Source organism: Taudactylus pleione, unplaced genomic scaffold (assembly GCF_031769625.1).
Source record: "Taudactylus pleione unplaced genomic scaffold, aTauple2 ptg000472l, whole genome shotgun sequence".
In the NCBI taxonomy this organism is placed as follows: Eukaryota; Metazoa; Chordata; class Amphibia; order Anura; family Myobatrachidae; genus Taudactylus; species Taudactylus pleione.
The window spans coordinates 229705-373883 of NW_028284874.1; the positions used below are offsets into that span (position 1 = coordinate 229705).

General features: G+C 42.9%; 2 protein-coding genes across 3 annotated transcripts; both read right to left on the reverse strand.

Moving 5' to 3' along the window:
• Nucleotides 1-36734: 36734 nt before the first annotated feature.
• Nucleotides 36735-76259, reverse strand: UBOX5 (U-box domain containing 5). The gene is made up of 5 exons (XM_088448932.1): nt 76174-76259; nt 55512-55604; nt 50519-51707; nt 45577-45744; nt 36735-39957 (listed from the first exon to the last, which is right to left on the reverse strand). The coding sequence occupies exons 2-5, from the start codon at nt 55563-55565 to the stop codon at nt 39749-39751; spliced, it is 1620 nt and encodes a 539-aa protein (XP_088305058.1). The 5' UTR covers nt 55566-55604; nt 76174-76259; the 3' UTR covers nt 36735-39748.
• On the reverse strand, nt 66136-76265 carry FASTKD5 (FASTK mitochondrial RNA regulator 5). Of its 2 annotated transcripts, none has more exons than XM_088448930.1 (2): nt 76174-76265; nt 66136-69866 (listed from the first exon to the last, which is right to left on the reverse strand). In XM_088448930.1, exon 2 carries the CDS (start codon nt 69827-69829, stop codon nt 67463-67465), a length of 2367 nt encoding a protein of 788 aa, XP_088305056.1. In that variant the 5' UTR covers nt 69830-69866; nt 76174-76265; the 3' UTR covers nt 66136-67462. The 2 variants fall into 2 exon arrangements, with proteins under 2 accessions (XP_088305056.1, XP_088305057.1); XM_088448931.1 differs by lacking the exon at nt 76174-76265 and adding an exon at nt 74972-75126.
• Nucleotides 76266-144179: the final 67914 nt, after the last annotated feature.

The window sequence follows — 144179 nt, forward strand, 5'->3', positions numbered from 1 at the left end:
GTGCCTCCAACCCACCAAAGACCTGCGATACATGGGCACATATGGACCAGGGTTGCCTACCCTCCCGATTTGGGCGGGAGCCTCCTGATAAACGGGTGCAGCTCCCGCGCCCCCGGAAAGGCAGGCAAGCCTCCCGCCTGCCGCCGATCCCCCGAACCCCCCTCCCCATTTCCTGATAAACCCCCGCAGCGGGGGGGGCGCTGACGCGATTCGTGTCATTTTGGCCCCGCCCCCTGCTTCGCAATGCCTGTTTTCAGCATTGTGTAGCAGGGGCGGTGCTAAAATGACACGATTGTGTGGCCCCGCCCCCTGTCACGCCCGCAAACCGACCTCAGCTCGTTTGGACCACCCACTTTTTCCGTCCACGCCCCCTGTTCTGCCGATCTGGCTGCTCCCTCCCGGAAGGAGCAGCCAGATTGTCGGCAAGTATGATATGGACAATATCGTCCATCGACCGTGCATGCAGACCAACCTGGTCGATATCGACCAGGTTACTATAGGAACCCGCGATCGTTGGTCGTGGGTCACTGGCCATCATTTGTGCGTTGGTGGTGTGCTGGATGATCGATATCGATCATCCAGCACACCCGGGAGACCTTTGATAAAGCTGTGCTTCTGACACATCGAAACACATCAGGGATTGGTTGCTTACTCTCCACCACCTTCTTCAAACTAAAGGATTGCCAGTCGCATGGTCCATCAATGTGCTTTTTCAGACATACCAGCATATTACCCACCTGTGCCCAGGGGACCGGATCGATGCAAACGCCTGCTAGCATTGCTAATTAGGACCCCAAAATCATATTGGACTTGTTAAATATTTGGCTTGGACTCTTATTACAGCTTATGAGCACTGATACCACTGGACTATACTATGCCTCTGAGCACCCATGGACTAGTCAATTGAATGATGTTCTTTTATTCCTATGAATATATGTATTGATCATAGTCACACACTCGATTTTATTTATTAGTCATTAAATTATTCTTTGCTCTTTTGATTAGTAATTTAGCGCTGTTATTCTTGTTGTATGGTTTTTCCTAGAGGTCCCACTAACCTCTTTATACAGCTTTTTCTAACGGAATATTCACCATTATATTAGCGCTCCTTCAGTATCTCTAGTGTTATTGTTGTACACCCGGAAGATCGTTCAGCGATATTGTTATTGCTGATGGTCGTCCCGTGTGTATGCACCATAACAATTACCCCGGGTAACGTTTGCAAAAAAATTTTCTATTTAAGACAGTTACTTGCATGCAAGGCTAATAGATAGTTAATTTTGCTTGTCGATGTGGTGTATTGCAAGTGTTATATAGTTGCTGTCTATATATATATATATATATATATATATATATATATACATACATGCAGTATATATTTAGCTCATTTTCCTACAGTTGTATTAAGGATCGGGTCGGACCCTGTGCTCCTGTGTTCCAGATCAATAAAACTCCCTCAGGACCCGAGTGTATTTCACTCTTGCACTGCTTCTGCTTGACATTGTATTCTGACTTGTTAACTTGTATTAATTGTAGTGTAAATTGGATACTGAGGGCCTGATTCAGACCCGCTCGCGAGCGCTAAGTGCTCGCAAGCGGGTCGATGGTGCCTAAGTTCGCATGTGCACGACAGAGGCGGCTCCGTCGTGCGCATGCGTGAGACCTAAATAACGACAGCCAAGCCGTCTTTATGGATCTCGCACCAAAGGGGGCGTGCTGTCGATGTTGATTGACAGCACGCCCCCTTTGGTGGGCGTGCCGGGGGCGTGGCTGCCCAGACAGAGCCGTTCCCATCGCTAGTGATGTCAGTGGGAGTGCTTTTGGCTCTGATAGAGCCAAAAGCACTCCTGGGCTTGCGGCAGCGAGACCCTACCGCAGGGTCTCGTCGCAAGCCCGATGGTCGCGATGTTCTTGACCATCACGGCCATCATTTTGGCCGCTCGCTATAGCTGTGGGTGGTCACCCACAGCTATGCGAGCGGTCAGGAGGCCGCTCCAAAAAGGAGTAGGGACGGCCCTGATTCAGAGCGAGCGCTCTGTCAGAGCGTCCGGCTCTGAATCAGGGCCTGAGTCAGATTTTTAATAGTGAATAAACTCTTGCATTGTTTTAAAAAGTATATTGGTAAAACACTTTTAAGAATCGAGAGATAAATCAGACGGGTAAGGACACCTCTATATTACACCACGACTGGGGCCATTCTAAAAGGGGGTTATCACAGGGTGTGTTTGTTCCGATGTGTATATAAAGAAGGAGCTTGGTATTATGCCGAGGAGCGTGGGATTACGGAGCAGGATGGCGGAATTGGTAGAGGGGCAGGCATTTGCAGAGGGTAGGAGTTGGGTGCAGTGAGAGCCTTCCTTCCAAAGTGCGGGGTGCACGAGTTTTAGGGAGCAGTGTGGAAATGAGATTCCCTGTGATTACTGACATGAGCTATAAGGGTGGAGAGGGCACATAGCCATTTCCGTTCCACACAGCCTTGGAGCTGGCAGACTTGGGTCTCAGAAGGCAATTAATCTACCAGCATGTTTTTGGAGTGTGGGAGGAAACCCATTGATCACCCCCTCCACCCCAGGGACATAGACTAATCCCCTGAGCGGCCCAGCGTGGGTCACTGCTGTTGTCACCTCTCCTAGGCATCTCAGCCAGCTCCTACGAAAGAGGCATCCTCGTTTTGAATCCAAGAGAGCTGATGAGAAACTGCTGTACTCGCTTTAGGTAGAGTTAGGGCTGCATAAAGGGTGTGTGCACATCCTGGGTGCACACCTACAGTACTGTATGTTTGACAACCATGGGTGCCTTTTGGGGCCACGTTGCGCGGACAAAGGGGAGGCGTGGCATAATTGTGGCCCCGCCCCTGTCATACAAAGGCTCCATTACCAAATCGCATCATCATGCCACTCAGTCCGCCCACTTCAATCGTGAAGTGGGCGGAGCCAGGCGGCTGTGAGGGAGCCTACCTTTCCAGGTGTACCATCCAGAGAGAGTAGGCAAGTACACTTGTGATTGATTAGATTTAATCAGACGTACCCAGTCCATGTTTTAAGAATATCCACGCTAAGCACAGGTAACTTAATTAGTACCTCAGTCAACTTGATTTAACCATCTGGACTCATGCATGGATATTCTTAAAACCTGGACTAGAATGGTGGAGTTAAGAATCTCTGGGGTCTATTTACTAAGCAGTGTTAGGAGACAGAGTGAAAAGTGATAAGGTGCCAGCCAATCAGCTCCCAACTGTCATCTCACAGGCTGTGTTTGAAAAATGACAGTTAGGAGCTGATTGGCTGGTACCTTATCACTTTTCACTCTGTCTCCTAACACTGCTTAGTAAATAGACCCCTCTGCCTTAAACAATAAAGAGCTCATTCTTCAAAATATTATCAGATTTATTAGTTAATTGAACACTACCATAAAATCTATTTAATCAGAGCTGTACTCCTATTGGTGTTTGTTAGAATCAGCACATTTATTTTGTTATTTATTTAGTAGTACAGACTTACTTACTATATTAGGAGCTGGACAATAAAGTAATTTATTATTATATGGTTTATCTGCACCTAGAGATTTGGGGCCTGATTCAGTACGGATCGCAACTGCGATTGCAATAGCGATTACACACACGCAGTCTCACTGCGATGATATGTTAATCCTCTGCGAACGCTATGCCGTTGCAGCATAACATAAGGACGGCCACCTTACCTTACACACATCCGGAATACTTAGCAAGACTGCAAAACCATCGGTAACATGGAGTACCATCGCAGCCTCACGCACGCTGACACAAGCTCTGACCTTACTCAGGAATTGATAACCTCATCGCTCGCAGTGAAAGCCCAGGCTGTGTATGGCATCGCAGTGGCTGATTTATGCACACCCTGCAACGGTGTTCAAACACACTGGTACGCCTGAGTTCTGCATCACCCCCAAACGATACTTCCTGTCAATCACTCTGCGATGGGTCTGCGTAGTCACTGATCCAGTGGAGTATTCGTGCACTCGCACTTCGCTGCATACGTATGTGCAGAACGGAGCAATCATCCGATTGCGTGTGTAATTGCAGTTGCGATGCTCACTGAATCAGGCCCTTGGATCTTTAATTATGAAGTACTCTTGTGCATGGTGAATATTGTCTGTGTAATATGATTGCCACAATAAATAAATGTTACTCTACCTAAAAGCGACCAGGGAAAAAATATTCAATGGCCTAAAATTTTTTCGCTTTTTCAAGCAACAAAATAGTATTTTACTGATTATCTGAAAGGCAGGAAATTCAAATTAAACCATCTGCAGCTTTTCATTATGGTCATTAACCTCAATAAAATCTGTGTGTGACATTGTTATTCTAATAATCTCTGTTTTTTCTGTATTGTTTCTCCATCAATGAATAATATTATATGGGTAATATCTCCGTGTGCGCTGATGTTTACCTAATGAACCCGTCACTAGCGCTTATCTGTAGGACGCGCATGACCTGCCTCCAAGGTTCAAAGGTCGATGGCATCTATTGGCGCAGGAGATGCCCTGAAAAGGACCTACTGGCTCATTGCAGTCTACTAAAATGACTGATTATAATGCAAACAAGCTGGTGCAGTCACAGTAAATTAGTGAAATGAAAGAGTAACAAGATTCCAGACTCATAATTTTATTAAAACATGCTAATTATACAATGACATATTTCCATTTATTTTGTCAAAAAAAGGTAACTTACAGTACAGATACACACACACACACACACACACACACACACACACACACAGTTAATCATGTAAAGTACAATCTATATATTAATTAGGGATGTGTGCCGACCCCCGTGTTTTGGTTTTGTATCTCCTTCAAGGTTTTGGATCTGGATTTGGTTTTACAAAACCACACTTGCATGTTTTAGTTTTGGATCTGTAGTTTTTCTAAAAAAAAAAATCATAAAAACTGCTGAAATCACATTATGTGGGCCTGTTTTTGTTCCTACAGTATTATTAACCTCAATAACAAGTGATATGGTAAGAACTTACCTTTGTTATCTCTGTTTCTATGAAGTCCATAGGGTCCACAGGGTTGACCTTGGGGTATAGCTGGATCTGGATCCACGGGCACCATGCAGTTAAAGCTTTAGCTGCTCCCAGGATGCTCTTGGGTCCATTCTCCTCTATACCCCGCCTCCGAGTCACAGGCACCTCAGTTGGTAAGCAGCTTACCAACTGAGGTGCCTGTGACTCGGAGGCGGAGGTATAGAGGAGAATGGACCCAAGAGCATCCTGGAGCAGCTAAAGCTTTAACTGCATGGTGCCCGTGGATCCAGCATCAGCCTTTTACCCAAGGCGTCAGCCCCCTGTGGACACTATGGACTTCATAGAAACAGAGATAACAAAGGTAAGTTCTTACCATATCTCTTGTTTTCTACTTCAGGGTCCATAGGGGGTCCACAGGGTTGACCTTGGGGATGTCCCAAAGCAGTTCAACTAAGGGCGTGGACACTCCTGTGCAGAAAGGAGAATCCTGTGCCCAAAGGATGCATCCTGAGAGGCAAAGGTGACAAACGCATAAAACCTCAAAAACGTCTGAATGGAAGACCAAGTGGCTGCCTTGCACAGCTGAACCGCGGAGGCACCACGTCTAGCAGCCCAAGAAGGACCCACAGACCGAGTGGAACGAGCCTTAACAGAGGCTGGAACAGGTAAACCTTCCTGCACATAAGCCTCACGAATAACAGAACAAAGCCAACGGGCAACAGTTTGTTTGTTGGCAGGCCAACCCCTCTTATGAAAACCAAAGAGGACAAACAAAGAATCGGACCTTCTAACAGAAGCAGTCCGATCAACAAATTCTGAGAGCATGGACAACGTCCAATGAAGCCTCGCCAGCTGTGAGATCAGGGGACTGAAAAGCTGGCACCACCAGTTCCTGATTGATGTGGAACTTAGAGACAACTTTAGGCAAAAACTCAGGATGAGTGCGAAGCACTGCTCTGTCCTGGTGAAAAATGAAGAAGGGGGGACTACAGGAAAGTGCCCCCACCTCGGATACCCTCCTGGCTGAAGCAATTGCCAGGAGAAACACAGTCTTAAGTGTTAACCACTTGAGGTCAACTGACTCAAGAGGTTCAAAAGGAGGTCCCTGCAGGACCCGAAGAACCACCGCCAAGTCCCACGGAGCCACTGGAGGCACAAAGGGAGGCTGGATTCTAAGAACACCCTGGATAAAGGTGTGAACGTCAGGCAGTGTAGCGATTCTACATTGGAAACACACAGATAGAGCCGATACATGAACCTTCAGGGAAGCAAGATGTAAGCCCAGGTCAAGACCTGACTGCAGAAATGCCAAAATCCTAGAAACCCTGAACACCTGAGGATCAAAGTTTCTGGACTCACACCGCTGAAAGTGTGCCACACTCTGTGGTAAATCCGTGCAGGGCAGGTTTACGCGCCCTCAGCATGGTACTGATGACAGAGCTTGAAAACCCCGGGACCTTAAGACGGCTGTCTCAAGAGCCACGCCGTCAAAGACAGCCGACCCAGATCTGGGTAAAGGCAAGGCCCCTGAGACAGCAGGTCCCGACGCTGAGGCAGAAGGAACGGGGCATCTACGGACAAGCTCCTGAGATCGGAGTACCAAGGACATCTGGGCCACGCCAAAGCCACCAGCAGAAATGTGCCCCCGTCCTGTTTGATTTTTCTTAGTACCCGAGGTAGCAGGGAGATCGGAGGGAACAGGTACACTAGGTGAAATGTCCATTTCACCGACAGCGCGTCCACCAGGCTTGTGCCTGTGTCCCTTGTCCTTGAGCCGTACAGGCCATCAGGTCCAACTCCGGCAGTCCCCATTTGTCCACGAGAAGTTGAAACACCTCTGGGTGAAGCGACCATTCCCCGGGATGCACGTCATGACGGCTGAGGAAGTCTGCCTCCCAATTGAGGACTACCGGGATGAAGACTGCCGAGATTGCAGGAAGGTGGCACTCCGCCCAAGCCAGGATCAGAGACACCTCCGATGTACGCCAACGTGGTGGCGTTGTCAGATTGCACCTGAACTGCCCTTCTGTGAAGAGCGGTGCCTGACGACAGCAGAGCCCTGTACATGGCCCACAGTTCCAGCACGTTTATGGGAAGAACTGCTTCCTCCGCAGACCAACGGCCCTGAAGAGATAACGAGCCGGTCACTGCCCCCCAACCCCGGAGACTGGCATCTGTTGTGAGCAGAACCCAGTCCGGGATCCAAAAGGGCCGACCCTCGATGAGATGAGCTGGCTGAAGCCACCAAGCTAGAGACTGGCGCACTTCCGAGGACAAGACCAGTGTCTGGGATCGGATCCGGTGAGGTAACCCATTGCATTCCGATAGAATCTGCCCCTGCAGGGGCCTGGAATGGAACTGGGCAAATTCCACCATGTCGAATGCCAACACCATGGACCCTAGGACTCTCATGGCCGAGTGTACCGACACCCTGGCACTGCTCAGGCAACTGTGTATCCGCAGTTGTAGGTCCACCTTTTCCGGAGTCAGGAAAATCCTTTGCTGACGAGAATCCAGAAGGGCTCCCAAATGAACCATCCCTTGTGATGGGATCAGAGATGACTTCTTCCAATTTATCAACCACCCGTATGCCTGAAGACAAGTAATGGTCAGGTGGATATGTCGAAGAAGTACCTCCAGGGAGCTTGCCAGCAGAAGATCGTCCAGATATGGCAGCAGCCGTATACCCTGGCCCCGAAGGTGGGCAGCCATAATTGCCATCACCTTGGTGAACACCCTCGGAGCCGTGGAAAGGCCAAAAGGCAACGCCTGAAACTGGTAGTGATGTTGCAGGATAGCAAACCGCAGATACCACTGGTGTGCCGGTGCTATGGGCACGTGGAGATAGGCATCCTGGATATCCAGGTAGACCATGTAATCCCCGGGTTCCATCGCCAGAATGATGGAACGTAACGTTTCCATTCTGAACCTGGGAACTCTGAGGTATTTGTTCAGAGACTTCAAATTCAGGATAGGGCGATGAGAACCATTGGGCTTCTGTACCAGAGTAGAATAGTACCCCGTCCCGCGTTGAGACTGCGGAACTGGAACAATGACCCCTGCCTGTAGCAAGGATTGTATAGCCACCTGAATCTGGGAAGCTTTGGTCTTGTCCAGAGAAGGACTCGTGCAAAAAAACTGGTGTGGTGGCCTGACCCGAAAAGACAGGGCGTACCCCTGAGAGGCTACTTCTCGAACCCAGGCATCCATGGTGGTATTGTGCCAACACTGGGTGAATTGAAGAAGTCGGCCTCCCACTCTGAGGTCCCCCAGAGGGAGGCCCGTCCCATCAGGCCGCAGGTTTATCCTCCTGCTTGGAAGAAGGTGCCGAGCACTCCAGGCTTGCTTCTTGGGTTTAGAGGCGGTCTTAGCCGCCGACTGCCTCGAGAAGGACTGACCTTTTGCCTTACCCTGAACCTGAAAGGAACGAAAAGCCGAGCTCCGGACCATGGCAGGCGTTGCTGCTGAAGGGAGGAAAGCTGACTTGGATTTAGCCAGGGTATCCACTATCTTGTCCAAGTCCGGACCAAATATCAATTCTCCATTGAAAGGTAAGGCCTCCAGACCTTTCTTTGAATCAGAGTCCGCTCTCCAGGACCTCAGCCATAACGATCGGTGGGCAGACACTGCTGCAGCCGATACTCGAGAGGTCAGCAGACTAGCATCCAAAGAGGCTTCTCCAATGTAGGAAGCAGCATCTCTCATCTGTCCTAACAACGCCCTCTGGACATCCGGAGCATCGTCCGGAAAGGTATCCTCTAATGCATTGGCACAACCCTCAATGGCTTTGGCCACCCAGGAGATGGCCATGGACGCTCGGGCCACTGCCCCTGAGAGGGAGTAAATGGACTTTAAGCAAGTCTCAACTTTTCTATCCGTGGGATCCTTCAGCGAGGATATAGACGGTAATGGCAAAGTAGCGCTCCTTATTAAACGGGTGACATGGGAATCCACCGCCGGTGGAGTTTCCCATTTTTTACAATGTGCCTCAGGAAAAGGATAATTAGAAGCCAACCGCTTCTGTGGCAGGAATCTCCTACTGGGCGCCTGCCAAGCCACCACCATATGATCCGTCAACTGATCAGACAGGGGAAACACCGCAGAAGCCACCTTAGTTTTTTATAAACTAGGATACTTCGACTTAGGAGCTGATGCCTCATCCTCTATTAGGAGAATGCCTCGCACCGCCCTAACCAGTGCTCGCACATTAATGGACGACTTGGTATCTACCTCCTGGACCGATGTGTCCGAGTCAGTGTCATCATGAACCTCCCCATCATCTGAGGACCCCTCTGAGTTCGATAAATGCGCCGCCTGCGCCATTAGTGTGCATTTTGACGCCCTAGAAGGCATGTCATTCTGCAACATTGACTGAAAAGCCGAAGACGCAGCCGCCAAATTTTGTACGGAGCTGGAGAGCACATCCACCCAGGGTGGAGGAGCCGCCACAGAGCCTGGAGGGGCACCACAGACTGCTGCGTCACAGGGGAAGCCTGTATATACACAGGTAACCACGCATAGGGACCAACAGACTGAGATCCGGGGGGCTCCGCAATAATTGCGGGACACCCGGGGAATGGGGGATGGCCGGCTGGGGCAACACCCTAGTAGGGACAGCAGTCGGGACCGACAGACGGTCCGCAATAGACACCAGCACCTGAGAAAACATCGCCCATGGTGGTTCCTGCATCATAGGAGGTTTTGATAGGCCAGGAACCACCTGGCACCGTCTACACAGGCCATCCTGTGACAAGTCCTCCCTATCCACTCCTGCAGAACAGCGTCCGCAGGAGACCAACACCGGAGCGCTCAATCTCCTCTTCCGACATGACAAAATATATTATATAAATAAATATATCTGGCAACAGAGCAGAAACAAGCGCACTCGCCAGTGTGCTGAACAACAGCCCACAATATTGATTTCATCCAGTTTAGGTCAAAAGGTTGCATCCAGCTAGCTGGCTGATTAAGCTAAGCGACAGCAGTGGGCGGCACTAACATGTGGCAGTTCAGACAGAGAGTGGCACTTCAGTGGCAGACAGGATGGCAGTTTAATAAATTATCAAATTAAAAATGTAAGGCAGCAATGACCCAAACAGCACATAATGCTAAGAAAAGAGGTGCAAGATGGAATTGTCCTTGGGTCCTTCCACCCACCCTTATGTTGTATATAGTAAACAGGACATGCACAGTTTAACAAACCAATCACTTCAGCGACAGGGACTGCCATTTGTGGCTGAAGCGATTGGTTTGTTTGGGCCCCCACAAAACAAGCTACTAACAGGCAGCTGACATTGCTGGCAATGATCTCTCCGTGCAAACTGGCTTCAAGATGTTCACGCCATCATCATTCGATTCCTCACCCTCATCAGTGTGTACATCATCTTCACACAATATTAATTTGTCCCAGCTGGAATCCACCATTACAGCTTCAGGTGCCTCTGTAATTTTTGGATGTAATTGGCGGTAAAGGGAGAGGTCTTCCTCATGAAATTTGTAGTTCATTTTGATGAACATCATCTTTTCCACATTTTGAGGTAGTAGCATCCTACGCCGATCACTGACAAGGTTCTCGACTGTGCTGAAAACTCTTTCTGAGTACACACTGGAGGGTGGGCAGCTCAAGTAAAGCAAAGCCAGTTTGTACAAGCGCCTTCAAATTGCCTTTTTTTCCTGCCAGTAGTGAAGCAGACTGTCTGACATGCCTATTTGGATGCTACCATTAAAATAGTCCTAAACCATTCTTTGAATGGTAACTGTATCAGATGGAGTCACAGTAGAGGTCTCATTAATTGTAGGCAATTCTTTTAGACCCGGTAAGATGTCAAAACTTGGTTGTGTTGACTCATCTGCATCAGCAGTGGGTCTTTTTTTTGAGAAATTTTAGTTTTTTCCTGGCAGACGCACTTGCTAGAGAAACTGAAGGATGAGCCATCGCTGCATCACGTGCCGCTTGAGCTGACAATTTCCTTACCAACAGCTTTTTGCATCTCTTCAAATCTGTGTCCGCTGGGAAGAAAGACATGACGTATGGCTTACACCTAGGATCCAGCACGGTCACCAAAATGTATTGATCGGATTGTAAGATCCTGACAGCCCTTGGATCCTGGCGAAGCAAATAAAGGACTTGAGCTACAAGTCCAACTTACTTAGCAGAATCGCTTCATTTTAGCTCTTCCTTCAGTTTCTCAAGCTGCTTTTCCAGGAGTCTAATTAGGGGAATTACCTGACTCAAGCTGGCAGTGTCTGAACTCACTTCACAGGTGACTACTTCAAAGGGTTTCAGCACTTTGTACAACACAGAAAGTATTTTCCACTGAGCTTGAGTAAGGTACATTCCCCCTCCTCTTCCTATGTCATAGTTCCTTGCGTAGCTTTGGATGGCTTTTTGTTGTTCCTCCATCTGCTTAAGCATATAAAGGGTGGAGTTCCACCTTGTAACTACCTCTTGCTTCAGCTGGTGACAGGGCAAATTCAACATTTCTTGCAGGTGCTGCAATCTTCTACATGCACATGCTGAATGGCGAAAATGTCCAGAAATTTTGTGGGCCACAGAGAGCATCTCCTGCACGGCCCTGTAATTTTTAGAAAAATTTGCACCACCAAGTTGATTGTGTGAGCAAAACATGGGACATATTGGAAATCACCCAGCTGTAATGCTCTCACAATATTGGTGGCGTTGTCAGAAATCACAAATCCCGAGGAGAGTCCAAGCAGGGTAAGCCATTTTGCAATGACTTCCCTGAGTTTTTCTTAGAGGTTGTCAGTGATATGCCCATTAGTAAACCCGGTGATACACAGAGAAGCCTGCCTTTGAATGAGCTGCTGTTTCTTAGATGTTGCTGCTGCTGTTAGTGCCACTGAAGGCAATATACCCACCCAGAGGGCTGTTACAGTCATATAATCTTGCATTTGCCATGTTCCACTTGTCCACATATCTGTGGTTAGGTGGACAGTGGGTACAACGGCATTTTGGAGAAAACAAATTAAGTTTTTCTTAACGTCCCTGTACAAGCCGGGAATTGCTTTTCTAGTGAAGTGGAAGAGGGGACACAGGACCTCAATTATCTGTCTAAAACCCACTGCACTAATGGCAGATATCAGATGCACATCTAATACCAGCACTGATGTTATGGCGTCAGTGATCCACTGTGCAACTGGGTGACTGCTGTCATACTTGCCCCCCCTTGCAAAGGATTGTTTAACAGATTGTTTTTGAACTACTACTAGTAGTCTTCCTAGTCCCCTTCTGGGATGAAGATCCACTCCCAGCAGCAGCAGGTGTAGTGCTCAAGGATTATTTTGAGGAATCCAGGACAGGGTTGGACTGAGTTAGCCGTATCAAATTGGATGCAGGACTAGTTCCAATCGTGATTGAGGATATTGTTGATGAAGGTGTTGGTGGTGAAGATGCCAGCTGCTTGGATCCAGCAGAGAGAAGGGATCTAGCTGAGGCTGGACTGCTTGTTGTTAGTTTTTTAGCCAAAGTTTCTGAATATTGCAAACAAAATTTGATGAATGTGCTGTAGATGACGTAACAGAGAGGAGGTTCCTAGATGGTTAAGGTCCCTACCTCTACTTACAGATGCGCCCAGGTTCATTATGGCTGATTGCACCACAAATATGTGCATGCATTGTGCTAATCGCCACGGTACACTATGGCGCTTCCCCGATCGCGGAAGTGCGTCTCCACCAATGTGTGTCTCCGAATGTGGGAGCGCATCTCCCATTCAATCCTATGGAGACGCGAATGTGCATCTCCGATCGCGGGAGTCCATCTCACGCCACGCATGGGGCGAGACACTGCACGACAGACAAGGATGTAGCTGGGCATATCTGTACTCTGGCATGACAATGGGTACAGATTGCTTGACAATTGTTGTCCAGATTTGGGTTGAAATGATTCCTCACATAATAAAGTGGATTTTTTTGTTTTATGCCCAGGCATGAAAATGGGCTTTTCTTTATCATGGACTGGGGCCTGATTTACACAAACAACATCCTCACCAACAATATCGACATCATCAACATCCTTATTAGCATCAGCTACACAAATATCCTCCTCATCCTGGTGCACTTCCACAGAAGTATACTCAAATTCTATGTCAGCATGTTGACTTGTGCTGCTCATCCCCACATTTACAGAGGACGCACAAGTGGTGGAAGGAGGCTCCTCTTCGAGTACAGTTTTGGAAAGGTCAGGCTCACACATGACACCTGCCAACACACTTAGGAGAATATTTACTAAAGTGTGGGTTTTTAGAAGTGGAGATGTTGCCAATAGCAACCAATCAGATTCTACTTATCATTTATCTAGCATCTTCTAGAAGTTAATAGCTAGAATCTGATTGGTTGCTATGGGCAACAACTCTACTTCTAAAAACCTGCACTCTAGTAAATATACCCCTTAGACTCTCCTCAGGGATTTGTGACATTTCTGAACACAGTTGGTTCCTGTGCCTTAATGATTTAATTTTTTTTTAAATGTCTACAAGGAGAAGGGCTTACATCATCATAAAAGGCAAAACCACTAGTCATAAATAAACGCCTTAGCCTTTCCTTGTCACTTCATGTGGTGAAAAGCATATTGCAAATTTTATGTCTTTCTGCAGCTAACTTTCCCTTTCATGTTTTTTTCTTTACCACTGTAAAAGATTGCTTCTTTGATTTTAGATGCCCTGACTTATCCCTGTAAGCCCTTGGGCATCGGCTTTAGTAGATAACGTAGACGGACTAGTATCGTCATGACTGGCAGCAGCTCCAGCACTAGCATGTGGTTCCTGCTCTCCTCTCAACTGATCATTGATCATTCTCCATATCAACAAACACAAACGAAGTGGGGTACAGCACACATGTCAATTTGTACAGATTTTAAATATTACACTGTAATATCAATGACCTACAATATCACAATATTTTTTATGAATAATACACTGCGCTACCACGTAGTGTCACAATATGTTTTATGAATAATATACTGCTCTACCACTTAGTGTCACAATACGTGTTGAATATTACACTGCGCTACGACTTATAGTGTCACAATACATGTATGAATATTACACTGCGTTTCCACTTACAGTGTCACAGTACGTATTGAATATTACACTGCATTTCCACTTTGTCACAATACATGTATATTACACTGCGGTTCCACTTACAGTGTCACAATACGTGTATGAATATTACACTGCGCTATGACTTATAGTTTCAAAATAGGTGTATGAATATTACACTGCAGTCTGACCAGCAGCGTCACAGTAAAAAAATAATAATATAGTACACTGGGGTACAGCACACAAAAAAATAATATAATTTAAAAAAATAATATATATTAGCTTTTTTTGTTTTTTACACTGGGCACCCTTGGACGGACACAGCATCCCCTGCATAGACACAGCAGCCTCTGCCCTGGATGGACACAGCAGCCTCTGCCCTGGATGGACACAGCAGCATTCTGCCCTGGATGGACACAGCAACCCCTGAATAGACACAGCAGCCCCTGCCCTGAACAGACACAGCAGCCCTTGGATGGACACAGCAGCCCTCTGCTCACTACACTCTCCAAAGCTGGGGTGAAATGGTGCAGATGACACCGGGTACCTTTATAGTATCCAAAACCTGCGAGAATCCGACAGCAGGAGGATGACGTTTTGGGATTCGAGTCAGGCGGGAAAACCAGAGACAGACTCGTATAGCAGCCTGGATGGCGAAGTTCGATTCTCTGAGAACCGGACCTACTCATCTCTAATATTAGTTCTAGGTTTTATAAAGGTCTTACCATGTAGATGTGCCAGTCAAAAAAATTAGATTTGGGCAACGGTTCGGGCATGACGGAGCGGCAAAGTTCCCATGTAAAGTATTGTGTTATAATGACAGCATTCCCACTGACATGATTGGACACACTAGATCACATGACTGTGCATTATTTCCAAATGGCTGCACACTTCCCAGCGTAACCCTGTCTCACTGACAGCAGCACATCCCTGCCTCACTGACAGCGGCACATCCCCGCCTCACTGACAGCGGCACATCCCCGCCTCACTGACAGCGGCACATCACAGCCTCACTGACAGCGGCACATCCCCGCCTCACTGACAGCATCACATCACAGTCTCACTGACAGCGGCACATCCCCGCCTCACTGACAGCGGCACATCCCCGTCTCACTGACAGCATCACATCCCTGCCTCACTGACAGCGGCACATCACAGCCTCACTGACAGCGGCACATCCCCGCCTCACTGACTAGGGGCACATCCCCGCCTCACTGACAGCATCACATCCCCGCCTCACTGACAGCGGCACATCCCCGTCTCACTGACAGCGGCACATCCCCGCCTCACTGACAGCGGCACATCCCCGCCTCACTGACAGCGGCACATCCCCGCCTCACTGACAGCGGCACATCACAGCCTCACTGACAGCGGCACATCACAGCCTCACTGACAGCGGCACATCCCCGCCTCACTGACAGCGGCACTTCACAGCCTCACTGACAGCGGCACTTCACAGCCTCACTGACAGCGGCACATCACAGCCTCACTGACAGCATCACATCCCCGTCTCACTGACAGCATCACATCCCTGCCTCACTGACAGCGGCACATCCCCGTCTCACTGACAGCGGCACATCCCCGCCTCACTGACAGCGGCACATCCCCGTCTCACTGACAGCGGCACATCCCCGCCTCACTGACAGCGGCACATCCCTGCCTCACTGACAGCGGCACATCCCTGTCTCGCTGACACAACATAAGGTGGTCAAGTTGTATCCTAGCCGGGTTCCAGTCGGACCTCCCGTTGGCGTACGCTGGGCACAAATTTGACCCGGGGAGTCTGTTCTGGGACTTCCACTGGATGGATTTGGACGAAAACTTCCCAGAGTGGTAACAGTGGATCCCAGAAGACATACTAGGGGGTTGAGGCCCCGATCAGACCTCTCGTTGGTGTATGCTGGGCAGAACTTTGACCCGGGAGCCTGTTCTGAGCCTTCCACTGGATGGATTTGGACTAAACTTCAGAGTGATAACAGTGGATCCCAGAAGACATACTAGGGGGTTGAGGCCCCGTTCAGACCTCTCATTGGTGTATGCTGGGCAGAACTTTGACCCGGGGAGCCTGTTCTGGGCTCCCCAGGTCAAAGTTCTGCCCAGGGTACACCAACGGGAGAGTGATGAAGTAGATGCACAATAATTTAAAGAAGTGTCACAAAAGAAAACAAATGGGTTATTTCTAGTACCAACCAGCAAGTGATTATTTTTCTAGTACATTCTATAAAATTACAGCTAGAAGCTGATGATGGTTTAGATAAATTTACCTTACACCAAGAAGAGGAGGGATGCAGTCATTAGGTTGAGAACAGCAGTGTCCACATTCATAATGTTGGCACCATCATAATATCAACATTGTTAAATGACAGGCAACATATGAAATTCTGACATTGTCAGAATGCTGACATTAGGCTGCGGGATTGTTGTGTTAGGCACTAGGGGGAGGGCTACGTACTAGGGGTAGGTTATGGTTAGACACTAGGAGGAGGTTATAGCTACGTACTAGAGGGAGGTTAGGGCCATGTACTAGAGGGAGGATCTGGTTAGGCACTAGGAGGATTAGGCACTAGGGGGAGGTTAGGCACTATTGGGTTAGGGTTAGGCACTAGGGGGAGGTTAGGGTTAGGCACTAGGGGGAGGTTGGGACTACGTACTAGGGGGAGGTTACAGTTAGGCACTAGGAGGAGGTTATAGCTACGTACTAGAGGGAGGTTATGTTTAGGCACTAGGGGGGGTTAGGCACTATTGGGAGGTTAGGGTTAGGCACTAGGGGGAGGTTAGGCACTAGGGGTGGTTAGGGTTAGGCACTGGTGGAGGGTAGGGTTAGACAATAGGGGGAGGTTATTATGAGGTTAGGTACTTGGGGGAGGTTAGGGTTAGGCACTGGGGAGAGGTTAGGCACTACATGGAAGTTTTTATTAGGTTATGGGGAAGGTTAGGGTTAGACATTAGTGGGAGGTTAGGGTTAGGCACTAGGGGGAGGTTATTATTAGGCTACAGGGAGGTTAGGGTTAGATACTAGTGGTAGGTTAGGCACTAGGGAGAGGTTATTATTAGGCTATGCGGAAGGTTAGGCACTAGGGGGAGGTTGTTATTAGGCTATGGGGAAGGTTAGGCACTAGGGGGAGGTTGTTATTAGGCTATGGGGAAGGTTAGGCACTAGTGGGAGGTTATTATTAGGCTACGGGGAGGTTAGGGTTAGATACTAGTGGTAGGTTAGGCACTAGGGAGAGGTTATTATTAGGCTATGGGGAAGGTTAGGCACTAGGGGGAGGTTATTATTAGGCTATGGAGGAGGTTAGGCACTAGGGGGAGGTTATTATTAGGCTACGGGGAGGTTAGGGTTAGATACTAGTGGTAGGTTAGGCACTAGGGAGAGGTTATTATTAGGCTATGGGGAAGGTTAGGCACTAGGGGGAGGTTATTATTAGGCTATGGAGGAGGTTAGGGTTAGGCACTAAGGGGAGGTAAGGGCAGGTACTAGGGGATTAGGGTTAGCCACTAGGGGAAGGTTATTATCTATGGGGAGGTTAGGGTTAAGCACTAGGGGGAGCTTTTTGTCAGGCACTAGACAGAGGTTAGGGAGACTGTACCCTTGTTACCTGCCAGGAACGCCCACTGCATCTCATGTGGTGACAATCGGGGCGCGGGTGCTGTGTGACTCCGACGCTTGTACAGAAGAAGCCATCGGCCGTTTGCGATATTATCGGCAGAGCATGTGACTCAGAATCATGCCCATAGTTTGTATACTTTAGAATCAGGGTTGCCAACTCCTACCCTTAGATACTGACACACACTATACAGGTTCTGCGGCTGATTGGATTGGGGTCTAACCATGAAAGGTAGGCACTATATTGTAACTTGTATGTTATTTAATTCATGGAAGTTTATTTAAAACTTGAATTCTATCATCTTGCCACATAACAATTTAGGTTTAGGACCACACTACAACTTAATTCGCACAAATGTGCCCAGATGTCTGCTAAGCCCATTTCAAGGTGCATACAAGCTCCCCCTTCCTTAAAACTGCCCCCATTGTTGAGGAGCCTTCTTTTGCAGGTTTGCCAAAGTTTGACCAGCGACCATTTTATTTCTGCTCCCGTCATAAATTTTAGCGCTATATTTTCTCCTATACTATTTGAGAGATGACCTCAGGACATGTCTCACTTTTGTGTGGTTGAAGGCTTTTTTCATTATATTGAGTTAAATATATAACATACTTACCATCTTTTTGGCCTCAGGGGCCGATGACACAGCCAAACCAGGAGACTTGCCTTCTCTTGCGAGGGGGACGGGGAGCCACCCGATTTTTGGGGAGTAGGCACGTATGGTATAGAATGTGAACCCTCAAAGTATTCTGTGTACTCATTTTCTATTACATATTGCAAAATGGGATAAAACTGAAGTTTAAGAAAAGCCTATTTCAAGTCCAGCTGAGGTGATATCTTCTCTTACACTATGAGTCCGCTGATAAAGACTGATAAAGGCTGGGAGTTGTCATGACGATGTCTTCCGCGGCAGCTAATGTTGCAAATGAATATTCAGGGCAAATCAAATATTGTAATCATGAAAATGCCGCTGCCAGTAGTCTGCGCAAGGTAAACGAGCACGTAACTGAGGTAGGAAGACTCCTGCTGTGCCACCCCCAAATGCTGACTACCTGTCACTCACTTTGCGAGTCATTTCTTTCTACGAATGTAATCGCAATGCAATCGCTGTCCTTGCGCGGTACGGTGTTCACACAATAGCAAACAACTGCTGGAAATTATCGGCATTGCGCCCAATGCTAAATCAGGCCGAAAGACACCATTATGTTGGCAGATATGTCCCTGAACGGTGGAATAGTTGCAGATAGATGTTGGACCTAAAGCCCAGCCCCACAAAATGGAATGGGTAGGTGCTCACTCCAAGCTATCATGTGCATAGGGCCTGATTCAGCACCGATGTTTACACAGTTGAGCGATTATCGGTGGTTTACGCAATGCATCGGAGTTGCACTGTGCATGAGTCAAGTTTAATTACCGTTGTCGATCACAGTGAGAATTTATTTGACAATCGATTGACAGGCAGGGACCGTTTTGTGGGCGGCAACGGCGAGGTGGCCACTCAAGGCGTGCCGTGACTGTTTTTGGGGGCGTGTCTCTGCCCGCGACCCTGTACACAGTAAAAAAAAAAAAAACAATTGCTCCGGCGTCTCACTTCTGGCGCCAATTCTGCGCGACCATAGGGTTTACCCAGAAGTCCTGTAAACGGCTGATCTGGGTCCGATGCTGCGACTTTGTACACAGTCATCCGGATTGGCGAAGCTGCCAGTGGCCGTCTCAATGCAAATCCCGGGGGCTGTGACATCTGCGTATTTTCGCACAGCCGCTGCATAGAAATTCGCAGCTGCGGCAGGATTAGCGCACATCCAGGCCCATAGCACGTTACTGGTGTACAAGTCTCCATGGCTGCACATCTACACACAGCACACAGACTCCTATTCCAGCACATGTGCTCTCAGTACATGCATACACACAGCACACAGACTCCTATTCCAGCACATGTGCTCTCAGTACATGCATACACACAGCACACAGACTCCTATTCCAGCACATGTGCTCTCAGTACATACATACACACACACAGCACACAGACTCCTATTCCAGCACATGTGCTCTCAGTACATACATACACACAGCACACAGACTCCTATTCCAGCACATGTGCTCTCAGTACATACATACACACAGCACACAGACTCCTATTCCAGCACATGTGCTCTCAGTACATACATACACACAGCACACAGACTCCTATTCCAGCACATGTGCTCTCAGTACATACATACACACAGCACACAGACTCCTGTTCCATCACATGTGCTCTCAGTACATACATACACACAGCACACAGACTCCTATTCCAGCACATGTGCTCTCAGTACATACATACACACACACAGAACACAGACTCCTGTTACAGCACATGTGCTCTCGTACATGCATACACACAGCACACAGAGGCCCTCATTCAGAGGCGCTCGCAAAATGCGAGCGGTCGCTCTGAATGAGGGCGGCCACTTGGGTTTTGAAGTGCGGCCTCCTGGTCGCTAGCTAAGTTGTGGGTTACCACCCACAGCTTTAGCGACCGACCAGGTTGATGGTTGCGATGGTCAAGACCATCGCAACCATTGGGGCCTGCAACGAGACGCTAAGGTTGGGTCTCGGCAACTGCTAGCCCCAGGGAGCTTCCTAGTCTGATCGAGCAGGAAGCTCCCCACTGACATCACTGCTGATGTCAGTGCGGCCACCCACAAAACGGCAGGCGTTCCATAAGGAACACCTCCGTTTGTGATACCACCTCCCCCGCCACGCCTACAAAACGGGGCAAGCTGTCGATCAACATCAACAGCCGCCCCTTTTGTAGTGAGCTCCGGAGCAAGAGAATTTCTCTCTTGCTCGGGGGCTTGCGCACGCACAGTGCGGCCGCTGCGCGTGCGCAGGGCCTAAACATCAACCCGCTTGCGAGCGCTCAGCGCTTGCGAGTGGGTCTGAATGAGGTCCTGACTCCTATTCCAGCACATGTGCTCTCACTACATGCATACACACAGGGCCGGTTCTCCCGTTACGCATGGTACGCAGCTGCGTAAGGCGCCACATAGTGAAGGGCGCCTCAGCTGCGTACCATGCGGGCCACGGTGCAGACTGTGTCACTGTGACACAGGTGCACCACGTGTGTAGCGCTGACCGGATGGAACGCTGACCGGCTCCCGCAGTGGGTAATCCGCCCCCCCGCAGTAGAGACATAATAATAATAAAAAAAAAAAACACATTTACCTGACACCCGCTCCTGGTCCCGCCGCCGAGATCAGCTCCTCCGTCCGCCGCTTTGCATTATGGGAGTGACGCGTCTTGGGAGTGACGCGTCAGGTAAATGTGTTGTTTTTTTTTTTTTTTTTATTATTATGTCTCTACTGCGGGTGGGCGGATTACTACTGGGAGCACTACAAGGGGGGGGCTACTGAGAGCACTACAGGGGGGAATACTACTGGGGGCACTACAAGGGGGGGAATACTACTGGGGGCACTACAGGGGGGGAACACTACTGTGGGCACTACAAGGGGGGGGGAATACTACTGGGGCACTACAAGGGAGGGGAATACTACTGGGGGCACTACAAGGGGGGGGAAATATTACTGGGAGCACTACAAGGGGGGAATACTACTGGGGGCACTACAAGAGGGGGAATACTACTGGGGGCACTACAGGGTGGGAATTCTACTGGGGGCACTACAAGGGGAGGAATACTACTGGGGGCACTACAAGGGGGGGAAATACTACTGGGGGCACTACAAGGGGGGGAAATACTACTGGGAGCACTACAAGGGGGGGAAATACTACTGGGGGCACTACAAGGGGGGAATACTACTGGGGGCACTACAAGGGGGGGGAATACTACTGGGGGCACTACAAGGGGGGGGAATACTACTGGGGCACTACAAGGGGGGGGAAATACTACTGGGGGCACTACAAGGGGGGGAATACTACTGGGGGCACTACAAGGGGGGGAATACTACTGGGGGCACTACAAGGGGGGGAATACTACTGGGGGCACTACAAGGGGGGGGAATACTACTGGGGCACTACAAGGGAGGGGAATACTACTGGGGCACTACAAGGGGGGAAATACTACTGGGGGCACTACAAGGGGGGGGGAATACTACTGGGGGCACTACAAGGGGGGAATACTACTGGAGGCACTACAAGGGGGGCTACTACTGGGGGCACTACAAGAGGGGGGACTATTACTAGGGGCACTATGTAATGGGCACTGCATAGGGGGGTACCACTACTGGGGGCACTGCCTGGGGGGTACTACTGGGGGCACTGCATTGGGGGGACTACTACCGGGGGCACTGTAAAGGGTGCACTGCATGGGGGGGCGCCAAAAATATACTTGCTTACCAAAAAATTTGGGCTAGGGCCGGCCTATCCCTGTAGTGGTCCTTCCTGTTATTGCCCCCAGTTGTGGTCCCCCCAGTGCAGTGCCCCTAGTAGCAGGCCCCTTTTATAATGCCCCCAGTAGTGGTCCCCCCCAAGTAGTGGTCCCCAGTTGAGGTTCCCCCTCCCGATTAAGTGTTCCCTGTAATAGCCCCCCCCCCCAGTAGAGGTCCTCCCAATAATGGTGCCCCCAGTAATAGCCCCCCCCAGTAGAGGTCCTCCTAATAATGGTGCCCCCAGTAATAGCCCCCCCCAGTAGAGGTCCTCCTAATAATGGTGCGCCCAGTAGTAGCCCCCCCCCCGTTGTGCCCCCACCCCAGTAGAGGTCCCCCCAGTGGTAGCCACTCCCGTTGTGCCCCCAGTAGTGCTGACAGGTTTTTAAAAATATATATATATAAAAACATACTTACCTGAATCGACGCTGCTGCTGCTCCTCCAGTCCGCGACGATGCTCCCGCCGCCGCCTGCCAGTCCTCCCGGGCTGGCGCGTTCAGCATAATGGGACAGACGTCATGACGTCTGTCCCATTACCCACTGCGGAGCCGGACAGAAGTCCGGCTCTTGCAGTGGGTGCTGCAGCAGTCAATGAGAGTCTATTTGACTCTCATTGGCTGCTGTTTAACACACGCATCGCTGCCAGCGCTGGCGGCGATGCGTGTGTTATGCACAGCCTGAGCCCGCCTCCTGGCGCTATTGGGCAAGCGCTCAGGGGGAGGGAACGGGCTCACGTGTGCAGCACAGGACCGGCGCTGGAAGCCTAGCGCCGGTCCTGTGTAAATGTGTCATTGCGGTCGACGCTACACTGGTGGCTAACTAGGGCGGGCCGGACCGTGGCCGGCGGCGCCCCCCACGGCGCCCAGGGCACGCACCCTGCCCGACCCCCCCTAGTTACGCCACCGACACAGACTCCTGTTCCAGCACATGTGCTCTCAGTACATGCATACATACACAGCAGACTCCTATTCCAGCACATGTGCTCTCAGTACATACATACACACAGCACACAGACTCCTATTCCAGCACATGTGCTCTCAGTACATGCATACACACAGCACACAGACTTCTGTTACAGCACATGTGCTCTCAGTACATGTATACACACAGCACACAGCCTCCTGTTACAGCACATGACCTGTCAGTACATGCATACACACAGCGTCCTGTTACAGCACATGTGCTCTCAGTACATGCATACACACAGCACACAGCCTCCTGTTACAGCACATGTGATCTCAGTACATGCATACACACAGCACACTGCCTCCTGTTACAGCACATGTGCTCTCAGTACATACATACACACAGCACAAAGACTCCTATTCCAGCACATGTGCCCTCAGTACATGCATACACACAGCACACAGACTCCTATTCCAGCACGTGCCCTCAGTACATGCATACACACAGAACACAGACTCCTGTTACAGCACATGTGCTCTCAGTACATGCATACACACAGCACAGAGACTCCTGTTACAGTACATGTGCTCTCAGTACATGCATACACACAGCACACAGACTCCTGTTACAGCACATGAGCTCTCAGTACATGCATACACACAGCACACAGACTCTTGTTCCAGCACATGTGCTCTCAGTACATACATACACACAGCACAGAGACTCCTATTCCAGCACATGACCTGTCAGTACATGCATACACACAGCACACAGCCTCCTGTTACAGCACATGTGCTCTCATTACATGCATACACACAGCACACAGAGTCCTGTTACAGCACATGTGCTCTCAGTACATGTATACACACAGCACAGACTCCTGTTACAGCACATGTGCTCTCAGTACATGCATACACACAGCACAGACTCGTTACAGCACATGAGCTCTCAGTACATGTACACACAGCACAGACTCCTGTTACAGCACATGTGCTCTCAGTACATGCATACACACAGCACACAGACTCCTGTTACAGCTCATGTGCTCTCAGTACATTCATACACACAGCACACAGCCTCCTGTTACAGCACATGTGCTCTCAGTACATGCATACACACAGCACACAGCCTCCTGTTACAGCACATGAGCTCTCAGTACATGCATACACACAGCACACAGCCTCCTGTTACAGCACATGAGCACTCAGTACATGCATACACACAGCACACAGCCTCCTGTTACAGCACACGAGCTCTCAGTACATGCATACACACAGCACACAGACTCCTGTTACAGCACACGTGCTCTCAGTACATGCATACACACAGCACAGACTCCTGTTACAGCACATGTGCTCTCAGTACATGTACACACAGCACACAGACTCCTGTTACAGCACATGTGCTCTCAGTACATGCATACACACAGCACACAGCCTCCTGTTACAGCACATGAGCTCTCAGTACATGCATACACACAGCACACAGCCTCCTGTTCCAGCACATGTGCTCTCAGTACATGCATACACACAGCACACAGACTCCTGTTCCAGCACATGTGCTCTCAGTACATGCATACACACAGCACACAGACTCCTGTTCCAGCACATGTGCTCTCAGTACATGCATACACAGTACACAGCCTCCTGTTCCAGCACATGTGCTCTCAGTACATGCATACACACAGCACACAGACTCCTATTCCAGCACATGTGCTCTCAGTACATGCATACACACAGCACACAGCCTCCTGTTCCAGCACATGAGCTCTCAGTACATGCATACACACAGCCTCCTGTTCCAGCACATGAGCTCTCAGTACATGCATACACACAGCCTCCTGTTCCAGCACATGTGCTCTCAGTACATGCATACACACAGCACACAGCCTCCTGTTCCAGCACATGAGCTCTCAGTACATGCACACACACAGCACACAGCCTCCTGTTACAGCACATGTGCTCTCAGTACATGCATACACACAGCACACAGACTTCTGTTACAGCACATGTGCTCTCAGTACATGCATACACACAGCAGACTCCTGTTCCAGCACATGAGCTCTCAGTACATGCATACACACAGCACACAGCCTCCTGTTACAGCACATGAGCTCTCAGTACATGCATACACACAGCACACAGACTCCTGTTCCAGCACATGTGCTCTCAGTACATGCATACACACAGCACACAGCCTCCTGTTCCAGCACATGTGCTCTCAGTACATGCATACACACAGCACACAGACTCCTGTTCCAGCACATGTGCTCTCAGTACATGCATACACACAGCACACAGCCTCCTGTTCCAGCACATGAGCTCTCAGTACATGCATACACACAGCACACAGCCTCCTGTTACAGCACATGAGCTCTCAGTACATGCATACACACAGCACACAGACTCCTGTTACAGCACATGAGCTCTCAGTACATGCATACACACAGCACACAGACTCCTATTCCAGCACGTGCCCTCAGTACATGCATACACACAGCACACAGCCTCCTGTTCCAGCACATGAGCTCTCAGTACATGCATACACACAGCACACAGACTCCTGTTACAGCACATGTGCTCTCAGTACATGCATACACACAGCACACAGCCTCCTGTTCCAGCACATGAGCTCTCAGTACATGCATACACACAGCACACAGACTTCTGTTACAGCACATGTGCTCTCAGTACATGTATACACACAGCACACAGCCTCCTGTTCCAGCACATGAGCTCTCAGTACATGCATACACACAGCACACAGACTCCTGTTACAGCACATGTGCTCTCAGTACATGCATACACACAGCACACAGCCTCCTGTTACAGCACATGTGCTCTCAGTACATGCATACACACAGCACACAGACTTCTGTTACAGCACATGTGCTCTCAGTACATGTATACACACAGCCTCCTGTTACAGCACATGACCTGTCAGTACATGCATACACACAGCACAGACCCCTATTCCAGCACATGTGCTCTCAGTACATGCATACACACAGGGAGGGAGGGAAATGCAGAGCGCTACTGTCAGACAATAGATATATCAGTCACTCTCCTCATTATATGCTAGAAAACATAGATATAATAGAAGGGCAGGCTATTTACTTTAATGGAAGTATTACAGGGCTACAGCAGTTAGTGCATTACCCACTTCAAAGGCTAGCCCCTGAGAGCCCGAACCTGGGATGGGGAGCGGGAGACAAAGGGAGCGAAGGAGACGGACACAAAAGATAAAGATTCTTCAAAGTCCACTCACACCTCTCATTCTGCACAATAAAGGCATTCATTATACTATTACATGACAGTCTAATTTGCCTTCTGCACAGATGACAGCCTCTGGAGAGGGTTAAGGAAGATGTGAGAGCAGAATTGTGGGCATTGACTCCTTAATACAACCCAATTACAAGCTCGCGGTTCCCCAGGAACAGAGGAAGACTGACCGTGCCATCCATGTCGCAATATGTGCAATATGGCGATCAGCGATTACTAAGCACGCAAGAAGCAAATTACGCTACATAACAGTTACCGATATATATACGTCAGGTTTCGCCTGTCCACAGAGAGGGTTTTTCACATGGGTCAAGTTTGCGAATTTACCAATATTTTCAAAATGGCATTTTTTTCTACTAGCAACTAGGGAGGGATATGAGCTAGGGATGGACATCGACCATCGATAGTTAAGAACCATTGATGGCAAACTACTGATGGTCGATGGTGTTGTCATCGATCCCAGAGATCCAATGGTTTTCTGCCATTGATGGCAGACAGGTGGTTTATTCTGGTTCTTCACCTCACTGGGCAAAGCCCCGCCCCTTGGTAGCCCTCTAAGCCCTGCCCCTGGTGCTGATTGGCCCATGCTGTGCCCCTGGCAGCCAACGAGGGATGCAAACCATCGATGGATCACCAAAGATGGTTGTGTGTCATCGACAATAATCACTGATGGAACCATCAGTAGGCAACACACCGATGTCAATTTGTTTTTTTCTGTGTATAGAATGGCTGGGTCACGCATGCACACTGCTATGCATACATAGAATGCAACAATCGCCAAATTGCGTGCGTATAAGCAACTGCGTTCCTTGCTGAATCAGGCCCTTTGTTAATTTTCACAGGTCTTACCAGCCCTACCACCATTTTAAAGTGATGAACCGATTGCTGCACCAATTTAGGGGGTAGTACAGCTTTAAAGCTGACCTGTTACCTACAAGCCACCGCACATTATAAACACACAACATAGAAATAGGACGCTGCTATACAGGTGTCATAGCACACACACGGCAGTGGGGGTGATGGATCAAACCTTGGAGAGAGATAAAAGGGTATATTTATTTATTGATGGACGATTTTGGCTTTGTGGTGTATTTATAGCTGATATTAAGTTGATTTTGCAAATCAGGGATTTACCAATGGCAAAATCGACTATAAAACCGAATCCCGTCCAAAAATCGACTATTGAGAAAACGTTGGTACTTTCACATATCCCACTACAGGCTCCCCTCATTTACTAATAGTCAGATTGGAAATCAGCATCAAGCCCAACTTAAAAAAAAACAAAACCACACATGATAGACCTGCCAGAGGCAGACAAGTTTATGAGAAGCATGCACAGATCACTATGCTCTGTGCATGCTTCTTCTGCTTAAAAAATCCTACAGAGTTATAAAAAAAAAAAAAAAAGGCATAGGATCCCCACCCTAAACACATAATCAGCCTGGACCTTTCAACCTGGTCTGGTCATGGAAAAGCCTAGAGGAAAACCGGCGTGGGTTCCCCCTATTTTCCATGAACCAGCCTGGGTGGTAATGCCACAATAGGGAGACACACAGCGAGGGGTCCTCCTGCCAAAGCTTTAACCAGTCCCAAACTGGTCAGTTCAGGGCTGGCAATCCCCCCCTCCCTTCCCCCGAGCATTAACCAGCTCTGTGTATATACTACAGTTCAATATTTTTTTCACAGTGGGCGTACAGGTGCCACCGGCCTGCTGGCACTTGCAGTGTTACAAGTGCCAAAGGGCAGGCTTGCTAGTACCTTTAGTTTAACTATGAAAAATAATATTACTTCTTCATTTAACCCATTGCCGTGACCAGAGATGCAGGGAGGAGCTTTCAGCCCAGGGCTGGTTAATGCTTGGGAGGGGGAACCCCATGTTTGCATTTAGATTCATAGGGGTAAATTTACTAAAGTGAGAGTTTTTAGAAGTGCATTTTAAAAGTGATGTTGCCCATAGCAACCAATCAGATTCTACTTAACATTTAACTACCACCTCCTAGATGATAATAGCTAGAATCTGATTGGTTGCTATGGGCAACATAACTTTTAAAATTCACTTCTAAAAACTCTCACTTTAGTAAATTTACCCCTTAATGTTCTTTATTAGTCAACCTTGGACATACTGTATGGTGGTGATTCAATGTTGCAAGTTGGCTGCAAGAACACTTGGAACAAAACGCAGATATTTGGGCATATACTGAGTTGTATGTAGCTACAGATGTGTCCACAAACATCTATCCTCCATGCGTTACAACTCGCGTGCTACTGAGTTGCGGCTGTGTAACGTGCCAGGAGATTAGACGTATGGCATGTTCTATAGACGTATTCCCAAACATCGGGAATCTGCGTTCAGCAGTGTACGCTAGGCCCTCAGAACGGAGCTGTTTTTAAACCTGAGTCTGTCCCATTATGTGTTATATACTGTAAATAAGCATAATTTAGATGTTGGGTCTTGTAGGCAGTGCATGGCACCTGCCTCATTGACCTTGTAGAGTGGAAGTGGCAACTGACCTGAAGGTTAGGAAGATCTACCTACCCTTGGTCATTAAATCAGGGGTTCTCAGCTCCAGTCCCCAAGTACCCCTAACAGGTCATATTCTGTGGATTTCTTTAATCCTTCACAACTGCTTCCACAGACAGAAATTCAGAAAACATGATCTGTTGGGGATACTTGAGTGATGATCTTGAGAACCTGCATTAAAGAATCTAACCAGGAGTATTTTGAAAACTAGGAAGTTCTAACCCTCAACTCTGAGGAGGCCTCAGCACAGCAGGGAGCCTGACACTATGGTGCGTTGGGACGAAAGAAATTGGGAGGCGATTTGTTGCATATGTTCGGCGTTCTCATTTGAGACAAACAGTATTTTGGGGGGACATTTTGACGCATAAATTCTGGCCGATCCACAAAATCAACATCTTTTTCCAGTTATTCCATTGCATCGCTGAACTGTAATGGCATTTCGGAGACGGCTGGCATTATATCAGTATTCGTAAGATCTAATGACCTGTGCAATCCCAATTTGAGATTTTCCCGCCTCCAACAATTTCATTGCAGAATGTGTAGGTCTATATTAATTCTATAACCTGAGAGGAAGCTAAAATGTTGTATTTGTATAAAAAGGTGTAGGGTAGTAAGGAGCTTAGATAGTGTGACACAGGGGCATTATGTGCATACAGGGAAATCCACTGCTCGAGTGCCAGAGCTAATGCGGAAAATAAAAGGATTTAGCGAGACCTAAGCTGCCAGAGGATCAATAACCATTGTATATAATAAAAGCATGAAGGATGTATGTAGAGGCATTTGCCATTATTGATATTAATAGGAACGATCCATTAGCAGAGACTGTGGCATAGGAGATCTGGTAGTAAGCAGTTATCATTCTTAGGAGCTGTGTCCATTGGCTATTAATGACACAAATCAAATGCCTTTGGGGGTCATTACCAGAGAAAGGAGGCACCCTAGGTGAAGCAAGTCAGTCGTCTCCCTTGTGCTATGCAAGGCCCGCTGACGACGGCAAAACCAACCCAATACGTTGTTTAGCTTATTATTTCCAGAAAAACGTTTTGGATCTACATTAAGTAGAAAGGTTGGTCCAGAACCCTTAAGAACTGCTGTCCCTATCTGGCTCATGTGCAACTAATACCCATTTTTCACCAAAAACTTGGGTCCAACTCGTGTTTTCAAACATGGGGCCTGATTCAGAGTTGGGAATATAGAGAGAGAGAGATAGCACTTAACCTGAACATACCATATTGCAATGCAAGGGATGTAAATACATAAATTGTTTTGCATGTGGGGTAAATACTGGCTGTTTTTGCATGTAGCCTACAAATACTGCACAGCTTTATTATTACTCTACAATTTAGATGTCAGTTTGGAAACACTCCTCCCAAATCTCTCTGCACATTTTAAATCTGCCCCACCTGCAGTGCAGCATGATGTCACCAAGATGATCAGTTGAGAGAGATATCTCACTCTATTCCCAAGTCTGAATCAGGCCCATGGTTCCTACCCGTGTCACACACCGTTTACACTGCACCTACCTTGGACCTGGGTTATATCTCGAGTCGGCTCCATCTGCCCTGCAAAACCAGCGGCTTTTTCGCATCACCGCGCCATTACCCGGGTCCTTCCAGGGTTTGACCCTGATAGCTACCAGAGTCGGATTCCCTGGTCATTCGACCAGGGTTATTTTTTAAGGACCCTTCTACATTAAGCCGTGACCCTGGTAGACCCGGCAATAACCCGGGTTATTTGGGCAGTGGAAGAGAGGTATAACTTGGGCTCTGGTGATTGCCTGGATAAAATCTGGCCTATCCAACGATGGAATTAAATAGGTCTGTTAGCCTAAGATCAATCCATATATTTCTTACAAAATTGGTTTGAGAATCTATTAGCACCTGGGGCAGAAGAGGCTTCTGCAGAACAAATCATTAAAATCATCCCATCAAGTTTAATGGTGGCATCAAATTTAGACATAGTGTGTCTGAATGTGATCTAACAAATTACTATGTATCAATTAATATATATATGGAACTCATACTTTATGGGGGGGGACTAGTGAGGTTTAATAGACAGGAATACAAAATCATGAAATTCTCAGACAATCCTGCAGTAATCATAAATCCAATGTCCTTCTTTCATGCAACAGATCATGTTGCAAGTTAACTGTACAGTCTTAGTGGCGAGACAGTTGTCTACATGACCAAGTTTATCATAAACTTTCGCTGAAGCCATTTAAAAGTATTTGCAGCTTTTTCCAGATAATACAGCACTTACCGTATTTCACCGCTAAGTGGCGACATTGGGCCTGGCTCATGGACGGATTTGCAGAGCTGCACGCAAGCAGCTGCGTAAAATCGTCCATCTCCGATGCTAATGCAGAAGGGAGTGTCTGTCATACACCTCCCTTGCTGCATGTGCGATGCCAGCACTGCTACCGACGTCGATCGGAACCATCGTGACCGATGGTGTCTCCTTTGGTCAGGCTGCAGGAGCTGTAGCCTCCAGTAACTTGGCCGATGCCTGGTCACACAAGAGGTCAGGAGTCTGCATTCACCAACGCAGACCCTGGCTTAGTCTCTCCCCTAAAAGAGAGGCGAAACGCCTCAGTTTCCGGGAACGGCGACCGGGCACGCCTCCCAAATGGGGCGTCTGCGAGTAACAGGCAAGACCCGTTCTGAGGAGATGTGCGTTCATTCTCGGATGAACGTACACCTATTGTATGGTAGAGAGTAAGGGTGTCATTTACATGACAGCATTAAAGGGACGATTTAAGAAGATCAGCACTTTTGCCAAGAGAAGTTTGGCTGCACACCATGGCAATACAGAGGGGGGAATTCAATTAGGTGCAAAAAGTCGCGTTTTGGCAAAAAGCGTTCGCAGGTGCAAACTTTTTCCATAGACAAAAACAGGCGAAAAGCTTTCACCATCTCTGAGCATGTGAAAAAAAAGTGCAAAATCCCTCTTTAGGCTAAAAATGTGAGGGGACTTGGGACCTCTTTCAGACCAGCTCGCAAGCAGGTCAATGGGGGGGGGGGCAGTGCACACGCGCAGCGGCCGCAGTGCGCTTGGACTAGCCCCGGAGCTCACTACAAAAGGGGTGGCTGTCGATGTTGTTCGACAGCTCGCCCCGTTTTGTAGGCGGGAAAGGGGGTGGCCCGGACAAACGGAGGCATTTCTGAAGGAACGCCTGCCATTTGTAGGCGGCCCTACTGACATCAGCAGTGATGTCAGTAGGTAGCTTCCTGCTCTGTTAGCGCAGGAAGCTACCTGGGGCTTGCGGGAAACGAGACCCGACCCCGACGGTCTCGTCGCAAGCCCCGATGGTCAAGACCATCGCGACCATCACCTGGTCACTCGCTAAAGCTGTGGGTGGTCACCCACAACTTAGCGAACGGCCAGGAGGCCGGATTTTAAAGAAGCGGCCGCCCTCATTCAGAGCGAGCGGCTCTGAATGAGGTCCTTGGTTCGGGACCCTTGGGACACCGCCCCTAATGACTAATTAGGCAAAAAGATTTATTTTATTTAACTTCATTCCCCCTTATAATGACATGTCATCTTTGAGGTGAAACTGTAAAAAGTGTTGGAAAATGGGTTTAAAGTACTGGGTGAAGTATTTTGGGGGGCTGTATGGGTGGGGACAGGTGTTCTAAACATTGCGGGTGGCTTCAGCAGGTGTATTTTTAAAAAGTGCACTTTAAAGACACAAAATTATACTAGCACCCATTTTAATGTACCCCCAATTTAACTGCAGTCATTATTTTCTCCAATAAATATTGCTTTTTATCAAATTTTCCACACTTTTACAAATATGCATAACACAACCATTTCACACAATTTAAGAACCCAAAATACTTTTATTAGGGCTAATAATATACTTCTATATTGATTTCCAATATCAGTCAGACTTCCCCAAAATGTGCTGTACTTTTTGGTACTTTTGCCATGAGCAATTATCGCGCAAATGTGTTTTCGCGTGTTGTGCAATTGGATAGGGCGAAAAATTAGAGCGCGTATTGTGAAAATATGCGAAAAGATGGCACCAAAACTGGCGACTAGGGCGAAAACTTCCCCGGCGGAAAGTTTTTGTTTTATCAAAATTGAATCTGATTGAATACCGCCCATAATGTTTTACCAGGGCAATTTAGCAAAAGACTGTTGCTGATACAATGGCTCCAAAAAAAGCTGCATCTCGGCGAAGTTCACTTACGCAGAAATGCCCGAAAACATGAGCATGCGGGGCCATCGTACTGTGTGTGCGCAAGCGGTACTTACAGGAGTTTGGGTAAGGATCAAAGTTGCAACCTAGGGACAGGAATCCATTATTCGCCAGCTGAAACAGGTGATAAGCACAAACACCATTGTAAATCGGGAACAAAACATCGTGCATGGTATACAAGGAGCCGTGTGTGGATGGGTAAAAAGCCTTTAGTCTACCTTTCCTGACGCCTTTATGGGGATGTCTTCAATAAACTTTGTGCACGTGTTAGATAATCTTAAAATATATGAACCCTGCTGAACAATAGAATATTGGGAATGGCCAGTCTCAATGTAACCAGGGCCGGATTAAGGCTAGTGGGGGCCCCAGGGCAACTAAATTGCGGGGGCCCATTTAAGCCACATGGAGCTTCCCCCCTTCCCCCTAAGCCTTCTGTCCTCCTACCAACAAAGCCTCCGCCACTGACTTACCTGAGTGACGGCGTGCGGGTGTGACCTCCTCTCATCGGCATCGCGGACATGTGTCACGTGGCGCCTGTGAGAAGACTCGGGAGCCGCTCTGCGCTGTCTGCAGCGGCACTGACTGTGCTGCTGCAAACATTAACAGCGTATCGCGGCAGTGAGCCTCAATCCGGGAACAGGTGTCACAGGACACCTGTTCTCGACAGGGTCACGCTGACCCTGTGTAGGGGCTCAGGGACGACCGCCCGTCGCCTCCCCCACCTTAATCCGGCCCTGAATGTAACAGCGATTCTACCCGAGCACAGCTTAAGGCGAAACTTGGACAGGATCACCAAAGCAATGCACACACCTGGACAAGGGAGACACCCTGGTAAGGTACTGTAGCAGTCTTGCATTTTGGGCACTGTGTGTTTAGCCTCTATTAACAGAGATCGCAGTGAGCGGAACACTATTTCTTGTGGTCATGCAACGGGTAAATATCCAGGGTGGAGATCGGAGTCTAGAGGAGGAAATAGATTAGTCCAGGTTAGATAGCATCAAGTCACCCCTTCTGCTAATCCTGGGGTGGCACCTTCTCTTGCCCAGATGTGGTGAGATGGGGACAGTAAACTGGTAGATGGTTTCACCAGTATCTATTGCCCCTGGCCAAGAGGTTTAGTGCCGCAAAAAGTATTTTCTTCACGAGAAAACCTGAAGGGTAAAAAAAAAAAAAAGTTACGACTTCATGATTTCGCTTCTTTTGAATGGCGCTAGGACATTGAGGAGGCCATTTATTACTGAACGTATTTGCAATGCGATCTGGGTATGACATTACCACCCATAATGCATTGCAATATGCGATCATAGCACCTGGACGTATCATCCGGCACATGCAGGGACAGGGGCTTGTCCCTGCAATGTGCCCAGAGTGCTGCCGGCGCTACTGCGTATGCGCAGTAGCGCTGACGGCACATGCACGGTGCCATTGCCAGGAAGGGTTCCAAGGGAACCCTCTTCCGGCTATTTATGCGATGTGTAGCCCATAGGCTACAGTGGCCACATGTATTGTTGCATAGTGACCCGTATTTCAAGTTCTCATATTTATCTTTAAGCATAATTACCTCCGTCAAAAGCATCGGCTGTTTTTGAAATGGACAAAGCTCCAAACGATGGGCTGATTTTGAATCTGCACTCAGAAAAGTCTCCTCGGTCTCAAACCTCCCATGGCTCCCTGAGAAACTCAGGCCTCTCTTGTCGCCCCCCTCACTCTTTCTGTATGGGACTCTCTCGACACCAAGTTCACTTTGTCTACTCACCCGTCGCCTCAAACACCTCTGTGGTTTCATCCCTCTTTTCTCCTTGGTCACTCGCCCCACATGGTCTCTACATGGTCGGCGGCTGGCACCTCCCGCTTTAATCACATCCTGGGTGGCTTCGCCTTATAATCTTTTTCGGAATTACGGGAGAAACACTATCAGAGTCCTGTTTCTATCAGTAACTCCAGAACCGCCACTTTATTACTTCATCTCTTTCTTCTCCAGATTCATTACAAAACCCCACGGCTATGGAACGCCTTTGTATCTATTTGCCCCTGGACGGGGTATCATATCTCAAATTTACCATTCTATCTTAGACCAGGATAACCCACTCCTAGAGACTCATGAGCGCTGTCGGGAGTCGGACTTGGGTATCTCTTTAGGGAAGACACATGAGAGGCAATTCGCCTTAATATATCGAAATGTTCGATTAGCGTTTCTATTAAGGAAAACTCTTATAAGGTATACACTCACTGGTAGCTTGTTCCAGAGCGTCTTCACCAAAAATACCCTAACTCCTCCAACCTCTGCTGGAGACAATGTGGCCAAATAGTCTCTTATTTCCATGTCTGGTGGACTTGTCCACATATTGCCCCTTTTTGGTCTATGGTCCAATCTACTATATCATCATTGGTCTCCCTTGATACCCCCCTTACCCCTGCCTAGTTGCTTCTGGGTGCCCCGGCCTGCCAACTATCCAAACATGAGACTAAATGGGCCCTCCACATCTCTTGTGCCGCTAAATATCGAATTGCTAGATCTTGGAAGCTATCACTCCCCCCTACTCGACCGCATCTGGTTTGTGGCCAAAATGGAATTTGTAATGAGTCTTCAAAACAACACGGTAGACAAGTTTAATGCAATCTGGTTTAATTGGTACAGAACCGGATTGTGACCGCTCCTGGCCTTTCCCAATTACCTGCTTACTATTCTCGTGTCTTCCTCATTGCTATAGCTTCCTTCCACTTCTTTTCGCTCTCCCTTTCCCCATTCCCCATTGTTTTAAATTTTTTTTTTTTTTAATCCATTTCCCCCCATTCTCGACTATTTTCCCCCAATGGGACTTTAAAAGGACATATCTCCATAATCTATATGCTACTACATATTGTTTTCTTGTAATCACTCTTCCCTAGTTTTCGCTCACTTCCTTCTCCTCCCTTTTCTTTTACTTTTTAAAAAAAAAAAAGAAAAAATGTATTTCATTTTATTCTGGTAAAATTAATGTTAGTAAATTGTTTTGTTATTTAGTTATCTGTGTTATTTACATTTGTATGTAGATTTACCCTTAATCTTTCCCGGGGAATGATTTCCTTTTTTTTTTTTTCTTGTCCGTCTGTTATTGATTTTCTAATAAAGTTATATGATTGGAAAAAAGAAATTGGCAAAGTTACAGTAAGTTCATGGCTCCGGGAACTTCTGTTGTGTTGCCGGTGGCAGGGAGTTTGGTGTCAACCAGCAAATTTCCCTGCCGAGGACTGAACGGAGTCCTGCTCAGCTCATTAACGGCGAGCACTAAGCGGTACAGAGTACACAGATGCCCATGTGCGAGCCTGATACTCTGTGTGGATTGTCAATGGATGAATGGAATGATTCCTGCAAACAGCCTCCTCCTCCTGCAAACAGCCTCCGTGTCTATGTCATTCTCCTTGCAACATTATACACTTAGGGTCTCTCACCTCACTGTGTCCAGCCACACAGGGGCCTCGGACCAATTTTATGTTGGGAGGGTAACAATCATTCTGAAGCACCTTCTCCCTACATCTTACCTGGGCGCGCAGGGACCATAGCAGTAATCGAGGCCGGTCAGGGGCTGTGATTTATAGTAATAGGAGGTGGTGTAATGTGCGGTCTTTTAACTTAAAGGCCGCACATTACACCTCTTCCTCTGTGCGGTGCAAGGGCTATAAAGCACAGCCCCTGACCGCCCGCGGGCGACGCAACTTAAAAATGTTTGGGGGGAGAGAGCCGTTCCCCCGTCCTGGCTCCCATGCCGCCACAGGAAATAGCTGATCATACACAATAAAACAAGCAAAATTCACAAACTTTACCAAAGCTTTAATGAGGCGCACATGACACTAATCAGTTGTAATCGTCCTGGTCCAACAGAAGCGTAACGAGTCTTTCTACAGCCACTCCTGTGATGAGTCAGGATTAGAGGACACAGTGTCTCGGGAAGGGTGCGGGTAAGAGCATTTGGCCTATTTTACGGTTGGCACTTGAAATTTAAACACAAAAGCACATTGGAAAAAAAAACAAAAAAAAGTTCTGTGAAACAATCTCTAAAGCAGACAATGCAAAGATGGTACAAAAGAAAACTAGCCCAAATCACTTGTGTACAAGTCGCTCGCCGTGTACAGATTAGGCATCGCTGGCATGAAATTACATGTACCTCTAAATGTATCATTCACACCTGTATGAGGAGTTAAAGGACAATAACCACCCAATATACCGGCCTAAAAACGGCATTGAGCAGGAACTGTGGTTACGGAACTTACTTCACTCCAGCCTCGCGCGCAGGGAAGCGATGGCGAACTCTTCAGTCCACGCACTGGATAAATTGAACATTTAGGGTGGAAAGTAACAAATACAACCCCCAGCACATCCAGGTATTGCAGCTCCTAATGGGAACACGTGGGTACCTAAAGCCGCGAATCCACTAGACGATAAATTGGCCGATCTGAACGATAACGTTCATCGTCCGCAATACTGTCCAGTGGATATACAGTACCTTCAACGACCAGCGACGCGCACTCCCGCTTGTCGTTGACGGAATCTTTCAACACCCGTACTTCACTATATCGTCAGGTTCTGCAAGTACGGGGATAAGGGAGGGTGACGTCACTGAACGTTATATCGTCCAGTGTGGGTGCTCAATGTCGTTCATGACAGGTGGCGCAGAAACAGTTTCATTGAATTTAAACGGAACATTTAGTTTTGGCTGGAATTTTCCATTACGTGTATAGACAAAGGATGCATTCTTGTTAACTAGCGGACTATAAACTATTGTTCTCTGTTGTCAGACAGTTTAGGCTTACAGAAGAAATTGGCATTGTCAATAGAAAGCCGATGCACAGAATAAATCTTCTGTAGTAATCAGTCCTTATCTCAAGTTCTTTAAGCTCTGCTCATATCTAACAATTAGTAATTGATTTACTGAAAGCAACTTGTATTATACATTAGGTGGTTCTTTTACAGCAGCACGCTGACTAAATACTTTGTTCTACCTCTGCTTCGGTATTGTCCATTAGAAAGCACTTTCTATAGCTGTGTTTATTTCAAATCGAATTGCACAATTGTTACTCTTACATTATTCTACCGTTATACATCGCAGCCTATGAGATAAAACCATTCACTAGGAACCAGTGACATCACTGAGACCCTGAGATTGTAGCCTATCCATTCACTAGGAACCAGTGACATCACTGAGAATGCAGCCTATCCAGTGACTAGGAACCAGTGACATCACTGAGGCCCTGATATTGTAGCCTATCCACTCACTAGGAACCAGTGACATCACTGAGAATGCAGCCTATCCAGTGACTAGGAACCAGTGACATCACTGAGGCCCAGAGAATGCAGCTTATCTAGGAACTAGTGACATCACTGAGAATGTAGCCTATTTAGTCACTAGGAAACAGTGACATCACCGAAAATGCAGCCTATCCATTCACCGGAAACATCACTGATGCCCAGAGATGTAGCCTTTCCATTCACTAGGAACCAGCGACATCACTGAGAATGCGGCCTATCTATTCATTAGGAATCAGTGACATCACTGTGGCCCAGAGAATGCAGCCTATCCATTCACCAGGACCCATTGCCATCACTGAGGCAACGAGAACGCAGCCTATCCATTCACTAGGAACTGGTGACATCACTGAGGCCAGGAGAATACAGACTATGCATTCATCAGGAACCAGTGACATCACTGAGAATGCAGTCTTTCCATTCACTAGGAACCAGTGACATCATGGTGGTGAAAAGCACAGACTGATATGCAGCATACAAAATGGCTCCTCCAAGTTTGAAGGTGATGTCTAGTCAAGCCATGGACAACTGAGTGACCGTATTTTCGACTGATTTATAACAATGAAGCACTTAATATTTCATGGGGGAGAAAAAAAAAAAAAAAATCATCTTTTTTTTTTTTTTGGCTACAAAAATCTCATGATCCTACCACATTCCCTCTGGTCTCTGAAACATACAACATGGTTTTTCCGACAACCTATGGTGTACTCAAATTATTAGGAAGAGAAGTTGACCATATTTCCCGAAGGACTTCAAAACATGGAGGATATGACCTGGGAATTTGCTATCAAATCTTGAGCAAGAACCTGAGGCGTTATACCAGCAAATGGAGACCAGACTCGGAAAAATAACAAAAAGAAAGATGTCCGCCGAGATATTTTGATTTGAAGGTTTCAAAACGGATGGCTAGTCAGAGCAAGCCAGAGCTGGTAGATTGGAGACTATATACCTATAGGACACAGGGAAGCACTGGGGGACTCATTACTCATTTCCATATCCAAAACGTATCTGGAAGGAGTTGCTGGGTGGATAAAAGGAAGACGTGATTTGCCCAACTGCAGCAGCTTTAAAACTACGTAATGCATTTTTGTCCAGTAGGGCGTAATATATAGTATCACAAGGCCTGCAGGTTGTTGATAAGGAAACGGGTTACTCAACCACATGGGAACATACTAGGTGCCAAGGGAGGGAAGCATGAGAGTCACAATACACAAGTGCACTTAATTCAATACATAATCCCTCCAGAACATCACTGCCATCTAGCACAGCAAGAAACCCCATTGTAAACAGGAGGCATTTTAGATTGTCGGGATTCTCACTAGCACAGCTATGACAGGAACAAGCCGCGGAAGCGCCTGCGTCTTAATGCCTAACTAACTCAGACTTTCTACATAAATATGCACACGTGTGTAGCGATTAGCAGCATAGGTGGTCACGTTGAAGTGCCGGGTCGCAGAGAGAGGGAGCCTGAACGCCACGCTCCTTCCATTGGAATCCCAGGATAAGTGTGTGTGCGTGGCCTACAGGTGGACTCTTAGCACGTCGCGGGTAGCCACAGTCCGGTTACAGTTCATGCACACGACAGAGAGGGACTTCTGCGTCTCAGCCAGACAAGGACGGCACATGAGGTGACCGCAGGAGAGCTGATAAATAGGCTCCGTTTTACAATAGGCCGAAAATGTCCTGGTGCAGGAAGCGCATCCTTGGAACGCGCCGCTTCTGTTGTGCTCTGCGGGGTAAGGAACACACACAGACAGAGACGTTAGGCATATGGGGTACATCCACCAGGGCCTATACATAATACTAGTCACACAGTCAAATATTTAACTACTGCAATTTTTAACGGACCTCATCCACAAAGTTAATATGGTAAGATATAATGGTGCATAGACACGGTCAGATTTTGCGTCAGATCAGAACGATAACAATTTTAAAAATTGCTCAATCAATGATATCTAGCGTTCCCGCTAGGCTGTTTTAGCGGGGCGCGGCGCCCTGCCCTCCTTCTGGAAGGCAAAAAGCACCCTGCCCTCCAGAAGGAGGGCAAAAAGCGCCCTGCCCTAACAGCCTGCGTGAGCTGTCTTGACCCGCGGGTTGCAGTGTCCCGCGGGTGAAGAAATGTGCGGTGACCCGGTCACCGACGGAGAATAGACGCCGGGCGCATGCGCCCGGCCTCTATTCTCCCTGTCTGCAGGGCTTGGGGGCTGCCCGGCGTGTCCGTAAGTGCCGGGCACGCCCCCAAGAGTGACGAAAAGGGGACGAGTCTTATAGACACGCCCCCTTTTCGATGACCACGCCCCCTTCTCGGTCACGTGCCCTCTCTAGCTCCAGCGCCCTGCCTCACGCCGGAGCTAGAGTGAACACTAGATATTTGATGTCAGAGAACGATATCGGACATCTGATGTGTTTGCAGTCAGTTTTGGACGATTTAATTCATTTTAATACGGTCTGAAATTGTTCAATCGTTCGAATCGTTGGTAATAATCGTTCATCTGACCGTGTGTATGCACCATTAGAGGTAAATTTACTAAAGTGAGAGTTTTTAGAAGTGATGTTGCCCATAGCAACCGATCAGATTCTAGCTATTATCTTCTAGAAGGTGCTAGTTAAATGTTAAGTAGAATCTGATTGGTTGCTATGGGCAACTTCTCTTTTAAAACTCACTTCTAAAAACTCTCACTTTAGTAAATTTACCCCCTAGTGTTATTTTAATGGATCTCTGTCAGTATGACTTTACACTGCAGTTAGGGCACAAGGACGTGTTGATTAGATGTACAGCCTTTTATCACCACAAAGAAACAATTTAAAAAAATCTATAGGAAGAATTAGAGCGCAGTTCCTGACCAGATTAAAACAAAATACGTTAAGTCTAAAAAATATCTGCATTGTTGAAATAGTTCATTTTCCTCCACCAGTATTTAGTATGTATTTCGACAAATTTGCCGCCTCCTGAAATTGAGATTATAATCAGCGTCTACATCACATTGTTAGAGGCAAGACAATCATTCATTTTGTATGTCAAAAAAAAAAAAAAAAAAGGAGGAGGACTGCTAAACAGATAAAGGGTATAGCCCTGGCGAATGGCTGTGGTTAGCTGGATTTGGAGGAAGGTTTGGGTGGATCGGGAGCAGACGATTTTGTCCTGATTTTTTTTTTATTTTCCAATGAGGGTTTAACGTGAATTTTACATGTCTATAGATGAACTGTACAGATGTGTCCTCATACATCTAGGCTCCATGCAGCGCGACTTGCCTGACGTGAGTGAGCAGACACGGTCCGTGCAGCTCTGCTAGCGTCATTTATTGCTGAAAATGCGTCTAAGAGGCAATGTGATGTGACTAGGACGCATCCGCAGACTGCGCTGAGTAATATGATATGTGACACTTGTATATCTGTGTGCTCCTGAGTCTGTATATGGGAGACTGCGCTGAGTAATGTGATATGTGACACCTGTATATCTGTGTGCTCCTGAGTCTGTATATGGGAGACTGCGCTGAGTAATGTGATATGTGACACCTGTATATCTGTGTGCTCCTGAGTCTGTATATGGGAGACTGCGCTGAGTAATGTGATATGTGACACCTGTATATCTGTGTGCTCCTGAGTCTGTATATGGGAGACTGTGCTGAGTAATGTGACTCCTGTATATCTGTGTGCTCCTGAGTCTGTATATGGGAGACTGTGCTGAGTAATGTGATATGTGACACTTGTATATCTGTGTGCTCCTGAGTCTGTATATAGGAGACTGCGCTGAGTAATGTGATATGTGACACCTGTATATCTGTGTGCTCCTGAGTCTGTATATAGGAGACTGCGCTGAGTAATGCGATATGTGACACCTGTATATCTGTGTGCTCCTGAGTCTGTATATAGGAGACTGTGCTGAGTAATGTGATATGTGACACCTGTATATCTGTGTGCTCCTGAGTCTGTATATGGGAGACTGCGCTGAGTAATGTGATATGTGACACCTGTATATCTGTGTGCTCCTGAGTCTGTATATGGGAGACTGCGCTGAGTAATGTGATATGTGACACCTGTATATCTGTGTGCTCCTGAGTCTGTATATAGGAGACTGCGCTGAGTAATGTGATATGTGACACCTGTATATCTGTGTGCACCAGAGTCTGTATATGGGAGACTGCGCTGAGTAATGGGATATGTGACACCTGTATATCTGTGTGCTCCTGAGTCTGTATATGGGAGACTGCGCTGAGTAATGTGATATGTGACACCTGTATATCCGTGTGCTCCTGAGTCTGTATATGGGAGACTGTGCTGAGTAATGTGATATGTGACACTTGTATATCTGTGTGCTCCTGAGTCTGTATATAGGAGTCTGCGCTGAGTAATGTGATATGTGACACCTGTATATCTGTGTGCTCCTGAGTCTGTATATGGGAGACTGCGCTGAGTAATGTGATGTGTGACACCTGTATATCTGTGTGCTCCTGAGTCTGTATATGGGAGACTGTGCTGAGTAATGTGATATGTGACACCTGTATATCTGTGTGCTCCTGAGTCTGTATATGGGAGACTGTGCTGAGTAATGCGATATGTGACACCTGTATATCTGTGTGCTCCTGAGTCTGTATATGGAGACTGCGCTGAGTAATGTGATATGTGACACCTGTATATCTGTGTGCTCCTGAGTCTGTATATGGGAGTCTGTGCTGAGTAATGTGATATGTGACACCTGTATATCTGTGTGCTCATGAGTCTGTATATGGGAGACTGCGCTGAGTAATGTGATGTGTGACACCTGTATATCTGTGTGCTCCTGAGTCCGTATATGGGAGACTGCGCTGAGTAATGTGATATGTGACACCTGTATATCTGTGTGCTCCTGAGTCTGTATATGGGAGACTGTGCTGAGTAATGGGATATGTGACACCTGTATATCTGTGTGCTCCTGAGTCTGTATATAGGAGTCTGTGCTGAGTAATGTGATATGTGACACCTGTATATCTGTGTGCTCATGAGTCTGTATATGGGAGACTGTGCTGAGTAATGTGATATGTGACACCTGTATATCTGTGTGCTCATGAGTCTGTATATAAGAGTCTGTGCTGAGTAATGTGATATGTGACACCTGTATATCTGTGTGCCCCTGAGTCTGTATATGGGAGACTGCGCTGATCAATGTGATATGTGATACCTGTATATCTGTGTTCTCCTGACTCTGTATATGGGAGACTGCGCTGAGTAATGTGATATGTGACACCTGTATATCTGTGTGCTCCTGACTCTGTATATAGGAGACTGCGCTGAGTAATGTGATATGTGACACCTGTATATCTGTGTGCTCCTGACTCTGTATATAGGAGACTGTGCTGAGTAATGTGATATGTGACCCCTGTATATCTGTGTGCTCCTGAGTCTGTATACGGGAGACTGCGATGAGTAATGTGATATGTGACACCTGTATATCTGTGTGCTCCTGAGTCTGTATATAGGAGACTGCGCTGAGTAATGTGATATGTGACACCTGTATATCTGTGTGCTCCTGAGTCTGTATATAGGAGACTGTGCTGAGTAATGTGATATGTGACACCTGTATATCTGTGTGCTCCTGAGTCTGTATATGGGAGACTGTGCTGAGTAATGTGATATGTGACACCTGTATATCTGTGTGCTCCTGAGTCTGTATATAGGAGACTGCGCTGAGTAATGTGATATGTGACACCTGTATATCTGTGTGCACCAGAGTCTGTATATGGGAGACTGCGCTGAGTAATGTGATATGTGACACCTGTATATCCGTGTGCTCCTGAGTCTGTATATGGGAGACTGCGCTGAGTAATGTGATATGTGACACCTGTATATCCGTGTGCTCCTGAGTCTGTATATGGGAGACTGCGCTGAGTAATGTGATATGTGACACCTGTATATCTGTGTGCTCCTGAGTCTGTATATGGGAGACTGTGCTGAGTAATGTGACTCCTGTATATCTGTGTGCTCCTGAGTCTGTATATGGGAGACTGTGCTGAGTAATGTGATATGTGACACTTGTATATCTGTGTGCTCCTGAGTCTGTATATAGGAGACTGCGCTGAGTAATGTGATATGTGACACCTGTATATCTGTGTGCTCCTGAGTCTGTATATAGGAGACTGCACTGAGTAATGTGATATGTGACACCTGTGTATCTGTGTGCTCCTGAGTCTGTATATAGGAGACTGTGCTGAATAATGTGATATGTGACACCTGTATATCTGTGTGCTCCTGAGTCTGTATATAGGAGACTGCACTGAGTAATGTGATATGTGACACCTGTATATCTGTGTGCTCCTGAGTCTGTATATGGGAGTCTGTGCTGAGTAATGTGATATGTGACACCTGTATATCTGTGTGCTCCTGAGTCTATATATAGGAGAATGTGCTGAGTAATGTGATATATGACACCTGTATATATGTGTGCTCCTGAGTCTGTATATGGGAGTCTGTGCTGAGTAATGTGATATATGACACCTGTATATCTGTGTGCTCCTGAGTCTGTATATAGGAGACTGCACTGAGTAATGTGATATGTGACACCTGTATATCTGTGTGCTCCTGAGTCTGTATATGGGAGTCTGTGCTGAGTAATGTGATATGTGACACCTGTATATCTGTGTGCTCCTGAGTCTATATATAGGAGAATGTGCTGAGTAATGCGATATGTGACACCTGTATATCTGTGTACTCCTGAGTCTGTATATGGGAGCCTGCGCTGAGTAATGTGATATGTGACACCTGTATATCTGTGTGCTCCTGAGTCTGTATATGGGAGACTGCGCTGATTAATGTGATATGTGACACCTGTATATCTGTGTGCCCCTGAGTCTGTATATGGGAGACTGCGCTGAGTAATGTGATATGTGACACTTTTTAGGCTTGTGGTCTTTATTTATGACACAATCATTATATTGCTGAAGCACTAAGGGACAGATTCAATTGAGCGCAGAAGCCACCAAAACCCGTTTAAGTTACATCGGCTGATTCTGCCGGCAGCCTAAGTAGACGCTTTAAAAAGGAACTTTTCAACCAAACTCTAGTGGGGGGGGCAATTAGCGTCCCCCCAGCTGTTGAAGAACTACACATTCCAGCATGCGCTCCCACAGTTTTGCTATTAGCCATGCTTAAACTGCTGCAAGGCATGCTGGTATGTGTAGTTCAATAACATCTGGAAGGCCGCTTATTGCCCCACCCTTGCGTCTAGTGTGCTATTACATATGGCTGGATAAGTGGATCTGATGCCCCTTAAAATACAGTTCACCTTCCGGGAGGAACCTTACACACCTATGGAAACGGAGCATGAGAAATAGGGCGAGCGCACAGAACAGGCTGACACTGCCAAGTACAATACCGGTTGGTGTGGAGCTGGTCGTGCAGCGGGGGCTACCGGCGCACTCCAGGTGAAACCCTTGCGGCTGACTCTTCATAAACTTGGCTGTGTAGGAAGGCATGGAGCCCAGCGCTGTGGTCAGAGCCTGGTCCAGGCTTTGTGTCAGTCTCTGTTCATGGGATATGGATTCTGTGCACAAGGATACAACACATCAGACAACAGAGGCTTCTAGACCCCCCTTACTCCGATTTTGGACCAGATCACACTTTTAGTGAGGTCACATTTTTGTACACAGTCTCTCGCACCTACGGAGAACTTTAATCTACCAGTTGGCAAATGCCGGCCTGCACCTTATACCTCCTGTGTTCTACAATGACCTTTTCTCATCAGGCAGAGTAGTTGTATGTACTGCCCTTGGACACAACACAGTTCTGTACAGCACAGGTGTATACAGTATACATCAATACACTAGCTACAACTGCTACGCTTTGGAATACAGTTGAGTAAAAGGTAGCAGGAAGCACATGCAAAATGAAAATATATATATATATATATACACACATACACATATATCCTGGAACTGTGTTCCTTCTTTACAATTAGACCCTTGTATTGGCTACGTGGTGCCCAGCATTCACCCACTATAGCATTCATTTATACTAACAGGTAATCTCAAGCCAAAATGTTTTCTTTTCCACAATTTACTGTCTGTAAAGCTGTACGGTCAGACCCTCACCCTGTGTTATGTAATATGGTGCGATAGACATGCAGTGTGTGTATTACTCCTGTACTGTCTGTGAGTAGCTGTACGGTCAGACACTCACCCTGTGTTATGTAATATGGTGGGATAGACATGCAGTGTGTGTATTACTCCCGTACTGTCTGTGAGTAGCTGTACGGTCAGTCCCTCACCCTGTGCTATGTAATATGGTGTGATAGACATGCAGTGTGTGTATTACTCCTGTACCGTCTGTGAGAAGCTGTACGGTCAGACACTCACCCTGTGCTATGTAATATGGTGGGATAGACATGCAGTGTGTGTATTACTCCTGTACTGTCTGTGAGTAGCTGTACGGTCAGACACTCACCCTGTGCTATGTAATATGGTGGGATAGACATGCAGTGTGTGTATTACTCCTGTACTGTCTGTGAGTAGCTGTACGGTCAGACCCTCACCCTGTGTTATATAATATGGTGGGATAGACATGCAGTGTGTGTATTACTCCTGTACCGTCTGTGAGAAGCTGTACGGTCAGACCCTCACCCTGTGCTATGTAATATGGTGCGAAAGACATGCAGTGTGTGTATTACTCCTGTACTGTCTGTGAGTAGCTGTACGGTCAGACCCTCACCCTGTGTTATGTAATATGGTGTGATAGACATGCAGTGTGTGTATTACTCCTGTACTGTCTGTGAGCAGCTGTACGGTCAGACCCTCACCCTGTGCTATGTAATATGGTGGGATAGACATGCAGTGTGTGTATTACTCCTGTACCGTCTGTGAGTAGCTGTACGGTCAGACACTCACCCTGTGCTATGTAATATGGTGGGATAGACATGCAGTGTGTGTATTACTCCTGTACTGTCTGTGAGTAGCTGTACGGTCAGACACTCACCCTGTGCTATGTAATATGGTGGGATAGACATGCAGTGTGTGTATTACTCCTGTACTGTCTGTGAGTAGCTGTACGGTCAGACCCTCACCCTGTGTTATATAATATGGTGGGATAGACATGCAGTGTGTGTATTACTCCTGTACCGTCTGTGAGAAGCTGTACGGTCAGACCCTCACCCTGTGCTATGTAATATGGTGCGATAGACATGCAGTGTGTGTATTACTCCTGTACTGTCTGTGAGTAGCTGTACGGTCAGACCCTCACCCTGTGTTATGTAATATGGTGTGATAGACATGCAGTGTGTGTATTACTCCTGTACTGTCTGTGAGCAGCTGTACGGTCAGACCCTCACCCTGTGTTATGTAATATGGTGCGATAGACATGCAGTGTGTGTATCACTCCTGTACTGTCTGTGAGCAGATGTACGGTCAGACCCTCACCCTGTGTAATGTAATATGGTGCGATAGACATGCAGTGTGTGTATTACTCCTGTACTGTCTGTGAGTAGCTGTACGGTCAGACCCTCACCCTGTGTAATGTAATATGGTGTGATAGACATGCAGTGTGTGTATTACTCCTGTACTGTCTGTGAGTAGCTGTACGGTCAGACACTCACCCTGTGCTATGTAGTATGTTGTGATAGACATGCAGTGTGTGTATTACTCCTGTACTGTCTGTGAGCAGCTGTACGGTCAGACCCTCACCCTGTGTTATGTAATATGGTGCGATAGACATGCAGTGTGTGTATCACTCCTGTACTGTCTGTGAGCAGATGTACGGTCAGACCCTCACCCTGTGTTATGTAATATGGTGCGATAGACATGCAGTGTGTGTATCACTCCTGTACTGTCTGTGAGCAGATGTACGGTCAGACCCTCACCCTGTGCTATGTAATATGGTGGGATAGACATGCAGTGTGTGTATCACTCCTGTACTGTCTGTGAGCAGCTATATGATCAGACCCTCACCCTATGTTATGTAATATGGTGGGATAGACATGCAGTGTGTGTGTTACTCCTGTACTGTCTGTGAGTAGCTGTACGGTCAGACCCTCACCCTGTGTTATGTAATATGGTGGGATAGACATGCAGTGTGTGTGTTACTCCTGTACTGTCTGTGCAGCTGTACGGTCAGACCCTCACCCTGTGTTATGTAATATGGTGCGATAGACATGCAGTGTGTGTATCACTCCTGTACTGTCTGTGAGCAGATGTACGGTCAGACCCTCACCCTGTGCTATGTAATATGGTGGGATAGACATGCAGTGTGTGTATCACTCCTGTACTGTCTGTGAGCAGCTATATGATCAGACCCTCACCCTATGTTATGTAATATGGTGGGATAGACATGCAGTGTGTGTGTTACTCCTGTACTGTCTGTGAGTAGCTGTACGGTCAGACCCTCACCCTGTGTTATGTAATATGGTGGGATAGACATGCAGTGTGTGTGTTACTCCTGTACTGTCTGTGAGTAGCTGTACGGTAAGACCCTCACCCTGTGTTATGTAATATGGTGTGATAGACATGCAGTGTGTGTGTTACTCCTGTACTGTCTGTGAGTAGCTGTATGGTCAGACCCTCACCCTGTGCTATGTAATATGGTGGGATAGACATGCAGTGTGTGTATTACTCCTGTACTGTCTGTGAGTAGCTGTACGGTCAGACCCTCACCCTGTGTTATGTAATATGGTGTGATAGACATGCAGTGTGTGTATCACTCCTGTACTGTCTGTGAGAAGCTGTATGGTCAGACCCTCACCCTGTGTTATGTAATATGGTGGGATAGACATGCAGTGTGTGTATTACTCCTGTACTGTCTGTGAGCAGCTGTACGGTCAGACCCTCACCCTGTTCTATGTAATATGGTGTGATAGACATGCAGTGTGTGTATCACTCCTGTACTGTCTGTGAGTAGCTGTACGGTCAGACCCTCACCCTGTGTTATGTAGTATGTTGTGATAGACATGCAGTGTGTGTATTACTCCTGTACCGTCTGTGAGAAGCTGTACGGTCAGACCCTCACCCTGTGCTATGTAATATGGTGTGATAGACATGTAGTGTGTGTATCACTCCTGTACTGTCTGTGAGTAGCTGTACGGTCAGTCCCTCACCCTGTGTTATGTAATATGGTGTGATAGACATGCAGTGTGTGTATTACTCCTGTACTGTCTGTGAGTAGCTGTACGGGCAGACCCTCACCCTGTGTTATGTAATATGGGGCGATAGACATTATTGTACATGGTTTCTATAATGCAATCACCAGGGGCAAGGAGAAATTTCAGCACGGCTCAGAACTGCATAACCTGCCATGGGGTATTACTTCCATAGGGGGAGATGTACCAAGCCTTGTAGAGAGGTAAAGTGGAGAAGTTACACAAAGCAACCAACCAGCTTCTAGCTGTCATTTATCTAGGACAGTCTATGACATGACAGTTAGGTGATTGGCGAATGTGGGCAACTTCTCCAGTTTCTCTGTCCAAGGTCTAATTATTACATAAGATTGCCGCCCAAAAAACAAGAGTTCCTTGCTCTCTTTTTACTTCCTTGACTACTGATAAGTTTTAAGCTCAAATCTTGCTCGCCGCACGCTGCCATATTTTGCCACAATCAACGTAATTAAACAAACTGACCCATTATCGGCAATGATGGCAGCAATGATTTACGCGAGTATAACATACCCAATTAAATCTCTGAATTGAAGCACAAGCAAATAATGTTTTGGGGAGGGGGGCAGTTTCGGTCCAATTAAAAAAAAAAAAAAAAACCCTCAGTTGTAAAAGGTTTAAAGCAACCGGCCAAGGAAGCACAATTTTTCAGAATGAGCAATTGTAAAATGAAATACACATTTAAATGGAGCAGATGTCATTTCTAAGTAGAAATAGAACGCTGGGGCTTCTACATAGCGTCCCCGCCAGGTCGTTCTAACAGGGCGCTGCGCCCTGCACGATTTCAAGAGGGCAGAATACGCCCTGCCTCCCTTGGCGGCGCCCTGCTAAAACAGCCTGCCGGGTGTGGTCACTATCACCCGCGGGTCGCAGTGTCCGATGGGTGGGGAAAAATACGGTATAGCGATTACCAGCGGTGAATAGATGTCGGACGCATGCGCCTGGCATTCATTCACAGAGGAACAAGCGTTTGGGAGAAGCCCGGCATGTCCTTAAGAGTGATGAAAAGTGGGTGCGTCTTAAAGATACACCCCCTTGTCCCGTGGCCACACCCCTTTTCGGTCACCTTCTCTAGGCCGGCGCTGTTCACCTAGAGTGAACACTAGTCTATATTAATGTGTCGGGGATCTGTGGAGAGCAGATGTAGCAATTATATAGCAGTAGTTGTGTAGACACTGAATACCTGAATTTGAGAAGTCCATCTGTGACACCTGACTATCACTTTCAGTCTTCAGCTTCTTTGTAGTAAAATCTGAGGTAGAAGAACAGAGACCACTAACAGCTGACAAATAGGTGTCTACATTGTCACCGTCATTGGCAGAATCCTCCATCCACTCCACCTTCCTTTTCATGGAGGACAAGGCGCAGGCTGAAGGCGTCACCGCACCTCCCGCCTGGGCCCTGCCCAGGAGAGTGGAGCCAGGAATTTGGTGCTGTAGGAGGAAGTAGTCTATCCTTACTTTCAGCGAGGGATGGGGGAGAGGCTGGGATTGTGGCGTGTAAGGGACACCCGTAAATGGGTCGCTTGGCATCCTGCCCCAGGATGCTTCACTTTGGTTGCATTTATCGAGTGTGCTTTGGTCGATGACTTTTCCCGATGGAAGGATTATGGGCAAAGTCATGATCTCAAGTGTAATGGGGTCCAGGAACTCCTCTGGGACATCTTGGAGAACGTTGGCAAGTTCGCTCAGGCTGTACTGCGTGTTCTCTGCGTTACTGTAAGACACGTGGCTACTTTCCATTGGCGACATGGGGCACGGTGGCAGGAAACCAGGTGGCAGACCCATGCAGGCGATCTGATACACGCTCTCCACCATCTCCCTGGGATAAGTCTTAGCCGGTTGACCCCACACCTCCACTTTCTTTATACTGCACAGGGCGCCCCCAGCGACGTGCGTTATACAGATCTTCAAGTGGCTGACGTTACTAAGAGAGTTCTGCCCTTTATTCCACAGGTCCTGGCACGCCGATCCGGGGTATGACATCACATTGTCGGTTTGGTGGAACGGGTGTCTTGGCTTGAAGCCTCGGTTATTAAAAGTGGCTTTGCTCTGATTCTTAAGCACAACTTTCCCCACCAAGACAAATACTTCTTTGTCCAGTCCCTGGCCGACCGCAGCCGGCTGGTTCCACTCCTGGTTATTCCAAGACATTCGATTGGTGGAGGTAGTTGTATAAATGTCCATTCCGGAAAAGTTATGGTGGCCCCCGGATGAGGCATCTATATTAATCCTACATAGATCGATGTTGAATGGAAAGGATATGGTGATGTGTACAGGAGGTTTAATAAAATATTCACAGCGAAACCCACGATTCCTTTTAGCGAGGTCTTCGGAGACCAGATTCTCCACTTCGTAGCTGTCAGCGCTGATCTAAAACAGCAAAAACATGTCAGCATTTGGAAGGAAACACTAGTGTGAAGAAACAGGAGCAGCTTGCTGCTGTCCTGTCCGTGGTCGCACGAGGCACGGGATTATGCAAGCAGAGACGTGTGTATCATTGCTGGGAGGACATTCATCATCGTCATTGTAACAGAATATTACAGCCCAGGACACAACATTATTAATGGGAGGAGAGTAAGAGAATGTATGCCAGTGCCTGCCAATACAGAGTCATGCCTTCTTCCCCTTTACACAGCACGTCCTGTAAGTAATTATGTATACAGACGAGTCCTCATACATCTAGCCTCCTTGCGAGCTAAACAGTCCTTCAAGTCGCGCCGTAACTCTGTGGCACCGAGCATCTTTTCACTTTCAAAAGGGTCTTACAGGGGTATTCAATATGAAACGTTAACTTCACTGTCGAAGTTAACTTTTCATATCGGAGTTTTTTTCTGCGTTAAAGTCTGGTGCGCGCTCCCGCTTATCCCCGTATTCAATATAAAATTAACGAAAACGGGAAACTCCAAAGTTGGATTTGCGTAAAGTTACGAATTTTTCCTTAAAATAATTGTAAGACCCCCGAAAGTTGTAAAAACATGGGGGAACACTATGGGTACCCCCGTTTTAGCCTTTAATTTAAAGTCGGGGATTTAAATAGCCGCAGCAGGCGTTTTTTTCCCGACATTGAAGAAGTGATGCAGAAGAGAGGTTATTTTTTTCGTTTTTGTAAGTGGTCCCATCAAATTTGGGGTACATGAAAATGGGTACTAGCATATTTTGGTGTCCCTAAAGTAATTTTTTAAAAATTCTGCATTTGCGCACCAGCCGTTATAATTCTATTCTAGAAAACACCTGCCGCATACTTGCAGAATAGCCCTGAACCTATTTCCCTATTGTTATACAATTTTTTCCCTTTTTTTTTTTGCACCCCAATTTTTTTATTAATTTTTTGGGGTGTCCCTATTTTTTTTATTTTACTTTTTTTGACACAGTTCTTTTTTAAATGTCATTCTCAGGGGTGCAGGCTATTCTTTTTAAGCCTGCACCCCTAAACCCCAATTCTGCACTTTTTTTCGACGCCTATTCAATGGTGAAAAGTTATCCCCGTTTCTTATCAAAGACTTCTCAAAACTGCGATAAGTCTTTGAAATTGAATAGGGTGTAAAAGTAAAACCTGCGATAATGATGTCATAATTGCGATATTAACGCAAAAACGATGTTATCGCACCCATATTGAATACCACTGTTAGTCGCACAGTGATGCGAATATGTAGCACGAGCAGCTTCTGCTGAAAAATAGGATATGCGGCATGCCTATGTTCTGTGAGCGACTGCGAGTTATCTGCATGCAAAAAGCTACGTTACAGTATCAGCGGCTGTGACAATGTAACGTAGCGTTTCACACGGAGATAAAATCAGCACAATATAGGCATGCCACATATCATTTTATTCAACTTAAGCTGCTTGTGCTAAATAGTGGCATCACTGTGCGAATAATACACATTTTGAGGTAAAAAGTCACACGAAAAGATCTCGGCGTCACACGAAGCACCCGCGTTATGTGTGGCGCGACTTGTAGCGCACGGAGGATAGATGTATGTGGACACATCTGTACATATTGAGAGAACTTTCTGTGCAGTTTTACTTCCCTTTTCATTGGTCTACTGTAGCTATAGATAGAAATAATTAAATGTTCTAATGAGCAAATTAAAAAAAAAAAAAAAAACAACACACCAGCGGCGCTCAGATGTGAGTGACCACTAAGGGCGGGTTTACAGAGTGTGGCGACATTGTTTCAACAAAGTAACAGAACTTGGTGTAGTCACAGCTGCCAGGTTCAGAGCAGGGCTAACAGCATTAAGAGCCATTAGCATCCCTGGGCCCTATACACAGAAGCATGGCTTCCCCGTATACTTCTGCCACTTGCCTGCTATCCAAACTGCAGGACCTGGGGTATCATCACCGGGCAGCGTATGGTGCCAATTCTGGCATCATTTCTGTGCACTGCCCATTCTACGGCGCATATTTCAGATATTTGTTTGTACATTGAGGATTCTTACCAATAATAGTTTCAAATGCTGCTAATATAAGCCTATTTATTTATTTATTAGTAGCTGTTTTTTAGTGCATCAAGTGTGTAGTAGTTTGTTTTTAGAAGATTACAATGTCGGCAATTACTATGCGGGAGATCAAATTTGAAGCTATAATGCCGACACAGTTAAAATGCTTTCATTCCCATTAGCACTGAGTCGGCATTATCCATATAGGATTTGTGGAGAATTACTATCACTCCCCTGTCAAGTAGTGTTTTGTTAATGTGTACAGAAGAGTGCTTTGCGTATGTCCTTCTACTACACTATTCTTTTTCTTGAAACAATTATACTATTTCATTTCTCTATGTATTCAGCGTGTCATCACTGCACCTCATACTGCTGGCAACGGGCGGGGGGCAACTCTGCGCATCGCGTGGTGGGTAAAGCAGCTGAGCAGTGTATGGCCATCTCTGCGAAATGGGTGAACGGTTCCCTTACCAGGCTACCATCTGTATATTTTATACTAATATTATACTGATTAACATCATCGTAAATCTCCAGTTCACATTAGATAGGTCAGGTAGAACTTTACTGTATGTTCATTTTTCACCCGAAAATTTGCAAATTACCGTCCAATCGGGCACGGTGACCTTTTCAGATATACAGATGTGTCCTCGTATACCAATCCCTTTTCCACCGTGCAGCGAGACAAGCCTGGCGCAATTGCCTTGCTACATAATTTTTCCGCAATATTGAGTTTTAGGGGTGTATTTACTAAAGTGAGAGTTTTTAGAACTGGAGATGTTGCCCATAACGACCGATCAGATTCAACTTATTATCTTCTAGAAGGTGCTAGATAATTGAGAAGTAGAATCTGATTAGTTGCTATGGGCAACAACTGCACTTCTAAAAAAAACGCACTTTAGTAAATATACCTCTTTTTACGTCTGAAAGGAATTGTTACAAGGTTGCGGATTAATGAGCCTAATGATGCACACGAGGGTGGCTTGTATCGGACCTGCCCAGTGTCATTTTGTCTCAACCTTGCTACTTTTTCCTTCATTGGGCTCATTTTTCCCTTAGGCCTTAGGGCCTGACTCAGCAGCGTATGGCAATTGCAATTACGTACGCAGGACGATCGATTGCTAAACTCTCCACATGCGTATGCACTGCGCGTGCGCCGGGATCGCACTGCGAGTACTGAGGAATCGCAGATTGTTTGGGGGGTGGTGACGGGGGAGTGGTCGGAGAAATGCAGGCGTGTCTGTCCAGCTGAACGCCGTTTCCTGGGCGTGCAGAAATTAGCCACTGTGACTGCCTACGCAGCTTGAGCGCTCACTGCGTGCGATGATACTTGCAATTTCTGCGGCTGCTCAGGCCTGGTGTAAATGTGCGTGATGGGCCGATGTGCGTCAATGGTACCGATGTATACGCAGGAGTGCGAGCTAGTAAGGATGTGAGAAAGCAGCAGTGGGCGTCTCTATGCCGGATGAGCTGTGGCAGGCATTATACTTTCACAGCTGCGTTCCGTATCAATTTGCAGCTGCGTATGCAATAGCGATCCTTACTGAATCAGGCCTATAGTTGGCAAATAGTGTACTAGGTACTTAATATTAGTGTTTTGGCGCAGCTAAGTAGAAAAGCCCGTGGTGCATTAAATGGGGCTATTTGTGGCGATTTGAGGACGCGCACATGGGCACATCTGTAATTCCATCGTCAATGACATTACAGGAAATAATAGAATATAATAGAATGAATTCACCTTGTTACAAACTATCCGAGGTCTGAAATGAGGAAGGCAGAGGTTCACAACCATCCTTGCAGGTTACTCTGGCAGATCTGTAAACAGCAACACCTGGGAGAGAGAGGAAATAGATTACAGCGTAGGCACTGGATGACGGGTTGGACCACACACCTCTCCAACCAGGATCAGATCTGATGCGTCTGTCAGACTTGCCGTCCATACACGTACACATGTCTGCGGCCAAATCTGAAAGACCCAGCCATCAGAGCACAATCGCATACATGTAGGAAGAAAAACAGTTTTGTTACACAAAGGATTTTGTTCATCTTATAAACACAAAGCATTATCCAGTTGGTCTACAGTCTTTGGACGGATCGTCCATCCGCCACACAGGAAAAGCTGAATCCCCTTGTATGCAGGCCAACGATACTTTCTCTTGGGCAATCAGACCAAACAAACCGATCAGTGTCACAGACAGGTCTCAGCAGCAACATAGGGCCTGATTCAGAGCTGAACGCTCTGACCAGAGGGCTCGCTCTGAATCAGGGAGCGCTCGCTCCATGAAAATGGAGCGTCCTCCTGGCCGCTCGTATAGCTGTGGGTGACCACCCACAGCATATGCGAGCGGCGAAAAAGATGTTCGCGATGGTCATCGGACTTGCGATGGAGACCCTGCGGTAGGGTTTCCCTGCCACAAGCCCTGGAGTGATTTTGGCTCTATCAGAGCCCAAATCACTCCCACTGACATCACTAGTGATGTCAGTGGGGCCGGCTGCAGACGGTAGGCGCTCCCATGGGAACGCCTCCGTCTGGCAGGCACGCCCACTAAAGGGGGCGTGCTGTCAATCAACATTGACAGCACGCCCCCTTTGGTGCGAGACCCGGAGCGATGGAAAGCCCGTCGCTCCCCGGGTCTCGCGCATGCGCACGACGGAGCTCACTCCGTCGTGCGCATGTGCAGTGGGGAACATCGACCCGCTTGCGAGCGTCCTGACGCTCACGACCGGGTCTGAATGACCCCCATAATACCCTTTCCTAATACGCTTACTTGTATATTTATTCACTGTTCACATAGATTTCCCAGCATCGAGCCATCGATGTTAGCTATACAGAGGACCGGTAACTGTTACACGCCTATGAAATTATTACGGTACTGACGGGCACCAGGAATGTTTAAATGTGCAAACATGAAAAGAGGGGCAAAGAAAACTCCTTACTTGGAGAACTGTAGGCGCACATCCACTAGCAGATATTAATGGACGACTGAACGATAACGACATCGTTCAGTCGTCCATTAATCGTGCATGAATCTGGCACTAAAATGTCGGAAACGACCAGCGGTGCGCGATCCCGCTGGTTGTTTCCGACATCAATCGTCACCCCCGGGCATGCTGGTCAATCTGCTGATAACGACAGACTGACAATGATCGGGGATGATGGAGGGTGCCTGCACTGAACGGCTGATCATTCAGTGTAGGCACTGCAGGGGACGGGAAACGATGGTATGATTATGTCGTCGTAATCCTACGGTCTTCCCTGGGTCACGTAGCGCGGATGTGCCCCTTTACAGTAAAAATACAGTATAAATGTAACTTTTAATTTTGCGTCATTAAAATGAGATTTGTATAAACCCTGCAAAAGAGTGAGACGGTATAATGTTCCGGGAACTAGAATAGTCGCCAGAGTCCTAAAAAGGACATCACTAGGGGATTGTTGCTGCTATAGAGAATACTAAGGTGATGTATACCACATATGAGAAATATACTTTAATCGAATATCCAAACTAACTCCCTTTATAAATTGGGACATATATTATAAACAAAATAAGCCGCTATTTTGTCCCAGAACGGGAAGCGGTGAAAATATTGCCAAAATATCCCATTAGACATCCCTATAATAGGGTGATGATTAAGGCGGGGGTATCTGGTCAGGTTAATCTTTAGTTTATACAGAAATTGCTCAGCACGGATTAAACCGGGTAACAGATACAGGTGTGTCCTTTTCCATCTTGGCCGCATCAGCGGAAAACGTGTCCGTGAGTTGCGGCAAGCGAATTACCGGGCACCTGCACGGCACAGTACGCGACGCTGCGGCACGGATCGCATCTTCCCATCCTAGGGGATCGCGGGTGCGAACGCTGAGCACTTGTCCACTAGCGGACACTTATTCGCGGGCATGCGTACAGCGGCGTGCTGCAGTGCCGGCCAAGATATAAAAAGGAAACATCTGTAGACTGATATTATTGAATCATCTATTGTCAATGTGTGACCACAGAGAGGAGTTATTGCGGCCCATTAGTGTGCCACCCAATATAATGCTTCAGTCCTGCTATATACTGAAATGACCATGAAATATAAGCAGAGACGGTAGCTGTGAATGCAGGTGAGACACCTCAGTGTCAGTGCAGAGGGAACACGGGTTCCTGTCTACTCACAGGTGAATCTGCGGCTTCAACTCAGCACTGGTTAAGCAGGTGACTCTTCTGGTGTCTGCTGGTGGCTTGCAGATTAAGGGGGGTATTCAATTAGGCTGCGAGAAGCCGTTATCGGCGATAATTTATCGCCAATGACGTCATTTTCGCCAGTTTCACTTATCCCCATATTCAATTACAGAGACTTTGCGCCGGTGTGAAAAATCTCTGTAAAAAAAAACGGGGATAAGTTTTCACCACTGTTTAGGTGGCAAAAAAAAGTGCAGAATTGGAGTTTAGGGGTGCAGGCTTAAAAAAAATAATAGCATGCAGCCTTTGTAATGTCCCCTTAAAGTAATCTGTGTCCAAAAATTTTTAAAAAAAAAAAGTTCTTTAGGACATCCAAAAAAAAAAAGGACTTTAATTTTGGGGAGAAAAAAAAAAAATATTGGGGGACAAACTTCTAAACTAGTGAAATCGATCGCGGGGAGGGGGGGGCTTCCCAAGTACCCGGCAGGTGTTTTCTATAATGCGGGTGGTAGTGGCAGGGGCATTTTTTGAAGAATTTTCAAAAATCACTTTAGGAACTTAAAAATATGCTTGCACCCATTTTCATGTACCCCAAATTTGATGGGACTAGTTTACCCCTCAAAAAAAGCTAAATGCTATTCTTCACCACCTTAGCAAAGCCGCATTTATGCACCTGCCACATCTATTTAAAACCCCCGACTACCTTCAGCAGGCCAAATCGGGGGTACCCACAGCGATCCCCCCATGTCAGACCATCTTAAGGGGGGAGCCAGGATGATTTCCCGAAAATTCCTAGGAATTTGATACTTACCATTCCGCCGGGTTCAGTTTTCACCGGATCCTAATTGAATACTGGGATAAGCGGGTACGCGCCCGATACTTTATCCCAGTAAAAAAACGGCGAAAAGTCCGACCTCTGACTTTTCGCCCCATATTGAGTATGGCCCTTAGCGCCAAAATCCACATACTGTAAATCCAGATCAGAAGCCAGCACTTCGCTATGAAAGTGCAATGTAGTTATGGCACTGGGACCGTCCTGTACGTGACCTAGAGACACATTGATATGTGGGCGAGAAACCATTCGTTTTCCACTGTATTGTCTACAGCTCATCAAGTGGAGTATTACCTATAATCGAGTATGTGTCACTAGCTGGTTATAGAAGGCTAATAATTATCCTAAGATTGTGGTGAATATATACATACATACACACACACATATATATATATATATATATTTACAAACACACACACATACAGCTTTTTATACATTCCTGGGAGTGTCATTCATATTTTATGAATGTATTGTGTTGTTTATTACACATTTATATGTGCTATTATAATAAATGCAGTTACTATTTTGATGTTATATCTGTATTTTGGCTGATCTGTGCAGCGCAAACCATCTTTTCGTCTAAATGGTCAGCAGCTCTATTAGGAACAACTAATCCGATTTTGGCCACACTGATCTCACATAGAGAGAAATACAGAGATCAGGGTTAGTACAAAACGGTATGTTACTACTGCCCACCTGTGTGCCATGCAGGGAACAGGTTGGATGAGTGGAAATATAGTGTTCATTCTAGGCCCAGCGCTGGGCAGGGCGCCAGACCCTAAAAAGGGCACTGTTGCGTGTTATCTCTATTTCTACGAAGTCCATAGGGTTCCACAGGATACCTTGGGGTATAGGTGATGACATCAGGCATCGGGCACCATAGAGTTAAGTTTTCAGACTCCCAGGATGCACTAGGGTCCCCCTCCTATACCCCGCCCCCGAGCCAAGGCATCTCAGTTACGTACCAAACCATAGGCCGGAGGAGGAGAAGGAAGAGAGAGAAAGAAGATCTGGACACACACAAGAATCACATTATCACCAGAGGGAGACGGAAAAAACGGTGACCAGAGCAAAGCCCATCTGCAGCACAGGTGCGACAGGGCGGGAGTCCTGTGGAACCATATGGACTTCGTAGAAATAGAGATAACAAAGGTAAGTTCTTACCATATCTCATATTTTCTACATCAGGGTCCATAGGGTATCCACAGGATACCTTGGGGATGTCCCAAAGCAGTATCCTTTAAGGGTGGGGATGCTCCTGTGTTGAAAGGAGAATCCGCCGCCCGAAGGAAGCATCCTGAGAGGCAAAGGTGTCAAACGCGTAATACCTCACAAAAGGTATGGACCGAGGACCATGTGGCAGCCTTGGAGATCTGGACTGCAGAGGCACCATGTCGAGCAGCCCACGAAGGACCCACAGACCTAGTGGAATTAGACCTCACAGAGGAAGGAACCGGAAGGCCTTCATGAAGATAAGCTTCAGAAATGGCCATACGAATCCAGCCTGCCAAAGTTTGCTTTGAAGCAGGCCAACCCTTTTTACGAAAGCCATAGAGGACAAACAAGGCATCCGACTTCCTAAATGAAGAAGTGCGGTCAACATAAATCCTTAAGGCCAGCACAACGTCCAAAGTGGCCTCACCCACTGAAAGATCAGGTCAGTTAAAAGCCGCCACAACGATTTCCTCGTTGATGTGAAAACTGGAAACAACTTTAGGAAGGAAACCAGGACGAGTGCGCAGCACCGCCCTGTTCCTATGAAAAATCAGAAAAGGGGGTCTACATGAGAGAGCCCCTAAGTCAGAAACACGTCTGGCCGAAGCAATGGCCAGATAGAAAATTGTTTTAGCTGTCAGCCATTTGAGGTCCACTGAGCCCAGTGGTTCAAACTGCGGTCCCTGGAGAGCCCTCAGGACCACAGCTAAATCCCAAGGCGCCACCGGTGGAACAAAAGGTGGCTGAATTCTGAGAACACCTTGCATAAAGGTGCGCACATCAGGGATTGCAGCAATCCTACGATGGAACCAGACGGATAGGGCAGACACCTGCACCTTCAGAGACGCAAGGCGAAGCCCATGGTCCAGTCCTGCCTTTAGGAAAGCTAACACTCTAGACAGACGGAACTCCCGAGGAGCATAACTTCTCGGCCGACACCACTGGAAGAACGTATGCCACACATGATGGTATATCCTTGCAGAGGATGGTTTCCGAGCCCTTAGCATTGTTTGCACTACAGAGCTGAAAAACCCCCTGGACTTTAACATGGCCGTCTCAACAGCCGAGTCAGGTCCGGGTGAAGACAAGGACCCTGTGACAGGAGGTCCGGGCGTAACGGCAACCGCAGAGGAATGTCCACGGACAGTCCCTGGAGGTCTGAGAACCAGTGCCTCCGGGGCCACGTGGGAGCTATCAACAGGAGCGTCCCTCCTTCCTGTTTGAATTTCCAAATTACCCATGGAAGAAGGGAAAACGGAGGAAACAGATAAGCAAACCGGAACATCCACCGGACGGACAGAGCATCCACCAGAGACGCCTTTTCGTCTCTTGTGCGAGACCCGTACACCGGCAACTTGTTGTTGTGCCATGACGCCATAAGGTCGATCTCTGGAAGACCCCACCTGTCCACCAGAAGTTGAAAGACGTCCTGGTGCAGAGACCATTCCCCTGGATGAACATCCTGGCGACTGAGAAAGTCCGCCTCCCAGTTTAGGACTCCCGGGATGAATACGGCTGATATGGCCGGGAGACTGCGCTCCGCCCAAACCAGGATTCGGGACACCTCTACGAGAGCCGCCCGACTTCGGGTTCCTCCTTGCCGATTTATGTAGGCCACGGTGGTAGCGTTGTCCGACTGGACCTGCACTGGGTGACCTTGGAGAACCCGATGTGCCTGCTGGAGAGCATTGAAAACCGCGCGGAGCTCCAAGATTATTATTGGAAGCTCTGCTTCCGCCCGAGTCCACCTGCCCTGGAACAAGTGTGGACCCGTGACTGCTCCCCAGCCCCCGAAGACTGGCGTCCGTTATCAACAGGACCCAATTCGCCACCCAGAACGGACGACCCTTGTTGAGATGGGTCGTCTGCAACCACCAGGCTAGGGACAGGCGAACCTCCGGAGTGAGCACCATCGTCTGGGATTTTAGACTCTGAGGCAGTCCATTCCATTTGGACAGGATCAATTACTGCAGAGGTCTGGAGTGAAACTGGGCATATTCCACCATGTCGAATACTGACACCATGGAGCCCAGTAACCTCATCGCCGAGTGCAGAGACACACGACGATTCTGCAGACAACTGCGCACCCTCAACTGCAAGGCAGAGATCTTTTCCCCCGTCACAAAGATCCTTTGCTGTCCGGAGTCCAATAAGGCTCCGAGGTACAGAATCCTCTGAGACGGGATCAGGGTGGACTTCTGCCAGTTTATCAACCAGCCGTGCCGTTGCAGTACTGTAATAGTCAGAGCCAAGTGGCGTAGAAGGAGCTCTGGAGATCCTGCCACCAACAGAAGGTCGTCCAAGTACGGCAACATACGGACTCCCTGCAGCCGCAGGGAAGCCGCTATGACCGCCATCACCTTGAATACACGTGGTGTCGTCGCCAGCAAAAAAGGTAACGCCCGGAACTGAAAGTGGTCGTTGCGGATTGCAAACCTGAGGAACTGTTGAGACGGGATTAGAGTGGACTTCTGCCAGTTTATCAACCAGCCGTGCCGGTGCAGTAGGGCAATGGTCAGGTCCAGGTGACGCAGAAAGAGCTCCGGCGATACTGCCACTAAGAGAAGGTCGTCCAAGTACGGCAACATGCGGACTCCCTGCAGCCGCAGAGAAGCCGCCATGACCGCCATCACCTAGGTGAACACACGCGGTGCTGTCGCCAGGCCAAAAGGCAACGCCCGAAACTGAAAGTGGTCGCTGCGGATTGCAAACCTGAGGAACTGTTGATGGCACAAAAGAATAGGGCCATGCAGGTAAGCGTCCTGTATGTCCAACGACACCATGTAATCCCCAGGTTCCAGCGCCAGAATGATGGACCGTAGGGTCTCCATCCGAAACCTCGGCACCCGCAAAGACCTGTTGAGTGCTTTGAGGTTGAGGATCGGACGATACGACCCATTGGGTTTCTGCACCAAAAACAGATTGGAATAGAAACCCTGGCCCCTCTGGGAGAATGGAACAGGCACTATAACTCCAGCCTGGAGCATAGTGTGCAAAACCTTCCGCAGTTCCAAGGCTTTGTTCCGGTCTGATGGAAGACCCGTGGTGAAGAATCGAGACGGGGGCCTGTGCCGAAAGGAGAGGGCATACCCGTGAGAAACCACCTCGAGAACCCAAGTGTCTGTCGTGGTAACCGACCAACACTGGGCGAACTGCAGCAGGCGGCCTCCCACTTTGGGATCCCCCAAAGGGAGGCCCGGACCGTCAGGCCGCAGGCTTGTCATCTGGTTTAGGGGCCGGACGTCTGGTACTCCAGGCCGGTTTCCGGGGCTTGGCCGATTTTTTGGGGCCAGCCTGACGGGGAAAATCCTGTGCTTTGGCCCACCCTGGGCCCTGTAAGGCCGAAAGGACGACGTACCTGAACTGGAAGAAACTGCAGCAGACGGGAGACATGCAGATTTGGCTGCCGCCAGCGTGGCTACAATTTTGTCCAGATCCGGACCAAATAGGACTTCTCCATTAAAAGGCAAAGCTTCCAAGCCCTTTTTGGAATCAGCATCCGCCTTCCAAGATCGCAACCATAAGGTGCGACGAGCAGCTACAGCTGCCGAAGAAATCCGAGACGCCAGGTTACTGAAATCCAAAGCCGCTTCATTGATATAAGTGGCCGAATCCCAGAGATTGCCTATCAACTCGAAAGACGCCTCCAAACTATCAACCCAGCGCTCCATAGCTCTGGCTACCCAACAAATGGCCATAGCCGGCCTAGCTGCCCCCACCGCAAGGGAATAATCGGACTTTAGGCAGATCTCCACCTTACGGTCCGTAACATCCTTCAAGGAAGACATGGAGGGCATGGGTAATGTGGCACTTCGGACTAGGCGTGTCACATGAGAAACCACCTGTGGAGGGGATTCCAACTTAGAAAAATAATTATCCGCAAACGGATAAGCCACCGCCAAGCGTCTCTGAGGCTGATACTGTTTGCCAGGATGTTTCCACGCCTCCTCTAAATGGTCCACTAACTGACCCGAAAGAGGAAACACTGTGGCGTCACCCTTAATATCCCTAAAAAAGGCATATTTAGACTTGGACACCGGAGGATCTTCATCCTCAATCACTAAAGCTGTGCGGACTGCACAAATGTCCAGGAATATACACCTTGGACCTAGCGTCTGATTCTTTAGTACGGAGAGGTTCCTGGTCAGAAAGATCCAGAATCTCCCCATCATCAGACGTCACGTCGTCATCCTCATAAGGAGCGGATAGAGACGCCATCGGCCGCTTATGTGGCCTCAACACAGACTCCCCCTGTAACACGTCCGACAAGTGCTGTACAGAACTTGTCAGTGAATTAACCCACGCAGGCTCCTGAGAGACTTGGGGAAGGGAAATAGGGAGACTGTGGGGTACCATCAATTGTCTCGGGAAACCACTGACTGCTGGGACAATCGAATCTGTGAGAACGCAGGCTGCGGAGCTAACTGGCCCACGAGGGTTGTAAGCGCTATGGCGAAACAAGCCCAGGGCGGCTCCTGTACCGGAGCCGTGACAGTAATTGGCCGCGCCAATAAATAACACTGCCGACATACACATAAGCTGGAGAGGAAAGTCACTCTCAGACATGATAAGTATGTGACCCCTCTCACTGATACTTGTTAGTACAGTGTGAGACCACCCTGCAATCACAGCACCGCAAGGGCTTTAGCAGAAAAAGATCAGGGACAGTGAAAAGGCTGACAGTAGAAAGTGAAAGTACAGGCAGCAGATGCTAGCAGCAGTCACATACAATGCAAAGAAATCAATTCCTGCACTATCAGCGCTGATCCTCAACTACGCAGACACAGAGCCTGGTAGGACACAGCGCTGCATACACAGACCTTAAGCCAACGGAGGAGAGGTATGCCGGGGGACCCAGACCGCGATGCCACCGATCTTCAGCGTCCAACAGCGCTCACCATGCTTCCAGGAAAGGTGGCCACCGAGGAGCAGAGAGGAGGCCGGCCTGGGGGGAGGAGCGCTGCCACAGGGCCAGTCAGCAGAGCAGAGAGGGCTGTGTGCAGCGGGGAAGGCGCCGGCTGTGTTACAGGGAAGGCGCGCTCCCCTGGCATGCATTTAACCCCTGGGACGCCGCAGCGCTACCGCTCAGCCACGGTCCGCTGTCCCAGGGGGGTAGTGGAAGCGCAGGTTAGAACCTGGCTCCACGCTGCAGCCAGTCCCCAGGGAGCCCCCTGCCTGGGGACTCTGGACCATGTGTCAGCAGGGTCCCACCGGCTGCCCCCTTGGATTCGGCCATGGTCCCAAACATCTGGGGTCACCGCTAGCTGTGACCCCAGATGCTTACCAGCATCCCCGGATCAGTACCGGCGTTCTGGTACCGGCGGGGGTGTAGGGAAGACAGCATGGACGTCAGTAGTGACTGTCCATGCTATACATCCAGATGAGCAGCCACAGTTGCTTTGAAGAAAACTTCAGGGGCTATCCCTAGCCCCCCTCTAACAGGTGCATCTGACTCTGGCCGGGCACCAAACGAAACTGAGATGCCTTGGTTCGGGGGCGGTGTATAGGAGGGGGACCCTAGTGCATCCTGGGATGCTGAAAACTTAACTCTATGGTGCCCGATGCCTGACGTCATCACCTATACCCAAACGTATCCTGTGGATACCCTATGGACCCTGATGTAGAAAGTAGGTTATGAAACCCGACCAGGATGCACCCTAGGTGGTCCACTCCGTGCGCAGAGTGGCCGCCTGCAAAGAGAACAATAGTTTCACCTGCCAGCGCTTGTTCACTTCATGTCCACATGTTTACTGTGCTGGTAATGTAATCTTCACAGGCATGTGTCATTTCCAAATGTCCCTAGCTATTTATCAACAATTACATAAGTCTCTATGTCCACACTGTAAGTCCCTTATCAGAGCTATATACTAATTAAATATATATATATATATATATATATATATATATATATATATATATATATATATTACACACACACACACACTTATTTATTGAAAAACAATTATATAGTTAATTCTAATGTTACCATAAATCATGAATATTTTGATCATTTCAAAAAGCTAACCAGGGAAAGTGGTAAAATATTTTTTTTTTATATATATAAATTCTTTATTTAAATTTTTCAAAGAAAAACTGAATTTCCAACATATATACTTATACAGGGGAATAATTGCTCTTACAATTAAAAATGTAGCAATAATGTTCCAAAAGCAAATGTAATCAAAACAAAGCTCGAAATACAGAAAAGCCAGGGGAGGAAGGGGGGGGGGGGGGTAGACAAGGGAAGATGGTCAAGGAAATTTTGAGGTGGGGAGATGAGCAAATGGAGCAAGTCAGACAAAATATTATAAAATAATAACAGGTGGGGTGTTAGTTAATCATTATGAAGGATTGCACTGCCATCTGCTGTTTAATTGCAAGTACTGCAAATAGGTTAACCAAAAAAAATAAAATAAATAACTTCCAGCCACTAGAGGTCAGCAAACTGACCACTATGCGAGAAAAGAGAGTGCGTACTGTATACTGTCATTTTCTTATCTGCAACTGAATGAGACGTTCAACATTTCAAACTAATCAATTGGCTCCTGGGGGCACTATTATTAATGATCCATTTTTTGACCCAATGATAACCTCTTATCGCAGCTAATTTGGCAAGGAAGCAGCCTCCATAATAATAGGTTTCTATTTGAAAATGGGGGGGGGGGGGGGGGGAATCACAGCAGGTATGGCCGATATCCACTGTGATACATTTGGGGGATACTTAATGTTTTTGGGACCCCCCCCCCCAAAAAAAAACAAAACACAACAGATGTTATAGGTGAATATCCCACGAATAATGTCATTGATTATGAGCAAACTTCCTGCACAAGTGCCTAAATATCACGTCCAGATGTCTCCTTATACATCTAGGCACGAGACGCCTGGCACATAGAATCTAGGCGTGCCGCACACAGAATCTAGGCGTGCCGCATATTCATTTTAATCAACAGAAGCTGCTTGTGCTACCTATTTGCATTGCTGTGCGAATAAGATGCACTTGAAGGTAAAAAGTTGCGCGAAAAACGCTCAGCGCTACCGAGACACGCCACGGCATAGCATGTCTAGAAGGGCCGTTTAAGGAAGTAAGTGGACACATCTGTATGCTTTGACCAGCAAATGTTATTTTACTATTTGGTAAGTAATGATACAAATGAAATAGCGAATTTAGTATACACAAAAATACAGGTATACATTAAAAAAACAAACAAAAAAAAAAATCTAAAATGTACTACATTGCTTTACTATGCAGGTAAATTAGGTAGCTTTTCAGAACAGAAGTGTGTTTTCTGTTATATACTATAAGGCGCTATTTACAGCAGCTCCCGTTTAGGTTTAGCGAAGAAACACATCATTATACCATCCATAAATGTATAACACGTAATAGAACCACCACACGTGGTCTTGATTTAGCCTTCCAGAGCTTAGAGAACACGAATACTGTTGCATATGAGATCTAACAACTGATAGTCACAATAACCATAGTTACAAGTCATACTGTACGGAGCCAAATACTTTGCAGTGTAGATAAGCCAGCTGCTCCGATTGTGTACGTTTCACGAGAGGATACCACTCCCAATATGGCAGCTCTACCACTACATATCCCAGTTTCCGCAACTGCCGCCTTTTCATGTTGTGAAGGCCCAAGAGGCGTTGCGTTCCATAGCAGTAATGATTGCGATTTGTAACTTGTATTGCCAGCTTTAGGGTGTCCGTTCGGCATGTAGGACTTTGACCTAACTTTTTCCCCAAGTTCATCTTGTACAATAAGTCATCCGTGATACTAAGAGCACTGTTTTTCTTAAGCTTCTGAATGGAGGCATCCGCTAAACGATCGTCATTATTTTCCGAGGTTTGTTTTGAGATCGTATCCAGTAATTGACTGGCGAGGCCATCAGTGACCTCAAGACTGAAGGGCTTCACTTGAGTTTGGCCACCTGTAGAGACACCGGCGTTGATAGCGATAGGCTTGTTATAGATATCAAAGTGAACCTCCAGATCTTTCGATCTGGTATGAGGCAAAATCATGTGGTTCTTTACAAACTCCGCCCCGCCCAACATACTTTCCAGCAATGAGGCAGCTTTAAGGAACTCGGCCTTCACGTAGATGTCCCGGGTGGACAAGTTCACAAGCATTTCTGTTATTTCTTGCTGGAGCTCTGATGAAAGAGTTTCTCCTTTGTATTCGGGACATTCAATTTGTACACTGCCTGATATAGTGAAGAGATCCTTCTTAAGTTCAAACAAGCTTATTTTAGTGGACTGTGCGATAAACTTCTCGCTTAAAGCCAATTCGATCAGATCCAATGGGAACCGTTTGCAGAAGGCCAGGGCCATCAGGCAAGTGAGGAAATGCTCCGGATAGATCTCAAATTCCCTCAGACGTTTGCGGATTTCAATGATCAAGGCGGGGTAAAAGGTATCAGCATTGGACGGTTCATGGGTAAGAATGCCAAAGGCCCACAGGAACTTGGCGATGTCTTTGCTCCGACAGTAGGACACGCGGTCTGGAATAGCCAAGGCTACGGCATCCATGAGGTCCTCATTCATGATATGCATTGAGGCAAAGGACAGGGTGACGTGCATGATACCCTGAATGCCCATATTAGGTATGCGTTTAGGAACAACCTTCCCAACTTGCCGGAAAAAGTCTGTGTGGTCTACACGGGTGAATCTGAACATCTTGAGGACATTCACCAAGGAGTAACTGCTAATGTCTTCCATATTTTCTATAATTATATCACCAAATTTTCTCATGACGTACTCCGATAATCCGTTACCAGTCTTAAAATATCCTAGACAAACAGTACCGATTTCTTCTACATTAATGCAGTTAAGGTACCGTAGGACCATAGAGTCAAGTTTTTTTATCAACTCTTTAGGGGCACGCCTCCCTTCACCGATAATGTATATGAGTTGTATTACCTGGGCTAACTCTAAGTCCATACAATGTAACTGCATGTAGCTGTACATGTTGTCCAAGAACTTAGGGATACTGCAACAGAGACACCTCCAAGTGTCTGCCACACGCAACAACTCACTAGTAGATAGGCTCCACACCCGCCGACTAAACTCTAACTCATAATCTTTCAGCATGGGCTGTTTTGCGGGAATCTTGAGTCGGACAAAGGCATCAAGCACGCGCATGAGCTCTGCGTTGGTGAAAAGGTGAAGTTTTTCAGTGCTGCGGCTACAGAGCATCTCAAGATTTTTATTTGATTTTAGCGTCCCAATTTGCCTTTTGGGTAGATAACTTAACTTCTCCCAAACTTCTGCCATTTTGCTAGTGGCTAGATCACCGTTAAGAGCCACCTCCTGTAAAATGCCGGCACGCTCCGAATTGGAAGTGTCTATTGGATGATCGGCACTGTAGCACAGAGATTTGTATTCCGGTCGACACTGTTGAAAAAACCTTGGATCTGCCAAAGTGTCGAATGATTCCATAGAATGTGGTTTCTCTGCTCGGCTATCCGTGTAAGAGTCTAGAAGTCTTGTTTCAGGTGTCTTTCTAGCACCCGCTAAAATTAGGTTTTTATTTTTAGGGAAAGTCCGGGATCTAGTGGTGGCAGGTTGTCTTTTATAGTCAAGTTCTGTTTTTCCTTTCCAGTTGTCGACAATTTCTGAAGAGTGAGCAGTAGGGTTGCAGAGATCCCGGCTCTCTGGAAGGTCGACTGCATAGCAGTCGGCTTTTTTGAAATCGGCAGATGTTTTTGCAGTCTGAATAGCAGTAGACTGTCCACCTGGAGCCTTAGTACTTGACCACCTAGCAAATGATGAGAAAGCGCCTGCCCGACAAACACCTACTTGTAATCTTCGATATATCGCGCAAGTCATTGATCTTGCAGTAGCCATGGGTCTCGCAGTGCCGAGTCAGATCGGTGTCCAAATACTGAAAAAGGGCAGACGAAGAATGAAGATAAGTGTCTTCCATCTATATAATTAATGAGGTCTTAAATCGTACAGAAATAAAATCTGACTGAAAGGAACACACATAATTGGGAACATCCATGCAAGATGAGATTTCCTTTCCTTCGCAGGAACAGAGGTTGGCGTCTTAAATCCTCCGAAAGTCTCACAATACAACCGCAAACTATGTCATACTCTTGGGTGCTTATGTTAATTTGTTTCTAAAGTTGAATACATCAGTCCTGAAATAATGTGCGATTGCAGGGAAGAAAATCTTCTAACGCAGCTTAGAAAATTAAATCTAACCCCTGACCAGGGTCTGTGGGTAACGCTATGCTGGTTTTCATAAATGCTAGTGTCGCAACCCGTGCAGTTCCTCTTTCCTGCCTGGGGTGTCGCTTTCTGCTCTATTGGTTCTAGCTCAATCAGGTGATGCAACAAACTGCTGAGATACAGACCAGAGTGTGCTAGAAGCACCAGAGCAGAGAGTGACACCCCAGGCAGGATAGAGGAACTGCACGGGTTGCGACAGGAGCAGGGAGCTAGAATGAACACTGAATGCCAATGGAAGCATTTTGTCAGCTTCAGTCACGGATAGAGAATTCCTCACAGACAGCAGTATCAGGCAAGTCCAGCAATGTGCATCATTTTATATTTGAAGACGGTCTATATGTATGTATACAGATGTGTCCACATACTCCTATCCTTGTTGCGTCATATGGCACGAGACGTATAGCGTGACTTACGCGCTCCACCACGGTGATGCCGGCGCTTGAGAACTTTTTCCCAAATGTGACGCCTTAATACACTAACAATGTACTAAGTACTTAGTTTTTGTCAAAAAAAAAATGCTAATCCTAACTGGTATAAAGTAGCAGATTAAGTATGGCGCAAGTCAGTCGTGTAGGACCTGAGTCTTTGTCTTTTTACCCAGATAATGTACATTTTTCCTGAATTTTGCTAATAGTGTGCTACATGTGTGCCCTCGTACACTATTGCTGAAGTCGCAGCAAACAGAACCTCTCGGTGTGCCATATTTCCAGCATCTAATTCGCATAAATAAAACGACAGGAAGTGACAATGCTCGATTACACTTGTCAGACGATGCAGCGTCTACGTCTTTTCCTCCTGCCAAGTTCCCTTGTTAGTGTTCATACTAGGGGGTCAATCCGAAATCGGTAGGTAATGACGCCGGATGTGTTCCTGGCGGATGTAATACCGACGCCGGAAGCCCGAACAGTGGAGATCCCGACTGGGGCTGGTAAGTACACTAACCCTTCCCACTTCCCCCCTAACCCTCCCTTAGTGGTGCCTAACCGTAACTTACCGCTAGTGCTGCCTAACCCTAAACTCCCCCTTCCCACACCCTAAACCTAACCCTCCCAATGGGGTACTGAACCCTAAACTCCCCCCAGTGGTGCCTAACCCTAACCCCCCCTTCATGCACCCTAAACCTAACCCTCCCGCAAGGGTGACTAACCCTAAACTCTCCCCCCCCTCCCCAATAGTGCCTAACCCTAACCCACCCTTCCCCTAGCCTAACCCTACATTCCCCCGGGGGTGCCTAAAACTAAACTAACCCCCCCACCTGTGCTAACAGTCCCCGCTTACCTTCATTAGGGATGCCGGCTGTCAGGAATTTGATATCTGGCTAAAGATAGGCGTCGGGATTTAGACACCTATCTTTAGTACCAGGTTGGACTTCCAGCGTCGGCCGGCAGTAAATTAACCGCATCCCGGTCAATCCATATCAAATGGTCCAGAATTAAATTAATTGGCTGCTTGACCATTTAAAAATAAAATAAAAATAAATTGTGTGTGATGACCCCTATAAGGTACGGTAGTAGTCAGAAACCACCATTAGTTTATTTTTATTTACCTTGATATGAAGATGGCGGCCATTTTTGTATCATGGCGTATGACATTTTTCACTGTTGCGGACGTTTGGGGTAAATGCAATATCTCAGCTCAGAAAAGTCAGGACAGCTGGGATAAAAAACACTATTTTCAGCACATTTTTTTGTCACATAACTATTTCCCTACCCCACTTTCTTATGACTGAAATTGAAGCCCAAAGCGAATTGTCAGATTTGAAATAAAAAATAAAATTAAATTTTTTTGGATTGTATTTTAGTGGGAAGGAATCAAATTTCAGAACTGTAATTTTTTGGGGGGATAGCTATATGCTCAAAGAGTTCCCAAACAAATTTTGAGTTATCTAACTTGTCTACTTTTTTTTTTTTTTTTATTATTATTAGAGCACTTTGAAATTCATTGTTTTTCTGTTTTTCACCTAAATTGACCTGTAATATCTCTGGTGGGCGACCTGATAAAAATGTCAGATTCACAGCACACACAGTGCTCTATGAGGGGTAACAAAAAACAAAAAAATTGGCGTTTGATATCCCATGTGGAACAAAATTACACCAAGCTGAATACCTTGGTAAACCCAAATATTACATATAATTCCTCTGTAGGTAAATATTCATTAAAATAGCCTTTTTTTATATATTTTAGTCAGAATGTAAAACAGTGATTATACAAAGGCAGAACTGGCTCGTTGTTACCCATTTCTGCCTTTGTCAATCACCATTTTACAGGCGGTGATCACTGCACCGCAACGTTTCCCACCTTCGGGAGGGGACGGCATCCGCCATGTTGTGTTAGCGGGGCGCCGGCAAAATGACAGGGCACATTCTGAAATGGAGCAGGGCGCGGCATACCGCTAAAACAGCCTAGCAGGGGCGCTGCTTGTGCTTCGACTGCAACTTTGTACGCATTTCAAACTAATTCCTGTAAGGTTACGGTCGCAGCACAGCATCTCTAGTACACTTTGAGTGGTGTTTTGCTGCATCTGCAGTGTTAATAAGGTGCAGTTCATCCTTCATGCCTGGGGTTGTCGCTCTCTGCTCTGGTGCTTCTAGCACACTCAGCTGATGCATCAAACTGCTGAGATACAGACCAGAGTGTGCTAAAAGCACCAGAGCAGAGAGCGACACCCCAGGCAGGAAAGAGGAACTGCACAGGTTGTGACAGGTGGAGGGTGCTAGAATGAACACTAGTCACGCCGGGCATCTCGTCAGTATGGCGTATAGGCGCTAGGTGTACGAGGACACATCTGTAAGTACTTAGGATTGGTATTTTTGTTGCAAAAGAATTGGTATAAAGTAGCAGTTCAACGCACATATTTTAAGAGAAACTCCCACAGCGCGGCTAAGGGCCATATTCAGTTATTCGCCGTCACGGCAGCTCTTCAGGGGATAAAGTATCAGGAGCGTGCCTGTGTATCCCCGTATTCAATTAGGAATCAGCTAAAACGGGACCCGGCGAAAAGGTAAGTATTGAAAACTCCTGTCACTTTTGGGGAAATCAGCCTGTCACCCCCCAAAAGATAGTCTGACATGGGGGATCACTATGGCTACCCCCGAATTGGCCTGCTAAAGGTATATGGGATTTTTAAATGGCCGCAACAGGTGCTTTAATGCGTCTTTAAAGAAGTGGTGAAGAATAGCATTTAGCTTTATTTTTTTAAATAACTAGTCCCATCAAATTTGGGGTACATGAAAATGGGTGCAAGCATATTTTGAAAATCCACCTGCCGCAACCAAGCGCATTCTAAAAAACACCTGCCGCATACTTGGGGACCACCCCTGAGTCTATTTCGCTAGTTTTTTTCGTTTGTCCCCCCAATTTTTTTTTTCGCCCCCAAAATGAAACCAATTTTTTTGCGGTGTCCTATTGAACTTTTAAAATAATTTTTTGGACAGATTACTTTAAGGGGACATTCCAAGGGGTGCAGGGTACTTTTTTTTTTTTTTTTTTTTTAAGTCTGCACCCCAAAACCCCAATTCTGCACTTTTTTTTCGCCACCTATTCAGTGGTGAAAACTTATCCCCGGATTTTGACAAAGACTTTTCGCACCTGCGAAAAGTCTTTGAAATTGAATATGGGGAGAAGTGAAGATGGCGAAAATTACGTCATTGGCGATAAATTATCGCCGATACCAGACTTTTTGCTTCTAATTGAATACGGCCCTAAGTCACAAAGGCTATTTGGCGTGATTTGAGGATAGGTAAACGTGGACACATCTATAGGCTCCTGATCCCACCACTAACATCTTTTGTTTCCAAACACAAAATGAAGAGTTTCCTGTAACAGTGGGCAATTCTGGTAACTGCTGCAAAGGACAATTCAGGTGTTAGAATTCATCAACCAAAATGCACCGTAACCTCTTTGTGGATATAAAAGCATAATGTAAAGAAAAAATAATAAAATTTGCACATTTATTTGAATGTATTACTGGCAAAACTGAAAGTTGTGCTGTGCTAAGCCTTTACATGGAAATAGCTAATAATCAAATCTGTGCCTCGTAAGTTCTTTTTATTTTTAACATTTTTCAAAACTCTAGAATTTTTTCGATGTCACAATTTAGCCCTGTATGGCAACTTACACATTACTGAGCGACTGTATATCTATATGATAAAACTGACTGCTGATAAAAATGATGTCATTGTGTTGGCATGTAATGCCAGTTGGATTGAACTCTGACCCCTCCCACCTGTGTCAGTGATGTCACTTCCAGAGAATTCTGGCATAACACATCTACAGACTCCACTCCCGGCGCTATTTAATTCACGTTCAATTAAATCGAGCCCATATAGTAAAATCAAGTGCTGATAAAAAATAATTATATCACGTTAGTGAAAGTCCACAGCATGCACCTACCATGTCTTATTAAACAAAAAAAAAAACTTCCATCACACTAAGCACCCTACAAGCTTGCACCAGCTCCCTCTCAACATACGCAAAATAGTCCTGCTACTAATAATGTATTCTACTACTGCTAATGAGTGCCAGACAGGGTAATTCAATTGCTGCTCTGTCCGGGCACGAATAGCTGCGGGAACACACATTTCTGCTCACACCCTCCTGCGCTAACCAGGATATTAGATAGTTCAGCAATTTTACAGGGCTAAACCCAGTCTAATTGGAAACAAAAAGCGTGATAATTACTGGCCCAACAAAACTAATTGAATTGCTACATCCATAAAAACGTAGTACATAGAGATAGGCAGTAAAGGAACTTACATCATATATGGTACTGCTAATCACATCCTTACCATAAAGTATATGCGCTACTCACGGCTGTAGCATAGCGTATATATGTAGTTATAAGGACACTCACACGTACAGAATGTACAGCGTACAGGCAGGTAGAGGTGTCAAGGACCCTTACACCTAGAAAATATACAGTGTACAGGCAGGGATCCTAACACCTATAGAATATACAGTATAGAGGTGGGCTGGGTCCCTGACACCAATCAAAAATACATTATACAGACTGACAGGGTCTCTGACACCTATAGTATATACAATATACCAGAAAATATCTTCAGACCAGGTCCTGACTCGCCACCTATAGAATATACAGTATACAGGCGGGCTAGGGTCCTGACACCTATAAACTATACAGGTGGAAAGGATCCATGACACCTATATAATATAGATTATACAGGCTGATATAGGCAGGCAGAGTCCCTGATACATTTAAGATATAAACTACACAGGCAGATGCAGACGGGGAAGGGTCTCTGACACCTATAAAACATACAGTATATAGACGGGAAGGGTCCCTGATACCTATAGACTATGCAGAATACAGGCAGGGAGCCTGACACCTATAGAATGCATTGTATACAGTCAATAAAATATACAGTACACAGGTAAGCAGCGACCCTAACTATAGAATACATTATATACTGTATACAGGTGGCCAGGGGTCCTGGCACCTATATAATATGATGTATATTTTATACAGGCAGGAGCCATGGCACCTATAATATAAAGGATACAGGGGGGGAGGCAGGTCTGGCACCTATAGATCACATTATTTGCAGTACCCAGGCAGGCAGGGCCCTGGCACCTATAGGATACATTGTATGCAGGCTGATACAGGGGGGCATTGCCCATGTTACCAATACAATATTCAGATGAACAGGCACCCTCCTGACAACTATAGAATACATTATATACTCTATACAGGCGGTCAGGAGCCCTGGCACCTATAGAATACACTGCATACAGACAGGCAGGGCCCTGACACCTATAGAATACAGTACATACAGGCGGGCAGGGCCCTGGCACCTATAGAATACGCTGCATACAGGCGGGCAGGGCCCTGGCACCTATAGAATACGCTGCATACAGGCGGGCAGGGCCCTGGCACCTATAGAATACACTGCATACAGGCTGATACAGGCGGGCAGGGACACGCTCTCCTCTCACCGTACCTGCACTTGGAAGAGACACAAACTCCGGCACCGGCTGATGACGCAGGGAATGTCAGGCTGCCGATACGGGGGCGTGTCCCGGAAGTGGAAGGTCAGAGGCATATTGCCCACACAGTAACACGCTTCTCCTGCCAGTGAGTAGACGGACCGGCAGTGACGCCACTTGATAGGTCCATGCAGCGGACGCCCTTCGCCCCGCCCACTTACTGGCAAGCCAAGGGTAGTGCTAAGGGGCTGTGAGCCTGTGACCTATTATGTAATCTATGTACTTAGGACACTACTAACTGTGTATATACAGTATATATATATATATATATATATATATATATATGGTCCATGTCCGACAGCGGCAGCCCGACAAAGGAGGAAATCCTGATCGTCCTAAAGGTAAGTATTTACTAACCTAACCCCCCCCTAACCCTCCTTAGGGGTGCCTAAGCCTAACCTACCGCCCTCTAACGCCTAAACATAACCCCCCCTTCCACGCTGCCTGAACCTAGGTCCCCCGGGGGGGTGCCTAACCCTAGCCTCCCCCCGGGGGTGCCTAACCCTCCCTCCCTCTAGCCTAACCCTAACCTCCCAGGGGGGTGCCTAACCCTAAGCCCCCCCCTGGAGCCCTAAACCTAACCCCCCCCCGCGGCTGTCCGCTGTGGCGCCTGGCATTCGCTCGATCGGGATGCCGGGCACCGGTCTTCCGACGTCGGGCAAATTACAGGCATCTACATTTAGTTCGTCCCTAGTCGGGATAAAGCAGTCTGGAAGCCGGCGGTCGGCATTTAGACCGTCGGGTTCCAGACTACATCCTCTTAGCTGCACTTTCACTTTTACCCTTACTGAATGGATAATATACACATTACTGTGCTATACTATTTAGTCTATACATCTGTGTTATACTATATATGTCTTTGTTATATTATATGGTCTGTGTCCCCTTATAGTTACGGCTAGATCCCCTTCAGCTACAGGACCCTGATGTCATCAGTTGCTATCTACATTAAAAAAAACAAATGATCTTCTGAGCTTCTGGAAACCCTGCTACTCAGCAACCAGCTTCCATTATAACCTGGACACACCTCTTGCCAACACCCTGCTTCAGCATTGCAAGCACCTACCTGCTTACTGAACATTTAATACTTGTATGTTTGTGTTTCTTCTCTACATTGTTTAAATCATTCCAATACCACTGTCAATTTATCTTTAAACCACTGTAGTATCTACCATTGTTTCACACCTCTACCTCTTTCTTTTTTTTTTTTTTTTTTATATATTCATACTTTATACTAATTCTCAAGTCTTGCTACTTTAACAGCTCTATACTCCTTTTTTGGTTATAATATACTATTGTAGTTGTGCCTTTACATCTTCCAGCACTGTTCTTCCTTTTATCTGATTTTGACCTGTACTGCTCCCTCATCTCACACTCATTACTACTACTGACTTCCCCCCCCAACTGCCTCATCTACACAATGTCTCTTTTCTTCTCCTCCCTCACTCAGCTGCTACATTATTTTCTCCTCTACCACCAGTTTTCACCTCTTTTCTCCATCCATGTTCCCCTCTACGTTCTCCCCCTCTTCTGTCTCTCTTCATCACATATAAGTCTCTCCACTGCATCTCCCACAACTCCAGTATTATTAACTTACCTTCCACCATGGTCCTGCCGCACCACCACTAAACCCTGCACCCTCTCTATTCTCCAAGTTACTTGTCCTCTCCCCCCCCACACCACACGAAACCTCCACCTGACCCGCCACCTGCTGTCACCCTTCCTCATTCAGAAGCCAGCCACATAACCCCGCACTCCTTATCCCCCTGCTCTAGATCAATATCACCTCCACACTACATCAACCCTAATAATCTCATTCTCTTCTCGTCTCTTAACTCTGTCCCTCTCTCCTGTTCCCTCTGGAAAGCCAGTTTTGTCTATAATAAACTGGTCTCCATTCATGAGCACTTCATCTGCAATGCCTTGATTCTCCTTGCCATCACCAAACCCTGGCTATACCCCTCTGACACCACTGCTCCTGCAAAATTCCTCAATCACTTGGCTTCCTGGCTCTTAATCTTCAAATGGGCCCTCAAGACCCATTTCTTCCTCAGTGCTTTCCAGCGCTCATCCTAACCCACTACTCTATGCTCCCCATCTGTATCACCCCTGTTTGTCTGACCCTCCACTCAGAATGTAAGCTCTCACGAGCAGGGCCCTCTTCCCTCACGTGCTTCTTCTTGCCTTACTTTTACATTAATTTACAATGGCACCTAAAACTGCTTACTGTCACCCTGCTGCTTATTTAGGTGTTATGCAGCATTGTTTATAAATCATGTACTTGTCCTGCATTCTCTGTACTGTTAATAACTGTCTTGTGTGCTCATTTGTTTCTGTACTGTGTAAGGCGCTGCGGAACCCTTGTGGCGCCATATAAATAAAGAATAATAATAATAATACATTGGCTTAGAGTGGGAATAGTAACCTATGGCAAGCAAAGCGACCCCGTGAGGGTACACATTGCTACTATTGGTGACCAGATACTACAGCTGAGACAAAATAACAGTGATGTCAGGGCAGGGAACCGCACTCCCACCCTCAGTCCACGTCACATCCTGGTCCTTTAGCTGAAGGTAGAGTTTATTTCTCCTTCGTTAGGGACCTGGAAGTGACGCGAGTGAGGGCAGAAGATCGTTTCTATGCCCATAAAGGCCATCTAAAGATGAAAGTTGTCATCTCGCGAGCTGGCTTCGCTTACAACGCTTCAGGCTTGGTTATATCCCCCCTCTCTGCCCACGAGAATGGTAGGGAATGACGTTGGACAGTAACTGAAGACGTAAGGGTCCTCTCCGCGAAGCCAATCTAGACGCTACCTTTAGAAGGGGAACTAGGATCAACCATGTCCTTCCTCAGCTGCACTGCCTACCTATTACACTCACTGTATGTATACTATACACATCACTCTATTATACTATATATTCTATACATCTCTGTTACACTATGTGGTCCATGTCCTTCCTGCACTGGCTGTCCTATTATACTCACTGTAAGGATTAGGGAACCCAATCCCAGGATTTAACCTAAAAAAGTGTGGGCTTTTAATCCCGGAATCGGAGACAGCAATCCCAAAGTTTTGGAATTAGCAAAAAAAAAAACTGCTATTTCCTGGGTCTCTGCCAGCAGTCTTCTTTTTTCAGAGCAGGCACATTGTAAATAGTAGAAGTACTGTCACTGACTTGAAGGTCTATATACTAAGCCTTGTAGAAAGATAAAGTACCAACTAATCAGCTCCTGTCACATTACAGGCTGAGTTTAAAAAATATTCAGAAGTTGATTGGTTGGTGCTTCATTTCCATACACTTTATCTCTTCCCAAGGCTTAGTACTGTATATACACCCCTTGGTCCCTTTCTCAGGTACTACCTGACATACTGTATGGTACACTTTCAGCCATACTTGCCGACATTCCTGGGCAGCTTTCCGGGAGCAGCACTAGGGGACCTGCTGCTCTCCTCTTCGGGGGGTGGGGCCAGACGATAGACAGCATTAGACCGTGCCCCTTTTACAGAAAACACCCGCGGGTCCATGAGGAGGGGGTGGAGCTAAATGTTGCAATTTCCACCATTTAGCCCAGCCCCTTCCCTACAGAATACTTGCCAACTCTCCCTCATTGTCAGGGAGACTCCCTAAAAAAGTAGCAATCTCCCTGTCTCCCTGAAGAGTCTACCAATCTCCCTTATTGCACCTTACCCACATGTAGCTGTTATATAATAAAAACAGAGCTATATACATTCAAATTGGATCATTAGTGTCATTTCCCTGCATTGGCTAAACAGCACAATGATCCCTATGGCTACAGGCATTTTCTGGGAAGTATTAGTGTACTTTCATCAACAAGATCTTACTAACTGCTTTGGGGCTCATTTACATTTGGATGTAAGTCAGTTTTGTGACACACCTCTCAGATGTAGCTGTACATGCCCACTTTACCACCGCGCGCATAGGTGTTACTTTCACACAATCCCTGTAAAGCTTTTTCAAAAGTAGGTAAGTATGCCCTACGGACCTGAAAATTCCAGGTAAAGTCTCCCCATCCTGCCCACTTCGCTAGAAAGTGGACAGGATGCGGGAGATATGCCTACTCTTCCGGGGTATGAATTCCTATTAATCTTTATACCCTATAGTCGCTATTTAGCGTCACAAGTCTCACAAGAAATAATTGCTTTGCAGAAATTGAGTGTGGTTCCAAAGCACAAAAACTTATTATATAAAAAAACATTCAGTTACACGCCTTGATCTAAACACAATTTAGCGCAAAAGATTATACATATACAAGGTACAGTCGATACATACACATGCGCTCTGGATCCAGATTTCCCGGAATCAAATGTGAAACCTTCGCCAACAGAAAGAAAATGATTACTGACTACCAGATATAGAGCACTTGCATATACAGTATACCCTTACAGAAAATGGCAATACAATAGAACGAGTTGGCATAATCCCATTGGTTCTTGCTCATGGATCTTCCATTACAAGACAGCCCATAGGTCAGTTTGTATTGTAGTAGTTCAGCCCTCCAATGGCTCCTTTTGTGCGTTTTTCCGCCAAAGAACAAGTCTAAACTGGCTAATAAACATTACGTTACAGAGTAAATTTCAATGCCTATCGCATGTTGCGATCTCCGTGCTGATGGAACTGGAAATCTGCAAATAAACAGTGGTTTAGAATGGCACCAATCACGGTCTGCTTATCATGTACTAAACCTTAGATACCAAATATATGTATTTCACAATAGAATTGATAACGAATAAAACCTTTAATAATAACCTTAATGCTATGGAACCTTTTAATGTAAGTATGTAATGTGTAAGTGTGGGGATATTAAGAAAATACGCTAGTATACGTTGTGCGTCTACGTGTTTGTGGAGTACACCGTGGTATGTACTTTGTGGGGTTGTTCATATTATGCGTATCAATAAATGTATGTATTGTTTTTATCAGGACTTTTAAATGTTCTATTGTGTGGGAAACACACAACGCTAAATAACAACACAGCGCCGTATATACTGATACTGTGAGGGAAACGCAAAATAGTGTTGTGTAGCCATTCGCAAAATGGGGTTGTGCAGATTTTGATTTTGCAATTTAAGTCTCAGCCAACAATCCGGCTTCGACAGGGGGTGCGGGGGTTACCCAAAAAATCGAGAGCCTCCCGTGATTCCTGGGAGAGTAGGCATGTATGTTTTAGGCAGTGCACGTTCTTTATAAATATTGTACACTTTGAGGCAGTGCACGTTGTTTATTACTATTGTACACATTGAGGCAGTGCACGTTGTTTATAGCTATTGTACATTTTGAGGCAGTGCACGTTATTTATAAATATTGTACACATTGAGGCAGTGCACGTTGTTTATAGCTATTGTACACTTTGAGGCAGTGCACGTTGTTTATAGCTATTGTACACTTTGAGGCAGTCCACGTTGTTTATAGCTATTGTACATTTTGAGGCAGTGCACGTTATTTATAGCTATTGTACACTTTGAGGCAGTGCACGTTGTTTATAGCTATTGTACACTTTGAGGCAGTGCACGTTGTTTATAGCTATTGTACACTTTGAGGCAGTGCACGTTGTTTATAGCTATTGTACACTTTGAGGCAGTGCACGTTGTATATAGCTATTGTACACTTTGAGGCAGTGCACGTTGTTTATTGCTATTGTACACTTTGAGGCAGTGCACGTTCTTTATAAATATTGTACACTTTGAGGCAGTGCACGTTGTTTATAGCTATTGTACACTTTGAGGCAGTGCACGTTGTTTATAAATATTGTACACTTTGAGGCAGTGCACGTTGTTTATTACTATTGTACACATTGCGGCAGTGCACGTTGTTTATAACTATTGTACACTTTGAGGCAGTGCACGTTGTTTATTACTATTGTACACATTGCGGCAGTGCACGTTGTTTATAACTATTGTACACTTTGAGGCAGTGCACGTTGTTTATAGCTATTGTACACTTTGAGGCAGTGCACGTTGTTTATAGCTATTGTACACTTTGAGGCAGTGCACGTTGTTTATAGCTATTGTACACTTTGAGGCAGTGCACGTTGTTTAGAGCTATTGTACAGTTTGAGGCAGTGCACGTTGTTTATAAATATTGCACACTTTGAGGCAGTGCACGTTGTTTATTAATATTGTACACATTAAGGCAGTGCAGGTTGTTTATAACTATTGTACACTTTGAGGCAGTGCACGTTGTTTATAACTATTCTACACTTTGAGGCAGTGCACGTTGTTTATAACTGTTGTACACTTTGAGGCAGTGCATGTTGTTTATAAATATTGTACACTTTGAGGCAGTGCATGTTGTTTACTACTATTGTTCACTTTGAGGCAGTGCACGTTGAATATAACTGTTGTACACTTTGAGGCAGTGCATGTTGTTTATAAATATTGTACACTTTGAGGCAGTGCATGTTGTTTATTACTATTGTTCACATTGAGGTTGTGCACGTTGTTTATAGTTATTGCACACTTTGAGGCAGTGCACGTTGTTTGTAACTATTGTACACTTTGAGGCAGTGCACGTTGTTTATTACTATTGTACACTTTGAGGCAGTGCACGTTGTTTATAGCTATTGTACACTTTGAGGCAGTGCACGTTGTTTATAGCTATTGTACACTTTGAGGCAGTCCACGTTGTTTATAGCTATTGTACATTTTGAGGCAGTGCACGTTATTTATAGCTATTGTACACTTTGAGGCAGTGCACGTTGTTTATAGCTATTGTACACTTTGAGGGAGTGCAGGTTGTTTCTAGCTATTGTACACCTTGAGGCAGTGCACGTTGTTTATTACTATTGTACACATTGAGGCAGTGCACGTTGTTTATAACTATTGTACACTTTGAGGCAGTGCACGTTGTTTATAGCTATTGTACACTTTGAGGCAGTGCACGTTGTTTATAAATATTGTACACTTTGAGGCAGTGCACGTTGTTTATTACTATTGTACACATTGAGGCAGTGCACGTTGTTTATAACTATTGTACACTTTGAGGCAGAGCACGTTGTTTATAGCTATTGTACACTTTGAGGCAGTGCACGTTGTTTATAGCTATTGTACACTTTGAGACAGTGCACGTTGTTTATAGCTATTGTACACTTTGAGGCAGTGCACGTTGTTTATAGCTATTGTACACTTTGAGGCAGTGCACGTTGTTTATTGCTATTGTACACTTTGAGGCAGTGCAGGTTGTTTATAACTATTGTACACTTTGAGGCAGTGCACGTTGTTTATAACTATTGTACACTTTGAGGCAGTGCACGTTGTTTATAAATATTGCACACTTTGAGGCAGTGCACGTTGTTTATTAATATTGTACACATTGAGGCAGTGCAGGTTGTTTATAACTATTGTACACTTTGAGGCAGTGCACGTTGTTTATAACTATTGTACACTTTGAGGCAGTGCACGTTGTTTATAGCTATTGTACACTTTGAGGCATTGCACGTTATTTATAACTATTGTACATTTTGAGGCTCTGCACATTATTTATAAATATTGTACACTTTGAGGCAGTGCACGTTGTTTATATCTATTGTACACTTTGAGGCAGTGCACGTTGTTTATAGCTATTGTACACTTTGAGGCAGTGCACGTTGTTTATTACTATTGTACACTTTGAGGCAGTGCACATTCTTTATAAATATTGTACACTTTGAGGCAGTGCACGTTGTTTATAAATATTGTACACATTGAGGCAGTGCACGTTGTTTATAACTATTGTACACTTTGAGGCAGTGCACGTTGTTTATTACTATTGTACACTTTGAGGCAGTGCACGTTGTTTATAATTATTGTACACTTTGAGGCAATGCACGTTGTTTATAACTATTGTACACTTTGAGGCAGTGCACGTTGTTTATAACTAATGTACACTTTGAGGCAGTGCACGTTCTTTATTAAAATTGTACACTTTGAGGCAGTGCACATTGTTTATTACTATTGTAAACTTTGAGGCAGTGCACGTTGTTTATAACTATTGTACACTTTGAGGCAGTGCACGTTGTTTATAAGTATTGTACACTTTGAGGCAGTGCACATTGTTTATAACTATTGTACACTTTGAGGCAGTGCACGTTGTTTATAGCTATTTTACACTTTGAGGCAGTGCACGTTGTTTATAGCTATTGTACACTTTGAGACAGTGCACGTTGTTTATTACTATTGTACACTTTGAGGCAGTGCACGTTGTTTATAGCTATTGTACACTTTGAGGCAGTGCACGTTGTTTATAGCTATTGTACACTTTGAGGCAGTGCACGTTGTTTATAACTATTGTAAACTTTGAGGCAGTGCACGTTGTTTATAGCTATTGTACACTTTGAGGCAGTGCACGTTATTTATAGCTATTGTTCACATTGAGGCAGTGCACGTTGTTTATAGCTATTGTACACTTTGAGGCAGTGCACGTTGTTTATAGCTATTGTACACTTTGAGGCATTGCACGTTGTTTATAACTATTGTTCATTTTGAGGCACTGCACGTTATATATAAATATTGTACACTTTGAGGCAGTGCATGTTGTTTATAACTATTGCACACTTTGAGGCAGTGTACGTTGTTTATAGTTATTGCACACTTTGAGGCAGTGCACGTTGTTTATAACTATTGTACACTTTGAGGCAGTGCACGTTGTTTATTACTATTGTACACTTTGAGGCAGTGCACGTTGTTTATAACTATTGTACACTTTGAGGCAGTGCACGTTGTTTATAGCTATTGTACACTTTGAGGCAGTGCACGTTGTTTATAGCTATTGTAGACTTTGAGGCAGTGCACGTTGTTTATAGCTATTGTACACTTTGAGGCAGTGCACGTTGTTTATAGCTATTGTACACTTTGAGGCAGTTCACGTTGTTTATAGCTATTGTACATTTTGAGGCAGTGCACGTTATTTATAGCTATTGTACACTTTGCGGCAGTGCACGTTGTTTATAGCTATTGTACACTTTGAGGCAGTGCACGTTGTTTATAGCTATTGTACACTTTGAGGCAGTGCACGTTGTTTATAGCTATTGTACACTTTGAGGGAGTGCACGTTGTTTATAGCTATTGTACACTTTGAGGCAGTGCACGTTGTTTGTTACTATTGTACACTTTGAGGCAGTGCACATTTTTTATAAATATTGTACACTTTGAGGCAGTGCACGTTGTTTATAGCTATTGTACACTTTGAGGCAGTGCACGTTGTTTATAAATATTGTACACTTTGAGGCAGTGCACGTTGTTTATAACTATTGTACACTTTGAGGCAGTGCACGTTGTTTATTATTATTGTACACATTGAGGCAGTGCACGTTGTTTATAGCTATTGTACACTTTGAGGCAGTGCACGTTGTTTATAACTATTGTACACTTTGAGGCAGTGCACGTTGTTTATAAATATTGTACACTTTGAGGCAGTGCACGTTGTTTATTACTATTGTACACATTGAGGCGGTGCACGTTGTTTATAACTATTGTACACTTTGAGGCGGTGCACGTTGTTTATAGCTATTGTACACTTTGAGGCAGTGCACGTTGTTTATAGCTATTGTACACTTTGAGGCAGTGCACGTTGTTTATTGCTATTATACACTTTGAGGCAGTGCACATTCTTTATAAATATTGTACACTTTGAGGCAGTGCACGTTGTTTATAGCTATTGTACATTTTGAGGCAGTACACGTTATTTATAAATATTGTACACTTTGAGGCAGTGCACGTTGTTTATTACTATTGTACACTTTGAGGCAGTGCACATTCTTTATAAATATTGTACACTTTGAGGCAGTACACGTTATTTATAAATATTGTACACATTGAGGCAGTGCACGTTGTTTATTACTATTGTACACTTTGAGGCAGTGCACGTTGTTTATAACTATTGTACACTTTGAGGCAATGCACGTTGTTTATAACTATTGTACACTTTGAGGAAGTGCACGTTGTTTATAACTATTGTACACTTTGAGGTAGTGGACGTTGTTTATAGCTATTGTACACTTTGAGGCAGTGCACGTTGTTTATAGCTATTGTACACTTTGAGGCAGTTCACGTTGTTTATAGCTATTGTACATTTTGAGGCAGTGCACGTTATTTATAGCTATTGTACACTTTGAGGCAGTGCACGTTGTTTATAGCTATTGTACACTTTGAGGCAGTGCACGTTGTTTATAGCTATTGTACACTTTGAGGCAGTGCACGTTGTTTATAGCTATTGTACACTTTGAGGGAGTGCACGTTGTTTATAGCTATTGTACACTTTGAGGCAGTGCACGTTGTTTGTTATTATTGTACACTTTGAGGCAGTGCACATTTTTTATAAATATTGTACACTTTGAGGCAGTGCACGTTGTTTATAGCTATTGTACACTTTGAGGCAGTGCACGTTGTTTATAAATATTGTACACTTTGAGGCAGTGCACGTTGTTTATAACTATTGTACACTTTGAGGCAGTGCACATTCTTTATAAATATTGTACACTTTGAGGCAGTGCACGTTGTTTATAAATATTGTACACATTGAGGCAGTGCACGTTGTTTATTACTATTGTACACTTTGAGGCAGTGCACGTTGTTTATAACTATTGTACACTTTGAGGCAATGCACGTTGTTTATAACTATTGTACACTTTGAGGCAGTGCACGTTGTTTATAACTAATGTACACTTTGAGGCAGTGCACGTTCTTTATTAAAATTGTACACTTTGAGGCAGTGCACATTGTTTATTACTATTGTAAACTTTGAGGCAGTACACGTTGTTTATAACTATTGTACACTTTGAGGCAGTGCACGTTGTTTATAAGTATTGTACACTTTGAGGCAGTGCACGTTGTTTATAACTATTGTACACTTTGAGGCAATGCACGTTCTTTATAACTATTGTACACTTTGAAGAAGTGCACGTTGTTTATAACTATTGTACACTTTGAGGCAGTACACGTTGTTTATTACTATTGTACACTTTGAGGCAGTGCACGTTGTTTATAACTATTGTACACTTTGAGGCAGTGCACGTTGTTTATAACTATTGTACACTTTGAGGCAGTGCACGTTTATAGCTATTGTACACTTTGAGGCAGTGCACGTTGTTTATAGCTATTGTACACTTTGAGGCAGTCCACGTTGTTTATAGCTATTGTACATTTTGAGGCAGTGCACGTTATTTATAACTATTGTACACTTTGAGGCAGTGCACGTTGTTTATAGCTATTGTACACTTTGAGGCAGTGCACGATGTTTATAGCTATTGTACACTTTGAGGCAGTGCACGTTGTTTATAGCTATTGTACACTTTGAGGCAGTGCACGTTGTATATAGCTATTGTACACTTTGAGGCAGTGCACGTTGTTTATGACGATTGTACAGTTTGAGGCAGTGCACGTTCTTTATAAATATTGTACACTTTGAGGCAGTGCACGTTGTTTATAGCTATTGTACACTTTGAGGCAGTGCACGTTGTTTATAGCTATTGTACACTTTGAGGCAGTGCACGTTGTTTATAGCTATTGTACACTTTGAGGCAGTGCACGTTGTTTATAAATATTGCACACTTTGAGGCAGTGCACGTTGTTTATTAATATTGTACACATTGAGGCAGTGCAGGTTGTTTATAACTATTGTACACTTTGAGGCAGTGCACGTTGTTTATAACTATTGTACACTTTGAGGCAGTGCACGTTGTTTATAACTATTGTACACTTTGAGGCTGTGCATGTTGTTTATAAATATTGTACACTGAGGCAGTGCACGTTGTTTATTACTATTGTTCACATTGAGGCAGTGCACGTTGTTTATAGCTATTGTACACTTTGAGGCAGTGCACGTTGTTTATAGCTATTGTACACTTTGAGGCATTGCACGTTGTTTATAACTATTGTTCATTTTGAGGCACTGCACGTTATTTATAAATATTGTACACTTTGAGGCAGTGCATGTTGTTTATAACTATTGCACACTTTGAGGCAGTGTACGTTGTTTATAGTTATTGCACACTTTGAGGCAGTGCACGTTGTTTATAACTATTGTACACTTTGAGGCAGTGCACGTTGTTTATTACTATTGTACACTTTGAGGCAGTGCACGTTGTTTATAACTATTGTACACTTTGAGGCAGTGCACGTTGTTTATAGCTATTGTACACTTTGAGGCAGTGCACGTTGTTTATAGCTATTGTACACTTTGAGGCAGTGCACGTTGTTTATAGCTATTGTACACTTTGAGGCAGTTCACGTTGTTTATAGCTATTGTACATTTTGAGGCAGTGCACGTTATTTATAGCTATTGTACACTTTGCGGCAGTGCACGTTGTTTATAGCTATTGTACACTTTGAGGCAGTGCACGTTGTTTATAGCTATTGTACACTTTGAGGCAGTGCACGTTGTTTATAGCTATTGTACACTTTGAGGGAGTGCACGTTGTTTATAGCTATTGTACACTTTGAGGCAGTGCACGTTGTTTGTTACTATTGTACACTTTGAGGCAGTGCACATTTTTTATAAATATTGTACACTTTGAGGCAGTGCACGTTGTTTATAGCTATTGTACACTTTGAGGCAGTGCACGTTGTTTATAAATATTGTACACTTTGAGGCAGTGCACGTTGTTTATAACTATTGTACACTTTGAGGCAGTGCACGTTGTTTATTATTATTGTACACATTGAGGCAGTGCACGTTGTTTATAGCTATTGTACACTTTGAGGCAGTGCACGTTGTTTATAACTATTGTACACTTTGAGGCAGTGCACGTTGTTTATAAATATTGTACACTTTGAGGCAGTGCACGTTGTTTATTACTATTGTACACATTGAGGCGGTGCACGTTGTTTATAACTATTGTACACTTTGAGGCGGTGCACGTTGTTTATAGCTATTGTACACTTTGAGGCAGTGCACGTTGTTTATAGCTATTGTACACTTTGAGGCAGTGCACGTTGTTTATTGCTATTATACACTTTGAGGCAGTGCACATTCTTTATAAATATTGTACACTTTGAGGCAGTGCACGTTGTTTATAGCTATTGTACACTTTGAGGCAGTGCACGTTGTTTATAGCTATTGTACACTTTGAGGCATTGCACGTTGTTTATAACTATTGTTCATTTTGAGGCACTGCACGTTATATATAAATATTGTACACTTTGAGGCAGTGCATGTTGTTTATAACTATTGCACACTTTGAGGCAGTGTACGTTGTTTATAGTTATTGCACACTTTGAGGCAGTGCACGTTGTTTATAACTATTGTACACTTTGAGGCAGTGCACGTTGTTTATTACTATTGTACACTTTGAGGCAGTGCACGTTGTTTATAACTATTGTACACTTTGAGGCAGTGCACGTTGTTTATAGCTATTGTACACTTTGAGGCAGTGCACGTTGTTTATAGCTATTGTAGACTTTGAGGCAGTGCACGTTGTTTATAGCTATTGTACACTTTGAGGCAGTGCACGTTGTTTATAGCTATTGTACACTTTGAGGCAGTTCACGTTGTTTATAGCTATTGTACATTTTGAGGCAGTGCACGTTATTTATAGCTATTGTACACTTTGCGGCAGTGCACGTTGTTTATAGCTATTGTACACTTTGAGGCAGTGCACGTTGTTTATAGCTATTGTACACTTTGAGGCAGTGCACGTTGTTTATAGCTATTGTACACTTTGAGGGAGTGCACGTTGTTTATAGCTATTGTACACTTTGAGGCAGTGCACGTTGTTTGTTACTATTGTACACTTTGAGGCAGTGCACATTTTTTATAAATATTGTACACTTTGAGGCAGTGCACGTTGTTTATAGCTATTGTACACTTTGAGGCAGTGCACGTTGTTTATAAATATTGTACACTTTGAGGCAGTGCACGTTGTTTATAACTATTGTACACTTTGAGGCAGTGCACGTTGTTTATTATTATTGTACACATTGAGGCAGTGCACGTTGTTTATAGCTATTGTACACTTTGAGGCAGTGCACGTTGTTTATAACTATTGTACACTTTGAGGCAGTGCACGTTGTTTATAAATATTGTACACTTTGAGGCAGTGCACGTTGTTTATTACTATTGTACACATTGAGGCGGTGCACGTTGTTTATAACTATTGTACACTTTGAGGCGGTGCACGTTGTTTATAGCTATTGTACACTTTGAGGCAGTGCACGTTGTTTATAGCTATTGTACACTTTGAGGCAGTGCACGTTGTTTATTGCTATTATACACTTTGAGGCAGTGCCCATTCTTTATAAATATTGTACACTTTGAGGCAGTGCACGTTGTTTATAGCTATTGTACACTTTGAGGCAGTGCACAGTGTTTATAAATATTGTACACTTTGAGACAGTGCACGTTGTTTATTACTATTGTACACTTTGAGGCAGTGCACATTCTTTATAAATATTGTACATTTTGAGGCAGTACACGTTATTTATAAATATTGTACACTTTGAGGCAGTGCACGTTGTTTATTACTATTGTACACTTTGAGGCAGTGCACATTCTTTATAAATATTGTACACTTTGAGGCAGTACACGTTATTTATAAATATTGTACACATTGAGGCAGTGCACGTTGTTTATTACTATTGTACACTTTGAGGCAGTGCACGTTGTTTATAACTATTGTACACTTTGAGGCAGTGCACGTTGTTTATAACTATTGTACACTTTGAGGAAGTGCACGTTGTTTATAACTATTGTACACTTTGAGGTAGTGGACGTTGTTTATAGCTATTGTACACTTTGAGGCAGTGCACGTTGTTTATAGCTATTGTACACTTTGAGGCAGTTCACGTTGTTTATAGCTATTGTACATTTTGAGGCAGTGCACGTTATTTATAGCTATTGTACACTTTGAGGCAGTGCACGTTGTTTATAGCTATTGTACACTTTGAGGCAGTGCACGTTGTTTATAGCTATTGTAAACTTTGAGGCAGTGCACGTTGTTTATAGCTATTGTACACTTTGAGGGAGTGCACGTTGTTTATAGCTATTGTACACTTTGAGGCAGTGCACGTTGTTTGTTATTATTGTACACTTTGAGGCAGTGCACATTTTTTATAAATATTGTACACTTTGAGGCAGTGCACGTTGTTTATAGCTATTGTACACTTTGAGGCAGTGCACGTTGTTTATAAATATTGTACACTTTGAGGCAGTGCACGTTGTTTATAACTATTGTACACTTTGAGGCAGTGCACATTCTTTATAAATATTGTACACTTTGAGGCAGTGCACGTTGTTTATAAATATTGTACACATTGAGGCAGTGCACGTTGTTTATTACTATTGTACACTTTGAGGCAGTGCACGTTGTTTATAACTATTGTACACTTTGAGGCAATGCACGTTGTTTATAACTATTGTACACTTTGAGGCAGTGCACGTTGTTTATAACTAATGTACACTTTGAGGCAGTGCACGTTCTTTATTAAAATTGTACACTTTGAGGCAGTGCACATTGTTTATTACTATTGTAAACTTTGAGGCAGTACACGTTGTTTATAACTATTGTACACTTTGAGGCAGTGCACGTTGTTTATAAGTATTGTACACTTTGAGGCAGTGCACGTTGTTTATAACTATTGTACACTTTGAGGCAATGCACGTTCTTTATAACTATTGTACACTTTGAAGAAGTGCACGTTGTTTATAACTATTGTAGACTTTGAGGCAGTACACGTTGTTTATTACTATTGTACACTTTGAGGCAGTGCACGTTGTTTATAACTATTGTACACTTTGAGGCAGTGCACGTTGTTTATAACTATTGTACACTTTGAGGCAGTGCACGTTTATAGCTATTGTACACTTTGAGGCAGTGCACGTTGTTTATAGCTATTGTACACTTTGAGGCAGTCCACGTTGTTTATAGCTATTGTACATTTTGAGGCAGTGCACGTTATTTATAACTATTGTACACTTTGAGGCAGTGCACGTTGTTTATAGCTATTGTACACTTTGAGGCAGTGCACGATGTTTATAGCTATTGTACACTTTGAGGCAGTGCACGTTGTTTATAGCTATTGTACACTTTGAGGCAGTGCACGTTGTATATAGCTATTGTACACTTTGAGGCAGTGCACGTTGTTTATGACGATTGTACAGTTTGAGGCAGTGCACGTTCTTTATAAATATTGTACACTTTGAGGCAGTGCACGTTGTTTATAGCTATTGTACACTTTGAGGCAGTGCACGTTGTTTATAGCTATTGTACACTTTGAGGCAGTGCACGTTGTTTATAGCTATTGTACACTTTGAGGCAGTGCACGTTGTTTATAAATATTGCACACTTTGAGGCAGTGCACGTTGTTTATTAATATTGTACACATTGAGGCAGTGCAGGTTGTTTATAACTATTGTACACTTTGAGGCAGTGCACGTTGTTTATAACTATTGTACACTTTGAGGCAGTGCACGTTGTTTATAACTATTGTACACTTTGAGGCTGTGCATGTTGTTTATAAATATTGTACACTTTGAGGCAGTGCACGTTGTTTATTACTATTGTTCACATTGAGGCAGTGCACGTTGTTTATAGCTATTGTACACTTTGAGGCAGTGCACGTTGTTTATAGCTATTGTACACTTTGAGGCATTGCACGTTGTTTATAACTATTGTTCATTTTGAGGCACTGCACGTTATTTATAAATATTGTACACTTTGAGGCAGTGCATGTTGTTTATAACTATTGCACACTTTGAGGCAGTGTACGTTGTTTATAGTTATTGCACACTTTGAGGCAGTGCACGTTGTTTATAACTATTGTACACTTTGAGGCAGTGCACGTTGTTTATTACTATTGTACACTTTGAGGCAGTGCACGTTGTTTATAACTATTGTACACTTTGAGGCAGTGCACGTTGTTTATAGCTATTGTACACTTTGAGGCAGTGCACGTTGTTTATAGCTATTGTACACTTTGAGGCAGTGCACGTTGTTTATAGCTATTGTACACTTTGAGGCAGTTCACGTTGTTTATAGCTATTGTACATTTTGAGGCAGTGCACGTTATTTATAGCTATTGTACACTTTGCGGCAGTGCACGTTGTTTATAGCTATTGTACACTTTGAGGCAGTGCACGTTGTTTATAGCTATTGTACACTTTGAGGCAGTGCACGTTGTTTATAGCTATTGTACACTTTGAGGGAGTGCACGTTGTTTATAGCTATTGTACACTTTGAGGCAGTGCACGTTGTTTGTTACTATTGTACACTTTGAGGCAGTGCACATTTTTTATAAATATTGTACACTTTGAGGCAGTGCACGTTGTTTATAGCTATTGTACACTTTGAGGCAGTGCACGTTGTTTATAAATATTGTACACTTTGAGGCAGTGCACGTTGTTTATAACTATTGTACACTTTGAGGCAGTGCACGTTGTTTATTATTATTGTACACATTGAGGCAGTGCACGTTGTTTATAGCTATTGTACACTTTGAGGCAGTGCACGTTGTTTATAACTATTGTACACTTTGAGGCAGTGCACGTTGTTTATAAATATTGTACACTTTGAGGCAGTGCACGTTGTTTATTACTATTGTACACATTGAGGCGGTGCACGTTGTTTATAACTATTGTACAGTTTGAGGCGGTGCACGTTGTTTATAGCTATTGTACACTTTGAGGCAGTGCACGTTGTTTATAGCTATTGTACACTTTGAGGCAGTGCACGTTGTTTATTGCTATTATACACTTTGAGGCAGTGCACATTCTTTATAAATATTGTACACTTTGAGGCAGTGCACGTTGTTTATAGCTATTGTACACTTTGAGGCAGTGCACAGTGTTTATAAATATTGTACACTTTGAGACAGTGCACGTTGTTTATTACTATTGTACACTTTGAGGCAGTGCACATTCTTTATAAATATTGTACATTTTGAGGCAGTACACGTTATTTATAAATATTGTACACTTTGAGGCAGTGCACGTTGTTTATTACTATTGTACACTTTGAGGCAGTGCACATTCTTTATAAATATTGTACACTTTGAGGCAGTACACGTTATTTATAAATATTGTACACATTGAGGCAGTGCACGTTGTTTATTACTATTGTACACTTTGAGGCAGTGCACGTTGTTTATAACTATTGTACACTTTGAGGCAATGCACGTTGTTTATAACTATTGTACACTTTGAGGAAGTGCACGTTGTTTATAACTATTGTACACTTTGAGGTAGTGGACGTTGTTTATAGCTATTGTACACTTTGAGGCAGTGCACGTTGTTTATAGCTATTGTACACTTTGAGGCAGTTCACGTTGTTTATAGCTATTGTACATTTTGAGGCAGTGCACGTTATTTATAGCTATTGTACACTTTGAGGCAGTGCACGTTGTTTATAGCTATTGTACACTTTGAGGCAGTGCACGTTGTTTATAGCTATTGTACACTTTGAGGCAGTGCACGTTGTTTATAGCTATTGTACACTTTGAGGGAGTGCACGTTGTTTATAGCTATTGTACACTTTGAGGCAGTGCACGTTGTTTGTTATTATTGTACACTTTGAGGCAGTGCACATTTTTTATAAATATTGTACACTTTGAGGCAGTGCACGTTGTTTATAGCTATTGTACACTTTGAGGCAGTGCACGTTGTTTATAAATATTGTACACTTTGAGGCAGTGCACGTTGTTTATAACTATTGTACACTTTGAGGCAGTGCACATTCTTTATAAATATTGTACACTTTGAGGCAGTGCACGTTGTTTATAAATATTGTACACATTGAGGCAGTGCACGTTGTTTATTACTATTGTACACTTTGAGGCAGTGCACGTTGTTTATAACTATTGTACACTTTGAGGCAATGCACGTTGTTTATAACTATTGTACACTTTGAGGCAGTGCACGTTGTTTATAACTAATGTACACTTTGAGGCAGTGCACGTTCTTTATTAAAATTGTACACTTTGAGGCAGTGCACATTGTTTATTACTATTGTAAACTTTGAGGCAGTACACGTTGTTTATAACTATTGTACACTTTGAGGCAGTGCACGTTGTTTATAAGTATTGTACACTTTGAGGCAGTGCACGTTGTTTATAACTATTGTACACTTTGAGGCAATGCACGTTCTTTATAACTATTGTACACTTTGAAGAAGTGCACGTTGTTTATAACTATTGTACACTTTGAGGCAGTGCACGTTGTTTATAGCTATTTTACACTTTGAGGCAGTGCACGTTGTTTATTACTATTGTACACTTTGAAGAAGTGCACGTTGTTTATAACTATTGTACACTTTGAGGCAGTGCACGTTGTTTATAGCTATTGTACACTTTGAGGCAGTGCACATTGTTTATTACTATTGTACACTTTGAGGCAGTGCACGTTGTTTATAGCTATTGTACACTTTGAGGCAGTGCACGTTGTTTATAGCTATTGTACACTTTGAGGCAGTGCACGTTGTTTATAACTAATGTACACTTTGAGGCAGTGCTCGTTGTTTATAGCTATTGTACACTTTGAGGCAGTGCACGTTATTTATAGCTATTGTACACTTTGAGGCAGTGCACGTTGTTTATAGCTATTGTACATTTTGAGGCAGTGCACGTTATTTATAGCTATTGTACACTTTGAGGCAGTGCACGTTATTTATAGCTATCGTACACTTTGAGGCAGTGCACGTTGTTTATTAATATTGAACACTTTGAGGCAGTGCACGTTGTTTATAACTATTGTACACTTTGAGGCAGTGCACGTTGTTTATAACTATTGTACACTTTGAGGCAGTACACGTTGTTTATTACTATTGTACACTTTGAGGCAGTGCACGTTGTTTATAACTATTGTACACTTTGAGGCAGTGCACGTTGTTTATAGCTATTGTACACTTTGAGGCAGTGCACATTGTTTATAGCTATTGTACACTTTGAGGCAGTGCACGTTTATAGCTATTGTACACTTTGAGGCAGTGCACGTTGTTTATAGCTATTGTACACTTTGAGGCAGTCCACGTTGTTTATAGCTATTGTACATTTTGAGGCAGTGCACGTTATTTATAACTATTGTACACTTTGAGGCAGTGCATGTTGTTTATAGCTATTGTACACTTTGAGGCAGTGCACGATGTTTATAGCTATTGTACACTTTGAGGCAGTGCACGTTGTTTATAGCTATTGTACACTTTCAGGCAGTGCACGTTGTATATAGCTATTGTACACTTTGAGGCAGTGCACGTTGTTTATGACTATTGTACACTTTGAGGCAGTGCACGTTCTTTATAAATATTGTACACTTTGAGGCAGTGCAGGTTGTTTATAACTATTGTACACTTTGAGGCAGTGCACGTTGTTTATAACTATTGTACACTTTGAGGCAGTGCACGTTGTTTATAACTATTGTACACTTTGAGGCAGTGCACGTTGTTTATAGCTATTGTACACTTTGAGGCAGTGCACGTTGTTTATTACTATTGTACACTTTGAGGCAGTGCACGTTGTTTATAACTATTGTACACTTTGAGGCAGTGCTCGTTGTTTATAGCTATTGTACACTTTGAGGCAGTGCACGTTGTTTATAACTATTGTACACTTTGAGGCAGTGCACGTTGTTTATAGCTATTGTACACTTTGAGGCAGTGCACGTTATTTATAGCTATTGTACACTTTGAGGCAGTGCACGTTGTTTATAGCTATTGTACACTTTGAGGCAGTCCACGTTGTTTATAGCTATTGTACATTTTGAGGCAGTGCACGTTATTTATAGCTATTGTACACTTTGAGGCAGTGCACGTTGTTTATAGCTATTGTACACTTTGAGGCAGTGCACGTTGTTTATAGCTATTGTACACTTTGAGGCAGTGCACGTTGTTTATAGCTATTGTACACTTTGAGGCAGTGCACGTTGTATATAGCTATTGTACACTTTGAGGCAGTGCACGTTGTTTATTGCTATTGTACACTTTGAGGCAGTGCACGTTCTTTATAAATATTGTACACTTTGAGGCAGTGCACGTTGTTTATAGCTATTGTACACTTTGAGGCAGTGCACGTTGTTTATAAATATTGTACACTTTGAGGCAGTGCACGTTGTTTATTACTATTGTACACATTGCGGCAGTGCACGTTGTTTATAACTATTGTACACTTTGAGGCAGTGCACGTTGTTTATTACTATTGTACACATTGCGGCAGTGCACGTTGTTTATAACTATTGTACACTTTGAGGCAGTGCACGTTGTTTATAGCTATTGTACACTTTGAGGCAGTGCACGTTGTTTATAGCTATTGTACAATTTGAGGCAGTGCACGTTGTTTATAGCTATTGTACACTTTGAGGCAGTGCACGTTGTTTAGAGCTATTGTACAGTTTGAGGCAGTGCACGTTGTTTATAAATATTGCACACTTTGAGGCAGTGCACGTTGTTTATAGCTATTGTACACTTTGAGGCAGTCCACGTTGTTTATAGCTATTGTACATTTTGAGGCAGTGCAGGTTGTTTCTAGCTATTGTACACCTTGAGGAAGTGCACGTTGTTTATTACTATTGTACACATTGAGGCAGTGCACGTTGTTTATAACTATTGTACACTTTGAGGCAGTGCACGTTGTTTATAGCTATTGTACACTTTGAGGCAGTGCACGTTGTTTATAAATATTGTACACTTTGAGGCAGTGCACGTTGTTTATTACTATTGTACACATTGAGGCAGTGCACGTTGTTTATAACTATTGTACACTTTGAGGCAGAGCACGTTGTTTATAGCTATTGTACACTTTGAGGCAGTGCACGTTGTTTATAGCTATTGTACACTTTGAGACAGTGCACGTTGTTTATAGCTATTGTACACTTTGAGGCAGTGCACGTTGTTTATAGCTATTGTACACTTTGAGGCAGTGCACGTTGTTTATAGCTATTGTACACTTTGAGGGAGTGCACGTTGTTTATAGCTATTGTACACTTTGAGGCAGTGCACGTTGTTTGTTATTATTGTACACTTTGAGGCAGTGCACATTTTTTATAAATATTGTACACTTTGAGGCAGTGCACGTTGTTTATAGCTATTGTACACTTTGAGGCAGTGCACGTTGTTTATAAATATTGTACACTTTGAGGCAGTGCACGTTGTTTATAACTATTGTACACTTTGAGGCAGTGCACATTCTTTATAAATATTGTACACTTTGAGGCAGTGCACGTTGTTTATAAATATTGTACACATTGAGGCAGTGCACGTTGTTTATTACTATTGTACACTTTGAGGCAGTGCACGTTGTTTATAACTATTGTACACTTTGAGGCAATGCACGTTGTTTATAACTATTGTACACTTTGAGGCAGTGCACGTTGTTTATAACTAATGTACACTTTGAGGCAGTGCACGTTCTTTATTAAAATTGTACACTTTGAGGCAGTGCACATTGTTTATTACTATTGTAAACTTTGAGGCAGTACACGTTGTTTATAACTATTGTACACTTTGAGGCAGTGCACGTTGTTTATAAGTATTGTACACTTTGAGGCAGTGCACGTTGTTTATAACTATTGTACACTTTGAGGCAATGCACGTTCTTTATAACTATTGTACACTTTGAAGAAGTGCACGTTGTTTATAACTATTGTACACTTTGAGGCAGTGCACGTTGTTTATAGCTATTTTACACTTTGAGGCAGTGCACGTTGTTTATTACTATTGTACACTTTGAAGAAGTGCACGTTGTTTATAACTATTGTACACTTTGAGGCAGTGCACGTTGTTTATAGCTATTGTACACTTTGAGGCAGTGCACATTGTTTATTACTATTGTACACTTTGAGGCAGTGCACGTTGTTTATAGCTATTGTACACTTTGAGGCAGTGCACGTTGTTTATAGCTATTGTACACTTTGAGGCAGTGCACGTTGTTTATAACTAATGTACACTTTGAGGCAGTGCTCGTTGTTTATAGCTATTGTACACTTTGAGGCAGTGCACGTTATTTATAGCTATTGTACACTTTGAGGCAGTGCACGTTGTTTATAGCTATTGTACATTTTGAGGCAGTGCACGTTATTTATAGCTATTGTACACTTTGAGGCAGTGCACGTTATTTATAGCTATCGTACACTTTGAGGCAGTGCACGTTGTTTATTAATATTGAACACTTTGAGGCAGTGCACGTTGTTTATAACTATTGTACACTTTGAGGCAGTGCACGTTGTTTATAACTATTGTACACTTTGAGGCAGTACACGTTGTTTATTACTATTGTACACTTTGAGGCAGTGCACGTTGTTTATAACTATTGTACACTTTGAGGCAGTGCACGTTGTTTATAGCTATTGTACACTTTGAGGCAGTGCACATTGTTTATAGCTATTGTACACTTTGAGGCAGTGCACGTTTATAGCTATTGTACACTTTGAGGCAGTGCACGTTGTTTATAGCTATTGTACACTTTGAGGCAGTCCACGTTGTTTATAGCTATTGTACATTTTGAGGCAGTGCACGTTATTTATAACTATTGTACACTTTGAGGCAGTGCATGTTGTTTATAGCTATTGTACACTTTGAGGCAGTGCACGATGTTTATAGCTATTGTACACTTTGAGGCAGTGCACGTTGTTTATAGCTATTGTACACTTTCAGGCAGTGCACGTTGTATATAGCTATTGTACACTTTGAGGCAGTGCACGTTGTTTATGACTATTGTACACTTTGAGGCAGTGCACGTTCTTTATAAATATTGTACACTTTGAGGCAGTGCAGGTTGTTTATAACTATTGTACACTTTGAGGCAGTGCACGTTGTTTATAACTATTGTACACTTTGAGGCAGTGCACGTTGTTTATAACTATTGTACACTTTGAGGCAGTGCACGTTGTTTATAGCTATTGTACACTTTGAGGCAGTGCACGTTGTTTATTACTATTGTACACTTTGAGGCAGTGCACGTTGTTTATAACTATTGTACACTTTGAGGCAGTGCTCGTTGTTTATAGCTATTGTACACTTTGAGGCAGTGCACGTTGTTTATAACTATTGTACACTTTGAGGCAGTGCACGTTGTTTATAGCTATTGTACACTTTGAGGCAGTGCACGTTATTTATAGCTATTGTACACTTTGAGGCAGTGCACGTTGTTTATAGCTATTGTACACTTTGAGGCAGTCCACGTTGTTTATAGCTATTGTACATTTTGAGGCAGTGCACGTTATTTATAGCTATTGTACACTTTGAGGCAGTGCACGTTGTTTATAGCTATTGTACACTTTGAGGCAGTGCACGTTGTTTATAGCTATTGTACACTTTGAGGCAGTGCACGTTGTTTATAGCTATTGTACACTTTGAGGCAGTGCACGTTGTATATAGCTATTGTACACTTTGAGGCAGTGCACGTTGTTTATTGCTATTGTACACTTTGAGGCAGTGCACGTTCTTTATAAATATTGTACACTTTGAGGCAGTGCACGTTGTTTATAGCTATTGTACACTTTGAGGCAGTGCACGTTGTTTATAAATATTGTACACTTTGAGGCAGTGCACGTTGTTTATTACTATTGTACACATTGCGGCAGTGCACGTTGTTTATAACTATTGTACACTTTGAGGCAGTGCACGTTGTTTATTACTATTGTACACATTGCGGCAGTGCACGTTGTTTATAACTATTGTACACTTTGAGGCAGTGCACGTTGTTTATAGCTATTGTACACTTTGAGGCAGTGCACGTTGTTTATAGCTATTGTACAATTTGAGGCAGTGCACGTTGTTTATAGCTATTGTACACTTTGAGGCAGTGCACGTTGTTTAGAGCTATTGTACAGTTTGAGGCAGTGCACGTTGTTTATAAATATTGCACACTTTGAGGCAGTGCACGTTGTTTATAGCTATTGTACACTTTGAGGCAGTCCACGTTGTTTATAGCTATTGTACATTTTGAGGCAGTGCAGGTTGTTTCTAGCTATTGTACACCTTGAGGAAGTGCACGTTGTTTATTACTATTGTACACATTGAGGCAGTGCACGTTGTTTATAACTATTGTACACTTTGAGGCAGTGCACGTTGTTTATAGCTATTGTACACTTTGAGGCAGTGCACGTTGTTTATAAATATTGTACACTTTGAGGCAGTGCACGTTGTTTATTACTATTGTACACATTGAGGCAGTGCACGTTGTTTATAACTATTGTACACTTTGAGGCAGAGCACGTTGTTTATAGCTATTGTACACTTTGAGGCAGTGCACGTTGTTTATAGCTATTGTACACTTTGAGACAGTGCACGTTGTTTATAGCTATTGTACACTTTGAGGCAGTGCACGTTGTTTATAGCTATTGTACACTTTGAGGCAGTGCACGTTGTTTATTGCTATTGTACACTTTGAGGCAGTGCAGGTTGTTTATAACTATTGTACACTTTGAGGCAGTGCACGTTGTTTATAACTATTGTACACTTTGAGGCAGTGCACGTTGTTTATAAATATTGCACACTTTGAGGCAGTGCACGTTGTTTATTAATATTGTACACATTGAGGCAGTGCAGGTTGTTTATAACTATTGTACACTTTGAGGCAGTGCACGTTGTTTATAACTATTGTACACTTTGAGGCAGTGCACGTTGTTTATAGCTATTGTACACTTTGAAGCATTGCACGTTATTTATAACTATTGTACATTTTGAGGCTCTGCACATTATTTATAAATATTGTACACTTTGAGGCAGTGCACGTTGTTTATATCTATTGTACACTTTGAGGCAGTGCACGTTGTTTATAGCTATTGTACACTTTGAGGCAGTGCACGTTGTTTATTACTATTGTACACTTTGAGGCAGTGCACATTCTTTATAAATATTGTACACTTTGAGGCAGTGCACGTTGTTTATAAATATTGTACACATTGAGGCAGTGCACGTTGTTTATAACTATTGTACACTTTGAGGCAGTGCACGTTGTTTATTACTATTGTACACTTTGAGGCAGTGCACGTTGTTTATAATTATTGTACACTTTGAGGCAATGCACGTTGTTTATAACTATTGTACACTTTGAGGCAGTGCACGTTGTTTATAACTAATGTACACTTTGAGGCAGTGCACGTTCTTTATTAAAATTGTACACTTTGAGGCAGTGCACATTGTTTATTACTATTGTAAACTTTGAGGCAGTGCACGTTGTTTATAACTATTGTACACTTTGAGGCAGTGCACGTTGTTTATAAGTATTGTACACTTTGAGGCAGTGCACATTGTTTATAACTATTGTACACTTTGAGGCAGTGCACGTTGTTTATAGCTATTTTACACTTTGAGGCAGTGCACGTTGTTTATAGCTATTGTACACTTTGAGACAGTGCACGTTGTTTATTACTATTGTACACTTTGAGGCAGTGCACATTGTTTATAGCTATTGTACACTTTGAGGCAGTGCACGTTGTTTATAGCTATTGTACACTTTGAGGCAGTGCACGTTGTTTATAACTATTGTAAACTTTGAGGCAGTGCACGTTGTTTATAGCTATTGTACACTTTGAGGCAGTGCACGTTATTTATAGCTATTGTACACTTTGAGGCAGTGCACGTTGTTTATAGCTATTGTACATTTTGAGGCAGTGCACGTTATTTATAGCTATTGTACACTTTGAGGCAGTGCACGTTATTTATAGCTATCGTACACTTTGTGGCAGTGCACGTTGTTTATTAATATTGAACACTTTGAGGCAGTGCACGTTGTTTATAACTATTGTACACTTTGAGGCAGTGCACGTTGTTTATAACTATTGTACACTTTGAGGCAGTACACGTTGTTTATTACTATTGTACACTTTGAGGCAGTGCACGTTGTTTATAACTATTGTACACTTTGAGGCAGTGCACGTTGTTTATAGCTATTGTACACTTTGAGGCAGTGCACGTTTATAGCTATTGTACACTTTGAGGCAGTGCACGTTGTTTATAGCTATTGTACACTTTGAGGCAGTCCACGTTGTTTATAGCTATTGTACATTTTGAGGCAGTGCACGTTATTTATAACTATTGTACACTTTGAGGCAGTGCACGTTGTTTATAGCTATTGTACACTTTGAGGCAGTGCACGATGTTTATAGCTATTGTACACTTTGAGGCAGTGCACGTTGTTTATAGCTATTGTACACTTTGAGGCAGTGCACGTTGTATATAGCTATTGTACACTTTGAGGCAGTGCACGTTGTTTATGACTATTGTACACTTTGAGGCAGTGCACGTTCTTTATAAATATTGTACACTTTGAGGCAGTGCACGTTGTTTATAGCTATTGTACACTTTGAGGCAGTGCACGTTGTTTATAGCTATTGTACACTTTGAGGCAGTGCACGTTGTTTATAGCTATTGTACACTTTGAGGCAGTGCACGTTGTTTATAAATATTGCACACTTTGAGGCAGTGCACGTTGTTTATTAATATTGTACACATTGAGGCAGTGCAGGTTGTTTATAACTATTGTACACTTTGAGGCAGTGCACGTTGTTTATAACTATTGTACACTTTGAGGCAGTGCACGTTGTTTATAACTATTGTACACTTTGAGGCTGTGCATGTTGTTTATAAATATTGTACACTTTGAGGCAGTGCACGTTGTTTATTACTATTGTTCACATTGAGGCAGTGCACGTTGTTTATAGCTATTGTACACTTTGAGGCAGTGCACGTTGTTTATAGCTATTGTACACTTTGAGGCATTGCACGTTGTTTATAACTATTGTTCATTTTGAGGCACTGCACGTTATATATAAATATTGTACACTTTGAGGCAGTGCATGTTGTTTATAACTATTGCACACTTTGAGGCAGTGTACGTTGTTTATAGTTATTGCACACTTTGAGGCAGTGCACGTTGTTTATAACTATTGTACACTTTGAGGCAGTGCACGTTGTTTATTACTATTGTACACTTTGAGGCAGTGCACGTTGTTTATAACTATTGTACACTTTGAGGCAGTGCACGTTGTTTATAGCTATTGTACACTTTGAGGCAGTGCACGTTGTTTATAGCTATTGTAGACTTTGAGGCAGTGCACGTTGTTTATAGCTATTGTACACTTTGATGCAGTGCACGTTGTTTATAGCTATTGTACACTTTGAGGCAGTTCACGTTGTTTATAGCTATTGTACATTTTGAGGCAGTGCACGTTATTTATAGCTATTGTACACTTTGCGGCAGTGCACGTTGTTTATAGCTATTGTACACTTTGAGGCAGTGCACGTTGTTTATAGCTATTGTACACTTTGAGGCAGTGCACGTTGTTTATAGCTATTGTACACTTTGAGGGAGTGCACGTTGTTTATAGCTATTGTACACTTTGAGGCAGTGCACGTTGTTTGTTACTATTGTACACTTTGAGGCAGTGCACATTTTTTATAAATATTGTACACTTTGAGGCAGTGCACGTTGTTTATAGCTATTGTACACTTTGAGGCAGTGCACGTTGTTTATAAATATTGTACACTTTGAGGCAGTGCACGTTGTTTATAACTATTGTACACTTTGAGGCAGTGCACGTTGTTTATTATTATTGTACACATTGAGGCAGTGCACGTTGTTTATAGCTATTGTACACTTTGAGGCAGTGCACGTTGTTTATAACTATTGTACACTTTGAGGCAGTGCACGTTGTTTATAAATATTGTACACTTTGAGGCAGTGCACGTTGTTTATTACTATTGTACACATTGAGGCGGTGCACGTTGTTTATAACTATTGTACACTTTGAGGCAGTGCACGTTGTTTATAGCTATTGTACACTTTGAGGCAGTGCACGTTGTTTATAGCTATTGTACACTTTGAGGCAGTGCACGTTGTTTATTGCTATTATACACTTTGAGGCAGTGCACATTCTTTATAAATATTGTACACTTTGAGGCAGTGCACGTTGTTTATAGCTATTGTACACTTTGAGGCAGTGCACAGTGTTTATAAATATTGTACACTTTGAGACAGTGCACGTTGTTTATTACTATTGTACACTTTGAGGCAGTGCACATTCTTTATAAATATTGTACATTTTGAGGCAGTACACGTTATTTATAAATATTGTACACTTTGAGGCAGTGCACGTTGTTTATTACTATTGTACACTTTGAGGCAGTGCACATTCTTTATAAATATTGTACACTTTGAGGCAGTACACGTTATTTATAAATATTGTACACATTGAGGCAGTGCACGTTGTTTATTACTATTGTACACTTTGAGGCAGTGCACGTTGTTTATAACTATTGTACACTTTGAGGCAGTGCACGTTGTTTATAACTATTGTACACTTTGAGGAAGTGCACGTTGTTTATAACTATTGTACACTTTGAGGTAGTGGACGTTGTTTATAGCTATTGTACACTTTGAGGCAGTGCACGTTGTTTATAGCTATTGTACACTTTGAGGCAGTTCACGTTGTTTATAGCTATTGTACATTTTGAGGCAGTGCACGTTATTTATAGCTATTGTACACTTTGAGGCAGTGCACGTTGTTTATAGCTATTGTACACTTTGAGGCAGTGCACGTTGTTTATAGCTATTGTACACTTTGAGGCAGTGCACGTTGTTTATAGCTATTGTACACTTTGAGGGAGTGCACGTTGTTTATAGCTATTGTACACTTTGAGGCAGTGCACGTTGTTTGTTATTATTGTACACTTTGAGGCAGTGCACATTTTTTATAAATATTGTACACTTTGAGGCAGTGCACGTTGTTTATAGCTATTGTACACTTTGAGGCAGTGCACGTTGTTTATAAATATTGTACACTTTGAGGCAGTGCACGTTGTTTATAACTATTGTACACTTTGAGGCAGTGCACATTCTTTATAAATATTGTACACTTTGAGGCAGTGCACGTTGTTTATAAATATTGTACACATTGAGGCAGTGCACGTTGTTTATTACTATTGTACACTTTGAGGCAGTGCACGTTGTTTATAACTATTGTACACTTTGAGGCAATGCACGTTGTTTATAACTATTGTACACTTTGAGGCAGTGCACGTTGTTTATAACTAATGTACACTTTGAGGCAGTGCACGTTCTTTATTAAAATTGTACACTTTGAGGCAGTGCACATTGTTTATTACTATTGTAAACTTTGAGGCAGTACACGTTGTTTATAACTATTGTACACTTTGAGGCAGTGCACGTTGTTTATAAGTATTGTACACTTTGAGGCAGTGCACGTTGTTTATAACTATTGTACACTTTGAGGCAATGCACGTTCTTTATAACTATTGTACACTTTGAAGAAGTGCACGTTGTTTATAACTATTGTACACTTTGAGGCAGTACACGTTGTTTATTACTATTGTACACTTTGAGGCAGTGCACGTTGTTTATAACTATTGTACACTTTGAGGCAGTGCACGTTGTTTATAACTATTGTACACTTTGAGGCAGTGCACGTTTATAGCTATTGTACACTTTGAGGCAGTGCACGTTGTTTATAGCTATTGTACACTTTGAGGCAGTCCACGTTGTTTATAGCTATTGTACATTTTGAGGCAGTGCACGTTATTTATAACTATTGTACACTTTGAGGCAGTGCACGTTGTTTATAGCTATTGTACACTTTGAGGCAGTGCACGATGTTTATAGCTATTGTACACTTTGAGGCAGTGCACGTTGTTTATAGCTATTGTACACTTTGAGGCAGTGCACGTTGTATATAGCTATTGTACACTTTGAGGCAGTGCACGTTGTTTATGACGATTGTACACTTTGAGGCAGTGCACGTTCTTTATAAATATTGTACACTTTGAGGCAGTGCACGTTGTTTATAGCTATTGTACACTTTGAGGCAGTGCACGTTGTTTATAGCTATTGTACACTTTGAGGCAGTGCACGTTGTTTATAGCTATTGTACACTTTGAGGCAGTGCACGTTGTTTATAAATATTGCACACTTTGAGGCAGTGCACGTTGTTTATTAATATTGTACACATTGAGGCAGTGCAGGTTGTTTATAACTATTGTACACTTTGAGGCAGTGCACGTTGTTTATAACTATTGTACACTTTGAGGCAGTGCACGTTGTTTATAACTATTGTACACTTTGAGGCTGTGCATGTTGTTTATAAATATTGTACACTTTGAGGCAGTGCACGTTGTTTATTACTATTGTTCACATTGAGGCAGTGCACGTTGTTTATAGCTATTGTACACTTTGAGGCAGTGCACGTTGTTTATAGCTATTGTACACTTTGAGGCATTGCACGTTGTTTATAACTATTGTTCATTTTGAGGCACTGCACGTTATTTATAAATATTGTACACTTTGAGGCAGTGCATGTTGTTTATAACTATTGCACACTTTGAGGCAGTGTACGTTGTTTATAGTTATTGCACACTTTGAGGCAGTGCACGTTGTTTATAACTATTGTACACTTTGAGGCAGTGCACGTTGTTTATTACTATTGTACACTTTGAGGCAGTGCACGTTGTTTATAACTATTGTACACTTTGAGGCAGTGCACGTTGTTTATAGCTATTGTACACTTTGAGGCAGTGCACGTTGTTTATAGCTATTGTACACTTTGAGGCAGTGCACGTTGTTTATAGCTATTGTACACTTTGAGGCAGTTCACGTTGTTTATAGCTATTGTACATTTTGAGGCAGTGCACGTTATTTATAGCTATTGTACACTTTGCGGCAGTGCACGTTGTTTATAGCTATTGTACACTTTGAGGCAGTGCACGTTGTTTATAGCTATTGTACACTTTGAGGCAGTGCACGTTGTTTATAGCTATTGTACACTTTGAGGGAGTGCACGTTGTTTATAGCTATTGTACACTTTGAGGCAGTGCACGTTGTTTGTTACTATTGTACACTTTGAGGCAGTGCACATTTTTTATAAATATTGTACACTTTGAGGCAGTGCACGTTGTTTATAGCTATTGTACACTTTGAGGCAGTGCACGTTGTTTATAAATATTGTACACTTTGAGGCAGTGCACGTTGTTTATAACTATTGTACACTTTGAGGCAGTGCACGTTGTTTATTATTATTGTACACATTGAGGCAGTGCACGTTGTTTATAGCTATTGTACACTTTGAGGCAGTGCACGTTGTTTATAACTATTGTACACTTTGAGGCAGTGCACGTTGTTTATAAATATTGTACACTTTGAGGCAGTGCACGTTGTTTATTACTATTGTACACATTGAGGCGGTGCACGTTGTTTATAACTATTGTACACTTTGAGGCGGTGCACGTTGTTTATAGCTATTGTACACTTTGAGGCAGTGCACGTTGTTTATAGCTATTGTACACTTTGAGGCAGTGCACGTTGTTTATTGCTATTATACACTTTGAGGCAGTGCACATTCTTTATAAATATTGTACACTTTGAGGCAGTGCACGTTGTTTATAGCTATTGTACACTTTGAGGCAGTGCACAGTGTTTATAAATATTGTACACTTTGAGACAGTGCACGTTGTTTATTACTATTGTACACTTTGAGGCAGTGCACATTCTTTATAAATATTGTACATTTTGAGGCAGTACACGTTATTTATAAATATTGTACACTTTGAGGCAGTGCACGTTGTTTATTACTATTGTACACTTTGAGGCAGTGCACATTCTTTATAAATATTGTACACTTTGAGGCAGTACACGTTATTTATAAATATTGTACACATTGAGGCAGTGCACGTTGTTTATTACTATTGTACACTTTGAGGCAGTGCACGTTGTTTATAACTATTGTACACTTTGAGGCAATGCACGTTGTTTATAACTATTGTACACTTTGAGGAAGTGCACGTTGTTTATAACTATTGTACACTTTGAGGTAGTGGACGTTGTTTATAGCTATTGTACACTTTGAGGCAGTGCACGTTGTTTATAGCTATTGTACACTTTGAGGCAGTTCACGTTGTTTATAGCTATTGTACATTTTGAGGTAGTGCACGTTATTTATAGCTATTGTACACTTTGAGGCAGTGCACGTTGTTTATAGCTATTGTACACTTTGAGGCAGTGCACGTTGTTTATAGCTATTGTACACTTTGAGGCTGTGCACGTTGTTTATAGCTATTGTACACTTTGAGGGAGTGCACGTTGTTTATAGCTATTGTACACTTTGAGGCAGTGCACGTTGTTTGTTATTATTGTACACTTTGAGGCAGTGCACATTTTTTATAAATATTGTACACTTTGAGGCAGTGCACGTTGTTTATAGCTATTGTACACTTTGAGGCAGTGCACGTTGTTTATAAATATTGTACACTTTGAGGCAGTGCACGTTGTTTATAACTATTGTACACTTTGAGGCAGTGCACATTCTTTATAAATATTGTACACTTTGAGGCAGTGCACGTTGTTTATAAATATTGTACACATTGAGGCAGTGCACGTTGTTTATTACTATTGTACACTTTGAGGCAGTGCACGTTGTTTATAACTATTGTACACTTTGAGGCAATGCACGTTGTTTATAACTATTGTACACTTTGAGGCAGTGCACGTTGTTTATAACTAATGTACACTTTGAGGCAGTGCACGTTCTTTATTAAAATTGTACACTTTGAGGCAGTGCACATTGTTTATTACTATTGTAAACTTTGAGGCAGTACACGTTGTTTATAACTATTGTACACTTTGAGGCAGTGCACGTTGTTTATAAGTATTGTACACTTTGAGGCAGTGCACGTTGTTTATAACTATTGTACACTTTGAGGCAATGCACGTTCTTTATAACTATTGTACACTTTGAAGAAGTGCACGTTGTTTATAACTATTGTACACTTTGAGGCAGTGCACGTTGTTTATAGCTATTTTACACTTTGAGGCAGTGCACGTTGTTTATTACTATTGTACACTTTGAAGAAGTGCACGTTGTTTATAACTATTGTACACTTTGAGGCAGTGCACGTTGTTTATAGCTATTGTACACTTTGAGGCAGTGCACGTTGTTTATAGCTATTGTACACTTTGAGGCAGTGCACGTTGTTTATAACTAATGTACACTTTGAGGCAGTGCTCGTTGTTTATAGCTATTGTACACTTTGAGGCAGTGCACGTTATTTATAGCTATTGTACACTTTGAGGCAGTGCACGTTGTTTATAGCTATTGTACATTTTGAGGCAGTGCACGTTATTTATAGCTATTGTACACTTTGAGGCAGTGCACGTTATTTATAGCTATCGTACACTTTGAGGCAGTGCACGTTGTTTATTAATATTGAACACTTTGAGGCAGTGCACGTTGTTTATAACTATTGTACACTTTGAGGCAGTGCACGTTGTTTATAACTATTGTACACTTTGAGGCAGTACACGTTGTTTATTACTATTGTACACTTTGAGGCAGTGCACGTTGTTTATAACTATTGTACACTTTGAGGCAGTGCACGTTGTTTATAGCTATTGTACACTTTGAGGCAGTGCACATTGTTTATAGCTATTGTACACTTTGAGGCAGTGCACGTTTATAGCTATTGTACACTTTGAGGCAGTGCACGTTGTTTATAGCTATTGTACACTTTGAGGCAGTCCACGTTGTTTATAGCTATTGTACATTTTGAGGCAGTGCACGTTATTTATAACTATTGTACACTTTGAGGCAGTGCATGTTGTTTATAGCTATTGTACACTTTGAGGCAGTGCACGATGTTTATAGCTATTGTACACTTTGAGGCAGTGCACGTTGTTTATAGCTATTGTACACTTTGAGGCAGTGCACGTTGTATATAGCTATTGTACACTTTGAGGCAGTGCACGTTGTTTATGACTATTGTACACTTTGAGGCAGTGCACGTTCTTTATAAATATTGTACACTTTGAGGCAGTGCAGGTTGTTTATAACTATTGTACACTTTGAGGCAGTGCACGTTGTTTATAACTATTGTACACTTTGAGGCAGTGCACGTTGTTTATAACTATTGTACACTTTGAGGCTGTGCATGTTGTTTATAAATATTGTACACTTTGAGGCAGTGCACGTTGTTTATTACTATTGTTCACATTGAGGCAGTGCACATTGTTTATAGCTATTGTACACTTTGAGGCAGTGCACGTTGTTTATAGCTATTGTACACTTTGAGGCATTGCACGTTGTTTATAACTATTGTTCATTTTGAGGCACGGCACGTTATTTATAAATATTGTACACTTTGAGGCAGTGCATGTTGTTTATAACTATTGTACACTTTGAGGCAGTGTACGTTGTTTATAGTTATTGCACACTTTGAGGCAGTGCACGTTGTTTATAACTATTGTACACTTTGAGGCAGTGCACGTTGTTTATTACTATTGTACACTTTGAGGCAGTGCTCGTTGTTTATAGCTATTGTACACTTTGAGGCAGTGCACGTTGTTTATAACTATTGTACACTTTGAGGCAGTGCACGTTGTTTATAGCTATTGTACACTTTGAGGCAGTGCACGTTGTTTATAGCTATTGTACACTTTGAGGCAGTGCACGTTGTTTATAGCTATTGTACACTTTGAGGCAGTCCACGTTGTTTATAGCTATTGTACATTTTGAGGCAGTGCACGTTATTTATAGCTATTGTACACTTTGAGGCAGTGCACGTTGTTTATAGCTATTGTACACTTTGAGGCAGTGCACGTTGTTTATAGCTATTGTACACTTTGAGGCAGTGCACGTTGTTTATAGCTATTGTACACTTTGAGGCAGTTCACGTTGTTTATAGCTATTGTACATTTTGAGGCAGTGCACGTTATTTATAGCTATTGTACACTTTGAGGCAGTGCACGTTGTTTATAGCTATTGTACACTTTGAGGCAGTGCACGTTGTTTATAGCTATTGTACACTTTGAGGGAGTGCACGTTGTTTATAGCTATTGTACACTTTGAGGCAGTGCACGTTGTTTGTTACTATTGTACACTTTGAGGCAGTGCACATTTTTTATAAATATTGTACACTTTGAGGCAGTGCACGTTGTTTATAGCTATTGTACACTTTGAGGCAGTGCACGTTGTTTATAAATATTGTACACTTTGAGGCAGGTCACGTTGTTTATAACTATTGTACACTTTGAGGCAGTGCACGTTGTTTATTACTATTGTACACATTGAGGCAGTGCACGTTGTTTATAGCTATTGTACACTTTGAGGCAGTGCACGTTGTTTATAAATATTGTACACTTTGAGGCAGTGCACGTTGTTTATTACTATTGTACACATTGAGGCGGTGCACGTTGTTTATAACTATTGTACACTTTGAGGCGGTGCACGTTGTTTATAGCTATTGTACACTTTGAGGCGGTGCACGTTGTTTATAGCTATTGTACACTTTGAGGCAGTGCACGTTGTTTATTGCTATTATACACTTTGAGGCAGTGCACATTCTTTATAAATATTGTACACTTTGAGGCAGTGCACGTTGTTTATAGCTATAGTACACTTTGAGGCAGTGCACAGTGTTTATAAATATTGTACACTTTGAGACAGTGCACGTTGTTTATTACTATTGTACACTTTGAGGCAGTGCACATTCTTTATAAATATTGTACACTTTGAGGCAGTACACGTTATTTATAAATATTGTACACATTGAGGCAGTGCACGTTGTTTATTACTATTGTACACTTTGAGGCAGTGCACATTCTTTATAAATATTGTACACTTTGAGGCAGTACATGTTATTTATAAATATTGTACACATTGAGGCAGTGCACGTTGTTTATTACTATTGTACACTTTGAGGCAGTGCACGTTGTTTATAACTATTGTACACTTTGAGGCAATGCACGTTGTTTATAACTATTGTACACTTTGAGGAAGTGCACGTTGTTTATAACTATTGTACACTTTGAGGCAGTGCACGTTGTTTATAGCTATTTTACACTTTGAGGCAGTGCACGTTGTTTATAGCTATTGTACACTTTGAGACAGTGCATGTTGTTTATTGCTATTGTACACTTTGAGACAGTGCACTTTGTTTATTACTATTGTACACTTTGAGGCAGTGCACGTTGTTTATAGCTATTGTACACTTCGAGGCAGTGCACGTTGTTTATAGCTATTGTACACTTTGAGGCAGTGCACGTTGTTTATAACTATTGTACACTTTGAGGCAGTGCACGTTGTTTATAACTATTGTACACTTTGAGGCAGTGCACGTTGTTTATAGCTATTTTACACTTTGAGGCAGTGCATGTTGTTTATAGCTATTGTACACTTTGAGGTAGTGCACGTTTTTTATAGCTATTGTACACTTTGAGGCAGTGCACGTTGTTTATAGCTATAGTACACTTTGAGGAAGTGCACGTTGTTTATTGCTATTGTACACTTTGAGGCAGTGCACGTTTTTTATAAATATTGTACACTTTGAGGCAGTACACGTTATTTATAAATATTGTACACATTGAGGCAGTGCACGTTGTTTATTACTATTGTACACTTTGAGGCAGTGCACGTTGTTTATAACTATTGTACACTTTGAGGCAGTGCACGTTGTTTATAACTATTGTACACTTTGAGGCAGTGCACGTTGTTTATAACTATTGTACACTTTGAGGCAGTGCACGTTGTTTATTACTATTGTACACATTGAGGCAGTGCACGTTGTTTATAGCTATTGTACATTTTGAGGCAGTGCACGTTATTTATAAATATTGTACACATTGAGGCAGTGCACGTTGTTTATTACTATTGTACACTTTGAGGCAGTGCACGTTGTTTATAGCTATTGTACACTTTGAGGCATTGCACGTTGCTTATAACTATTGTACATTTTGAGTCTGTGCACGTTATTTATAAATATTGTAGACTTTGAGGCAGTGCACATTGTTTATAACTATTGTACACTTTGAGGCAGTGCACATTGTTTATTACTATTGTACACTTTGAGGCAGTGCACGTTGTTTATAACTATTGTACACTTTGAGGCAGTGCACGTTGTTTATAGCTATTGTACATTTTGAGGCAGTGCACATTATTTATAACTATTGTACACTTTGAGGCAGTGCACGTTGTTTATAGCTATTGTACACTTTGAGGCAGTGCACGTTGTTTATAGCTATTTTACACTTTGAGGCAGTGCACGTTGTTTATAGCTATAGTACACTTTGAGGCAGTGCACGTTGTTTATAGCTATTGTACACTTTGTGGCAGTGCACGTTGTTTATAGCTATTGTACACTTTGAGGCAGTGCACGTTGTTTATTGCTATTGTACACTTTGAGGCAGTGCACATTCTTTATAAATATTGTACACTTTGAGGCAGTGCACGTTATTTATAAATATTGTACACATTGAGGCAGTGCACGTTGTTTATAACTATTGTACACTTTGAGGCAGTGCACGTTGTTTATAACTATTGTACACTTTGAGGCAGTGCACGTTGTTTATAACTATTGTACACTTTGAGGCAGTGCACGTTGTTTATTACTATTGTACACATTGAGGCAGTGCACGTTGTTTATAGCTATTGTACATTTTGAGGCAGTGCACGTTATTTATAAATATTGTACACATTGAGGCAGTGCACGTTGTTAATTACTATTGTACACTTTGAGGCAGTGCACGTTGTTTATAACTATTGTACACTTTGAGGCAGTGCACGTTGTTTATAAGTATTGTACACTTTGAGGCAGTGCACGTTTATTACTATTGTACACATTGAGGCAGTGCACATTGTTTATTACTATTGTACACTTTGAGGCAGTGCACGTTGTTTATAGCTATTGTACTCTTTGAGGCATTGCACGTTGTTTATAACTATTGTACACTTTGAGGCAGTGCACGTTGTTTATTACTATTGTACACATTGAGGCAGTGCACGTTGTTTATAGCTATTGTACACTTTGAGGCAGTGCACGTTATTTATAAATATTGTACACATTGAGGCAGTGCACGTTGTTTATTACTATTGTACACTTTGAGGCAGTGCACGTTGTTTATAACTATTGTACACTTTGAGGCAGTGCACGTTGTTTATAAGTATTGTACACTTTGAGGCAGTGCACGTTTATTACTATTGCACACATTGAGGCAGTGCACATTGTTTATTACTATTGTACACTTTGAGGCAGTGCACGTTGTTTATAGCTATTGTACACTTTGAGGCATTGCACGTTGTTTATAACTATTGTACATTTTGAGGCAGTGCACGTTATTTATAACTATTGTACACTTTGAGGCAGTGCACGTTGTTTATAACTATTGTACACTTTGAGGCAGTGTACGTTGTTTATAGTTATTGCACACTTTGAGGCAGTCCACGTTGTTTATAGCTATTGTACACTTTGAGGCAGTGCACGTTGTTTATAGCTATTGTACACTTTGAGGCAGTGCACGTTGTTTATAGCTATTGTACATTTTGAGGCAGTGCACGTTATTTATAGCTATTGTACACTTTGAGGCAGTGCACGTTGTTTATAGCTATTGTACACTTTGAGGCAGTGCAAGTTGTTTATAGCTATTGTACACTTTGAGGCAGTGCACGTTGTTTATAACTATTGTACACTTTGAGGCAGTGCACGTTGTTTATAACTATTGTACACTTTGAGGCAGTGCACGTTGTTTATAACTATTGGACACTTTGAGGAAGTGCACTTTGTTTATAGCTATTTTACACTTTGAGGCAGTGCACGTTGTTTATTACTATTGTACACTTTGAGGCAGTGTACGCTGTTTATAACTATTGTACACTTTGAGGCAGTGCAAGTTGTTTATAGCTATTGTACACTTTGAGGCAGTGCATGTTGTTTCTAGCTATTCTACACTTTGAGGCAGTCCACGTTGTTTATAGCTATTGTACATTTTGAGGCAGTGCACGTTGTTTATAGCTATTGTACACTTTGAGGCAGTGCACGTTGTTTATAGCTATTGTACACTTTGAGGAAGTGCACGATGTTTATAGCTATTGTACACTTTGAGGCAGTGCACGTTGTTTATAGCTATTGTACACTTTGTGGGAGTCCACGTTGTTTATAGCTATTGTACACTTTGAGGCAGTGCACGTTGTTTATTGCTATTGTACACTTTGAGGCAGTGCACATTCTTTATAAATATTGTACACTTTGAGGCAGTGCACGTTGTTTATAGCTATTGTACACTTTGAGGCAGTGCACGTTGTTTATAAATATTGTACACTTTGAGGCAGTGCACGTTGTTTATTACTATTGTACACTTTGAGGCAGTGCACGTTGTTTATAACTATTGTACACTTTGAGGCAGTGCACGTTGTTTATAAGTATTGTACACTTTGAGGCAGTGCACGTTTATTACTATTGTACACATTGAGGCAGTGCACATTGTTTATTACTATTGAACACTTTGAGACAGTGCACGTTGTTTATAGCTATTGTACACTTTGAGGCATTGCACGTTGTTTATAACTATTGTACATTTTGAAGCAGTGCACGTTATTTATAAATATTGTACACTTTGAGGCAGTGCACGTTGTTTATAACTATTGTACACTTTGAGGCAGTGCACGTTGTTTATAACTATTGTACACTTTGAGGCAGTGCACGTTGTTTATAACTATTGTACACTTTGAGGCAGTGCACGTTGTTTATTACTATTGTACACATTGAGGCAGTGCACGTTGTTTATAGCTATTGTACTTTTTGAGGCAGTGCACGTTAGTTATAAATATTGTACACATTGAGGCAGTGCACGTTGTTTATTACTATTGTACACTTTGAGGCAGTGCACGTTGTTTATAACTATTGTACACTTTGAGGCAGTGCACGTTGTTTATAAGTATTGTACACTTTGAGGCAGTGCACGTTTATTACTATTGTACACATTGAGGCAGTGCACGTTGTTTATAGCTATTGTACACTTTGAGGCATTGAACGTTGTTTATAACTATTGTACACTTTGAGGCAGTGCACGTTATTTATAAATATTGTACACATTGAGGCAGTGCACGTTGTTTATTACTATTGTACACTTTGAGGCAGTGCACGTTGTTTATAACTATTGTACGCTTTGAGGCAGTGCACGTTGTTTATAACTATTGTACACTTTGAGGCAGTCCACGTTGTTTATAACTATTGTACACTTTGAGGCAGTGCACGTTGTTTATTACTATTGTACACATTGAGGCAGTGCACGTTGTTTATAGCTTTTGTACATTTTGAGGCAGTGCACGTTGTTTATTACTATTGTACACTTTGTGGCAGTGCACGTTGTTTGTAACTATTGTACACTTTGAGGCAGTGCACGTTGTTTATAAGTATTGTACACTTTGAGGCAGTGCACGTTTATTACTATTGTACACATTGAGGCAGTGCACGTTGTTTATTACTATTGTACACTTTGTGGCAGTGCACGTTGTTTGTAACTATTGTACACTTTGAGGCAGTGCACGTTGTTTATAAGTATTGTACACTTTGAGGCAGTGCACGTTTATTACTATTGTACACATTGAGGCAGTGCACGTTGTTTATTAATATTGTACACTTTGAGGCAGTGCACGTTGTTTATAGCTATTGTACACTTTGAGGCATTGCACGTTGCTTATAACTATTGTACATTTTGAGTCTGTGCACGTTATTTATAAATATTGTACACTTTGAGGCAGTGCACATTGTTTATAACTATTGTACACTTTGAGGCAGTGCACATTGTTTATTACTATTGTACACTTTGAGGCAGTGCACGTTGTTTATAACTATTGTACACTTTGAGGCAGTGCACGTTGTTTATAGCTATTGTACATTTTGAGGCAGTGCACATTATTTATAACTATTGTACACTTTGAGGCAGTGCACGTTGTTTATAGCTATTGTACACTTTGAGGCAGTGCACGTTGTTTATAGCTATTTTACACTTTGAGGCAGTGCACGTTGTTTATAGCTATAGTACACTTTGAGGCAGTGCACGTTGTTTATAGCTATTGTACACTTTGTGGCAGTGCACGTTGTTTATAGCTATTGTACACTTTGAGGCAGTGCACGTTGTTTATAGCTATTGTACACTTTGAGGCAGTGCACATTCTTTATAAATATTGTACACTTTGAGGCAGTGCACGTTATTTATAAATATTGTACACATTGAGGCAGTGCACGTTGTTTATAACTATTGTACAATTTGAGGCAGTGCACGTTGTTTATAACTATTGTACACTTTGAGGCAGTGCACTTTGTTTATAACTATTGTACACTTTGAGGCAGTGCACGTTGTTTATTACTTTTGTACACATTGAGGCAGTGCACGTTGTTTATAGCTATTGTACATTTTGAGGCAGTGCACGTTATTTATAAATATTGTACACATTGAGGCAGTGCACGTTGTTTATTACTATTGTACACTTTGAGGCAGTGCACGTTGTTTATAAGTATTGTACACTTTGAGGCAGTGCACGTTTATTACTATTGTACACATTGAGGCACTGCACATTGTTTATTACTATTGTACACTTTGAGGCAGTGCACGTTGTTTATAGCTATTGTACTCTTTGAGGCATTGCACGTTGTTTATAACTATTGTACACTTTGAGGCAGTGCACGTTGTTTATTACTATTGTACACATTGAGGCAGTGCACGTTGTTTATAGCTATTGTACATTTTGAGGCAGTGCACGTTATTTATAAATATTGTACACATTGAGGCAGTGCACGTTGTTTATTACTATTGTACACTTTGAGGCAGTGCACGTTGTTTATAACTATTGTACACTTTGAGGCAGTGCACGTTGTTTATAAGTATTGTACACTTTGAGGCAGTGCACGTTTATTACTATTGTACACATTGAGGCAGTGCACATTGTTTATTACTATTGTACACTTTGAGGCAGTGCACGTTGTTTATAGCTATTGTACACTTTGAGGCATTGCACGTTGTTTATAACTATTGTACATTTTGAGGCAGTGCACGTTATTTATAAATATTGTACACTTTGAGGCAGTGCACGTTGTTTATAACTATTGTACACTTTGAGGCAGTGTACGTTGTTTATAGTTATTGCACACTTTGAGGCAGTCCACGTTGTTTATAGCTATTGTACACTTTGAGGCAGTGCACGTTGTTTATAGCTATTGTACATTTTGAGGCAGTGCATGTTATTTATAGCTATTGTACACTTTGAGGCAGTGCACGTTGTTTATAGCTATTGTACACTTTGAGGCAGTGCAAGTTGTTTATAGCTATTGTACACTTTGAGGCAGTGCACGTTGTTTATAACTATTGTACACTTTGAGGCAGTGCACGTTGTTTATAACTATTGTACACTTTGAGGCAGTGCACGTTGTTTATAACTATTGTACACTTTGAGGCAGTGCACGTTGTTTATAGCTATTTTACACTTTGAGGCAGTGCACGTTGTTTATAGCTATTATACACTTTGAGGCAGTGCTCGTTGTTTATAGCTATTGTACACTTTGAGGCAGTGCTCGTTGTTTATAGCTATTGTACACTTTGAGGCAGTGCACGTTGTTTATAGCTATTGTACACTTTGAGGCAGTGCACATTGTTTATAACTATTGTACACTTTGAGGCAGTGCACGTTGTTTATAAATATTGTACACTTTGAGGCAGTGCACGTTGTTTATAACTATTGTTCACATTGAGGCAGTGCACGTTGTTTATAGCTATTGTACACTTTGAGGCAGTGCACGTTGTTTATAGCTATTGTACACTTTGAGGCATTGCACGTTGTTTATAACTATTGTACATTTTGAGGCACTGCACGTTATTTATAAATATGGTACACTTTGAGGCAGTGCACGTTGTTTATAACTATTGTGCACTTTGAGGCACTGTACGTTGTTTATAGTTATTGCGCACTTTGAGGCAGTGCACGTTGTTTATAACTATTGTACACTTTGAGGCAGTGCACGTTGTTTATTACTATTGTACACTTTGAGGCAGTGTACGCTGTTTATAACTATTGTACACTTTGAGGCAGTGCACGTTATTTATAGCTATTGTACACTTTGAGGCAGTGCACGTTGTTTATAGCTATTGTACACTTTGAGGCAGTGCAAGTTGTTTATAGCTATTGTACACTTTGAGGCAGTGCACGTTGTTTATTACTATTGTACACATTGAGGCAGTGCACGTTGTTTATAGCTATTGTACATTTTGAGGCAGTGCACGTTATTTATAAATATTGTACACATTGAGGCAGTGCACGTTGTTTATTACGATTGTACACTTTGAGGCAGTGCACGTTGTTTATAACTATTGTACACTTTGAGGCAGTGCACGTTGTTTATAAGTATTGTACACTTTGAGGCAGTGCACGTTTATTACTATTGTACACATTGAGGCAGTGCACATTGTTTATTACTATTGTACACTTTGAGGCAGTGCACGTTGTTTATAGCTATTGTACACTTTGAGGCATTGCACGTTGTTTATAACTATTGTACATTTTGAGGCAGTGCACGTTATTTATAAATATTGTACACTTTGAGGCAGTGCACGTTGTTTATAACTATTGTACACTTTGAGGCAGTGTACGTTGTTTATAGTTATTGCACACTTTGAGGCAGTCCACGTTGTTTATAGCTATTGTACACTTTGAGGCAGTGCACGTTGTTTATAGCTATTGTACATTTTGAGGCAGTGCATGTTATTTATAGCTATTGTACACTTTGAGGCAGTGCACGTTGTTTATAGCTATTGTACACTTTGAGGCAGTGCAAGTTGTTTATAGCTATTGTACACTTTGAGGCAGTGCACGTTGTTTATAACTATTGTACACTTTGAGGCAGTGCACGTTGTTTATAACTATTGTACACTTTGAGGCAGTGCACGTTGTTTATAACTATTGTACACTTTGAGGCAGTGTACGTTGTTTATAGCTATTTTACACTTTGAGGCAGTGCACGTTGTTTATAGCTATTATACACTTTGAGGCAGTGCTCGTTGTTTATAGCTATTGTACACTTTGAGGCAGTGCTCGTTGTTTATAGCTATTGTACACTTTGAGGCAGTGCACGTTGTTTATAGCTATTGTACACTTTGAGGCAGTGCACATTGTTTATAACTATTGTACACTTTGAGGCAGTGCACGTTGTTTATAAATATTGTACACTTTGAGGCAGTGCACGTTGTTTATAACTATTGTTCACATTGAGGCAGTGCACGTTGTTTATAGCTATTGTACACTTTGAGGCAGTGCACGTTGTTTATAGCTATTGTACACTTTGAGGCATTGCACGTTGTTTATAACTATTGTACAATTTGAGGCACTGCACGTTATTTATAAATATGGTACACTTTGAGGCAGTGCACGTTGTTTATAACTATTGTGCACTTTGAGGCACTGTACGTTGTTTATAGTTATTGCGCACTTTGAGGCAGTGCACGTTGTTTATAACTATTGTACACTTTGAGGCAGTGCACGTTGTTTATTACTATTGTACACTTTGAGGCAGTGTACGCTGTTTATAACTATTGTACACTTTGAGGCAGTGCACGTTATTTATAGCTATTGTACACTTTGAGGCAGTGCACGTTGTTTATAGCTATTGTACACTTTGAGGCAGTGCAAGTTGTTTATAGCTATTGTACACTTTGAGGCAGTGCACGTTGTTTATAGCTATTGTACACTTTGAGGCAGTCCACGTTGTTTATAGCTATTGTACATTTTGAGGCAGTGCATGTTGTTTATAGCTATTGTACACTTTGAGGCAGTGCACGTTGTTTATAGCTATTGTACACTTTGAGGCAGTGCACGATGTTTATAGCTATTGTACACTTTGAGGCAGTGCACGTTGTTTATAGCTATTGTACACTTTGTGGGAGTGCACGTTGTTTATAGCTATTGTACACTTTGAGGCAGTGCACGTTGTTTATTGCTATTGTACACTTTGAGGCAGTGCACATTCTTTATAAATATTGTACACTTTGAGGCAGTGCACGTTGTTTATAGCTATTGTACACTTTGAGGCAGTGCACGTTGTTTATAAATATTGTACACTTTGAGGCAGTGCACGTTGTTTATTACTATTGTACACATTGAGGCGGTGCACGTTGTTTATACCTATTGAACACTTTGAGGCAGTGCACGTTGTTTATAGCTATTGTACACTTTGAGGCAGTGCACGTTGTTTATTACTATTGTACACTTTGAAGAAGTGCACGTTGTTTATAACTATTGTACACTTTGAGGCAGTGCACGTTGTTTATAGCTATTGTACACTTTGAGGCAGTGCACATTGTTTATTACTATTGTACACTTTGAGGCAGTGCACGTTGTTTATAGCTATTGTACTCTTTGAGGCAGTGCACGTTGTTTATAGCTATTGTACACTTTGAGGCAGTGCACGTTGTTTATAACTAATGTACACTTTGAGGCAGTGCTCGTTGTTTATAGCTATTGTACACTTTGAGGCAGTGCACGTTATTTATAGCTATTGTACACTTTGAGGCAGTGCACGTTGTTTATAGCTATTGTACATTTTGAGGCAGTGCACGTTATTTATAGCTATTGTACACTTTGAGGCAGTGCACGTTATTTATAGCTATCGTACACTTTGAGGCAGTGCACGTTGTTTATTAATATTGAACACTTTGAGGCAGTGCACGTTGTTTATAACTATTGTACACTTTGAGGCAGTGGACGTTGTTTATAACTATTGTACACTTTGAGGCAGTACACGTTGTTTATTACTATTGTACACTTTGAGGCAGTGCACGTTGTTTATAACTATTGTACACTTTGAGGCAGTGCACGTTGTTTATAGCTATTGTACACTTTGAGGCAGTGCACATTGTTTATAGCTATTGTACACTTTGAGGCAGTGCACGTTTATAGCTATTGTACACTTTGAGGCAGTGCACGTTGTTTATAGCTATTGTACACTTTGAGGCAGTCCACGTTGTTTATAGCTATTGTACATTTTGAGGCAGTGCACGTTATTTATAACTATTGTACACTTTGAGGCAGTGCATGTTGTTTATAGCTATTGTACACTTTGAGGCAGTGCACGATGTTTATAGCTATTGTACACTTTGAGGCAGTGCACGTTGTTTATAGCTATTGTACACTTTGAGGCAGTGCACGTTGTATATAGCTATTGTACACTTTGAGGCAGTGCACGTTGTTTATGACTATTGTACACTTTGAGGCAGTGCATGTTCTTTATAAATATTGTACACTTTGAGGCAGTGCAGGTTGTTTATAACTATTGTACACTTTGAGGCAGTGCACGTTGTTTATAACTATTGTACACTTTGAGGCAGTGCACGTTGTTTATAACTATTGTACACTTTGAGGCAGTGCACGTTGTTTATAGCTATTGTACACTTTGAGGCAGTGCACGTTGTTTATTACTATTGTACACTTTGAGGCAGTGCACGTTGTTTATAACTATTGTACACTTTGAGGCAGTGCTCGTTGTTTATAGCTATTGTACACTTTGAGGCAGTGCACGTTGTTTATAACTATTGTACACTTTGAGGCAGTGCACGTTGTTTATAGCTATTGTACACTTTGAGGCAGTGCACGTTGTTTATAGCTATTGTACACTTTGAGGCAGTGCACGTTGTTTATAGCTATTGTACACTTTGAGGCAGTCCACGTTGTTTATAGCTATTGTACATTTTGAGGCAGTGCACGTTATTTATAGCTATTGTACACTTTGAGGCAGTGCACGTTGTTTATAGCTATTGTACACTTTGAGGCAGTGCACGTTGTTTATAGCTATTGTACACTTTGAGGCAGTGCACGTTGTTTATAGCTATTGTACACTTTGAGGCAGTGCACGTTGTATATAGCTATTGTACACTTTGAGGCAGTGCACGTTGTTTATTGCTATTGTACACTTTGAGGCAGTGCACGTTCTTTATAAATATTGTACACTTTGAGGCAGTGCACGTTGTTTATAGCTATTGTACACTTTGAGGCAGTGCACGTTGTTTATAAATATTGTACACTTTGAGGCAGTGCACGTTGTTTATTACTATTGTACACATTGCGGCAGTGCACGTTGTTTATAACTATTGTACACTTTGAGGCAGTGCACGTTGTTTATTACTATTGTACACATTGCGGCAGTGCACGTTGTTTATAACTATTGTACACTTTGAGGCAGTGCACGTTGTTTATTACTATTGTACACTTTGAGGCAGTGCACGTTGTTTATAACTATTGTACACTTTGAGGCAGTGCTCGTTGTTTATAGCTATTGTACACTTTGAGGCAGTGCACGTTGTTTATAACTATTGTACACTTTGAGGCAGTGCACGTTGTTTATAGCTATTGTACACTTTGAGGCAGTGCACGTTGTTTATAGCTATTGTACACTTTGAGGCAGTGCACGTTGTTTATAGCTATTGTACACTTTGAGGCAGTCCACGTTGTTTATAGCTATTGTACATTTTGAGGCAGTGCACGTTATTTATAGCTATTGTACACTTTGAGGCAGTGCACGTTGTTTATAGCTATTGTACACTTTGAGGCAGTGCACGTTGTTTATAGCTATTGTACACTTTGAGGCAGTGCACGTTGTTTATAGCTATTGTACACTTTGAGGCAGTGCACGTTGTATATAGCTATTGTACACTTTGAGGCAGTGCACGTTGTTTATTGCTATTGTACACTTTGAGGCAGTGCACGTTCTTTATAAATATTGTACACTTTGAGGCAGTGCACGTTGTTTATAGCTATTGTACACTTTGAGGCAGTGCACGTTGTTTATAAATATTGTACACTTTGAGGCAGTGCACGTTGTTTATTACTATTGTACACATTGCGGCAGTGCACGTTGTTTATAACTATTGTACACTTTGAGGCAGTGCACGTTGTTTATTACTATTGTACACATTGCGGCAGTGCACGTTGTTTATAACTATTGTACACTTTGAGGCAGTGCACGTTGTTTATAGCTATTGTACACTTTGAGGCAGTGCACGTTGTTTATAGCTATTGTACACTTTGAGGCAGTGCACGTTGTTTATAGCTATTGTACACTTTGAGGCAGTGCACGTTGTTTAGAGCTATTGTACAGTTTGAGGCAGTGCACGTTGTTTATAAATATTGCACACTTTGAGGCAGTGCACGTTGTTTATTAATATTGTACACATTAAGGCAGTGCAGGTTGTTTATAACTATTGTACACTTTGAGGCAGTGCACGTTGTTTATAACTATTCTACACTTTGAGGCAGTGCACGTTGTTTATAACTGTTGTACACTTTGAGGCAGTGCATGTTGTTTATAAATATTGTACACTTTGAGGCAGTGCATGTTGTTTACTACTATTGTTCACTTTGAGGCAGTGCACGTTGTTTATAACTGTTGTACACTTTGAGGCAGTGCATGTTGTTTATAAATATTGTACACTTTGAGGCAGTGCATGTTGTTTATTACTATTGTTCACATTGAGGTTGTGCACGTTGTTTATAGTTATTGCACACTTTGAGGCAGTGCACGTTGTTTGTAACTATTGTACACTTTGAGGCAGTGCACGTTGTTTATTACTATTGTACACTTTGAGGCAGTGCACGTTGTTTATAGCTATTGTACACTTTGAGGCAGTGCACGTTGTTTATAGCTATTGTACACTTTGAGGGAGTGCAGGTTGTTTCTAGCTATTGTACACCTTGAGGCAGTGCACGTTGTTTATTACTATTGTACACATTGAGGCAGTGCACGTTGTTTATAACTATTGTACACTTTGAGGCAGTGCACGTTGTTTATAGCTATTGTACACTTTGAGGCAGTGCACGTTGTTTATAAATATTGTACACTTTGAGGCAGTGCACGTTGTTTATTACTATTGTACACATTGAGGCAGTGCACGTTGTTTATAACTATTGTACACTTTGAGGCAGAGCACGTTGTTTATAGCTATTGTACACTTTGAGGCAGTGCACGTTGTTTATAGCTATTGTACACTTTGAGACAGTGCACGTTGTTTATAGCTATTGTACACTTTGAGGCAGTGCACGTTGTTTATAGCTATTGTACACTTTGAGGCAGTGCACGTTGTTTATTGCTATTGTACACTTTGAGGCAGTGCAGGTTGTTTATAACTATTGTACACTTTGAGGCAGTGCACGTTGTTTATAACTATTGTACACTTTGAGGCAGTGCACGTTGTTTATAAATATTGCACACTTTGAGGCAGTGCACGTTGTTTATTAATATTGTACACATTGAGGCAGTGCAGGTTGTTTATAACTATTGTACACTTTGAGGCAGTGCACGTTGTTTATAACTATTGTACACTTTGAGGCAGTGCACGTTGTTTATAGCTATTGTACACTTTGAGGCATTGCACGTTATTTATAACTATTGTACATTTTGAGGCTCTGCACATTATTTATAAATATTGTACACTTTGAGGCAGTGCACGTTGTTTATATCTATTGTACACTTTGAGGCAGTGCACGTTGTTTATAGCTATTGTACACTTTGAGGCAGTGCATGTTGTTTATTACTATTGTACACTTTGAGGCAGTGCACATTCTTTATAAATATTGTACACTTTGAGGCAGTGCACGTTGTTTATAAATATTGTACACATTGAGGCAGTGCACGTTGTTTATAACTATTGTACACTTTGAGGCAGTGCACGTTGTTTATTACTATTGTACACTTTGAGGCAGTGCACGTTGTTTATAATTATTGTACACTTTGAGGCAATGCACGTTGTTTATAACTATTGTACACTTTGAGGCAGTGCACGTTGTTTATAACTAATGTACACTTTGAGGCAGTGCACGTTCTTTATTAAAATTGTACACTTTGAGGCAGTGCACATTGTTTATTACTATTGTAAACTTTGAGGCAGTGCACGTTGTTTATAACTATTGTACACTTTGAGGCAGTGCACGTTGTTTATAAGTATTGTACACTTTGAGGCAGTGCACATTGTTTATAACTATTGTACACTTTGAGGCAGTGCACGTTGTTTATAGCTATTTTACACTTTGAGGCAGTGCACGTTGTTTATAGCTATTGTACACTTTGAGACAGTGCACGTTGTTTATTACTATTGTACACTTTGAGGCAGTGCACGTTGTTTATAGCTATTGTACACTTTGAGGCAGTGCACGTTGTTTATAGCTATTGTACACTTTGAGGCAGTGCACGTTGTTTATAACTATTGTAAACTTTGAGGCAGTGCACGTTGTTTATAGCTATTGTACACTTTGAGGCAGTGCACGTTATTTATAGCTATTGTACACTTTGAGGCAGTGCACGTTGTTTATAGCTATTGTACATTTTGAGGCAGTGCACGTTATTTATAGCTATTGTACACTTTGAGGCAGTGCACGTTATTTATAGCTATCGTACACTTTGAGGCAGTGCACGTTGTTTATTAATATTGAACACTTTGAGGCAGTGCACGTTGTTTATAACTATTGTACACTTTGAGGCAGTGCACGTTGTTTATAACTATTGTACACTTTGAGGCAGTACACGTTGTTTATTACTATTGTACACTTTGAGGCAGTGCACGTTGTTTATAACTATTGTACACTTTGAGGCAGTGCACGTTGTTTATAGCTATTGTACACTTTGAGGCAGTGCACGTTTATAGCTATTGTACACTTTGAGGCAGTGCACGTTGTTTATAGCTATTGTACACTTTGAGGCAGTCCACGTTGTTTATAGCTATTGTACATTTTGAGGCAGTGCAAGTTATTTATAACTATTGTACACTTTGAGGCAGTGCACGTTGTTTATAGCTATTGTACACTTTGAGGCAGTGCACGATGTTTATAGCTATTGTACACTTTGAGGCAGTGCACGTTGTTTATAGCTATTGTACACTTTGAGGCAGTGCACGTTGTATATAGCTATTGTACACTTTGAGGCAGTGCACGTTGTTTATGGCAATTGTACACTTTGAGGCAGTGCACGTTCTTTATAAATATTGTACACTTTGAGGCAGTGCACGTTGTTTATAGCTATTGTACACTTTGAGGCAGTGCACGTTGTTTATAGCTATTGTACACTTTGAGGCAGTGCACGTTGTTTATAGCTAATGTACACTTTGAGGCAGTGCACGTTGTTTATAAATATTGCACACTTTGAGGCAGTGCACGTTGTTTATTAATATTGTACACATTGAGGCAGTGCAGGTTGTTTATAACTATTGTACACTTTGAGGCAGTGCACGTTGTTTATAACTATTGTACACTTTGAGGCAGTGCACGTTGTTTATAACTATTGTACACTTTGAGGCTGTGCATGTTGTTTATAAATATTGTACACTTTGAGGCAGTGCACGTTGTTTATTACTATTGTTCACATTGAGGCAGTGCACATTGTTTATTACTATTGTACACTTTGAGGCAGTGCACGTTGTTTATAGCTATTGTACACTTTGAGGCATTGCACGTTGTTTATAACTATTGTACATTTTGAGGCAGTGCACGTTATTTATAACTATTGTACACTTTGAGGCAGTGCACGTTGTTTATAACTATTGTACACTTTGAGGCAGTGTACGTTGTTTATAGTTATTGCACACTTTGAGGCAGTCCACGTTGTTTATAGCTATTGTACACTTTGAGGCAGTGCACGTTGTTTATAGCTATTGTACACTTTGAGGCAGTGCACGTTGTTTATAGCTATTGTACATTTTGAGGCAGTGCACGTTATTTATAGCTATTGTACACTTTGAGGCAGTGCACGTTGTTTATAGCTATTGTACACTTTGAGGCAGTGCAAGTTGTTTATAGCTATTGTACACTTTGAGGCAGTGCACGTTGTTTATAACTATTGTACACTTTGAGGCAGTGCACGTTGTTTATAACTATTGTACACTTTGAGGCAGTGCACGTTGTTTATAACTATTGGACACTTTGAGGAAGTGCACTTTGTTTATAGCTATTTTACACTTTGAGGCAGTGCACGTTGTTTATAGCTATTGTACACTTTGAGGCAGTGCACGTTGTTTATAGCTATTGTACACTTTGAGGCAGTGCACGTTGTTTATAGCTATTGTACACTTTGAGGCAGTGCACGTTGTTTATAACTATTGTACACTTTGAGGCAGTGCACGTTGTTTATAAATATTGTACACATTGAGGCAGTGCACGTTGTTTATTACTATTGTTCACATTGAGGCAGTGCACGTTGTTTATAGCTATTGTACACTTTGAGGCAGTGCACGTTGTTTATAGCTATTGTACACTTTGAGGCATTGCACGTTGTTTATAACTATTGTACATTTTGAGGCACTGCACGTTATTTATAAATATGGTACACTTTGAGGCAGTGCACGTTGTTTATAACTATTGTGCACTTTGAGGCACTGTACGTTGTTTATAGTTATTGCACACTTTGAGACAGTGCACGTTGTTTATAACTATTGTACACTTTGAGGCAGTGCACGTTGTTTATTACTATTGTACACTTTGAGGCAGTGTACGCTGTTTATAACTATTGTACACTTTGAGGCAGTGCAAGTTGTTTATAGCTATTGTACACTTTGAGGCAGTGCATGTTGTTTCTAGCTATTCTACACTTTGAGGCAGTCCACGTTGTTTATAGCTATTGTACATTTTGAGGCAGTGCACGTTGTTTATAGCTATTGTACACTTTGAGGCAGTGCACGTTGTTTATAGCTATTGTACACTTTGAGGAAGTGCACGATGTTTATAGCTATTGTACACTTTGAGGCAGTGCACGTTGTTTATAGCTATTGTACACTTTGTGGGAGTCCACGTTGTTTATAGCTATTGTACACTTTGAGGCAGTGCACGTTGTTTATTGCTATTGTACACTTTGAGGCAGTGCACATTCTTTATAAATATTGTACACTTTGAGGCAGTGCACGTTGTTTATAGCTATTGTACACTTTGAGGCAGTGCACGTTGTTTATAAATATTGTACACTTTGAGGCAGTGCACGTTGTTTATTACTATTGTACACTTTGAGGCAGTGCACGTTGTTTATAACTATTGTACACTTTGAGGCAGTGCACGTTGTTTATAAGTATTGTACACTTTGAGGCAGTGCACGTTTATTACTATTGTACACATTGAGGCAGTGCACATTGTTTATTACTATTGAACACTTTGAGACAGTGCACGTTGTTTATAGCTATTGTACACTTTGAGGCATTGCACGTTGTTTATAACTATTGTACATTTTGAAGCAGTGCACGTTATTTATAAATATTGTACACTTTGAGGCAGTGCACGTTGTTTGTAACTATTGTACACTTTGAGGCAGTGCACGTTGTTTATAACTATTGTACACTTTGAGGCAGTGCACGTTGTTTATAACTATTGTACACTTTGAGGCAGTGCACGTTGTTTATTACTATTGTACACATTGAGGCAGTGCACGTTGTTTATAGCTATTGTACTTTTTGAGGCAGTGCACGTTAGTTATAAATATTGTACACATTGAGGCAGTGCACGTTGTTTATTACTATTGTACACTTTGAGGCAGTGCACGTTGTTTATAACTATTGTACACTTTGAGGCAGTGCACGTTGTTTATAAGTATTGTACACTTTGAGGCAGTGCACGTTTATTACTATTGTACACATTGAGGCAGTGCACGTTGTTTATAGCTATTGTACACTTTGAGGCATTGAACGTTGTTTATAACTATTGTACACTTTGAGGCAGTGCACGTTATTTATAAATATTGTACACATTGAGGCAGTGCACGTTGTTTATTACTATTGTACACTTTGAGGCAGTGCACGTTGTTTATAACTATTGTACGCTTTGAGGCAGTGCACGTTGTTTATAACTATTGTACACTTTGAGGCAGTCCACGTTGTTTATAACTATTGTACACTTTGAGGCAGTGCACGTTGTTTATTACTATTGTACACATTGAGGCAGTGCACGTTGTTTATAGCTTTTGTACATTTTGAGGCAGTGCACGTTGTTTATTACTATTGTACACTTTGTGGCAGTGCACGTTGTTTGTAACTATTGTACACTTTGAGGCAGTGCACGTTGTTTATAAGTATTGTACACTTTGAGGCAGTGCACGTTTATTACTATTGTACACATTGAGGCAGTGCACGTTGTTTATTACTATTGTACACTTTGTGGCAGTGCACGTTGTTTGTAACTATTGTACACTTTGAGGCAGTGCACGTTGTTTATAAGTATTGTACACTTTGAGGCAGTGCACGTTTATTACTATTGTACACATTGAGGCAGTGCACGTTGTTTATTAATATTGTACACTTTGAGGCAGTGCACGTTGTTTATAGCTATTGTACACTTTGAGGCATTGCACGTTGCTTATAACTATTGTACATTTTGAGTCTGTGCACGTTATTTATAAATATTGTACACTTTGAGGCAGTGCACATTGTTTATAACTATTGTACACTTTGAGGCAGTGCACATTGTTTATTACTATTGTACACTTTGAGGCAGTGCACGTTGTTTATAACTATTGTACACTTTGAGGCAGTGCACGTTGTTTATAGCTATTGTACATTTTGAGGCAGTGCACATTATTTATAACTATTGTACACTTTGAGGCAGTGCACGTTGTTTATAGCTATTGTACACTTTGAGGCAGTGCACGTTGTTTATAGCTATTTTACACTTTGAGGCAGTGCACGTTGTTTATAGCTATAGTACACTTTGAGGCAGTGCACGTTGTTTATAGCTATTGTACACTTTGTGGCAGTGCACGTTGTTTATAGCTATTGTACACTTTGAGGCAGTGCACGTTGTTTATAGCTATTGTACACTTTGAGGCAGTGCACATTCTTTATAAATATTGTACACTTTGAGGCAGTGCACGTTATTTATAAATATTGTACACATTGAGGCAGTGCACGTTGTTTATAACTATTGTACAATTTGAGGCAGTGCACGTTGTTTATAACTATTGTACACTTTGAGGCAGTGCACTTTGTTTATAACTATTGTACACTTTGAGGCAGTGCACGTTGTTTATTACTTTTGTACACATTGAGGCAGTGCACGTTGTTTATAGCTATTGTACATTTTGAGGCAGTGCACGTTATTTATAAATATTGTACACATTGAGGCAGTGCACGTTGTTTATTACTATTGTACACTTTGAGGCAGTGCACGTTGTTTATAAGTATTGTACACTTTGAGGCAGTGCACGTTTATTACTATTGTACACATTGAGGCAGTGCACATTGTTTATTACTATTGTACACTTTGAGGCAGTGCACGTTGTTTATAGCTATTGTACTCTTTGAGGCATTGCACGTTGTTTATAACTATTGTACACTTTGAGGCAGTGCACGTTGTTTATTACTATTGTACACATTGAGGCAGTGCACGTTGTTTATAGCTATTGTACATTTTGAGGCAGTGCACGTTATTTATAAATATTGTACACATTGAGGCAGTGCACGTTGTTTATTACTATTGTACACTTTGAGGCAGTGCACGTTGTTTATAACTATTGTACACTTTGAGGCAGTGCACGTTGTTTATAAGTATTGTACACTTTGAGGCAGTGCACGTTTATTACTATTGTACACATTGAGGCAGTGCACATTGTTTATTACTATTGTACACTTTGAGGCAGTGCACGTTGTTTATAGCTATTGTACACTTTGAGGCATTGCACGTTGTTTATAACTATTGTACATTTTGAGGCAGTGCACGTTATTTATAAATATTGTACACTTTGAGGCAGTGCACGTTGTTTATAACTATTGTACACTTTGAGGCAGTGTACGTTGTTTATAGTTATTGCACACTTTGAGGCAGTCCACGTTGTTTATAGCTATTGTACACTTTGAGGCAGTGCACGTTGTTTATAGCTATTGTACATTTTGAGGCAGTGCATGTTATTTATAGCTATTGTACACTTTGAGGCAGTGCACGTTGTTTATAGCTATTGTACACTTTGAGGCAGTGCAAGTTGTTTATAGCTATTGTACACTTTGAGGCAGTGCACGTTGTTTATAACTATTGTACACTTTGAGGCAGTGCACGTTGTTTATAACTATTGTACACTTTGAGGCAGTGCACGTTGTTTATAACTATTGTACACTTTGAGGCAGTGCACGTTGTTTATAGCTATTTTACACTTTGAGGCAGTGCACGTTGTTTATAGCTATTATACACTTTGAGGCAGTGCTCGTTGTTTATAGCTATTGTACACTTTGAGGCAGTGCTCGTTGTTTATAGCTATTGTACACTTTGAGGCAGTGCACGTTGTTTATAGCTATTGTACACTTTGAGGCAGTGCACATTGTTTATAACTATTGTACACTTTGAGGCAGTGCACGTTGTTTATAAATATTGTACACTTTGAGGCAGTGCACGTTGTTTATAACTATTGTTCACATTGAGGCAGTGCACGTTGTTTATAGCTATTGTACACTTTGAGGCAGTGCACGTTGTTTATAGCTATTGTACACTTTGAGGCATTGCACGTTGTTTATAACTATTGTACATTTTGAGGCACTGCACGTTATTTATAAATATGGTACACTTTGAGGCAGTGCACGTTGTTTATAACTATTGTGCACTTTGAGGCACTGTACGTTGTTTATAGTTATTGCGCACTTTGAGGCAGTGCACGTTGTTTATAACTATTGTACACTTTGAGGCAGTGCACGTTGTTTATTACTATTGTACACTTTGAGGCAGTGTACGCTGTTTATAACTATTGTACACTTTGAGGCAGTGCACGTTATTTATAGCTATTGTACACTTTGAGGCAGTGCACGTTGTTTATAGCTATTGTACACTTTGAGGCAGTGCAAGTTGTTTATAGCTATTGTACACTTTGAGGCAGTGCACGTTGTTTATTACTATTGTACACATTGAGGCAGTGCACGTTGTTTATAGCTATTGTACATTTTGAGGCAGTGCACGTTATTTATAAATATTGTACACATTGAGGCAGTGCACGTTGTTTATTACTATTGTACACTTTGAGGCAGTGCACGTTGTTTATAACTATTGTACACTTTGAGGCAGTGCACGTTGTTTATAAGTATTGTACACTTTGAGGCAGTGCACGTTTATTACTATTGTACACATTGAGGCAGTGCACATTGTTTATTACTATTGTACACTTTGAGGCAGTGCACGTTGTTTATAGCTATTGTACACTTTGAGGCATTGCACGTTGTTTATAACTATTGTACATTTTGAGGCAGTGCACGTTATTTATAAATATTGTACACTTTGAGGCAGTGCACGTTGTTTATAACTATTGTACACTTTGAGGCAGTGTACGTTGTTTATAGTTATTGCACACTTTGAGGCAGTCCACGTTGTTTATAGCTATTGTACACTTTGAGGCAGTGCACGTTGTTTATAGCTATTGTACATTTTGAGGCAGTGCATGTTATTTATAGCTATTGTACACTTTGAGGCAGTGCACGTTGTTTATAGCTATTGTACACTTTGAGGCAGTGCAAGTTGTTTATAGCTATTGTACACTTTGAGGCAGTGCACGTTGTTTATAACTATTGTACACTTTGAGGCAGTGCACGTTGTTTATAACTATTGTACACTTTGAGGCAGTGCACGTTGTTTATAACTATTGTACACTTTGAGGCAGTGCACGTTGTTTATAGCTATTTTACACTTTGAGGCAGTGCACGTTGTTTATAGCTATTATACACTTTGAGGCAGTGCTCGTTGTTTATAGCAATTGTACACTTTGAGGCAGTGCTCGTTGTTTATAGCTATTGTACACTTTGAGGCAGTGCACGTTGTTTATAGCTATTGTACACTTTGAGGCAGTGCACATTGTTTATAACTATTGTACACTTTGAGGCAGTGCACGTTGTTTATAAATATTGTACACTTTGAGGCAGTGCACGTTGTTTATAACTATTGTTCACATTGAGGCAGTGCACGTTGTTTATAGCTATTGTACACTTTGAGGCAGTGCATGTTGTTTATAGCTATTGTACACTTTGAGGCATTGCACGTTGTTTATAACTATTGTACAATTTGAGGCACTGCACGTTATTTATAAATATGGTACACTTTGAGGCAGTGCACGTTGTTTATAACTATTGTGCACTTTGAGGCACTGTACGTTGTTTATAGTTATTGCGCACTTTGAGGCAGTGCACGTTGTTTATAACTATTGTACACTTTGAGGCAGTGCACGTTGTTTATTACTATTGTACACTTTGAGGCAGTGTACGCTGTTTATAACTATTGTACACTTTGAGGCAGTGCACGTTATTTATAGCTATTGTACACTTTGAGGCAGTGCACGTTGTTTATAGCTATTGTACACTTTGAGGCAGTGCAAGTTGTTTATAGCTATTGTACACTTTGAGGCAGTGCACGTTGTTTATAGCTATTGTACACTTTGAGGCAGTCCACGTTGTTTATAGCTATTGTACATTTTGAGGCAGTGCATGTTGTTTATAGCTATTGTACACTTTGAGGCAGTGCACGTTGTTTATAGCTATTGTACACTTTGAGGCAGTGCACGATGTTTATAGCTATTGTACACTTTGAGGCAGTGCACGTTGTTTATAGCTATTGTACACTTTGTGGGAGTGCACGTTGTTTATAGCTATTGTACACTTTGAGGCAGTGCACGTTGTTTATTGCTATTGTACACTTTGAGGCAGTGCACATTCTTTATAAATATTGTACACTTTGTGGCAGTGCACGTTGTTTATAGCTATTGTACACTTTGAGGCAGTGCACGTTGTTTATAAATATTGTACACTTTGAGGCAGTGCACGTTGTTTATTACTATTGTACACATTGAGGCGGTGCACGTTGTTTATACCTATTGAACACTTTGAGGCAGTGCACGTTGTTTATAGCTATTGTACACTTTGAGGCAGTGCACGTTGTTTATTACTATTGTACACTTTGAAGAAGTGCACGTTGTTTATAACTATTGTACACTTTGAGGCAGTGCACGTTGTTTATAGCTATTGTACACTTTGAGGCAGTGCACATTGTTTATTACTATTGTACACTTTGAGGCAGTGCACGTTGTTTATAGCTATTGTACTCTTTGAGGCAGTGCACGTTGTTTATAGCTATTGTACACTTTGAGGCAGTGCACGTTGTTTATAACTAATGTACACTTTGAGGCAGTGCTCGTTGTTTATAGCTATTGTACACTTTGAGGCAGTGCACGTTATTTATAGCTATTGTACACTTTGAGGCAGTGCACGTTGTTTATAGCTATTGTACATTTTGAGGCAGTGCTCGTTATTTATAGCTATTGTACACTTTGAGGCAGTGCACGTTATTTATAGCTATCGTACACTTTGAGGCAGTGCACGTTGTTTATTAATATTGAACACTTTGAGGCAGTGCACGTTGTTTATAACTATTGTACACTTTGAGGCAGTGCACGTTGTTTATAACTATTGTACACTTTGAGGCAGTACACGTTGTTTATTACTATTGTACACTTTGAGGCAGTGCACGTTGTTTATAACTATTGTACACTTTGAGGCAGTGCACGTTGTTTATAGCTATTGTACACTTTGAGGCAGTGCACATTGTTTATAGCTATTGTACACTTTGAGGCAGTGCACGTTTATAGCTATTGTACACTTTGAGGCAGTGCACGTTGTTTATAGCTATTGTACACTTTGAGGCAGTCCACGTTGTTTATAGCTATTGTACATTTTGAGGCAGTGCACGTTATTTATAACTATTGTACACTTTGAGGCAGTGCATGTTGTTTATAGCTATTGTACACTTTGAGGCAGTGCACGATGTTTATAGCTATTGTACACTTTGAGGCAGTGCACGTTGTTTATAGCTATTGTACACTTTGAGGCAGTGCACGTTGTATATAGCTATTGTACACTTTGAGGCAGTGCACGTTGTTTATGACTATTGTACACTTTGAGGCAGTGCACGTTCTTTATAAATATTGTACACTTTGAGGCAGTGCAGGTTGTTTATAACTATTGTACACTTTGAGGCAGTGCACGTTGTTTATAACTATTGTACACTTTGAGGCAGTGCACGTTGTTTATAACTATTGTACACTTTGAGGCAGTGCACGTTGTTTATAGCTATTGTACACTTTGAGGCAGTGCACGTTGTTTATTACTATTGTACACTTTGAGGCAGTGCACGTTGTTTATAACTATTGTACACTTTGAGGCAGTGCTCGTTGTTTATAGCTATTGTACACTTTGAGGCAGTGCACGTTGTTTATAACTATTGTACACTTTGAGGCAGTGCACGTTGTTTATAGCTATTGTACACTTTGAGGCAGTGCACGTTGTTTATAGCTATTGTACACTTTGAGGCAGTGCACGTTGTTTATAGCTATTGTACACTTTGAGGCAGTCCACGTTGTTTATAGCTATTGTACATTTTGAGGCAGTGCACGTTATTTATAGCTATTGTACACTTTGAGGCAGTGCACGTTGTTTATAGCTATTGTACACTTTGAGGCAGTGCACGTTGTTTATAGCTATTGTACACTTTGAGGCAGTGCACGTTGTTTATAGCTATTGTACACTTTGAGGCAGTGCACGTTGTATATAGCTATTGTACACTTTGAGGCAGTGCACGTTGTTTATTGCTATTGTACACTTTGAGGCAGTGCACGTTCTTTATAAATATTGTACACTTTGAGGCAGTGCACGTTGTTTATAGCTATTGTACACTTTGAGGCAGTGCACGTTGTTTATAAATATTGTACACTTTGAGGCAGTGCACGTTGTTTATTACTATTGTACACATTGCGGCAGTGCACGTTGTTTATAACTATTGTACACTTTGAGGCAGTGCACGTTGTTTATTACTATTGTACACATTGCGGCAGTGCACGTTGTTTATAACTATTGTACACTTTGAGGCAGTGCACGTTGTTTATAGCTATTGTACACTTTGAGGCAGTGCACGTTGTTTATAGCTATTGTACACTTTGAGGCAGTGCACGTTGTTTATAGCTATTGTACACTTTGAGGCAGTGCACGTTGTTTAGAGCTATTGTACAGTTTGAGGCAGTGCACGTTGTTTATAAATATTGCACACTTTGAGGCAGTGCACGTTGTTTATTAATATTGTACACATTAAGGCAGTGCAGGTTGTTTATAACTATTGTACACTTTGAGGCAGTGCACGTTGTTTATAACTATTCTACACTTTGAGGCAGTGCACGTTGTTTATAACTGTTGTACACTTTGAGGCAGTGCATGTTGTTTATAAATATTGTACACTTTGAGGCAGTGCATGTTGTTTACTACTATTGTTCACTTTGAGGCAGTGCACGTTGTTTATAACTGTTGTACACTTTGAGGCAGTGCATGTTGTTTATAAATATTGTACACTTTGAGGCAGTGCATGTTGTTTATTACTATTGTTCACATTGAGGTTGTGCACGTTGTTTATAGTTATTGCACACTTTGAGGCAGTGCACGTTGTTTGTAACTATTGTACACTTTGAGGCAGTGCACGTTGTTTATTACTATTGTACACTTTGAGGCAGTGCACGTTGTTTATAGCTATTGTACACTTTGAGGCAGTGCACGTTGTTTATAGCTATTGTACACTTTGAGGCAGTCCACGTTGTTTATAGCTATTGTACATTTTGAGGCAGTGCACGTTATTTATAGCTATTGTACACTTTGAGGCAGTGCACGTTGTTTATAGCTATTGTACACTTTGAGGGAGTGCAGGTTGTTTCTAGCTATTGTACACCTTGAGGCAGTGCACGTTGTTTATTACTATTGTACACATTGAGGCAGTGCACGTTGTTTATAACTATTGTACACTTTGAGGCAGTGCACGTTGTTTATAGCTATTGTACACTTTGAGGCAGTGCACGTTGTTTATAAATATTGTACACTTTGAGGCAGTGCACGTTGTTTATTACTATTGTACACATTGAGGCAGTGCACGTTGTTTATAACTATTGTACACTTTGAGGCAGAGCACGTTGTTTATAGCTATTGTACACTTTGAGGCAGTGCACGTTGTTTATAGCTATTGTACACTTTGAGACAGTGCACGTTGTTTATAGCTATTGTACACTTTGAGGCAGTGCACGTTGTTTATAGCTATTGTACACTTTGAGGCAGTGCACGTTGTTTATTGCTATTGTACACTTTGAGGCAGTGCAGGTTGTTTATAACTATTGTACACTTTGAGGCAGTGCACGTTGTTTATAACTATTGTACACTTTGAGGCAGTGCACGTTGTTTATAAATATTGCACACTTTGAGGCAGTGCACGTTGTTTATTAATATTGTACACATTGAGGCAGTGCAGGTTGTTTATAACTATTGTACACTTTGAGGCAGTGCACGTTGTTTATAACTATTGTACACTTTGAGGCAGTGCACGTTGTTTATAGCTATTGTACACTTTGAGGCATTGCACGTTATTTATAACTATTGTACATTTTGAGGCTCTGCACATTATTTATAAATATTGTACACTTTGAGGCAGTGCACGTTGTTTATATCTATTGTACACTTTGAGGCAGTGCACGTTGTTTATAGCTATTGTACACTTTGAGGCAGTGCATGTTGTTTATTACTATTGTACACTTTGAGGCAGTGCACATTCTTTATAAATATTGTACACTTTGAGGCAGTGCACGTTGTTTATAAATATTGTACACATTGAGGCAGTGCACGTTGTTTATAACTATTGTACACTTTGAGGCAGTGCACGTTGTTTATTACTATTGTACACTTTGAGGCAGTGCACGTTGTTTATAATTATTGTACACTTTGAGGCAATGCACGTTGTTTATAACTATTGTACACTTTGAGGCAGTGCACGTTGTTTATAACTAATGTACACTTTGAGGCAGTGCACGTTCTTTATTAAAATTGTACACTTTGAGGCAGTGCACATTGTTTATTACTATTGTAAACTTTGAGGCAGTGCACGTTGTTTATAACTATTGTACACTTTGAGGCAGTGCACGTTGTTTATAAGTATTGTACACTTTGAGGCAGTGCACATTGTTTATAACTATTGTACACTTTGAGGCAGTGCACGTTGTTTATAGCTATTTTACACTTTGAGGCAGTGCACGTTGTTTATAGCTATTGTACACTTTGAGACAGTGCACGTTGTTTATTACTATTGTACACTTTGAGGCAGTGCACGTTGTTTATAGCTATTGTACACTTTGAGGCAGTGCACGTTGTTTATAGCTATTGTACACTTTGAGGCAGTGCACGTTGTTTATAGCTATTGTACACTTTGAGGCAGTGCACGTTGTTTATAGCTATTGTACATTTTGAGGCAGTGCACGTTATTTATAGCTATTGTACACTTTGAGGCAGTGCACGTTATTTATAGCTATCGTACACTTTGAGGCAGTGCACGTTGTTTATTAATATTGAACACTTTGAGGCAGTGCACGTTGTTTATAACTATTGTACACTTTGAGGCAGTGCACGTTGTTTATAACTATTGTACACTTTGAGGCAGTACACGTTGTTTATTACTATTGTACACTTTGAGGCAGTGCACGTTGTTTATAACTATTGTACACTTTGAGGCAGTGCACGTTGTTTATAGCTATTGTACACTTTGAGGCAGTGCACGTTTATAGCTATTGTACACTTTGAGGCAGTGCACGTTGTTTATAGCTATTGTACACTTTGAGGCAGTCCACGTTGTTTATAGCTATTGTACATTTTGAGGCAGTGCAAGTTATTTATAACTATTGTACACTTTGAGGCAGTGCACGTTGTTTATAGCTATTGTACACTTTGAGGCAGTGCACGATGTTTATAGCTATTGTACACTTTGAGGCAGTGCACGTTGTTTATAGCTATTGTACACTTTGAGGCAGTGCACGTTGTATATAGCTATTGTACACTTTGAGGCAGTGCACGTTGTTTATGGCAATTGTACACTTTGAGGCAGTGCACGTTCTTTATAAATATTGTACACTTTGAGGCAGTGCACGTTGTTTATAGCTATTGTACACTTTGAGGCAGTGCACGTTGTTTATAGCTATTGTACACTTTGAGGCAGTGCACGTTGTTTATAGCTATTGTACACTTTGAGGCAGTGCACGTTGTTTATAAATATTGCACACTTTGAGGCAGTGCACGTTGTTTATTAATATTGTACACATTGAGGCAGTGCAGGTTGTTTATAACTATTGTACACTTTGAGGCAGTGCACGTTGTTTATAACTATTGTACACTTTGAGGCAGTGCACGTTGTTTATAACTATTGTACACTTTGAGGCTGTGCATGTTGTTTATAAATATTGTACACTTTGAGGCAGTGCACGTTGTTTATTACTATTGTTCACATTGAGGCAGTGCACGTTGTTTATAGCTATTGTACACTTTGAGGCAGTGCACGTTGTTTATAGCTATTGTACACTTTGAGTCATTGCACGTTGTTTATAACTATTGTTCATTTTGAGGCACTGCACGTTATATATAAATATTGTACACTTTGAGGCAGTGCATGTTGTTTATAACTATTGCACACTTTGAGGCAGTGTACGTTGTTTATAGTTATTGCACACTTTGAGGCAGTGCACGTTGTTTATAACTATTGTACACTTTGAGGCAGTGCACGTTGTTTATTACTATTGTACACTTTGAGGCAGTGCACGTTGTTTATAACTATTGTACACTTTGAGGCAGTGCACGTTGTTTATAGCTATTGTACACTTTGAGGCAGTGCACGTTGTTTATAGCTATTGTAGACTTTGAGGCAGTGCACATTGTTTATAGCTATTGTACACTTTGAGGCAGTGCACGTTGTTTATAGCTATTGTACACTTTGAGGCAGTTCACGTTGTTTATAGCTATTGTACATTTTGAGGCAGTGCACGTTATTTATAGCTATTGTACACTTTGCGGCAGTGCACGTTGTTTATAGCTATTGTACACTTTGAGGCAGTGCACGTTGTTTATAGCTATTGTACACTTTGAGGCAGTGCACGTTGTTTATAGCTTTTGTACACTTTGAGGGAGTGCATGTTGTTTATAGCTATTGTACACTTTGAGGCAGTGCACGTTGTTTGTTACTATTGTACACTTTGAGGCAGTGCACATTTTTTATAAATATTGTACACTTTGAGGCAGTGCACGTTGTTTATAGCTATTGTACACTTTGAGGCAGTGCACGTTGTTTATAAATATTGTACACTTTGAGGCAGTGCACGTTGTTTATAACTATTGTACACTTTGAGGCAGTGCACGTTGTTTATTATTATTGTACACATTGAGGCAGTGCACGTTGTTTATAGCTATTGTACACTTTGAGGCAGTGCACGTTGTTTATAACTATTGTACACTTTGAGGCAGTGCACGTTGTTTATAAATATTGTACACAATGAGGCAGTGCACGTTGTTTATTACTATTGTACACATTGAGGCGGTGCACGTTGTTTATAACTATTGTACACTTTGAGGCGGTGCACGTTGTTTATAGCTATTGTACACTTTGAGGCAGTGCACGTTGTTTATAGCTATTGTACACTTTGAGGCAGTGCACGTTGTTTATTGCTATTATACACTTTGAGGCAGTGCACATTCTTTATAAATATTGTACACTTTGAGGCAGTGCACGTTGTTTATAGCTATTGTACACTTTGAGGCAGTGCACAGTGTTTATAAATATTGTACACTTTGAGACAGTGCACGTTGTTTATTACTATTGTACACTTTGAGGCAGTGCACATTCTTTATAAATATTGTACATTTTGAGGCAGTACACGTTATTTATAAATATTGTACACTTTGAGGCAGTGCACGTTGTTTATTACTATTGTACACTTTGAGGCAGTGCACATTCTTTATAAATATTGTACACTTTGAGGCAGTACACGTTATTTATAAATATTGTACACATTGAGGCAGTGCACGTTGTTTATTACTATTGTACACTTTGAGGCAGTGCACGTTGTTTATAACTATTGTACACTTTGAGGCAATGCACGTTGTTTATAACTATTGTACACTTTGAGGAAGTGCACGTTGTTTATAACTATTGTACACTTTGAGGTAGTGGACGTTGTTTATAGCTATTGTACACTTTAAGGCAGTGCACGTTGTTTATAGCTATTGTACACTTTGAGGCAGTTCACGTTGTTTATAGCTATTGTACATTTTGAGGCAGTGCACGTTATTTATAGCTATTGTACACTTTGAGGCAGTGCACGTTGTTTATAGCTATTGTACACTTTGAGGCAGTGCACGTTGTTTATAGCTATTGTACACTTTGAGGCAGTGCACGTTGTTTATAGCTATTGTACACTTTGAGGGAGTGCACGTTGTTTATAGCTATTGTACACTTTGAGGCAGTGCACGTTGTTTGTTATTATTGTACACTTTGAGGCAGTGCACATTTTTTATAAATATTGTACACTTTGAGGCAGTGCACGTTGTTTATAGCTATTGTACACTTTGAGGCAGTGCACGTTGTTTATAAATATTGTACACTTTGAGGCAGTGCACGTTGTTTATAACTATTGTACACTTTGAGGCAGTGCACATTCTTTATAAATATTGTACACTTTGAGGCAGTGCACGTTGTTTATAAATATTGTACACATTGAGGCAGTGCACGTTGTTTATTACTATTGTACACTTTGAGGCAGTGCACGTTGTTTATAACTATTGTACACTTTGAGGCAATGCACGTTGTTTATAACTATTGTACACTTTGAGGCAGTGCACGTTGTTTATAACTAATGTACACTTTGAGGCAGTGCACGTTCTTTATTAAAATTGTACACTTTGAGGCAGTGCACATTGTTTATTACTATTGTAAACTTTGAGGCAGTACACGTTGTTTATAACTATTGTACACTTTGAGGCAGTGCACGTTGTTTATAAGTATTGTACAGTTTGAGGCAGTGCACGTTGTTTATAACTATTGTACACTTTGAGGCAATGCACGTTCTTTATAACTATTGTACACTTTGAAGAAGTGCACGTTGTTTATAACTATTGTACACTTTGAGGCAGTACACGTCGTTTATTACTATTGTACACTTTGAGGCAGTGCACGTTGTTTATAACTATTGTACACTTTGAGGCAGTGCACGTTGTTTATAACTATTGTACACTTTGAGGCAGTGCACGTTTATAGCTATTGTACACTTTGAGGCAGTGCACGTTGTTTATAGCTATTGTACACTTTGAGGCAGTCCACGTTGTTTATAGCTATTGTACATTTTGAGGCAGTGCACGTTATTTATAACTATTGTACACTTTGAGGCAGTGCACGTTGTTTATAGCTATTGTACA

Excerpts from the sequence above, each read along its gene's own strand:
- FASTKD5 (XM_088448930.1), bottom strand. The coding sequence starts at position 69,829 with ATGGCTACTGCAAGATCAATGACTTGCGCGATATATCGAAGATTACAA.
- UBOX5 (XM_088448932.1), bottom strand. The coding sequence starts at position 55,565 with ATGGTTGTGAACCTCTGCCTTCCTCATTTCAGACCTCGGATAGTTTGT. Across the intron at positions 51,708-55,511 it reads CTCGGATAGTTTGTAACAAG|ATCAGCGCTGACAGCTACGA; the intron begins GTGAATTCATTC and ends TTGCTGTTTTAG. Across the intron at positions 39,958-45,576 it reads GACCAGCTCCACACCAACCG|AGCACAACAGAAGCGGCGCG; the intron begins GTATTGTACTTG and ends CTTACCCCGCAG.